This window comes from Nomascus leucogenys, chromosome 3 (assembly GCF_006542625.1).
Source record: "Nomascus leucogenys isolate Asia chromosome 3, Asia_NLE_v1, whole genome shotgun sequence".
NCBI lineage: Eukaryota > Metazoa > Chordata > Mammalia > Primates > Hylobatidae > Nomascus > Nomascus leucogenys.
This window is the reverse complement of record NC_044383.1, coordinates 135344836-135466274: the sequence shown is the minus strand read 5'-3', so window position 1 is coordinate 135466274 and position 121439 is coordinate 135344836. Positions and strand designations below refer to the sequence as shown.

Below are 121439 nucleotides of genomic sequence, written 5' to 3'. Positions count from 1 at the left end.
GGACTTTGGGGATGTTTAAATACTCAGTTAAGGCAGCTCTGTTGTGCTGAGGTCATTCATCTGGCTGGGAAAACAGAGCCCACAAGCATGGGATGGGAGCGCATACTTGGATGCCTCCAAGGACGTGGGCTCTGTAGACCCCCAGAGCGCTTGGAGCTTGCAGAGTTGGCCCACCCTTCCCTAGTGAGAGGTGCCCTGTGCTGGGGGAGACTGCAGAGGCCTCTGCCCAGCCACAGGTGCCTCTTCAGGAGCTGCAGTCTCCTCCTCTCCTGGCTGCCAAGCTGCAGACAGGCTTCAATCCCAGCACACGCCGGCACCTGCCCAGGGAGGACAGCAATTGTCCTCTAAAGGATCTGAAGGGTTGGCTGGCATGTGCTTGCAGGAGCCAGCAGAGTACCTCTGAGATTGCATTTGAGGGGGCTTGATCAAGGAGGCCAGAATATAAGATTGGATAAGCAAGAATCCATCAGTTTGGGGGTGTATTTGGGGGACACAGGATTTAACACCTTGGCAAGGACTCCAGAGGATGGGGAAAACTCCTGCTATGTGCTGTTGGAAGCCTGGAAGTGTGACAGCCAACACAGAGCAAAGTGACAATGCCCACGTGGCTCTAACAGATGGACAAGAAGGAATAAAGAGCCTGAGGGGGCTAGCACCTGTAATCCCAGCACTCAGGGAGGCTGAGGAGGGAGGATTGCTTGAGCCTAGGAATTGGAGGCTGCAGTGAGCTATGATTGTGCCACGGCACTACAGCCTGGGCGATAGAGGGAGGCAGAATTTAAAAAAAGAGCCTTAGGGGAGTGGTCATGCTGGAAATCATCTTACTGAGGCCAGAAGACCCTTAGTTGTGCTCCAGAGAGGGCCCTGGGGCACACGGAGGGTGTCAGGAATGCCCTGATGAAAGGGACACTGACGTCACTGGGGTGATCTGTGGTGGCTTCCTCTGCAGCCCAGGGTTGGTGGTGGAAGGGACGGTTGCAGAGCTGTGCTCATTCACGGTCCTGCCCCACCCCACGGTGTAAAGGAGCTGTGGCGGCCCAACACCAGGCTGCAGTGACCCTGGCGAGCAGCAGGACGGGAGCGGTGGAGGTGGCTATCAGAGCATGGCGACCCTAGAGGCCACAGGGACGGGTGGCCAGTGGGATGCTGCTTAACACCTACAACCAGAAAAAGGCAAGAGTGGAAGAGCAGAAAGCTCAGGGCAGCTGCAGCTGGCCATAGAAAGTCATAAGCCTTTCCTCGGTCATGGACCGGTGTCTATTTTCAGATCTGGGACCAATTAACTACGGAGGTGGCCACATTCCTAGGAAGGAGGATCTCATTACACCGTGTCACATGTATCCCGTACTGACACCCCCAGTCCTCCCCCAAAGGGACCCGTGGCCATTGACTCAGGTGGCTGGACGCTGGGAAGGGGCAATGCCCAGACATTTTGAGGACTGGTGGACACACGGTCTGCACTGACACTGACAACATGGCCCCGAGTATCCCCGGTACCCCATTGTTAGAGAGGTGACTTACTGGGGTTGGGGTAATAGATGGAATCCCGGCTACAGTTTGGCTCTCAGTAGTCCGCTGAGTCCGCAGTCCCACCTGTGACCATTTCTGCAGGTCCTGTCCCACACTGTGCAGGGCAGTGTGGGACAGGACCTGTGACACTTCCGTGAGTGCGCAATTGGAACTTATGTATTTGGCAGCTGGTGTCGCCACTACCTGGGGTCCTCGGCCTGTGGGACTGTCTATCCCCACTCTCCCCAACCCCCATCCCCTGCCAAAAACATACATCAAAAACACCATTGCACCCCAGGAGAAATGGTGGAGATTAGTAACCCCAGGAAAGATGTAAAGGGTAAAGAGGTGGTGGCCCCGTCCTATTCCCCTCCATTTCACTGACCGGCCTGGCCCCTGTGGAAACTGGACAGATCCTGGAGAGACAGCATGGACTACTGCAGGCTCAACCCAATAAAAGCTCTGATGTCAACTGCGGCGTCAGGTACTGGATTGTTAAAGCAAAATAAGAAGGCCTGAGGGACATGGTATGTAGCCTTTGAGTTGGCAAATGTATCCTTTCCTATTCTAACTGGAAGACAGGATAAGAAAGTTTGCATTCACGTGGAAGGACAACAATATTCATTTACAGTTCACCTCAGGGCTATGTTTATTCTCCTGCCCTCCCTCATAATCTAAGCCAGCGTGGTCTGAACTGCCTGACCTTCCCACAGAACAGCACAGGGCCCAGTGCACCGATGACTTCACGCGTGCCCATTAGGTAGGAAGAGCTAAAGGTGGCAAGTGAGCAAAGCCCAGGTAAGACGCAGGCCCACTAGCAGGTGGGAGGCAAACTCCGTGAAGATTCAAGGACCTGCCACTTCAGCGAGCTGTTTGGAGGTCCAGCAGTCAGGGGCATGCCCACATATCTGCTCCCCAAATTTAAAGACAAATTGCTGTATCTTGCATCAACGATCACACAGAAGAAAACAAAGTGCCTGGTAGGCCTCTTTGGGTTCTGGAGGCAACACATTCCACACCTAGGAACACTTCTGCAGCGCACATACCAGGTGACATGAAAAGCTGTCAGCTTCACGTGGGCTTAGGAGAAGAAGGGGGCTCCCTTGCATGTCCAGGCTCCCACTAAGCAGCCCTGCTGCTTGGACTGTAAGGCCCAGCCAACCTCGTCGTGCTGAAGGTGCAGGTGGGAGAAAGAGACGCTGGGTAGAGCTTACAGCAAGCTCAGTGGCAGAATCCTGGCACAGATCTCGGAACTTTGGAGAAGGCGGTGCTATCCACAGCCAAGAATTAGCCTGCTTTTGAAAAGTAGCTCCTGGCATGTTACAGGCCGTTGATCAGGGTACCAAGTGGCCAGGCATCCAGAAGTGTCTACTATGAGCTGGGTTCTGCCAGATTCACAAGTCATAAAGTTGAATGGCACCACCATCAGTCCATTTCAGGGTGGCATGGTACAGGCAGGATCAGGCTCAGCAGAATCAGATGGCACAAGGCTGCATGAGCGGGGGGCCCCGACTCCCTGTCACTCCCAGCATCCCTTTCTCAGCTCACACTTATGGCCATCAGGAGGGTCCTATACAACCAGTTAAGGAGGGGGACAGAGCCCAAACTTGGTTTAAGGGTGGGCCAGCTCAGCATGGGGGTGCAAGCTGAAAATGCATGGTGACTACATTCCAGTGACATGGGGTGGCCGTGTCAGTGGAGGGAAAACCTTCTCTCTGGGTGGAACAATGAGCAGTGTCCCTGGCCATCCACTTTGAGTGGAAAGAGAAGTGGCTCAAGGCGAGACTATATATGGATCCCTGGGCAGATGGCCTGGCTGTCTGGTCAGGGGCCGGAAATAAATGGCCTGGCAGATGGAAGACTAGGAGGTGTCGGGTAGGGGCATGTCATGGGCACATGGGAGTGGGCACGAGTATGCCTATCAGAAAGCATCTGGCATGGAAATCACGGAACAGCCAAGCTGGCAAAATGCCTTGGCCGCTTGACATTTGTCACACTATGCTACTGACCCCCTGGAACTGGCATGAAGGATGGTGTGGCCCTGGGGGCAATGATGGAGGTGACATCTACGCCCAGCATGGACCCTCACTCACCAAGGCCAACCGAGCTGCTCCTGCCTCTGACTTCCCAGCCTGCCAGCACCAATGCCAAGCCTCTTGGTGGGACGGCTCTGCGAGGACAGCCACCGGTGACTCCATTCAGTCCAGTCTACTTATGCACCACTCCCTGCGACTGCTAAGCTGGGCAAATGTGCCCGTAGAAGCCCCTTCTGTACTCGATCTCTGCTGCTGGGCAGGGCAGTGTGGGACAGGACCTGTGCAGTCACTGTGAAGGGGATGGCGCCCCCTGCTGGGCAGTGAGGGTGTCCGTGTCTGTGGGTAGGGCACACAGCGCCATGTCTGTGCCCAGAATTCCTGCAGGCTGCTTTCAGCCACGGACCAGCACAGTGGGTGCTGATGCAGGTCACCCACGAAGATGCTGGCCTCCTTTGACAGACAGCTGTGGCTCGAGGGCTCCCACAGCCATTTCTCAGCCTGGCACAGCAGCCCAGGAGTCTGTCCATCTGGTCTTGCCTTCTCCCACTCCCCATGTACCCCTTCTCTCTATGCTTCTAACCAGGCCTCGGTGGCTGCTGCAGCTGAGCTGTTTTTTGGATGTAAAAGATCCATTGCTGGCCCATTTCTCAAGCGGTGTGGGTCTATAACAAAATCTGAAAATGTTCAAATAAAAGGCAGCCTTAAAAAATCAATTTAGCTGGCCGGGCAAGGTGGCTCATGCCTACAATCCCAGTACTTTGGGAGGCTGAGGCGGGCAGATTACCTGAGATCAGGAGTTTGAGACCAGCCTGGCCAACATGGCAAAACCCTGTCTCTACTAAAAAAAAAAAAAAAAATTAGCCTGGTGTGGTGGCACATGCCTGTAATCCCAGCTACTCAGGAGGCTGAGGCAGGAGAATCGCTTGAACCCGGGAGGTGGAAGTTGCAGTGAGCTGAGATTGTGCTGCTGCACTCCAACCTGGGTGACAAAAGCGAAACTCCACCTCGAAAAAAAAAAAAGAAAAGAAAAAAAGAAAATCAATTTAGTTTTGTGAGAATTCAGTATATTGTTCTTTTTTTTTTTTTAATTTTTGCTACAAATCACTGAAAAAAAAATCAGTTCTGGATTGGGGATGATTTGAAGTCTGGCCTCTGAGAACCACAGGTATAAAACGCCCCGGGCACTCCTGGTTTCCCCAGCACAGGTGGAAGTTTGCACTTATATGGTGGTAGTTGATGTGTATTTTTCCCACGTCTGCTTTGTAGATGGGCACACGTAAGTGTAAATGCCCTAACGCAGCAAATGGAGGTGGTGGGGAAGTGCCTGTTGTAGGCAGAACTTCATTCTCATGCAGCAAAGGTGATGGCTTCACTCTGGTTTTCAAACAGCCTCTTCTGAGACAGAGTTGGGAGAGGACAGCAGGAGGGCTTGGACCCCGACTGCTCCCTGCAGCCCAGAAGCCCCCGCAGTGAAGCTGTTGCTTCCTCTGCTTGGCACTCATGTCCTGTGATCAATAATCAGGCGCTTTGAAGTTGGCTGGATCTCGTTTGTGCTGTCTTTTGGAATTAATTGAAATCTTAATCCTCTGCTCTAATAGTTTCTTTTGAACTATGGAAATAGCAGCCCTGTAAGAAAATGTTTCTGAAGGGAATGCTGAAAATAGCTTAAACTTTTCTCTATAAAGTTTTTCCCGGTGAGCAATGCTTTCAACTGAAAATGTTCCCTTGTAATTATGCCTCTGTCTGTATTTGTGCTTTTCTTTTGCTTGACTTCCATTCTGTTTATTCAGCAGTTCAGGGCCATGCCACAGTGATCAGCTGACCGAAGGACAGCCTCGTGATGTGCTTAGAAAGCAAGAAAGTGGAGCCCAAATAAAGAAACCAGACTCGCGGCTTCCCTCCCAACACAGCAGTTAACGTGGAGAGGAATGATCTTTTTGAGATGCCCTCCACTCTCCTTTCCCTATTAAAGATGGGCGGAGGAGTGGGGGAGAGAGAGAGAGATCAGATGATCAGATTTAGGAATCCATCCAACCTAAAAAAAAGAAAAAAGAAATCATCAGATGCGGCTGAGGTACCACAACTGCAAGACGCTGCTAGTGCAGTATCTGGAGCAGAAGCCACTGGCCTTCGGGCAGTCGTGGCCCAAAGCTGTTACTTCCCATTTCCCTTTCCACCCCACCTCAACAACAGCGGCAACATCACAGGCAAAATCAGTACCGAGTGCTTAAAAGCTATTTTTTTTTTTTTTTTTTTTTTTTTTTTTTAGCATTTAGCAACATCCCTTGACTAATGAGTTTCTTTATTATATCACAAAAAGCAGAAGCCAGGAAAGCATTAAGGTTTTAGGCGTATAGTTTTTAAGTAACGTTCCCTTGCATTTATTTTTTATTTGTTTATTATTGAGACAGGGTCTCAGTCTGTCACTCAGGCTGGAGTGCAGTGGCATGATCATGGCTCACTGCAGCCTCAAACTCCCAGGCTCAAGGGATCCTCCCACGTTCAGCCTCCTGAGCAGCTGGGATGACAGGTGCACCACCACACCTGGCTAATTTTTTTTTTTTTTTTTACAGACAGGGTGCTGCTCACACTGGTCTCAAACTCCTGGCCTCAAGCAATCCTCCCTCCTTGGCCTCTCAGTGTTGCGATTATAGGCATAAGCCAACACACCTGCCTCCCTCTCATTTCAGAATTTTATTTATTCTTCTGGATTTGAGCACATGCTACTAAAGAGGGAGTCTACAATGAAAATAAAGCAAGACCACTCTCAAAGCACATGGCAGCACATGCAGCAGGGTCTTCAGTGCGCAGAAGGCCTCACAGCTAGTCCAGGCCCAGGGGAGCCAGGACGGTAGGTGAACACAGGGTTCTTTGTGTCTTATTCACTGCGGTATCCCCAGAACCCAGGCCATGCTTGGCACATGGGACAGCACTCTGAGTGAAGCGAATAAAAATAAGATTTCTAAATCAAGGCTTAACTCTGGAAAGCAGAGGTGTCTGATAGTTGTCTGGGATTTGTTAGGCAGCATAAGATGCTACATAGTGAATGTGACGAGTTAGTTTTATATAAAAGAGAATCACTGGACATACAGTCAGTCAGCCCTCTGGATCTGCGGGTTCTGCATCTGTGGATCAAACATATTAGGAAGACAAACATATTAGGAAAAAAATACAATAATAGAAAAAAAGCTGGGTGTGGTGACTCACGCCTGTAATTCCAGCACTTTGGGGGAGGCTGAGGTGGGAGGATTGCTTGAGGCCAGGAGTTCGAGACCAGCCAGGGCAGCACAGGGAGACTGCACCACTGCAAAATATTAAAAAAATTAGCTGGTGTGGTAGCATGCACCTGTGGTCCCAGCTACTTGGGAGGCTGAGGTGGGAGGATCACTTGAGCTGGGGAAATCGAAGCTGCAGGGAGCCATGATCATGCTACTGCACTGCAGCCCGGGTGACAGAGCAAGACCCCATCTCACAAAACAAAACAAATAAAGATCAATACAGTATAACAACTATTTACAGAGCACTTCCATTGTATTAGGTATTCTAGATAGTCTAGAGCTGAATTAAAGGCAAGGGAGGATGGGCATAGGTTGTATGCAAATACACCACCATTTTATATCAGGAACTTGAGCATCCGAGGGTTTGGTATCCACGGAGGTCCTAGAGAAAAACCTCTGTGGATTCCGAGGGATGAGTGAATATTTTAATGGAAAAGATACTTGAAAATAGAACTAGAGGTGGGCAGCTCCCTGGAGAACATCTCTTTAATCCAAGCTGTGAGGAGGCCAGAGGCCATGCCTGCAGGACGTCCATCCCTGACGCTGGTGTCCCTTTATCGACTATCAAATGGTGGTTGCATGGGAGTGTGGGCACCATTAGGACAAGGCAGCTCTTTTCTACCTCAAAAGAGTGATCCTCAGCAAGGACCGGAAGACCAAAGTACCAGGATGGCACGGATCTTGGTGTACATATGGCAACATTCACTTGGACACTGTCAGTGGGTCACACTGAGCTCCCTGGGAGAAAATGATGACAACACAATGCTAACACCGGGTGACCACAGGCAGTTATCTTTCTTAGCATTAACTCAGTAGTGTTATGGTTGGAGAAGAAAACCATGCAGATATGTGGTGATATATTATAGAGGAATTGGCATATATGTTACTAGTATAAAGTGAGTTTTAAATAAAACCGAAGTTAGCAACAGTATGGGTAATGGAAACTATCACACAGGAGGGCGTCTCATAGCTCTGGCTTTAGATACGACGAGGTTCTGTTTCACATCTGATCATTACTAAGGGAGCACCTCGTGGGTAGCTTGTTTTGTGTTCTGCTTTTCCCCTCGTTTGTCTTTCTCATGGAGGTAAACACAGTAAATGTTTCTTCTCCTAAAGATTTTTAAAAACATTATTTTTATTAATTTTTTTGAGACAGGGTCTCACTCTGTCGCCCAGGCTGGAGTGCAATGGTGCAATCTCAGCTCACTGCAGCCTTGACCTCCCTGTTCTTAAGCAATCCTCCTGCCTAAGCCTCCTGAGTAGCTGGGACTACAGCTGTCAGGTACACCATGCCTGGCTAATTTTTTTTTCTTTTCTTTCTTTTTTTTTTGTAGAGATGAGGTCCCACTATATGGCCCAGGCTGGTATTTGTTCCTTTTTACTGCTGAGTAGCATTCCAGTCTGTAGACACACCAGCATCTGTTTCTCCATCCACTATTGATGAACATTTGGGTGGTTTCCAGTTTTTGGCCACTATGAATAAAGCTTCTCTCAACATTTAAGTCTTTATATGGACTTATTTCTTCATTCCTCTTGGGGAGATTATCCCCAAACTTTTCATGGCTAATTTTTGCCCATTTCATTAAGTACACTCTTACTTGTCCTCCACAGAATGTATATTTTCCATCTTATCTTCTCCAGCTTTTAGCCAAACAAGGTTACCTGCAGATCCCTATACCACCCCTAGAGTTTCTAAACTCCACCGTGGCTCACACTGTTTCCTGTGTCTGGAATGTCTCCCCCTCTGTCAGAGTCTCACCCACCATTTCAGTCTCATTTCAAAAGCCTCGTTTTCATTAATTGTCCCTGACTCAACCACAAGAAATTGTCTCTCTTCACTGAACTTTGTAGCTTTTTGTACAGCACCTGTCCACAGTTAATCTCATTATTAATAAGTGGTAGTTACATTCTATAAAGTCTCCACAAACACTGATTTAGCAAAGAGCGAACAGTGACTTGCTCCTAGGGGAAATGCAGGGTTAGGTTCCTACGAGTCTCTGCCCACGATATTTTCACCAGCCCATCAATACATGACCTTGTTTTACGTGTTTCTGTTTAAAGACACTTTATTCATGAACATTGAACTCATAACCAACAGGGCTACAACTTGCGCATGAACAAAGCTCTATAACACGTGTATTTTCTCGCTAAGGCCCATCCTGGCATTCTTGGGCTTAGAACAGTTGACAGCATTTCAGCACAATGTTGAGGGCATTTTAAACGGCAAAATCACCAATACAAATGCAAAAAACATATCCCTAAATAGACTGCAGAAAGGACACTTGGTTCACAGTACAGGAGCTGACACAAGAGGCAGACTGTTGTGTGGCTTGACCTGAGATGGGAATATGAGCATTGGGTGACTCAAGTTTGTCACTGTTCTACCCATGTCTGCAAAAGACTATGAAAGTGCCATGACCATTTTTAGTGAATAGGGAAATTCACAAACGAATCCACAGACAATGATTGACTGTACTTGCATGCTTATTTCTCCTTTATAAGCTCTAAGGTGGTGACTGTCTCTCATGTCATCAAACACACTGCCTGACCTATGGCAGGAATGTGATACTGAAAAGCATTTGGGGAAAATCATAGAAAAATTAAGCTAGACCCTGTCATCAAATTTATAACGTAACATAAAATTTGTTGCCCACCTACTATGTGCCAGATCTAAGCTGGAAGCAGGGCATAAAGCAGTGAAGAAAATGAGAGAATGCGGATAAGATTATGAAGACTAGCAAAAGGAAGAAGTAGCAAAGTCAAAATGTGAAATTTTTGAAATATAAAGATGATTCTGCAGATTGAGAACTGATAAATTACTATCGCTACCTTAGAACAAACTGGAATCAAAAGGACAAAATGACAGTTGGCCTAAGGTTTTCAGTGAGTACTACTTATTCTTTACTTGTTTCCAAATTTGGGAGCCCCTTGTTTCTTGTAATGTGAAGCCAGTAGTTACCTGTTAACTGTTAGCATATTAATAATAAACAGTAGAGGCCAGGCACAGTGGCTCACGCCTGTAATCCCAGCACTTTGGGAGGCTGAGGCGGGCGGATCACCTAAGGTCAGGTGTTCAAGATCAGCCTGGCCAACATGGTGAAACCCCGTCTCTACTAAAATACAAAAATTAGCTGGGCATGATGGCAGGTGCCTGTAATCCCAGCTACTCAAGAGGCTGAGACGGGAGAATCGCTTGAACCCAGAAGACAGTGGTTGCAGTGAGCTGAGATCGTGCCACTGCACTCCAGCCTGGGTGGCTGAGCTAGACTCTGTCTCAAAACAAAAACAAAACAAAACATAACAAACAGTAGAAAAGAAAGAGATTGTGGTTAATAAAGCAATACAGGTGGAAGTTTAAAAATCTTTGCTGTGTGTTTTTGTCATTTGATATTGAATATAATCATGTTTTGAGATACTTCATAACAAAAATCACCCATTATCATTCACTGGAATGGAAATTGCATATATTGCTTCTCATTCATTACCTTGGCAGAGCTTGGTTGTCTGGGTTAGCAAATTGGTGTTCTAAGATGTGTATGCTGTTTTATTACAAGAAGAATTTGGCAGTTCAGCAAAAGGGCATGTGAAAGACTTCTGTTAAAAACCAAAAGGTAGTAGTTAAGACTTCAATTCAGATGAATAAAATGTGGGCTTGTTTCATGTCACTCACTCTCAGGCAATGTGTTGGCCATCAGATCCAATGGAGTTTAACCAGTGAGAGTCCCTGCTCTCCACTGCTCATCCTTTAGTCAGAAGCCTGTCTCTTCACCTTTCTTGGGAAAGAAGAAGACAGGATTTTTACATACTTTGCATTTAATTTTCTTCTTTCTTTCCTTTTCTCTTGACCAGTATTCTCCAGAAAAATATTCTCCCATGTCCCTCTGCTTCATTTTTGAGGAAAAAAAAAAGGACATTCATTATGTCTAAGAAGAAGCCACTCAAACACTTAGGTCCAGGAAAAAGCAAACTTTAAAATTTGAAGTAAAGTTGGATGTAACAGAGGCCTCAAGTTGAAATGCCAATTTCTGAATTTTCCAGAATATCCACAAAGATCTCTACTTCTTCATCCCCCTCTGGGACCACACAGAAGATACCAGAAACATTATTTTTGAGTTTCATTGTTACATTTATCTATCCCAATAGTATGACTGTGCCTTATTTCAGTTTTCCAAATGCAAAGCGTTCCAGCTAATTAGTGGGCTGGCCTGGGAACCTACTGCTTCTAATACTAGTTCTAGGGGAAAATACATACTACATTAAAAATGGCTGTAACCATTGGTTAACTTGAATAAATGTTAGAAATTAACTTGGCCTTCATGTTAAGAGTCATTATCATCAAGTCTGGGTGCGGTGGGGCACGATTGTAGTCCCAGCCACTTGGGAGGCTGAGGTGGGAGAATAGCTTGAGCCTAGGAGTTCAAGTCCAGGATGGGCAACATAGTGATACCCTATCTTAAATAAAAAAAGAATCGTCATCAACTACTGACCTTTTGCCATGTATGAAGGTATTTGCTATGGGGACACAAAGACACACCTGTCCTAACAGTCATACCTTGGAGATATTGCAGGTTTGGTTCCAGACCACCATAATAAGGTGAGTATCACAATACAGTCAGTCACATGAATTTTTTGGTTTCCCAGTGCACATAAAATTGTTTACACTATTCTGCAGCCTATTAAGTGTGCAATAGCATTATGTCTAAAAACAAAATGTACATTCCTTAATTAAAAATACTTTATTGCTAAGAAATGTTAACAATCATCTGAGCCTTCAGCAAGTCATAATCTTCTTGCTGGTGGAGGGTCTTGATGGCTGCTGATCGATCAGGGTGATGGCTACTGACTGATCAGGGTGGTGGCTGCTGAAGGATGGGGTGACTGGGGCAATTTCTTAAAATAAGACAACAATGAAGCTTGCTGCATCGACTGACTCTTTCATGAAAGATTTCTCTGTAGAATGTGGTGCTGTTTGGTAGCATTTTTACCCACAGTAACGTGGAATCAATCCTCTCAAACCCTGTGGCTGCTTATCAACTAAGTTTATGTAATATCCTAAATCCTTTGTTGTCATTTCAATAATGTTCACAGCATCTTCTCCAGGAGGAGATTCCATTTCAAGATACCACTTTTTCTTGTCCATAAACACCAACTCCTTATTTGTTCAAGTTTGATCATGAGAGTGCAGCAATTCAGTCCCATCTTCATGCTCCACTGTTAATTCTAGTTCTCTTGCTACTTCCACATTTGCGGTGACAAGTCTTGAACTCCTCAAAGTCATCCACGAGGGTTGAAATCAACTTCTTTCAAACTCCTATTAGTGTTGATATTTTGACCTCCTCCCATGAATCACGAATGTTCTTAATGTCATCTAAAATGGTGAATTCTTTCCAAGTTTTCAGTTTTCTCTACCCAGATCCATTAGAGGAATCACTATCAATGGCAGCTATAGCCTTATGAAATGTATTTCTTAAGTGATAAGACTTCAAAGTCTAAATTATTCCTTCATCCACAGGCTGCAAAATGGATATATTAGCAGGCATGAAAACAGTAATCTCCTTGTACATCTCCATCAGAGCTCTTGGGTGACCAAGTGCATTGTCAATGAACAGTAATATTTTGAAAGAAATCTTTTTTTTTTTTCCTGAGCAGTAAGTCTCAACAGTGGGCTTAAAATATTCAGTAAACCATGCTATAAACAGATGTGCTGCCATCCAGGCTCTGTTGTTTCATTTCTAGAGCACAGACAGCGTATATTTAGCATAACTCTTAAGAGCCCTAGGATTTTTGGAATGGTCAATGTGCATTGGCTTCAACTTGAAGTCACCAGCTGCATTAGCCCCTAACAAGACAGTCAGCCTGTCCTTTGAAGCCAGGCATTGATCTCTCTTCTCTATCTATGAAAGTCCTGGATGGCATCTCGACGCCTTCTTCCACTTGAAGGCTGTTTCATCTACATGGAAAATCCGTTTCATGTAGCCACATTATCTTAGTTTGATCTTCTGGATAACTTGATGCAGCTTCTATATTGACACTTACTGCTTCACGTGGCACTTTTATGATGATGGCTTCTTTCTGTAAATCTCATGAACCAACTTCTGTTATTGTCAAACTTTTCTTCTGCAGCTTCCTCACTTCTCTCATAGAATTGAAGAGAGTTAAGGCCTTCCTCTGGATTAAGCCTTGGCCTAAGGGAATGTTGTGGCTGGTTTGACTTTCTATCCAGACGATTAAAACTCTTCGTATCAGCAATAGGCTGCTTCACTTTCTTATTACTTGTGTTCACTGAAGTAGCACTACTAATTTCCTTTGAGAACTTTCCCTTTGTATTCATAACATGGCTGTTCGGTGCAAGAGGACTAGCTTTCAGGCTATCTTGGCTTTCAACATGCCTTCCACACCAAGCTTAACCATTTCTAGTTTTTTATTTAATGTGAGAGATGTGTGACTTTTCCTTTCACTTAAGGTTAGAAGCCACTGTAGGGTTAATTGGCCTAATTTCAATATTGTTGTGTCTCAGGGAATAGGAGGCCCAAGAAGAGGGAGAAAGATGGGAATGACTGGTTGGCGAACAGTCAGAACGCACACATTGGCTGGGTGCGGTGGCTCACACCTGTAATCCCAGCACTTTGGGAGGCTGAGGCGGGCGGATCATGAGGTCAGGAGATCAAGACCATCCTGGCTAACACAGTGAAACCCTGTCTCTACTAAAAATACAAAAACTCAGCCGGGCGTGGTGGCATATGTCTGTAATCCCAGCTACTTGGGAGGCCAAGGCAGGAGAATCACTGGAACCCAGGAGACGGAGGTTGCAGTGCTCCGAGATTGCACCACTGCACTCCAGCCTGGCAACAGAGACTCCATCTCAAAAACAAACAAAACCACACACACACACAGACACACAAAACCATATATTTTCAAGTATCGGTTAAGTCTCACACAGACATGGTTCAAACATCACTTAAGCCTTAGATGGATATGCTTCATGGTGCCCCAAAACAATTACAACATCAAAGATCACGGATCACAAATCATAACGAATATAATAGTAATGAGAGTTTGAAATATTGTGAGACTCATCAAAACATAATACAAAAGACACAGAAGTACATGCTGTTGAAAAAAATGGCACCAATACATTTGCTTAATGCAGGGTTACCACAAGCCTTCAATCTGTAAAAAACACACCTGTGAGGTGCAATAAAGTGACACACAATAAAATAATGTATGTCTGTATCTAAGTGGAGAGGTCAAAGTAGCAATGAATGCCAAGTAGGCAGAAAATATAGCAAGTGCTATGAGAAAAGGTGCAGTTCGGAAAGGCCTCATGATGGTGACCCTTGATCTGATGACTGGAAAGTTAAATTTAAGTACAGAGACAAGGCAAATGGCATGGACAAAAGTACACTGGTGGGGATGTGCAAGGCCTATCAAGGGAAGTGATTAGACCAATTTAGTTGTAAGAGAACTCTGTTGGAAAGTAATGATCCTGAAGAGACGGGTAAGGAACAAACAAGTCTTACAAGTAAGCCCAATGAACAATGGGGAAATAATAAAGATTTCTGAACAGGACTGTGTGGGCATAGTGTTATTTCTGTAATATACTGTAATCTAGCTGCAGTGTGCAAGGAAAGAGTAAGAACTTGGAATCAGTTAGGTCACAGTGTGAAAGGGACGAAATCTACCAACAATCCATGGATGAGTTCAAAGGTGAAAATTAAAAAAAAAAAAAAAAAAATATATATATATATATATATATAATCTGGAGCCAGGTGCAGTGGCATGCATCTGTAGTCCCAGCTACTTGGAAGGCCATGGTGGGAGGATAGCTTGAACTCAGGAAGAGGCCAGCCCAGGTAACACAGCAAGACCTTGTCTCTAAAGAACAAAACCAAAAACCACTGGAAAGCATTTCCATGGTGAAGATACTGCAGTCGTTGTTCACGGCTATGAGGACGAGTAAACACTTCTGGAATAAGATCAGTAAGGTGTATTGGTTCTGCATCACGTCAGAGGAAGGTTGCCCTCAGAAGAGGAAGAACGGAGTAAAGAAGGGAATCCGTGAAGAGGGAGGCACTAGAGAGAAGTGTGCTTTGGGTCCATTTTAGGCTTAAAACAAATATGCAGACATGCAAACACTAGAGTAAGTTCTTTAAGTGTTTTTCCTGGAGAAATAATTTGTTATACTCCATCATAAAATGTACATTCTTTAGAGAGCTGAACATATAATAGAAATATAAACATACCCGATCTTCAGGTCAGCCTTCCAAAGTTTTATAATATTTGCAAAGCTACCAACCTTTGACATTAAGAGGGAAAAATTCAATCTCAGTGATTGAAACATCAAATTCTGATCCATTGAGATGTCCCTAGACCAATTCAGATAAATAGCAAACTTACCTGTTAATACTGTTGAGAGAAAAATACTTCAAAACCCATTTATGTAAAAACACGACCCACTTTTAGGACAATGCAGTTCCTATTCAGAGAGAAGGGGTTGGCTCAGATAATAGTTTCACATTAATCCTTACAACACTCCTGTGAGGTGGGTTTAGCATTAATCTAATTACCTTCGTTCGACAACGAGAGGCAATACAAGCAACGAACTGTCCCAGGATTAGAGTAAATCTAATGAAGACATCTGAAATCACAGCATTTTGGGAGGCTGTGAGCCGATCACTTGAGGTTGGGAGTTCGAGGCCAGCCTGGCCAACATGTCAAAACCCTGTCTCTACTAAAAATACAAAAAAATTAGCCAGGAGTGATGGCGTGTGCCTGTAAACTCAGCTACTGGGGAGGCTGAGGCAGGAGAATCACTTGAACCTGGGAGGCAGAGGTTGCAGCGAGCCGAGATTGCTCCACTGGACTACAGCCTGGGTGATAGAGTTAAACTCTGTCTCACCCCCGCCCCCCCCCAAAAAAAGTTGAGAGGTCATAACAAATACAAAAACTACACTACAAAATTGTTTTCTTAGGCCTTTTCTCTCAGTTGTCTAATTGTATTTTCAGATGGAAGCAATACAAATTAAAAAGCAGCTGAGCCATTTCAAGTAAAATGGATATAAAGTTGTAGCACCAAAAAAGCTGAAGCCAAAAATATATTCATTTGCCATACAGGAATAGTACTTTGTGATGTTATATGGGAAGCTATGCCGATACCCAGCATACAGATAATAAATCTAGAGTAGTCTCTGGTGCCACTACATTATTTTCTAGGGCAATATGGCCAACTTCCATTACTCATGGGCTGAATATTTTACCTTTTGTTTTTTTTTTGAGACAGAGTTGTGCTCTGTTGCCCAGGCTGGAGTGCAGTGGTGCGATCTTGGCTCACTGCAACCTCTACCTCCTGGGTTCAAGTGATTCTCATGGCTCAGCCTCTGGAGAATCTGGGACTACAGGCATGTGCTGCCACGCCCGTCTAATTTTTGTATTTTTAGTAGATGAGGTTTCCCCATTTTGGCCAGGCTGGTCTCAAACTCCTGGCCTCAAGTGATCCACCCACCTTGGCCTCCCAAAGTGCTGGGATTACAGGTGTGAGCCACTGTGCCCAGTCTGAATATTTTATCTTATACTGTTTACCTCTTAAATCTAGCCCTGCTCACTAGAATTGCCTGTCAACATTACATTGGGATAGAGAAAACTGGTGACCCATCAGCTAGTTTTGCTATTTATAGCTGCTTTGATTAAATAGGTTTAAAGCTAACAAGTAGTTTTGGACTACCTGTGGAGCTGATTTTCTGCATAACTTCCCCAATATAAAGTTAATTAATATTAGACCAAAGATGACACAAGATTTTAAAAGAAAAATAAAATTTCAATTTTTTTCCTACAAATGTCTGCAATGTAACACATCTTTGTCTAATGTATTAGTTGTCACAGGAGACATTTGGCTGACAATTTAATATAAAAATTTTCCTGAGAAGTCTAGTTTACATGAACTGCCAATTCCTCTACCCCCGAACCCCTTTAAACATACAGATAAAGGATAATTTGTGTCAAAAAAATACTTAGAAGTCCATCTTTCGATTGGAGGTTCTTACACTTGTAATTCTGTTTTAGGGCAATAAAGTTCCCAAAAGTGGTCTCCAGATGCCCAACAGGTCCAGTCCTCATATTCATGGGCAAAGAGTATTTCCCTTCTACTAAGTTTAAAAGACCACTCAAGGCAGATCTTTCTACAACTGCATCATGGGGAGATCAGCAAATACTACTTTGTTCTTTTCAGGCTGAGAAAAACACCTGAGTTTTCGTAATTTTTTGAAAACTGTAAATATAAAAGTTCTCTTCAAGAGAAGCACCACCATCCTCATGACCTGCATTACACATCAAGGGACAGAACAAATATTAACTAAATGTTTACTTCAGGTTAAATGGTCCAATAAATCACATTTGTCTTTAACAATGGGGTAAATCTTGAAAAATCCAAAGGAAATAAAAGGGAAAACTATCACAAACTATGAAAAAAGAAGTCTAGGGAAATTGATAAAAACAGTCCAAGAAATGCAGCTGAATGTCATAATGTCACAAGGAGACTCTAGAGAAGTTTTCCCTGATTTCCATTAATGCTTAAATGATCTGCTGATGTATAAATTATCTCCTGTCCCACAAACTGAAAACAAGTCACAAAATCCACATTAGAATATAAGTTTTTTAATTTTTATAAATAACTTATCTGTTACAAAGATAGTTTACCCAGCTAAATCACAAAACCATCAACTCAAGATATCCAAATTACGTTTTATTAATAAAACAAGTAAAAACTGATTTATCAATCTTCACATAGAACTGCAGATGAAGCTGAAAAACAAGGCCTATTTTAAAAATAAATTGCATCAAACGTAAGGGCTTTGGGTTTATGGTTTAATTACCTAGGATTGTCTTATTTCTTCCCATATACAAAATGCAAAGCCTGAACGTTAAGGCTCTGACATTCATAGAGATCAACTGTAATAATCCCACTTAAAACACAGCCACTTGCAAACATTTACAGTGGGTGATAGTCTATATTATCTTCCACCCTTTGCTCTATTTCAGCACTTCCCTTAGCCCCATTCTAAGCACTCATATAATTTCATAATTCTGTCTTTTTAAATGCATACTGTTATTTCTTTTTCTTGATTTCATTTAGTTATATACATTCCTGATCATCTGAATATTTATTTTCCTTACAAAAATATATCATCAAAATAAAGAGATGCTTGAGGTTGCTTCAGTGTTCAAGTTTGCTTGTTTTTCTTTTTTTCCAGCTTTTCTTCAGTTGTCCTAAATATGGCTAGCCTTGTTTTATAAATACACGATACTGTCACCAAGTCAGGATTAGAAATGGACTGCCCCAACAGTAAAGCATTTAAACTTCTCTCCAAAAAAAGGGCTGTAGGTACTGCTGCTGTTGCTGGTTTTGAGACTGTACTTTCCCAATAACAATCGCTTGTGCAAGTTCTGTGGGACACCAAGCAGATGAAGCTTAACCTTGTTGTTCTGTCAGTGGGTTAAAAATATCTTTTAAGCTTCCCTGTGGAAGACAAAACACTGTGTTGTGTCACCCACTGCTCAAGTCAATATTTAATGTGACCTACAGACATCACTTCTGTAATATCATCTGCAATTCACTGTGCAGCATCTGCCTGTCTTCACACAACATTGGAACTCATGAGGGCAAAGTACAGAATAAGTAGAGGAAAGTTATTCTGTGCATAGTTTCATCTCATTAATGCTTTTTTATTTTAAGGCATTGCTCCTCTCAGGTAAGGCTTAAAAAGGGACATGATCGTGCTTAATTACTAAAAGGAAAAAAGAAAATTAGTTAACAAAAGGCTATTACACTATACATATAGAAATATAAGAAAATAATCAAGAAGAAAAATCACTTAAAGCAGACTCAAGAGATCTGTACAGTAGGAAAAGCTTTGGGGTATTTCACTGCACATTTGTACAGACAATGCATGCTGCTTTCCTTTGCATCTTTAGCCCCTAGATGCTGGCTTCACAGAGTGCAGACATGTTCAGGGAAGACAAAGACAAGGCCAAGAGTACCACAGATTTCTGAAGTTCTTCCCCTATCCAATGGCACTATGCGGCAGCAAACAGTTCTTAAATAGTTAAACCTTGTTCCTTTTCTTCGTGTATGTAGTGTTTCACTGAAAGCTTTACAAATAAAACAAGCTATCATTCTATTCCTTCCTCCTGTCAAAATTCAGTAGTGACATGAGAGGAAAAAGGTATTGGGAACACCTAGGTGTTAACATATTGAGAATTATCCATAATGGGACACTGGTAACACTGTACACAGTTAGGCAGTGGACAACCAAGTCTTTCAGCAGATTACTTTTCATGTGATGAATTTCAACTGCTCATGACATTATACTGAGGTATTATTAGCTCTGTGGGCTGACATTTAACATTAGCACAACACCATCTTCTCACACCTTCAATTTGACAAAATCCTATGTAGCAGTGAAACTTTTTCCCGATGACAGACTAGTTTCTTGAACTTTAGATGTGGTTTTAGAGAAGATACAGGGCCATTTGGCTCAGAAATGCCTTGGCATCTCACACTGTTCACAGCGAATTAAGGCTGGATGGTTCAAAAAAGTACAGGCAGTACAATTCCACTGAGCTCCCTCATCATCTTCTGTGTCTTGAGTCTTTGGTGTTTTGATGATGGACCTTTGATCTGTAAGAAAGAAAAAAATTATTTTATAAGTAAAAAATCACAAAGTCTAAAAAATTACAGGCAACTTAAAACACCATTTGTGGTGCACAGCCTGAAGCAGCTTGCTCCCCAAATGAAGCATCTAGCTGACACTGACACACATGGTTGATCGCTACCAACCTCTATCTAGTTGGCACTTCTCCCTCTGGGAAATACAACATGAACATGATGTAATCACCTCCAATCTCCTTAAAGGAGAAAACAGCATCATTACCTACAATTTATAGTAGAATAAAGGGTATCTAATAGCAAAGATTCCCATAATACCACTCAAGATTGTAAAAAGCTGTCCTACTGCAAAACAATACTGTCAGTGTACGTAAGTCTCATTAGAGTTTTGTTTCCCACTGCAGTAGTATTTATATTTGTTTTCTACCAGAAAGGGCAGTTTTTTTGTTAATTCATGTTCTCTATCTGCCAAAAATGTAAGCCTTGGATGACACAAATAAAATATAAACTAGTATCTAACGTCTTATTCATAGACTCTGGAGAAGTAAATCTATGTAAAAATTTTACCATACTTTATTTTTAAAAATCACATTTGGTATGGTAGAGTAGAAAGAACACTAGAATTGAGAGTTGTGAGAATGGAGTTCTGTTCCAGGCTCTGCTACTAATTCCTGAATATTTTGCTCTGTGATCTCAGATAAATCATATACATTCTAGTCTCTTTGTTTCTTACTTATAAAGTAAAGGTTACTGGAACTCTAAGAGACCAATGTTCTAGAATGTTTATATGGATAGTGGTATCTTAAACACAGAGAATAATTATATTCCTCAAAGGTTATCTCTAACAAGCAATTACATTTATAAAACTACTTTAAAAAATGTGGGTCCCATAATGAAATTAGAACAGTATTCCTACAAATTAATTTTGGGAGGTTTAAAGTAAAAGGAGCATGCATTGTTGAATTTTTCCTGTCAAGGTTATTAATTTGAAGAATCAAACCTATGTTAAAACAATGTATATTAATATGCAAATTCCACCTACCCTACTGATAACTTTTCTATTTTAAAAGAGAGACTACTGTAACAAGTAGATAAAAATATGTAAGTCAAATTTTACGACAAATTTTAAATAATAAAGTGATATTTGGTACTTTGTACCCCTTTAGCAGCACCTTGCTTACTCATTATACAGAAATTTTCTTGCTAAGTCCTCAACTTTAGGTGTTGGCTTTCCATTGTCACAATTTTTGCCACATGCACAACCAACTTGAATGGTGTTTATACAGTATTTTCCCCAAACTGAATAATTTTAAAACAAACATTGAATTAAGTCTTATCCTAAGTAAAAATACCTAAAAAAAATCAAGGGTCTGACAATACCAGTTACTACGCCCTGAAACAACTGAAAAGAAATACAGTTTAAAAAACTTTGACTTTTTACCATGTAAAATCATTTCACATTCCACATCTGGGAAACATTTTCTAGAATAATTGTTTTAATCTGGGGATCCATCCTACTTACTAGAATTTTGGTCTCAGGCATTAGAAAACATTTTCACCTGACACGTTTTTAGTAAAACCTTGTTGATTCTGTTTAACTGCAAAGGTTAAAATTTTAGGAAGAGTGACCATAAGGAAGTACCTTTTTACACTTCAATGTATTATTAAATGCCAGCATCTTTTTGATTATTTAAGTAATATCTAAGGCAATCAATAAAGGATCTATAAAATTTTTTTTTAATGAAAAATCTCCAGTGGTTTTTTTATAATCTCACTTGGTACTTAGAATTATGATTTTTTTTTTAACTAGAGGTGTTCAGAAACTAAATAACCAAAATTGGAAAAAAGAGGAAATTAGATCACAAAGAATGGTCTAAACACATTTAATTTTAGCTGTTAAAAAAATCTCTACATTGTGAAGCAGAACTGACTTCAAGGACTAAAGTTCTATTCATGAAGTTAATGTGTATTTTAGCCTTATTGCAAAAAATTACTGATTCCTTATTTCTCCCAAAACAGCCAGCATACAAACTTCTATCTTTCATGTAAAAACTTTTAAGTAATGGATGTTTTTATTGGACCTTTCTTACTTATTATGGAAAATTTCAAACATACATAAAAGTAGAGAGGACAGCAAAATGAACCTTCATGTACTCATCCCGCTTCAACAACCGTCAAGACCAATTTTATTTCACTTATGTGAAATAACAGATTATTCTGACGTAACAGATTACGTTGAAGCAAAAGAAGAACGTTTTCATAAGAAAAAATTCTTATTTTTCAAAGAGTAGGAAGATTAAGGAAACTCATTCAGTGTCTGAAAAACACATCTTGCATATTTTAAATAGTGCTTATACCGCTGTCATCTCTATTGCTTTATTCAATTAACATCCAAATAGCATCTAGTCTCTGAACATTTGCTTACTGTGTCAAATGCCCTAATCTCACTCTGATCCTCTGTAGTAACTTTTCATTGTATTCCAGCTATATTTAAAAACATTTAAATAAAATATGAGGACAGAGCTATGCCTAATTATACATAAAAATGAAGGAGGCTGGGCACGGTGGCTCACACCTGTAATCCCAGCACTTTGGGAGGCCGAGGCAGGTGGATTATCTTAGGTCAGGAGTTCGAGATCAGCTTGACCAACATGGAGAAACCCTGTCTGCACTAAAAATACAAAATTAGCTGGGCGTGGTGGCACATGCCTGTAATCCCATCTACTCGGGAAGCTGAGGCAGGAGAATGGCTTGAACCTGGGAGGCAGAGGTTGCGGTGAGCCGAGATTGTGCCATTGCACTCCAGCCTGGGCAACAACAGCGAAACTCTGTCTCAAAAAAAAAAAAAAAATAAACAAACAAAAATGAAGGAGAGCACAAAAATTAGAATGCGAAAAGAGAATGTGAAAATTCTTATAACAAACTGAAGACCAGTAATATACTAGTTCTTCTTTGTTCCCATTTCTTTTTCTTTTCCTGCAATAAAACTTTATTGACAAAAACAGATGGCAGGCTGGATTTGGTCCATGGGTCACTGTTTGCCAGCCGCTCGTCTAAAACCCAATTTAACATGGTATTCCTACCAGTATGTAAGCATGTGAACAATTGCCTGATTCATAAAATGTTTTAATTTTGTTTTTCTCAACCTCTCCTTTTCCTCCCCTACGTAAGGCACTGAATTTCTCAATGACAGTAACCATACATTTTTTTAGGGTGTCCTGTTCAGCTTCACAGGAAAAATGTACATTTTCCTATCCATAATTCATACTTTCCTAGTCCTACAAACCTTAATGTTTCTTATGAAGGAAGAAGTAACCCAAATAATTTTTATCTCTGAAGACATTTGAAAATACAAACATATGTGGAACAAACTGTAAGTCTGGAGTATTTGTTGCAGCACACTAGTGAGGATGATGTAACACTATGAGTGCTGACCTGATTCACCACGTGTTCGCTGACTTCCAGAATTTGTGTGAATGAAAACTTGTTTTGCTGTCTGTTTTGTTTCCCCCACAACTTTATTGATACATAGTTGACAGTTAAAAATTACAAGCTGTACAACTTGATGATTTATGTATATACTGTGAAAAACTTACTACAATCAAGTAATTAACATATTCAGCACCTCATATGGCTTATCTCCCTGCCCCCCACCGTGGTGAGAACACTTAAGATCTCCTTTAGCAAATTTCAGTTATATAATAAACTACTGTTAACTACAGTCACATTGTTGTACACTAGATCTCCAGAGTTTATCTTATATAGTTGAAACTCTGTGCCCCTTCGACCACAATCTTCCCATACCCTCTTCTCCCAGCCCCTGGTAACCACCGTTCTTCTGTTTCCAGGAGTTTGACGTTTTTGAATTCTACATATAGGTGAGATTATGCAGTATTTGTCTTTCTCTGGCTTATGTCACTTAGCATGACATCCTCCAGGTTCACCCATGTTATCACAAATGACAGGATTTCCTTCTTTCTTAAGGCTGAATAATATTCCACTGTGTGTGTACCTCTCACGTTTTCTTTATCCATATACAGACATTTATGTTGTTTTCATATTTTGGCTATTGTGAATAATACTGAAAGGAAAATGAGTGCAGATATCTCTTTGAGATACTTACTGCATTTCCTTTGGATATATGCTAAGTAGTGGGATTGTGAGATCATACAATTTTAAAGTTTTTGAACCTGCACGCTGTTTTTCATAATAGCTGCACCAACTTACATTCCCATGAAAGTGTACAAGGGTTCTCTTTTCTCTATGTCCTCATCAATGCTTGTAATCTTTCACCTTTCTCACAGTAACCATTCCAATAAGTTTGTAAGGTGGTATCTCACTGGGTTTTAATGTGCATTTCCCTGATGATTAGTGAGGTTGAGTACCTTTCAATATACCTGTTGGCTATCTGTATACTTTGAGAAATGTCTATTCTGGTCCTTTGCCCATTTTAAAATCTGGTTATTGGTTTCTATTACTATTGATTTGCATGAGTTCCTTATACATTTTGAATATAAACCCTTTAGGAGTTAGACAGTTTGTGAATATTTTCTCCCTTTCTGAAGGTTGCCTTTTCACTGCTGATTATTTCCTTTGCTGTGTAGATGCATTTTAGTTTAATGTAATCCCACTTGCCTATTTTTGCTTTTGTTACCTGTACTTTTGGTGTCATATCAAAACTATCACTGCCCAGACCAGGTCAAGAAGCTTTTCACCTATGTTTTCTTCTAGGAATTTTATGGTTTCAGGTCTTATGTTTACATTTTTAATCCATTGAGTTTATTTTTGTATACAGTGTGAGGTAATGATTCAATTTCATTCATCTGCATGTGAATATCCATTTACTGAAGAGACTATCCTTTCCCCATTGTGTGTTCTTGGCACCCTTGTCAAAGATAAGTTGACCATAGATGCATGGATTTATTTCTGGCTCTCTATTCTGTTCCACTGGTCAATATGTCTGTTTTTATGTCAGTACCATACTGTTTTACTGTAACTTTGTAATATTTTTAAAAATCAGGGAATGTGATGTCTCCAGCTCTGTTGTTCTTACTCAAGATTGCTTTGGCTATTCAGGGTCTTTTCTGGTTCCATATAATTTTAGGATTTTTTTTCTGTTTCTGTAAAGAATGTCACTGGTATTTTGACAGGGATTACATTGAATCTGTAGACTAATTTGGGTAATAAGGATATTTTAATAATATTAAGTCTTCCAATCCATAAACACAGGCTATGTTTCTATTTATCTGTCTTAATTTCTTTCATCAATGTTTTATAATTTTCAATGTATTCCTAAGTACTCTTCTTCTTGCCATTGTGAATGGGATTGTTTTCTTGATCTCCTTTTTTGATAGTTCCTTGTGTATAGAAACACAATTGACTTTTGTACATTGTTTTTGTGTCTTGCAATTTTACTAAATTCATTTATTACTTTTAGCAGTTTTTGGTGGAGTCTTCAGGGTTTTCAACATATATGATCATGTCACCAGCAAACAGATAATTTTACTTCCTCCTTTCTGATTTGGATACCTTTATTTTTCTTGTCTAATTGCTCTGGCTAAGTGATATAGTTTGGATGTTTGTCCTCTCCAAATCTTATATTGAAATGTAATCCCCAGTGTTAGAAGTGGGGCTTGGTGGGAGGTGTTTGGGTCATGGGGGTGGATCCTTCATGAATACCTTGGTGCAGGTTTCTCAATAATGAGTGAGATATTGCTCTGAGTTCATGCAAGATCCAGCTTTTTAAAAGGTTTGGCACTTTCCACCGTCTCGCTCACCATGTGACATGCCTCTGCTTGCTTGCTTCACTTTCTGCCATGAATAAAAGTTCCCTGAAGCCTCTCCAGAAGCTGAGCAGATGTCAGTGACATGCTTCCTGTACAGAAAGCATGTGGATATCGGTGACATGCTTTCTGCAGAACTGTGAGCCAATTAAACCTTTTTTCTTTATAAATTACCAAGCCTCAGGAATTCCTTTACAGCAACACAAAAATGGATACTACATTAGAACTTCCCGTACTACGCTGAAAATAAGTGGCAAGAATGGCACCCTTGCTTGTGCCAGATCTTAGTGGGAAAGCTTTCGGTTTTCTCCACTGATTATATTACTCATGGGGTTTTTATATATGGCCTTTATTAAGTTCCTTCTATGTGTGTGTGTGTGTGTGTGTGTGTATATATGTGTGTATATATATATATTTATTTTTTTTAGACAAGAGTTTCGCTCCTGTTGCCCAGGCTGGAGTGCAATGGTGTGATCTTGGCTTACCACAACCTCTGCCTCCTGGATTCAAGCGATTCTCCTGCCTCAGCCTCCTGAGTACCTGGGATTACAGGCATGGGCCACCAAGCCAGGCTAATTTTGTATTTTTAGTAGAGATGGGGTTTCTCCATGTTGGTCAGGCTGGTCTCAAACTCCCGACCTCAGGTGATCCACCCGCCTCGGCCTCCCAAAGTGCTGGGATTACAGGTGTGAACCACTGTGCCCAGCCTGAGAGTTTTAATTATGAATAAATGCTGAACTTTTTCAAATGCCTTTTATACATCTATTAAGATGACCACATGGTTACTCCTTTCATTTTACTTCAATGTGTGTGCTGTATCACATTAACTGATTTGTGTATGTTGAACCATCCTTAAGTGCCAGAGATAAACCCCACTTGGTCATGGTGTATGGTCCTTTTAATGTGCTCCATTTGGTCTGCCAGTATTTTACTTAGGATTTTTTGTGTCTATGTTCATCAGTAATATTGGTCTGTAGTTTTCTTTAGTTGTAGTGTCTTTGTCTGGTTTTGGTACCAGGGTGAGGCTGGCCTCAGGATGAGTTTGGAAGTGTTCCCCTTTCTCATTTTTGGAAGAGCTTAAGAAGGGTTGGTATTAATTCTTGTTTTAGTATTTGACAGAATTCACTCATGAAGCCATCCGGTTCTGGACTTTTCTTTGTTGGGAATTTTTTTTTAAATTTCTAAATCCATGCTGGATATTTGTTGGGAGATTTTTGATTACTGATTCAACCTCCTTATTTGTTATTGGCCTATTCAGGCTTTCTAATTCTTCTTGATTCAGCTTTAATAGGTGGTATCAATTTTTTTGGATAGGAATGTATCAATTTTTTTCTAGGTTATCTAGTCTGTTGGCATAAAATTGTTCCTAATATTCCCTTATGATCCTTTTATTTCTGAGGCATCTGTTGTCTTCATTTCTGATTTTGTCTTTTTTTCTCAATTTATCTAGCTAAGGGTTTGTCAATCCTGTTGATTTTTAAAAAAAACCTCTTAGTTTTACTATTTTTTTCTGTTGTTTTTAAATTCTCTATTTTTGCTCTAATCCTTATTATTTTCTTCATTATGCTAACATTAGGCTTAGCTTGTTGTTCTTCTACTGATTCCCTGAGGTATAACTGAGATCTTTCTTTTTCTTTTTTAATGTATGTATTATCTCTACAAACTTCTCTCTTAGTACTGCTTTTGTTTCATCCCATAGGTTCTAGTATGCTATGTTTTCATTTTTGTCTGAAGATACTGTTAAGATTCCCTTTTGATTTCCTTCTTGACTCAATGATTATTCAAGACTGTGTTTAAGTTTCCACAAATTTTATGGTTTTCTTGCTGTTACTGATTTCTAGTTCTATTCCACTGTGGTTAGAAAAAATACGTGGAATGATTCCTATCTTCTTAGGTTTGTTTAAACTCATTTTGTGAACTAACATATGATCTATCCTACAGAATGTTCCGTGTGTGCCTGGGAAGAACGTATATTTTTTTGCTGTTGAGAGAGTTCTGTGTTTGCTATATCCACTTGGTTTAACATTTTGTTCAAATCAGCTGTTTCTTGATTCATTTTCTGCCTGGATATTCTATTATTGTAAGGAGGGTATTGAAGTCTCCTACTATTGCTGTCAATTTCTGTCTTCAGATCTGTCAATATTTGCTTTACATATTAATGTAGTCTGATGTGGGGTGTGTATATATTTATAATTTTTATATTTTTCTGTGGAATTGATCCTTTTACCATTATACAATAATCTTTGTCTCAACAGTTTGACTTAAAAATCTATTGTTTCTAATTATAGCCACTTTTGATTTCTTTTAGCTACCATTTATATAAAATCTTTTTCCATCCCTTCACCTTCTGCCTATGTGTGTCTTTAAACATGAGTCTCTTGTAGATACTATATTATTGGATCCTGTTTTTATTTTTCTTATTTCATTTTAAACAAAAAGTTTATTTAAATAAGAAGCCTGACTTGAAGGGAAAACTTTCTAGGATTCCTTTTTTTTAAGATTAATTTATCCCTACTTAAAGACAGATTGCCCTACATGTAACAGCTACGTACACAAAAGTTATAAAATTGTCCTTGGCTTTACAGTGATAAATGAAAAACATGAAAATCCTCCAATTGAACAAGGTATGTGGTAATTTTTTTTTTGTTGTTAAAACAGTGAGAGCAAAATAACTTACTAGAATATAAAGAGCTGAATGAACATGCCACTAATGGAGAAAGGGGGTATTTTCACAGAATCAGTATTTTTTTCGCATCCTGTCTCCACTTGCTGTCAATCAAAACACACCATTGGCTGTTCGGTTTGAAGAAAAAAGCAGTATGCTTGTGCACATATACCAGTTACTTCATGTATAACAAACGAATGTGGAAGGGGGAAACAAAAGAATAGAGAAAACTATACTGTAGTAGTCAGAATGTGGTGGAACCAAATTGCAGTTTTCTAATTGAGAATGTAATAATCTTGGTCTTTAAAGAACAGCGTTCTGGAGTAAAGAAGCAGGTTCCCTTTTCAGTAGACACCTCCCGCAGGCTGTTGAAACACATCAATTGTATCTTCATCTTCCATTTCCAACTGTGCAGGTGTGTCTGTTCCACTGATTGGTTGCCCATCGCATCGGAATCTGATCTGCCTGACAATCCCCGTCGTTCACAATAGGCTTTCATTAGTTTACTAAGTGGTGTCTGCCTCTTAAACTGCACCACAGAATCATCCTGTCCCCACCACCTTCAAATTAATATGATTCTTGTTCTCAGTCTTGACTCCTTCTGCAGGCTTTTTGTTGGCCATGGCGAGCACCAGTCTCCTCAGCTGCTGCTTCACAAAAGAGGTGGCGGGTCCGCACCTAACGAGTACACAAGCAGCAGGAGGAGCAGCAGGAGGTGACAGCAGTGGATGAGGGAGAGGGTGCGTGCACATAATGGGCTCCCTCCCCTCCCACTGTGTGCGCCAGCACGAGCTGTTGCGGCCTCCCATTGGCTGCTGCCAGATCCTGTTTTTAAAATCCATTCATACAACTCCTTGTGAGTGGTGAGTTTAATCCATTTACAGTTAAAGTAATTACTAATAAGTGAGGACTTACTATTGCCAGTTTGTTGCTTCCTGTCTATTTGACAACTGTTTTGCTCCTCTTTTCCTCTTATTGTCTTCCTTTGTTATTCGATGACGTTTAATCGTGATTTACTTTGATTATATTTGGTTATACTCTTCTAAGTTGATAACAACTTAACTTCAATTGCATACAAAAATACTACTGCATCTTCACAACCTCCACCCTCCCACACTTTTGTGCTCTTGCAGTTTTCTTCTTTTAATATTATATATCCAATAACACATTTTTACCTTTTAACTTTCTTATTAGATTTGAAAGTAAATTATATACCACAGTTAAGTGTTAATCTGTAAATATGTCTATATTTTTACCTTCAGCAGTGATATTTATGTACCTGTTTCCATTTCTACACACATTTTAATGCCTGGATCAAAACACACAGATATACTTTGACATGTCTTAGTTTGGTGTGCATATATTCTGAGAATATCAATGATGTTAAATGATAGAAGGTAGAAAACTATTCATCTGGAATTTAGGGTATTTTGATTACTTAAAGTTATATATAAATTAAACTAAATATTCATGGGTTGGGGGGGACTTCCCTAAGGTATCTTCCTTATCATTTGTCTAAAGTTTTAAATGATACAAATTTTTGTACTTAGTAATTGTTTTTTAACCAAGACTTGCTATTATTGGTTGGGAGTACACAGTGATTCCTAAGCTCGTGCATATTACTTTAAAAAAGGTAAGAATATTACATCTTTGCATCCTTCCCAACCCCAAGCATGTAAATGAAAGTAAACAAACATCTTCTTAATGAATTCATTTAAGAATGCCAAAGTTTGAAGCAATTCTAGAGAGGAAGGTTGCTGAACAGGAAAAATTTTCTAAAATTTTGCTTTTCAAAAGTAACAGTTTTCACATTTAATGGATACACTAACCTTTGGGTTTTGGTGGCACAGGACCTACAAATCCAATATTGTCATAAAAGTTATGAATAGCGCTGGGATTAAAATGTGGTCCTGAAATATATAAAAAGTAAATACATCAATGCTTATAGCTCAAAAACAACTTTACTTTTTAAAACAAGTATTTCTTTCTAAAAAAAAAAAAAACACGCTATAAGAAATGCTTTTCATTTATTTTGCCCCTCTAATCTCGAATTACATGTAAGATTTCAAAGCATATTTCAAATATATTATCTTAGGTATAATGTAATACTCATAAACATGGGTAAGTGGTAAATTGTGAAAGAAGTCAAATTAATGTTGGTAAGACATTAACAGAAGTAGAAGTAGACCCCTGTTCTATGTGGCAAGTTAAAATAACTTAAAATTTCACAATTTAAAATGTAATTTTAAATGATCAAACACGGACTTAAGCAACTAAAACAGCTTTACCTCAAGTAAATATAAAAACCTTGCACTAATGTAATAGAATGGTTAAAATTTTACACAAAAAGAGTAGTTCAAGGATTGTAGTGTCTAGAACAGCACCAACTTTTTCTCTTTAGAGTTAAATTATGGCATTTTTCTATGAATGTTTAAAGATAAATAGCTTAATCAACATTTAAAAAGAATAAAAATAATCATCTCCCAGTTGAACAGATTCTCGGACACAGTCCCAAGTGTGATTAAAGACTTCTCTTTTGGTTAGATTCCTTCCCCTTCCTGTCTTTTCCATTTTATATCTTTTTATTATTTATCCAACTTCAGAACTAGGTTTAAGTGATAACATTTCCTTTTAGTTCTCTATGGAACTGAATTAAATTGTAAACATTATTTACTATAAGAAATCATTGCTTGTCATTAATAGCTCAAGTATAAGAAACTATCATTGTCTAAAGAATGTATAAACCTTATTTTTATTATCTTCTATATTTTATCAGTTAAGATAGTGCCATTGAGATGGGGGTGACTTTTTAAATATATTCTTAAAAGTCTATCTGGCTCCAAAGCCACATATTCTGAGACAGTAAGATTATGATTGATAAGTCTGTTTTTAGCCACAGGAAAACTGCTGGTGAATTAAATACGATGAATTTCAGCTACGAATACACTGAACTTTACCTCGGGCTTGAAAAAGATCAATTTCTTTGGTTAAGCAGTCAATGTCAATCTGGAGTTGTCTATTACAACTTCTCAACTGCTGCATTTCTTCAAGCTGAAAAATAATTCTATGTAAGTAAGATTTGCACTGAATTCTTAGTCATTAGTTAATAAAGAATGGAGTTTGGCAGGAGAAAGTAAGGACGGAAAAACAAGAGTTAAGAACATCTGAAGAAAACTAGATAGAGATATTACACTTATGTTAGATGGCCTACACTCATGTTCAAGCACAGAGATCACAATAGTTACATAAGACTTACAGAAGGTATCTGGGATATAGAATTTGATCTTTTCAGGCGCCTTCGAGTTAGATTATTTTCCATTTCATTAACCTCAGATTTTAATTTATCCAGCTTTTTCTTTTGAATCTCAAGTTCTCTTTGAAGTCGTTCCATTCTGGCCTTCTGGTGTACCAAAAGAGCTGTAACACATATTAGTAAACATGAGGACCCACCCACTTTAATCAACTAACCTTTAAGCAGACTTGGAAAAACAAACAAGAATTTGTCAAAAATCCCAAAGCTACATTAAAACAAAATATTGTAAGTTTAGGCATTTAAAATTTCAATTTTTTTTTTTTTTTGACACGGAGTTTTGCTCTTGTTGCCCAGGCTGGAGTGCAACGGTGTGGTCTTGGCTCATTGCAACCTCTGCCTCCCGGGTTCAAGTGATTCTCCTGCCTCAGCCTCCCAAGTAGCTGGGATTATGGGAAATTGCTACCATACCCCACTAATTTTGTATTTTTAGTAGAGATGAGGTTTCACCATGTTGGTCAGGCTGGTCTTGAACTCTGGACCCCAGGTGATCCGCCTGCCTTGGCCTACCAAAGTGCTGGATTAGAGGCTTGTGCCGCCGTGCCTGGCCAAATTCCAAAAATTTTAACTGAAAAATTGTTTTTGTTATTTAAACAAATGCCACTTTTTAAATGTTTTCTAGGATTTGGAGAAATTCACTTTATGAATGAAGACAGCATTTTCAGGCCACAGCTTCTCTAAAGGTTTTCATCTTTTTAATTAACCTACTTACTGTATCTAATTCATATCTACCCTTGGAAAGGACAAGCTCTCTTATTTCAGAGTTTGTCATGTTTGGTCTATGAATGAAGCATTCTAATATGAAAATGTTATAGATACTTTAGAAGGGAATGTAGAATGGGTTGAATCCATTTTGATGTATGCACATAAATGTTAACATTAAATTATCCCAATTGCCACTTATATTTTTGTATATTCAGATTATATTTTGTGAAAATATCTTCCAAGATCTTTAAAGAAACAAAATAAGCAATCAATCTTGCAGCATGAATGAACTACTTGGGAAATCATAATAAACTACAAATACTGGTATATGTTTTTGTGATCTATCCCTGGACATGTATTTCACCCTTTAGGATACTGGACTGGAAGTGAAGATACTTGAATCTACTTTTTATAAAGAAACAACATGGGATGATTCTATCTTGAGAAAAATAAGGCAGATTTGGAAAAGAACTTTAAACAACCTCTAGAAATAAAAGTCACTGAAATGAAAAAGCCAAACAGATTACAGTAGATTACCTACAAAGACAGTTGGTGACCTGTCAGATAGATGTAAGAATGTTACCCAGAATGCACAGATAATGTGACAGAAAACATGAAAGAGTTGAAAGGTCTCACATACATCTAAGAAAAAAATTCCAGGCTGGGCGCGGTGGCTCACACCTGTAACCCCAGCACTTTGGGGAGGCCGAGAAGGGTGGATCACCTGAGGTCAGGAGTTCGAGACCAGACTGGCCAACATGGTGAAACCTCGTTTCTACTAAAAATACAAAAAGTAGCTGGGCGTGGTGGTGGATGCCTGTAATCCCAGCTACTTGGGAGGTTGAGGCAGGAGAATTGCTTGAACCTGGGAGGCAGAGGTTGCGCTAAGCCGAGATCACACCACTGCACTCCAGCCTGGATGACAGAGTGAGACTCCATCTCAAGGGGGGGTAGGGGGAGACAGAGAGAGAAAAGAATTCCAGAAGGAGACAATAGAGAGAATAGACAAGAGGCAAGATGTGAAGAGATATTGGCTGAAAATGTTTCAAAATTGAAGGGAAAAAAGGAAGTAACAAATTTTAGAAGATAAAATAATTTGTTCACCTAATTAAATTATCCAAGAATACAAATGAACAAAGGTATTTCCAGACAAAGTCTGGGGAAATTCAACAATCACAGATAGCTGCTGAAATAACTATTAAATATATGTTTTGATAAGAAGGACATTAAATACAAAAGAATGGAATAAGATGGGTAAATCTAAAAAAAAAAAAAAAAGGTCTGACAATAAAACAAAGGAAAAGCCTATGGCAGGGCAGGGGAGCAGCAGACATTGTCCAAAACAAAGTGAAAATAAAATATTGGAAAAGAATAACAAGACACGGGAAGTGCAAAAATCAGAGGTGAAGTATTCTAAGGTCTTGAAGGTATTTAAGAAGAATACACTTAAATGTTGCTAAGCCAAATATACATGTTCAGTATTTAGGGATCTGTACTAAAGGAAGTTAAAACAGAATGTGCAGTTTCTAAATTAAAAGACAGAACCTAAGGAGAAATGGGGGAAATTTAATTAAACCTAGATAGCAGGAAAGGAGGGGATAAAGGAAAGAAATACAAAACAAAAACCCGACAGGGATAATTCCAAATATACTAGAAATCACAATGAATGCAACCTAATTAAACGTATCTGTTGAGATGAGATCAGTAGACTGAATTGTAAAACCTCAGCTATATGCTGCTTATAAAAAACAGTCAAAACATAATTAACTTATCTATTATTTTAATAAGTTGAGGGTCTATGTGTTAGATGTTGTTGTAGGCATTTTGGAAGTCCATGAACAAAATAGGAAAAAATCCTTGCCCTTGCGGAGCTCACATTACCATGGTAGCAGAGATTGGGGCCAGGGAGTAGAGCAAGAGAAAGACTCTAAACAAAGGGTAAACAGGTAGGCAAACTATGGTCCATGGGCCAAATCTAGCCCACTGCCTGTTTCGTCATTAAAGTTTTACTGGATACAGCCTTGCTCATTTGTTTACTTGTTGTCTATGGCTGTTTCCATTTTACAACAGCAGAATTAAATAGTTGTGACAGATTATGTGGCCTACAAAATCCTAAATGATTTACTATCTGGCCCTCTACCAGATCATGTAGAGCCTTGCTGACCATATTAAGGACTCTGAATAAAATGGGGATCTATCATAGCACAGACAGGTTCAAAATAAAAGGATTCAAGTAAAATAAATATCTTGCACTTCAGGCACTACTCTAAGAAGCATAAGGTAATAGCAGTCAATTGCTGGAAGTATCTGAAGACTGTGGTGCACTGAAGGCAACAACAAAACCCAAACCCAGCTCCACTCCTGACTAAATTGATGCAATGCCTCATAATAACAACCTGAAAGAAAAAGAGATGTCCTCATTTCTGGATGTAAATACCATTTACTTTAGTCTCCTCTGTTCCTTTACACACAGTGTGTGGCATTCAATAAAAAATTATGAGACATACAAGCAGGAGAAAAATGGAATTCATCATCAAGAGATAAAGTGATCAACAGAACTATACTCAAAGATGATGCAGCTGGAATTACCTGACAGAAAACTTAAAAGATTTAACTATGATTAATATGTTAAAGGATCTAGTTTAAAAGGTGGACAGCATGCAAAAAAGAGATTCACAATTTGAGGAGAGAGGTGGAAATCATGAAAGGGTCAAATGCTAGAAATAAAAAATATGGCTAGAAATAAAAAATTCTTATCAGAGATAAAGAATTCCTTGGACAGACTTAGCACACTGGACACAGAAGAATCAGTGAACTTGACAACAAAAATTACCCAAACTGAACACACCAAGAAACAAGTGAAAAAAAGAACAAAATAAACTTAAGAGTTGCAGAACAGTATCAGTCTATGTGTAATTGGCAAAAGAAGAGAAAAAAAGGCAGAAAAAATATCTGAGGCGATAAAGACCAAAAATTTTCCAACATTAATGAAATACAACAAATCACAGATCTAAGAAGCCCACAGATCACCAAATAATGCTAAAACAAAACACCTAGACACATCACAGTCAAAGTGCTGAAAACTAAAGAAAGAAAATCTTGAGGGCAGCTAGAAAAATTTCATATAATTATTTCAGAAAAAAAATCTGACTTTAGGGCAAAACATACGAGATAAAGATGTTCTTTACTTAACGATAAAAGGAAAAAATGCTAGTATACAACTCTGCATGGAAAATCATAAAAATAATTTATTTTCCAACGAATACATCATAAAATCTATTACATCATAATAAAAATAAAAATCTAATTTATTTTCCAACGAATACATCATAAAGTATACATTCCAGGATAAGGTTGAGCATTCTCCCAGTCACAGCTCCACCAGCAATCCCCAATCCCATATTCCTAATGTTTCTATCAAAACAAGAAAGTAAATTATAGAGTTTGAGAGATACACAGAAGGCCAATATTAGTAGGAGACAGAGTTTAACAGCAGGCAGAAATCTGATTCAATGATGATTTAGGAGACTTGAAAGAGCCACAGTTGCTACACATATGGTTGTGAGGTGTTTTGAGGTTAAAGAGTAAATTCTTCATAATATTTCTGAATAAGTATTGCATCCTTAGAAATTCACAAAGGGGTTTTTGCAATAGCTGAAGATGTGGCTTACCTTTGGGAGTAAAGGCAAAGTATCTCTTATGATTAGTCTGAAGCTCTAAAGTAAAATATTGCAAATCCATTTACAATTACTTACAACTTATTTATGAGGCATTTCTTTCCACTTTAAACAAAATTTTAGAGCTATAATGACTATATTACTTAGAAATGACATACCTGGTTGGTTGACTTGTCTAGGTATGGCTGTTATAAACAAGCTAAAAATGCTATGAATATACTAGGAAAGTGGTTCTCTATTTCTTAGCAATTTTTTCTTCTAAGTGGCTGAATTTTTATGTGTTTAGTTCACTTTTCATTTGTGGTTTGAGATTTTTAGATAGGAATCTGAGAAAGATGAATTACAGGGGAAAAAAGGGGTCAAAGTGAATTTCTAAAAATCACTGTAAAAATTCAGCTAAAGTTGAAATTCTTCTCTAAGTTTAACCTTGAGTATACAATACCCAATATTTGTCCATTATGAAACAATGTGATTAGACTCATTATGAAACAATGTTAGTAGATAATTAAACAGCAGAGACACTTTTGCTCTAATTAGCCTCTACTAAATGAAAAAATCTTCTGTCTCCTGGAACCCCATAAAAATGAGGTTTGAATGAAAAAGGTACAATCCACCAACAATTAAGAAAAAGAAGGCAATTAATTCACAATAGAAGTCAACAAGTTTCTGGAAGGCTAGAAGCAGATGAAATGACAGCCGAATGAAGGAGTGGAGAAAGCTGAAGTCTTATGGACAAGGAGGCTGCTGTAGACAAAATGGCAGCTCATCAGCCCTGCAGAAACCTTGACTTCGGAAAATGCAGGTAACAACAGAAGGCAGGAGTTAGGAAAGGGCCAGAACACAGAGGCTTAATTAGCTATCTGTATATGGAAGAGTCAACCTCTCCCCATCCTGAAGGAAAGGTAGCTGTAGGTTTAAGGATCACCTCATAGTTGAAGAAAATCTGATATGAAGGCAGGTGGATCATTTGAGGTCAGGAGTTCAAGACCAGCCTGGCCAACATGGTGAAACCCCATCTCTACTAAAAATACAAAAATCAGCCAGGTGGTAGTGGCGTGTGCCTGTAATCTCAGCTACTCAGGAGGCTGAGGCAGGAGAATCGTTTGAACCTGGGAGGTGGATGTAGCAGTGAGCTGACATCACGCCACTGCACTCCAGTCTGGGTGACAAAGTGAGACCCTGTCCCCCCCCGCCCCCCTGCCCCCTGTCAAAAAAAAGAAGAAAATCTGATATGAATGTGAAAGGTCTGCATAAACAAAGAAAAAAACTAAATCCAGATTAAGTGAAGACAACATAGCGGAGAGACCAGAACTTAAATTCTGATTAATATCATTAAGAGATTTAAGACACTATTGTACCCATAAAACAACAATCTTCTTCGAAAAGGAATCAGAGAACTAGCTCTCGGAAATTAAAAACATCACTGCCAAAATGAAAATTTCATATCTGAGTTGGAAAAAAATTTAAGGAAATCTCCTAAAATGTAGAATGGAAAGACAAGGAGGGGCCGGGTATGGTAGCTCATGCCTGTAATCCCAGCACTTTCGGAGGCCTAGGAGGGAGAGTCATTTCAGCCCAGGAGTTTCACCAGCCTGGGCAACAAATGGAGATGCTGTTTCTACAAAAAAATTAAAAAATTAGCCAGGCATGGTGGCGCGTGCCTGTAGTCTCAGCTACTCGAGATGCTGAGGTGGGAGGATCACTTGAGCCTGAGAGGTCGAGGCTACAGTGAGCTGAGATAGCACCACTGTACTCCACAGCCTGGGCAACCGTGACACCCTGCCCCTGACACTGACACAACCAAGAAAGACAGAGACGTGAAATACACTGAAGATGTAACGAGAGATAGACAGAAAGCTCGTTCAGGACATTAAATAGCTGAACAAGAGGAGGTCTAGAAAGAGACAATGGAGAAACCATAGTGGGGATCAGAAAAGAATTTCCCAGGGCTGAAGGGAGACACTAGCCTCTAAAATGGAGGAGTCCACTAAATGTGGGACAGGATGATTAAAAAAAACCCCTATACCATTTTAACATTTCAGACTACTAAAGACAAAGAAAGATCTTAAAAATTTCCAGAAAGAAAAAAAGTAGATTACATACAAAGGTACAAGAATCATACTGACATCAGATTTCCTCAGTGATAAGGAAATCACTATATTTTTCTGTGGAGAAATGATATTCAACCAAGAATTCTATGTCCAGCTAAAAATATGAGGGGATTTCCAGATATTTAAGGACTTAAGAGAATTTACCTCCCAAGTCTCATTAGGAAAATACTTAAAGACATGTTTTAGCAAATTGAAGGCACAAACCAAGATGGAAGATAATATAAGATCCAAGAATGGTGACTCTAATTTATAACAGGGAAGAGAAGACTCCAGGAAAAATGAACAGATGGTATCTTGGAGATGCTGAAAGGATATGATAAAGGCAGAGAACAACAACAAAAAAAATTAAAAATTCCAAGGAAAACAGATAAATGACTGGGCTTTGCAGTGAACAGATGATGAAGGAATTACAAGTAAAGAAAAAAATATTCAGTATCTTTTAAATCCTCTTTCAAAGTTAAATTTTAATGGATAAAGGTAATCTAAGCATGCAACTCTCTCTTGTGGTTGTTGTTAAAAATAAGTGAGTACTAAGTGAATTCAAGCACCAGCGCTCTTAAACCACTGCTATAAGCATTCAAAATGGCTTATACAGAAAGCTCAGTACTTACCCAACTTTTGTCAGCTCATGAACAATGGAGAAAATTTCTTCGTTACTCAATTTTGAAATTTAAAAAACACACTTGAAGTTCCAGATGGTGTTAGTTTTATTAATTTTAGTTATTTTTTACTGTAAATAATGTCAAATTTCTCCAGAAGTTTAAAAACAAAAACATGAGAATTTGCTTACTGAAAAAAGACATATGTCATTGGAAAATATACTAGGGACTTGTAGATACAAAGATTTTGGGCTTGTTTAAATGAAAAAAGAAAAATTTTGCTATTGAAAAACCTAATAGTTACTTACTTCTGGTATCTTTTTGTTTTTTGTCTGTAATGACAATTTTACATGTCTAAATCAGGTACAAGCCTAAGTCATACTTAAGTCATTGTACCTAGGAAAGTACAATGTCAGCTTCTAAAATAAATCAAGATTTTTCTAGGCTGTAACTTTGTTGACAACAGGAATCACATCTGTTTTATATATTACTGTATTACCATAGTCACTTATTTGGTGACTGAGTCATAAAAGATTCAAAGATGGCAATTATAACTTTAAAGCAAACTTTTAATCTATTTTGTCATTTTTAAAGGCAATTTGAAATCAGATCTTGTAAAAGTGCTGCAATTGGGCCCATAATTTGGGCAATAGATGTAAAACAAAAGTATGAGGAATGATGCTTAATCTCTATAATTATTTTTAAGAACTTACTAAGAGATGAATTTTAGTCATTTTAGCATAACTGGTGAGACCTCTTGCTAGATAATAATTTGCTGGCCTTTATTTTACATAATTAAGATTCTGCATGTAATCTTACAGCATGAAGATATAATCTAAAACTTTTATTTTAGACAGAATGAAAACAGGCCTAGAGGCACCAAAAGAGCCTCAAAACAATATAACTGGATGAATCATTATGCGATGTGGGAACGTTTATGGCTTAGAAAGGTTTCTATCTTTTTTTTTTTTTTTTTTTGACACAGAGTTTCACTCTTGTTGCCCAGGCTGGAGTGCAATGGCATGATCTCGGCTCATCGAAACCTCCACCTCCCAGGTTCAAGCGATTCTCCTGCCTCAGCCTCCCCAGTAGCTGGGATTACAGGTATGTGCCACCATGCCCAGCTAATTTTGTATTTTTAGTAAAGATGGGGTTTCTCCATGTTGGTCAGGCTGGTCTCGAACTCCCAACCTCAGGTGATCTACCCGCCTTGGGCTCCCAAAGTGCTGGGATTACAGGCATGAGCCACCATGCCTGGCCAGGTTTACACTTTAAAAGAGGATATGTTCAAGTTTTGAAGAGATACCATGAGACCAGTTCAATATGGTTTCAAGGTAATACTAAAGAGAAAATATACCGTAAGATTTCTGGGGCTGGGTGCAGTGGCTCACAGCTGTAATCTCAGCACTTTGGGAGGCCAAGGCAGGTGGATTATAAGGTCAAGAGATTGAGACCATCCTGGCCAACATGGTGAAACCCCGTCTCTACTAAAAATACAAAAATTAGCCAGGCGTGGTGGCGCATGCCTGTAGTCCCAGCTACTGGGGAGGCTGAGGCAGGGGAATTGCATGAATCCGGGAGGTGGAGGTTGCAGTGAGCCGACATTGCACCACTGCACTCCAACCTGGGTGACAGAGCGAGACTCGATCTCAAAAAAAAAAAAAAAAAAAAAAAAAAAAAAAGATTTCTGTTATTCTTTTTTCAAAATCTTGGAATATGGAAAGGCTTTCTAAATAAGACACAAAACCCAGAAGCCATAAGAGTAAATTCTGATAAGTCTGAATATGTAAAAGTAAAAAATTTATAAGGCAGACAAATTTTATTGACTAAGTAAAAGGTAGTAACAAAGTAGAAAGAATAGACTAGGCATTTTACAGAAATAGGCAAGTTCATAAGGTAAGAAATACAAATGGCTGGAAAAAGAACACATGAAAAGATGTTCAACCTCAATCGTATTTAAATATGCAAATTAAGCTCCCAAGAAAAGATGAAAATTTAAATAACCCAAAGCAACAATATATTTTTACCTATTAAACTGACTAGATATACTTTTTTCAACCACCTACAAAATATGATGAGTGGGGAAGGGAAGGAGGAAAGAATATTCTTATAAATGTTACCCAAAATGTTCCCCATTTATAAGTATGGGAGTATAAACTGGTAAAATCTCTTTAGAGAGAGCCTCAAAACTGAAATTGGTAACATTTATTGGCAGTCATTAGTGTCCTTCCCCACATTCTTCTGGCTCTCTGTCTCCCAGGTGTGTGGTAGAACTGTGCCTCCCTGTTCCTGCTGAATTAGGTGTGGCTGTGTGCTTTGTTTTAGCTACAGAGTAACATGCTCAAGTTGAGGCAGAGGCTTAAGGAGCCGCTGCTATGTTTCCTTGGTCATGGAAGCACAGAGATGGAGCTTCCCTTAACCTGGGTCCCTTGGTGAGGGTGATGGAGAACAGAGGCCACCAGCTAATCTATATGGGACAGGAAATGTGAGCTAGACATAAATCTTTGTTGTTTTTAAGACATGGTTTGTTACTGCAACGTAACCAAGCCTAAATGATACATCTATCAAAATTAAAAACACATATATCCTTGGACACAGCAGTTTCACTCCTAGTAATCTCACAGTCTGCCAAGATACTTGGACATGGGTACAACTATGTGTACACAAGGATTTTTATTGCAGCACTGTTCATAAAAACAAGATTAGCAACTACTTAAGGTCTATCAAGAATGGACTGGTTAGATATTATGGTACACAATACTATGCAGCCATTTCTTAAAAAGCAGATCCTGCTGACATGGAATTCTCTCAAAGAGATAAAGACAAAAAAAGAGACATAATCCTAGAAGAATACAAAATGAACTGTTTGAGAAACTAGTTATCTCTAGTGAGGGGAATTTTTCATTATATACCCTTTAGTTCTGTTTTCAGTTTTTTAAAAAATCAAGTTACATAGGAAAATATTTTAATGCAATTCCTATCAGAATTCCAGTTGACTTCTATGTAGAAATTGACAAACTGATTCTAAAATTTACTTAGAATTTCAAAAGACTCTAAACAGCCGAGCCTATCTTGAAAAAGAACCAAGCAGGAGAACTCACATGTCCCAATTTAATAATAAAATAATTATAGTAATTAAGACCATATGGTATTGGCATAAAGAACATATAGAACAATGGAAAAGAACTGAGAGTCCAGAAATGAACCCACACGTTTATGGTCAACTGGTTTTTTACAGGGGTGCCAAAATCACTCAATGAGGAGAAAAAGTCTTTTCAACAAATGGTGCTGGGATACTTGGATAGCCACATGCAAAAGAATGAAGTTGGATCTGTACTTCATGCCATGATATAGAAATTGCATCAGAATGGATGAAAGATCAAAGACTAGAATATAAGAACTAATATTATATAACTCTTAGGAGAAAAGCTAGGGGTAAATCTTCATGATCTCACCTCAGAGTTAGAAACTGTTTCTTAGGACACCAAAAACAAGAGCAATAAAAGAAAAAATACATAGAGTTTGGACTTCAGCCAAATAAAAAACTTGTGCTTAAAAGACACCATCAAGAAAGTGAAAAGACAATACACAGAATGGGAGAAAATTGCAAATCATGAAAGGGACTTATTTCTAGAATATACAGAGAACTCATACAACTTGACAATAAAGATGAATAACCTAAAAGTAGGCAAAGGATATGAATAGGCATTTCTCCAAAGAAAATATGCAAATGGCCAGTAAGCACATGAAATGATGCTTGACATCATTAGCCAATAGGGAAATGCAAATCAAAATCACAATGAAATACTTTGCAGCCACTAGGATGGCAACTAACACAAAGTCAGATAAAAGCGTTGTTGAAAATGTGGAGAAATGAAAACCCTCACACACAGCTGGTGAGAATATAAATCACTTTGGAAAACAGTATGGCAACAATTCCACTGCTGAAAAGGTGGAAAAAAAACAAAATGTCTATTAACTGATGAATGAATAAACGAAATGCAGTGTATTTATATAATGGTGTATTTGGCCATAAAAAGGAAAGAACATGTTGCTACACCATAGATGAGTCATGAAAGATCAGATTCCATTTTATATCAGGTGTCCAGAATATGTAAATTTATCCAGAAAGAAAGTAGATTAGTGGTTGCCTAGTGCTGAGGGTGGGGGGTAATGGGATAGGGAGGTGATAGCTTACAGGATATGAGGTTTCCTGTAGAGGAGATGAAAGTGTTCTACTGGCTGGGTGATGGTTGCACATATCAGTGAATAAACTAAAAATTGACGTACACTATAAGTCAACTGCACTGTATATTAACTATATCTCAATAAAGCTGTTAAAATAATGACTAAACATTTAAAAAATTTAAAGAATAGGTTTACATAACTTAATACATTTTAAAAAAGTGTACTGTTCTCACATTTAGTGAATGTCAGACATATTGTAGAATATGTACATATTATATAATCCCACGTGTTCACAGACCCATGTGTATAGTGTGTTCCTGCTTTAAGAACAGTGTGTGTATACACATATATACACACACGTATGTGTATGTGAATATAAAGGAAATGAATGTAATTGGAAGGGGAATATAATGGCAAGAGGATTGAGTGAATATAATGGGAAGGGGATAAGTAACTGCTAATGGAGAATACCTCTCACAGTTAAATAAGGGAAAAGCTGGAGGAAGTGACAGGTCAAAGGTTGAAAGGAGACACATTTTTATTGCATTTCTGTTTTTTAAAATTTCTTTTACTGTGTTATTTTCATAATACTTTTTAAAGGTATTAATTTAATGTAAGAAATAACCAGCTAGTAGGTAGAGCTCTCCAAAACCAGAATATGCTACCTTAGGAGGCAGTTTGTGTCTCATAAGAATTTAAAGTACAGAATGGACTTACACTTGATAGGCTGGCTGGGTACGTGGACTGGATAACCTTTGGAGTAGAATTCTTCATGCCCTTTAAAGTCTCTTCCAATTCTGACATTTACCCAAATTAAAAAGGTATTTAGTCTTAAGACTGGGAGGAACCTACAAGTAGTAGGGCTAATTTGAAAAAAATATTCTGTGAGTGGTCCAATGTCAACTAATCTTAATTACTGAGTTTACTATTGTTATTTTAGAGACAAAGTCTTGCTACATTGTCCTGGCTGGTCTTGAACTCCTGCACTCAAGCAGTCTTCCTGCCTCAGACTCCCGAGTAGCTGGAACTACAGGCACATGCTACTGCACTAGGCTTTTATTTAATAATGTGATTTCAATGTCAACAAAGAACAAAAAGACATTTCCAATCAAAAGATACATAAAGTTAAACAAAGTACAAGTTTTAGAATCTGAACTAAGTAAAATTATACTTCCTTTTGAAAAGAGTATCTTGCTCACTGAATTTGTCCCACAATAAACATTTTTTATTAAATCTCGTTAAAAAGAAATGCGTTGTGATTTGGATAGATGCACTAGTGAAAAATGGTAAGGAATGAGAAACACAAAGTCCAAGAAGCTAATTTTCAACTCATAATTTTTCTTACTTGTATTTCTATTTTAGGTTCAAAGTCAAGACTACTGCTTAACACTATGGTAGGACTTTAAACATAACTGAGGAAAAACCATATTAAAGTATCATTAAAAATATTTATGATTTTATATATGTAATTTTTTTTCTTTAAATAATAAAAACAGTTTACCAGCTAAGTCAATACCACAGATGGAGTTCTGTGGAAATTGTATTTGGCAGCAATGTTAGTTTTTTAAGAGTTTCTGGCTTCTGTAACAAAATAGGAAAGTAGGCCTTTTTCTCTCCACCATGAAAATTTGTTGGAATGCTTTGTCCTTCATACCTATAGAAGTTGCCAGTGTTATAGCAGGTATACCACTATGAAGACACTAGAATGTCTCAGAATATGCTGAATGATAGTTTTCAACATTTTTTGGAAGCTAGAGTTGCGTGGTATGACTTAAGGGGAAAAAAATGTAGCTATATGTGACCACTGACTACCAGTAAGAAAATTTCACTTCTGTATTTGTTTTTAATGGGTAAAATAAGAATTTTCTTCATACCTATAAACTTTAAACTGAAAATTTCTCTCCAACCTTAATTTGTTCTTTCCACTTTTGTCCCTGATTCCTGTAGTACTTTAAGGAATCAAGTTTAATTTATTTCCTTTAGGAAGGATGGTGGTGCTGACAGACTTAGTGCTGAGATGAGTGGGGTTTGATGTTTCATTAATTTACTTCTTTTGTTTCTGATCACTCTATAGTAGAGGGTGTATCAAACAATATACCTTTCATAAACAGAAATTTTCACTTTTGACAGTTTTTATCACAGTATTTTAGATTTCAAATGGTAGATTAAAAGAAAAAAGAAAAAATGCATTTTGGCTACCAAATTTATATATGTATGTATGTTCCTTTCTCAATTTGGAAAAAATATTTTCCTATTGATTCTAGTGCCTGGCTCCACTTAATTTTTCTACTCTAAAACAGTATTTCCAGGAGCATTAGAAAAATCAGTTTCACTGCAGTAGACAGAGATATTTCTTTTCTTTTTCTTACCCATACCACTCAGAGTTTAGAAAAGATCCTTGCTTAAAGATCAGGATTACTCAGTCCACCCCGTTTAGTAACTGCACAGAGTGTCTGTGAACTATGTAGGGTAAAAGCAGAAAAGATGCATTTTCCAGCAAAGGCCTCCTTTGTCTTGAATTAAGTGAAACACTAGATCAAGATTGTGTCACTGAGCCAGGCACGGTGGCTCACATCTGTAACCCCAGCACTTTGGGAGGCTGAGGTGGGCGGATCGCCTGAGGTCAGGAGTTCGAGACCAGCCTGGCCAACAAGGTGAAACCACGTCTCTACTAAAAATACAAAAACTAGCTGGGTGTGGTGGCATGCACCTGTAATCCCAGCTACCCAGGAGGCTGTGGCAGGGGAATTGCTTGAATCCGGGAGGTGAAGGTTGCAGTGAGCCGAGATTGCGCTACTGCACTCCAGCCTGGATGACAGTGAGACTCCATCTCAGAAAAAAAAGACTGTCACTGGGTGATAGATCAATCTGGATCAATACCAGTTCCACAGTAAACAGAAACAAGGAGAAGAAAAGTTGGAGAACAGTACCAACCCCAAAACAGTGTGCACACACAGATAATGCAAAACTATGTAGTCAAACAGATGTTATAAAATTCTGTATGTATATAGGTATGTGTAAAGGAGGTGATTATCAAGGTTGTTAGAGCTGTCTGAAGGCTGTTAAGCAATTTGAGTGGCAGATTCTGGAGAAACCTGCTTTCTTGGTAGGCTTTAATTTAAGCTCTCAAACCAGAGACTTTTCTCATCAGAAAGTTTTTTTATTTTTACTTTCAGGTGTCCTCCGAAAGTGCTCTCTACTTCTATCCAGGGTGTTACTTTATTGTTTGGAGTTTTTTTTTTTTTGAGACGGAGTCTGTGTTGCCAGGCTGAAGTGCAGTGGTGCGAACTTGGCTCACTGCAACCACTGCCTCCCAGGTTCAAGCAATTCTGCCTCAGCCTCCTGAGAAGCTAGGACTACAGGTGCATGCCACCACACCCAGCTAATTTTTGTATTTTTAGTACAGACCATGTTGTTTCACCATGTTGGCCAGGATGGTCTTGATCTTTTGACCTTGTGATCCACCCGTCTCGGTCTTCCAAAGTGCTGGAATTTCAGGCGTGAGCCACCATGCCCAGCCTCAAGTTATTTCTACCTGTTATTATCTATTTACTGTGTTATCTTTCCCTATGGTTGCCTTTTTTTTTAAATTAATGGTTTTTTAGCTACATCCTCTCAAATTGAGGCACATGTGGCCCCCACAGTGTTGTACCATGGGCTGTAAGTGAAGCTACAAGATACACTTGAAATATCTTTTCAGAGGGTTTATTATGAAAATCTGGAAAGAAAGACATTATATCGTAGTGGTTAAGATTGTGGGCTTCGCTAACTTCCTAGTTAGAATTTTTTTTTTTTTCCTTTAGACAAAGTCTTGCTGTCGCCCAGGCTGGAGTGCAATGGCGTGATCTCGGCTCACTGCAACCTCTGCCTCCTGGGCTCAAGTGATTCTCCTGCCTCAGCCTCTCCAGCAGCTGGGATTACAGGCGTCTGCCGCCACGCCCCGCTAATTTTTATATTTTTAGTAGAGATGGGGTTTCACCCTGTTGGCCAGGCTGGTCTTGAACTCCTGACCTTGTGATCCACCCATCTCGGCCTCCCAAAGTGCTGGGACTATAGGCGTGAGCCACCGTGCCCAGCCTCTAGTTAGAATTTTGACTCTGCCGCTTGTCCTTTGACAAGTTACTTAACCTATCTGTTCTTCAATGTTTTAATCTAAAAAATAATACTAGTGCAAGTAAAAGGGCCATAAGGTTTGCCTTTTATGTTTAAGGAAGAGAGTAAGAAGGCCAGGAGGGCTGGAACACAGTGAGCAGGTGGTAAGCAAAAGGAAAAGAGCTGGGGGGAGAAGCTGCTCGTCCTGTAGGGCTTCATAGCTTTTACTCTGAGTGCAACAGATAGTGATCATGTGCAGAGAAGTGATATGATCTGATGCATGTTTTTAACAGTATCTCCCCGGATGCTGAGTTGAAAGAAGACTGCAAGGAGGCAAGGACGAGAACAGGTAGGTCAGTGCAATAATCCATTTGAAAGGTGATGATTGTTGAGACCATAGTAGTGATGATGGGGGAAGTAAGAAGTCACAGGCCAGGTGTGGAGGTCATGCCTGTAATCCTAGCACTTTGGGAGACTGAGACAGGCAGATCTCTTGAGCCCAGGGGTTCAAGACCAGCCTGGGCAACATAGGGAGACCTTGTCTGCAAAAAAATACAAAAAGTTAGCTGGATGTGGTGGTGTGTACCTGTAGTCCAGTTACCAGGGAGGCTAAAGTGGGAGGATCACTTGAGCCCAGGAGGTTGAGGCTGAAGTGAGCCGTGAACATGCCACTGCACTCCAATTTGGACGAAAGAGCGAGACCCTGTCTCAAAAAAAAAAAAAAAAAAAAAAAAGGATAGGAGGAGGGGAATTGAAGATAGCAAATTTAAGAAACACTTTATTTTCACATTCTAGTTAAACATGAATATCTTTTTAGTATCACTAAATATTAATGCCTACTTTACTTGAAAATTTCCCTTATCAAATTATCTTCATTAAAATTTGCTACTTAAGAATCAGCAACTATCCAACCATAGGAAACCTGATGTTTTGATGGAAGGACTGGAAGAGAAGATGACTTTGGGAGAAGAGGAGAAATAAGTTATAAGTGGAAAAAATAATAGTATATAACATTTATAAACTGCTGAAACTAAACAAAAATGTTTGTAGTTAATCACAGATATATGGAAAATAAAAGTTTTAACACAATTTCTAGGGCAATTGAAATCACTCATGCACCCCTAATATGCACACACACAGATACATGCACACGCAGACCTAGGATTCACTTTCTTAAGTTTGGGCAGAGCCCTGGGTACTTTATTTTTGAGATAGGGGTCTCGATATGTTGCCCACGCTGGAGTGCAGTGGTGCCCTGCAACCTCAAACTTCTGGGCTCAAACAGTCCTCCCACTTTAGCTTCTGAGAAGCTGGGACTACAGGCGGGTGCCACTGCGCCCAGCTGATTTTTTAAAGCTCCATGAATGATAATGGAACTTGAAAGGACTACAACCCAGCTTGGATTAAGAATCACTAGTGTAGCTGTTTAAAACATAAAATAAGGCAAAGCAATTAGGACCCCCTAAGAGACTCAGCAGTAAAATCACTATACCAGAAATGTAAAAAAGGATGAGGTTATTAGTGATAGTAGGGGCTGCATGCTGCCTGAGGGTGATGTTATAGTATTTTCCAACCTACAGCTGATACATGAAATGATTCACTGCAGATACATATATGACTAAGATATGCCCTTACTCTAAAAGACTCAGTTCATCTACAAACCCGCATAAATATTCAAGAAAATGAATAACCTCCACCTTCTTATCTAAATGAATTTATTTAACAGTCCTACTGAAAATTATATAACTTGAGGTTAGATAAAACATATGACAGAAATTTCTCTATTTGAATTAATACAGACATAATGTAGTATGCCAATATCAAATAGTCTATTTCAGAAAAGGATAATCAATTGAAATAGATTTGAAAGTAATGTCCTTATAATTCCATATAAAAAGAAATATATTAACCAACATTTAAGGGAGAATGAAGGGGACAAATATCAGGAACAAGATTCAAACTTCTCTTTGAGGTAAATTATTCTAATACTTACGCAGCAATAGACTTAATATAAAATAAGACTAAAATGTTGTATTAGAAAAATGAAGAATTTCCCCCCACCCCAGAGAAGGGTCTCACTCTGTTGCCCAGGCTGCGGCAGAGTGGTATGGTCATAGCTCACTGTAACCTTTGGACTCCTGGGCTCAAGCAATCCTCCTACCTCAGTCTACCGAGTAACTGGGACTACAGGTGTGTGGCACCATGCCTGCATAATTTCAAAACCTTTTGTAGAGACGGAGTCTCCCTATGTTGCCCCAGCTGGTCTCAAACTCCTGGGCTCAAATGATCCTCCCATCTTGGCCTCCCAAAGCACTGGAATTACAGGTGTGAGCCACCAATCCCGGCCAAGAATTACTTATTCTTCAAATATCTGGTCAAAGAAGGCAAATTTACCATATTAGTGAAGAGAGTCAACTAGTCGCTTATTAAAACGTATTTCTAGGAATTTTTATTTACAGAAAATTTAAAGAGAAAGTCAGCATCACCACAGGTATAAGATTAACTGAAAAGAAAGTGTTATAAACATTAACAAACCAACCAACCAGATCCGGTTACTCTGAAGAGGTGATAACCCAATTACTCAAACTTCCAGTTTTATAATAATGAAATAAAATTAAAATTAAAATGTATATATATATAATACTCTCAAATGTTACAATAACATCATTTGGGGCAATATTTAAACAATGAAATAATAATGCTAACATCCATTTCTGTTGTGAAATCAAATGTACACCAACAAGCCCAGCATGGAAAACCATCCCACCTTTAGTATTCATATTACCTTGTGTGTAGGCAGCATCATCAGATCCCATACTCAGTTTCCGTGTTTCACTTATTCTATCCACATGTGCTAACGTAGGGTCCGTGAGGTGCTGAATATTCTCGGTTTCTACATAATGATCAGGATGATTTAGAAGATTTGTAAGTTCAAAGGTAGGGGACACCACCCCTGGTGAAACTGCAGGGGGCTTATTGGGAGAAACTGTAATTTTGAAAGTGTATTTCGTATTGGGCTGAGTGACTACCACTCGAGGAGAGGTTGCAGAGTTAGTGCCTATTGCTCGACTTTTGGGAGGATGGTGATGAATAAAGGCAGGACCCATGCTCACTTGCCCAGACATGTTCCTAGAGGCAGCAGATGCTCCAGAGTTTGTGGATATGAAGAGTGTGGGCTGATTCCGCATGACCTGTTCATCTCCTGTGGTGGCATTAGCTGAAATATAGACCTTAGGTTGACTACGGGACATCAGCTCATCCGTATTTGGGGGGCTGGCAGCTATGTAAACAGTGGGCTGATTTCTGTTTAAGGTCTGGCTGTTGACTGAAGAGGAAGTGCTGGCGGTTCGAGGTCCAGAAGAACGCAGTTTTGAAGAATTATTTCTTTGTGGGGGTTCAAGTTTGATTTCAATCTGGTTTTTTCGAGGTCCTGTTGAAATATTCTGAATGTTATATTGGCTATGGGCAGAAGACTGTGAGCTACCAGATGAATGAATGGTTGGTGGTTGTGAAGTAGTAGGTGAACTGATTGGCATGTAGACATGAGAGGTCTGGTGGCCTTGCTGATTTGGCTGTTGAGATGAGGTATGTGACAGAGGATTAGATGCAGGACAAGTAGTCCAGGGACCAGGCTGTGAAGGTTGATAAACTTGCTGAGGGTTCATGGGATTAAACTGAGATACCCAGCCAGAATGCTGTTGTGTCTGTCGAGTTGTACCACCAGGAGTTGTAATGTAAGGCCTAATATAGATAGAATTTCCCTGTGGACTGTTAAGTACAGGTGGAGGTACACCATGTATGTGCAAAGATGTAGGAGTATTACGACCAGTCTGGATATTTGGGGCTAAAGTTACCATAATGGGATTAAATCTGGGAGTTTGTTGAGAAAGGCTAGATGTTCCTTTGCTGCCTAAGTGAAATCCAAGATGTGGTGCTGAATTTGAAGCGCCAGAAGAACTGGACATTCCAAAAACATTAAAGCCTTGAGGAACTTGAGCTGGTGCTGTCTGTGGCTCCTGCTGAAATAGTTCACTATTGGACTGGCCACCTTGAAGTTGTCCATCACTAATGCTGTGCGTTAGAGTCCTACTTCCATTCATCCTACTTCCTTCTCTTCCATGGTGATAAATGTTCTGTGATTGCAAGTCCAAGTTGAGAGAAGTCATGTGATTGCGTAGACCAGAAATTCCAGAATCATCTGAAAAATTCAAGTCTCCTTCACCATAAAGATATCTTGTACTCTCCTGAGAGAGAACAGCACAGCAGGCATCCAGGTTATTATTATTCTATGAAAACAAAATAAATTGATTGATATTAACAATCAGAAGCTAATGCTTATATTTGCATCTCTACAAATACATGATTAACAAGTGACTGGCTAATACAATTATAACATATATTTGGATATTTAAATTTGAGAAGTATTTTTACGCAAATGATTGAATTAAAAATCCTCACTACTAATGTAATGGAAAAGCTCTCCCTGACTAACAAAGTGAATGAAATCATTGTTTCACTTTAGCAGCTACAATGGATAAAAGGAGTAAAATGGATTCAGACAGATATAGTAAAATTATAACCTAATTAAAAAGGCAATTTTAATGTTGAACAAAATATAATTATTCAAGTTTATAATTAAGTTTAATTAAGTATATAATACTGTATTAAACATTTTTTAAAAAGCTAAATGGAAAAATATTCTATCACTGTTTGATTGATATATAGCACAATGTATCAAGTGCTATACACATTTGTTTAAACTAATAAATGTTTAAAAAGTTACATTTGTAACATTTAAAGTTCTGAAATTCATGCCAGTCATCTCAATCCTTCACATGCTTCCTCTTAACTTGTGTAATCTCTCTCTCTCTCTCTCTCTCTCTCTCTGGAGGCTCAAGGTAGCCTCCAGAAGAACTAGTTCCTATCTCTGCCTTTAGATAACATCATAAAAATCTACTTCGGAGCAGGGGGAAAAAAAAACCCTCAGATTGTTTTTAAAGAATTCTCAAAAGACACTGACTAACCAGTAGTCATAAATCATCCACAAAAATGTTTGCCAAACACATACTATATGCATAGCACTGTGAGCCTGTGGAAGAATCAAAGACATATAAAACCAAACTTTTCCCCTAGAAAGGGAGACAAACCACAGATTTCTGAAAAGGTAACATGAGTACATGCCAAATATTAAGTGGTAATGAAGTTCAACAGAGAATTAATATAGTAGACTACTGAAGAAAGGACTGGGTTAATGAGGAAGGTATGGCCTGATGGTTTTCATAGAATATGTAGAACTTGAACAACAACAACAACAACAACAATTCTTGGTGAAGACAATGGCACGAGTAAAGAAGAACATAAAGGTGAGAGTTAAGTAAAAGCATGTTCCAAACAAGATGGCTGGAACAGATCTGGCTGGAGCTAAAGATTTGTATTGAAAATATTGTTGAACAAATTGTTGCAAAAGCAGATTGGAATTAAATAACGAAGGAGTTTTGAAAAACGAGTCACACTAGAGTTTGACTGTATTATAAGCAATGAGGAGAGCTACTGAAAGTGGATGAACAGAGAAGTAAAGACAAAGGGTATTCAGGGAAGAGAAGTCTATTGATACTTAAGATGAATAAAAAGATGAAAAACCTTTGGCAAGATGACCAGTTAGAAGGCATAAAGTAACGAGAGTTTGATAATGGAAATAAATTTTAAAATAATACAAATTGTTAACACAATTTGGCCACAAGAGAGAAATAATTCAAATAAGCCTGGAAGATTAAGAATCTGACAGAAAGGAGAGTTTTAGACTTAAGAAAGATGAATAACCAAGTTAAAATGTCCACAGGCAGTTTGATATGAGATAAAATCATATTAAGAAAAAAGTGGACTAAAAAGGCATCTTGATGCCTTGTTAAGGAAATGACAGTTCACATTGTTTCAACAGGTAATATAAAAGGATAGTGAGCAAGGTTTGACTTCCCCTTTCCTAAAACCAACAACTTAAATCTCTCATGGTAGAAAAATCCTTTTATCCTACTAATAACTCTGAATTGATATATATTAATTTTTCAAATAAACTTGAAAAACTGATCACAATCTTTATCAACGATTCCTATTATAATTAGATCGTATCTTTTGCCAAACCTGATTGGAGCTTTTTGCTTTAAGTTAAATTTATTGTCATTCCAAGTAAATTCTTCTTCCTTCTAAGCCAAAGCCCAGAGACTTTATCTTTCTCTCACCTCCTCTCTGTCATCATTCTCAATTTAAAATTTACATTCCTTACCAAATCCAATTCCACATTTCCTTTGTAAAAGCTTGATACTCATATTTAGCCTTCCTCTTTAATTCTCTTGAGTGCTCAAAAATTCCTTTAATCCTCTGTAATCTCTGTAACTATTCAATATGTTCATATCAAAAAGCAATATTCTAGCTCAGCTATGCCATAATTTATGTGCACTCAAATTATTTACACTCTACAGACATTACTTTCTTAACAGCAAAACATAAAAGAACTTACAGGGGTTTTATAAGGTTACATTAGGACAAAAGGAAATGTACTTTTTATTAAAATTTTTATTTTAGAAAATTTATATATATACAAAAGAGAGAGGAAATATGATAAACTCCCACATACTTATCACCCATCTTTGTTGGTCTGATGTATATGCCTCAGCTACTCCCCCTCCCAAACCAGATGAAGTCTCAGACATTAACTCGTTTTCATTTGTAAATACTTCAATATGTACTGTAAGAGACAGGGACTTAAAAACATAACCACAATGCCATGATCATACCTTAAAATTATCAATAATTCTTAGCATCACCTAATATTCAAATAGCACTAAATTAAAGCATAAAAATGTCTTTGTACAGTTAGTTTAAATCAGGATCTAAATAAGGCCTACATATTTCATTTGGCTGATAAGCCTTTTAGGTTTCTTCTAATAAGCAGCCCCTCCCCTCTTTTAAAATTTTTTCTAGCCATTTGTTTGTTGAGAAAACTTGGTATTTGTGTAGTAGAATTTCCTCTATTCTGGACTGCACCCCGTGGTCAATCAATTTCCCCTGCATTTCACTGTAAACTAGTAGCTGTATCTAGGGATGTGATCAAGTCCATGTTTGAATTTTTGGTGACCATCATAGACGTCCACTGTCAAATCATACAAGGAGACAGCAATGTTTGCCTGTCTTTTTGTGATTTTAAAACTGACTGGTAGATTCAGATGTTGTCAGCTTGATCCAACTAATGATTTTTAGCAGCTATTGATGATCACTGCTTAGAAACACTATTTCATTAGGGGTGCTAAACAGTAATACTGGAATGTCCCAATTGTAAGATTTTGGCCAGGTGCAGTGGCTCACACCTGTAATCCCAGCATTTTGGGAGGCCAAGGCGGGATGATCGCTGGGCCCAGGAGTTTGACACCAGTCTGGGCAACATAGTGAGACCCTGTCTCTAAAAAAAAAATCTTGTTTTTAATTAGCCAGGTATACTAGTACACCTGCAGCCCCAGCTACTCAGAAGGCTTAAGAAGCAGGATCACTTGAACCCAGGAACTGCAGTGAGCCATGATCATCCCACTGCTGCATTCCAGTCTAGGTGAGAGCAAGACCCAGTCTCCAAAAAACATAAAAAGGATTTCATCTTCATTCTTAGCAGCAATTCTTCCTTGAACACTTGCTCTCTTCAACTATTTGGTTACATTCTGCACAGAAGAGGCAGGATAAAAAAATTCTTTTCACCAGTTTTCAGAATAATAAATTTGGTCCCTAGCAACCTCCAAAGGTGACTATGATTTATTTTTAGTATCATTATAAACTCATGTATCTTTAATATTTCGATGTGTTTCAATCAGTTTTGGTCATTATGTCCCCTCTTCAAGTTACTGGGAACAGCTTCAAGTTGGCTCCTCGGTATATGACATGAATCCAGTAGTTTTTCAAAGCTTCTCTGCTTTCTGGTATGACAAGATATTCCAGCTTATCATGTACACCTACTCCAGACTTGCAATCAGCCATTTCTCAAAGCAGCCCTGGTTACTTTTAGTGAGAAAGGGTAGAGGACTCTCTTGAAGTGTATCAAAAGGGGTGGGATGTGAGTTTTTAAAAGGTGGAAAATCGCTGCTTTTTGGTATACAGCCACAAATCTGCATTCTCCTCAAAGCTATAAAAACGTCCGAATCATGAATTCCAGTTCCTCTTTCATTTTTCTCCAAATTCCTGCACAGACACAGAAATTACAGATACCCTATGGCATTCATTCACTCCTTTAACCAACATTTACTGAGCATCCATTAGGCAAGGAGAAAGGAATATGATCGCTGATCGCAAGAATCTCACAGTCTAGTGGAGGAGAATAACGTGAACACAAATTTTTGCAGCATGGTAGGTGTTATCATAGAAATATGGATAAGGACAATGGGTGAAGGTCATCTGAGAAGGTTCTACTAAGTACATGGCACTTAAATATTAAGTGTTGCATATATTGAATGAACAATACTTAATGCAGTACTTTGAAAGGAAATACCAATTTTAAACTTAGATTCAATCGTCATGTTGAGAATTTAAAAACAGTGAAAAATTAAGTTAAAAAATCAAAGTGAAAACTATGCAATATTTTCATATTCTTCTAAGTTTTAAGATTTAATTACCAAATATAAAAATCAACTTTAAATTACACCTGCTGGTTATTAAGTTATCTTACAGAATTCACAGCAGAAGGAAAAGATATGAGTTCCAAAAAGAGGGAACTGTGCAACAGATAAGAGAACAACAGACGATAGACACTTTTGTTCTCTCCCTGACAAGCAAGATGTTTAAAAAGAACATGTACACAGAATTGGTAGCATGGCATGACCCTTTACTAATTTTTAAAAGTTCTGGGCTGGGTGCGGTGGCTCACGCCTGTAATCCTGGCACTTTGGGAGGCCGAGGCGGGTGAATCACGAGATCAGGAAATCAAGACCATCTCGGCTAACATGGTGAAACCCCGTCTCTACTAAAAAAATACAAAAAATTAGCCGGGCGCGGTGACAGGCGCCTGTAGTCCCAGCTACTTGGGAGGCTGAGGCAGGAGAATGGCGTCAACCGGGGAGGCAGAGCTTGCAGTGAGCCGAGATCCTGCCACTGCAGTCTGGCCTGGGCGAAAGAGCGAGACTCTGTCTCAAAAAACAAACAAACAAAAAAACAAACAAAACAAAACAAAAAAAAGTTCTGAACCAGTATACTGTAGGAAGGATCTGTTAAAAGTACAGAAACCCACCCAACTGAGAAACGAAGAGCAGCCCCAAAAGAGACGCTGTCATTTAGAGGTAGCTTAATTTGCCCGTTTAAAAATACTGCTCTAAATTTGGGAAAACTTGCACCCCACTTGAAACCACAGAGGAAGGAGCTCTTCCTATTCCTTTCTTGTCAGATTTCTTGTTATATCAGCTAAAAAGCACATTACCTGGATACCCTAAATTATTATCAACTCACTTTTAAAAAGTGTGGTCTGTTTCAGGCAAGCAAAATATTTCATTTTAGTTAATACCAGGTGTTGGAAAGCATGCTAAGTAGAGGAGTTTGCTTTTGTAAAGCCAGATTAACATAGGGAAGGTGATATTACTAGATGCCCAAAGGAAATGGAAAACCATTCATTTTTTAATTTTGGGTTAAAGCTCAATTATTTTATTTTTAAACAGGTAATTTATTGACACAGATTAAAACAATAAAAAAAGATACCTGTTGAGAAGTCTGAGTCCTAACTCTGTTCCATCAGGCCTGTTCCCTCTAGCCAACTATGGATAACCATCTTTTATTAATTTTGTTTTTAATTCTTCCAGTATTTCTTTATGCAAACAGGGACAAATAACATGGATATGTAGATATTTATTTGCCTTGCTCTGTCTATATACTCTGCACTGCATCTTGTTTTTCTTAACACATACTGGAGATTATACTTTAAGAGTACATTAGAGTGCTCTATTTTTTTTTGAAAATATTTTAAAGTAATTCTACAAAAGGCTCTATGTTTTACTCCCAGTTAGAGTATTTCAAAATCTCTATATCTGTACTATATGTAGGGAAATGCTCTGGACAGTTCTTTCAATACGAAGTCTACAGAAATTTATCAAAGAACTTACAGTATCTTTCTGTTAGTTTTTTAATAACCTACTGAACAGCATAGCTTTATTTTACCACAAAATTCTCTTTTATTTGAAAAGTTAGGGAGAAGTTACTTGAGACTATTTTTCCCCACTATCTCTGCTCCTTTCCCACACTTTAACTTCTGACTCCATCTTTATTACATGTTTTTATTCTCTCATTTTTTTCACATTCTATATTAACAAATGTAAACTACTGATTCATTTACCAAATATACCTTATGGGTCTTCTGCTGCTGTTATTCCTTTTAGTATTGGCTGCTAACATTTATTGAATACTCATTATGAATCAGTTACCCTATTGCTTGTTTTATCTACATTGTCAAATTTAACTCTCTGTGTAGTTTTTTTATTCCCACTGTACAGTGCAGGAAATGAAGGTCAGAAAATGAGGGTCAGAGAAGTTAATTAAGTTACTGCTAGTAACTGCCAAAACTTGAACTCAGTTTGGTTTATCACCAAAAGATATGCTCGTAACCATTATACTATAAGAAAAGGCATTGCTGGTGGGAGAATTCCATGCAGCTCAGGATGACTAGAGCGAGCATAGGGTATGAACAGGAAGGACCAGACAAAGATCAGGGTGTAGAAACAGCCAGGATTCCAGATCACAGACCTTGTATGCCCTAGTCAAGCTATATGAGCTTCATTCAGAAGGGCACAGGGGACAATCAACAGGTTTTAAGTGCGTGAACAGCTCTGCACTCTGGCAGAAGAGGATAGATTGGAGAGACCAAAACTGGATTAGGTAAAGGCAGGTAGACCAATTAAAAGGTGATAATGGTGATAAGGGTGTGAACAAAATGTAGTCATTATTATAAATCATAGATTTGATAAAAATTTCATATAATTTCAAACTTTAAAAATCACTTCAAGAGTAAGTATGCTTGACTGAGCCCCAGACACTTTTTTTGTTGTTGTTGTTTTGAGATAGGGTCTCTCCTGTTTCCCAGGCTGGAGTGCAGTGGCGCGATCCCAGCTCACTGCAAACTCTGCCTCCTGGGTTCAAGCAATTCTTGTGCTTCAGTCTCCGGAGTAGCTGGGACCACAGGTGTGGGCCGCCACACCTGGCTAATTTGGGTATTTTCAGTAGAGACAGGGTTTTGCCATGTTGGCCAGGCTGCTCTTGAACTCCTGGCCTTAAGCAATCTACCCGCCTCAACCTCCCAAAGTGCTGGGATTATAGGAGTGAGCCACAGCACATGGCCCCAAATACATTTCTGATACAAAGATTTCCAGTTTAATAAAATAGGAAGGCACAACTATCACTCAATATTTGGAATTGTGAATTTCTAAAATTGTGTATACTAAGAACAATGTACAAATTAGAGGATTAGTGATACTAATTGGAAAACTTACAAATTAAATTTAAAAATATAAGAACAGACTTTTCCCCCCACTTTGGGATTGGGACCTTAGGCATTGTCTAGTCAAACTCTTTTATTTTACAGATTAAAAAAACCTAAAGCACAGAGGGTATATTCTTTATCAGATATGCTTGGGGTGCCCATTTAGGATTATAACCCAAGTTTCCTGACTCCTTAATCATTTTTCTCACTTCCATACTAAGATCTGAAATTAGCTCTCCTGGCAGAACAGGTGGGAGAAAAGTTAAGAAAGCTCATATCTAGTAAGTACAGATATTATCAATGCTTTACATTCAGATCTCATTTAACTCACACATCTACTCTACAAGTCAAGTATTATCCATACTACAGATGGGTACAGAAAGCTCCATCTTGCTAAAGGCCACATGACTATCAGACACCAAAGCTTATCTCTTTTCATCATAATACACTAACACCAACAAGAAGATAACCTAAAAGAGTTTTTCTTCCAATGTTTAAAAAAATACCAGGTTTGTATTAACAAATTCAGAAATCATCAAACACTGACCTGTAACATGCACCTGGATACAACAACTTCAGGTACTTCAGGGAATTTTTGTCGCAGGTCATGTAAAACCTGAAAATCAATTTGGTGGCTTCCTTGGGCCATTCGTATATTGCCTGATCAGGACTATTTGTACAGTAGGCAATTCTAGGCCTTAGTGGAAATAGTACTCATCTCTTCTGTCCAAGCATTTTCTGTGAAAGAAAGAAAACAAATTTTAATGAGAACTGATTATAGAATGAATATTGTTGTGGATTTAAAATTTCAGTACAAAAGAATATATGCTTTAGCACTTAACATTATAAACTATAAAAATATTTAGACCTAAAATGCTTTCCATATAGTTATATTATCTTTTTAGTATAAACTCTGATGGTAAACTTTTATATTGTCTAACTCCTATGTATTTATATGCTCTATAATGGCTGAGCCAAAAAGCATTCAAGTAAGAAATTACTGTCAAAGTTGTCTTCCCAGATTCTTTTAAAAAGGGAGAAGAAATAGTATCACTGATTTTTTTCTTAATGATTACCCCAAGGTGAGTAATCTAAATTCTTAAAGTTTGGATACTGAAAAAATTTGGTACTACAAATGACTCTGTTTTGTCTAAAACTTAATGATTCAAAACCCAATGAATTCAATATTTTGCTTTATCTTTCAAATATACTTAATCCTTAAATGCACAATCAATTCATTCTCAGGAGCTGAGTAGCATTTTATTCCCTCTGCTTCTATTAAATCAGTATTTTTAAAATACTAGTATTTCCCAAGGGGTTTGATTTAATTGGCTGAGGAGTGAGCAGCCTGGGCATATGGAGTTTTATAAGATCCCAAGGTGATTCTAATGTGTGGTTGAAGTTGAAAACTACCCACCTTATTTTTATTCCTATTGTTTCTAATGTAAACCATGTTTAATGTTGAAAAATCTTTTGGGGATATAAATAGGAGATAAGTACATTAGCCTAAATAAAATATTAAGACATTTAAAATCATGCTATTTGAAAATACCTTTCATTAGGACAAATTTCATAAGAAGACAATCTCTTTAAAACTAATTTCTTATCTGCGGTATTTCTCTTTTTAACCTCGTTAACATAAGCCTAAAAATACAGGTCTATATATTCCATGAATGTAGAAATTTGGTCTCTTTTTATTATTGTGTATCTAGCGTTTTATAAACAGTCTTCAGCATAACAGTAGATATTTAAAATAGTTTTGAGATTTATAGAACTCCTCAGTGCTCAATAAAATAAGTGCTCACTTATATAGTAATAAGCCTTTTAGTTTTTTATCATCACTTGATTAAATTGTACTTAATTATTTTGTTTATGTGGCTTTAGCTTAGTTACATCTCATGGATAAAATTACTGCCACATCAAGTTATTTGCATTGTAGATTTTCCAAAAGTATTTCTATGTAAACACACACACACACACAAATTTTCGCATTCAAAAGTAGTGTTTCTATAAATGGGTTGCAGGAGAGAAAGTACCAGAAATTAGTAAAGGACATTTTAAATAATTTAAGTGGCGATAATCATGCTATAGAACTGCTCATTTTAAGGAAGCCTTCCTTGACTCCTATCAGCTCATTTCTCCCCCTTCCCCCAATTTTGGGCTAAAACTCCTGGAAAGGGTTGTTTATATGTAAGTGTCTTCACTGCCTCCCTCCTTTCTAATCTCTTTTAACCTACCCCAGTCAGGTTTTCATAGTTTTTCTCCACTGAAAACTACACTTATCAAAGCCACTATACACTTTCAGTTTATGAAACCCAATGGTGAGTTCTCAGTCCTCAACTTACCAGATCTCTCTGTAGCTCAGGACCCATTCAACCACTACTCCCTCATTCTTTAAACAATTTCTTCATGTGGCTTCTGAGGTTTATACTCCTCTGGCTTTCCTTCTACTTACTGGCAGATTCTTCTCAGTTTACTTTGCTGGATCCTTTTCCTTTTCTGGACATCTGAATGTTGGTGGCTGGTAGAGTTCAGATCTATGGTTTCCTTTCAACTATATCTACATTCGTCTTCAAGGTAATTTCATTCAAATATATTGCTTTAAATAATATCTATATAGTGGTGCTTGGCAAATTATTATCTCCAACTCCAATCTCTTCCTTGAGACTAACATATCCAACTGGCTAACTGACATCTCCTTTTGTGTATCAACTTATTTCAAGCTCAGTATGTCCAAAATCAAACTCTTAATTCCTCCCCCATCCAAATCAATCCTTTCCCAGTCTTTTCCATGTCAGTAAATGGTACCACCATTCATCCAGTTGTTCTTTCTCTCATCCCACATCTAATCTACCATCAAGACTTCTTGGCTTATATATAAAAAGCATTCTGAATCTGACCAATTTTTCCCACTTGTTACTGCTCTTGTCCAAGCCACCATCATAATTCATCTAGACTACTACTGCAAAGGCCTCAATAGGTCTCCCCACCTTCATTCTTTTTGCCAACATACCACTTCTTTCCGTCCCCAGTATTTTCTTTACTGAGCAGCGTGATCTTTGTGAAAAGTAAATCAGAGTCATCACTTTCCCTGTTCAAAATGCAACGTAACAAAGCCTCTGACTATCTACCACCCCTCTAACTTCATCTTCTACCCTCTCCTTGTTCCCTCAATTCAAAATGGCAGTCTGGTGATTTCTCAAAGAAGCCACTCTTGTTCTTCCCTTAGGACTATCCGATTTGCTGCTCCTTTACTACTGGAATAGTTTTCCCTTAGATCCACCTGCATGGTTCCCTTCTCTTACATCATTAAGAATGTTGATCAAATGTCACTTCTTCAGAGACAGTTTCCCTGACCAATCCCTCTATCTAAATAATGCCATAACTCTTCCTCATCTCCCACCATTGCACCCTCATACTGCTTTTACTTCATAACATGTATCAACACCTGAGATACATTTTATTATCTCTCCATCCCCAAAACATTAGCCCCACGGGATCAAGGACTCTGAAGTTCACAGTTCTATCTCCAGGATCTAGATCATTCCTGGCTCACAGAAGATGCAACACATTTGTTGAATAAAGTGAATATTTTATTATAAGGTTTCTTTATAGTTTCCTTCTACAAGGCTTCCAAAACATATTTCAAATTATCTAGATTTGAAAAAAAATAATTTATACACAATTTGAGGGAGAGGCAAATAGTCTGATTGAGACACATTTTTATTATTTAAAGGAGGATGAACCATGAAAACAAATTTCAACATATTTCATTATTAAAACAGATACTGAAATCTCTCACCATACTTGCCTGCTTTTCTAATAAAGACTATCACCTACACAAATGATAACATTCGTCAATTGTACAATTTTATTTTATGGGTTCTACTTCCTTTAATGGCTGAGTAACGCCTACCAGACCAAATCTTTCATGAATAACAACTATAAACAGTAGAAATGCATAAAAAACTACCTGAAGGCAGAAACAAATTGGGGGAAGGAAGAAAAAGGGGTCAGCACTTGGAAGAAGGAAACAGCAAGGGTAACTTCCCATTTTTTAATGGCTTTTACTCAGAGAGCAGGTCCCAGTTAGTTTGGGTAGCTAAAACTCAGATAAAAAACCTGCAGTCTTACTTGCTTGAGGAACCAAAGGACAGATGATGGCATGATCACAACAGCTGAAAGCTTAGTGAGTAAATCACAGGAAGGAGAGAACCACAGAGAGGAAGCCCTAAATTCTGTGTATAAACTCTGTATTTATCTTTGATCTCCGAACTATACATATGTGCGACAGATTCCATTCAAGCAGCAAGGCTAAGGTTAAAATAACTGAACTGAGATTTCAGAGCTTATACTTTAAGTGTAGTCAAGTTATCTGGCTTGAAACAGATAACGAACCAAACATCAATACTCACTGGAGCAATACAGAATCCAGAGTCTCCACATGGCATTCATAATGTCCTAAATAAAATCCAAAATTGTTACACATAAACAGAAAAAAACTGACCCATACTCAAGAGAAAAGGCAACCAATGGAGACCAAGCCCAAGACGAGCCAGCTGCTAGAATTAGCACATAAGTATTTTAAAGCAGCTATTTTAACTATGCTGAAGGATTTAAGTGCAAATATGCTTGGAACTCTCAGCAAAGAAATGGAAATTATACATATATAAAGCAAATAAAAATTTAAGAACTAAAAAATAAAATATCTGAAAAAAATTCACTGGGCAGACTTAACTGTGGATAGGAAACGACAGAGTCACTGAACTTGAAGACAAAGCAATAGAAATTATCCAACCTGAAGGATGAATAGAAAAGTGACTGTGGGCAAGGGGGAGGAGAGAAATAGAACCTTAGGGACCTGTGGCAAGGTATCATAACATACTTGTAACTGGAGATTCAGAAGGAAAGGGGAGAAAGAATGAGGTAGAAAAAATATCTGAAGAAATTATGGCTAAAAATTTTGTTAGTAAAATATATAAATTTACAGATTTAAAATATCAGCAAATCCTGAATAGAAAAAAACAAAGACGATACATAGGCACGAGTTAGTCAAACTGCTGAAAACCAAAAAGAAAATCTTGAAAACAGCCAAAGTGAATATTTTATTATAAGGTTTCTTTATAGTTTCCTTCTATAAGGCTTCCAAAACATATTTCAAATGATCTAGATTTGAAAAAAAATAATTTATACACAATTTGAGGGCGAGGCAAATAGTCTGATGGAGACACATTTTTTATTATTTAAAGGAGGATGAACAATAAGAATGACAATAATTTAAATGATGACTTCTCATCAGAAACAATGGAGGCATCAGAAGATAGTGAAACGACATAACATAAGTGCTGAAAGATGAAAAAACCAAACTGTCAATCAACCCACATACTATATCCAGCAAAAGTAAACTTTAAGAGTGAAAGCAATATAACTATTTGAAAATGTAGCCTTTGTGGAGCAGTAAGTCACTTGTAAGCACAACCCAAACATATTACTGAAACAACTGGTATTTACTTAATTTCAAAACAAAAACCAAGAAATATCTTGTAAATTTACTCTGTAAATTATTTCTCATAATAAACAGAGACACATTTCCTATGGTAAGATGCAAAATAAACCCTCTCCTGAGAAAAATAATAAAGAAATCATACTTTATGAAATGTTTGAAGCAATAGGTATAAAGTTCTGGCATCTAAACTTCCACCAGCTAAAATGATCTAGGAGGGTTAATTCCTTCTAAATAGTAGCAGAGTATATACAGTACCACAAAACATAAGTAAACATATTGGAAAGGTTTATAAAATGTGCCATATTCTTTCCTTTCTTAAAGATTATGTAAACAATTTTTGATTTCTTAGTAACTATTACAGTGAAGAGTACTAGGCACTGGTTAATGGCTCACTCAGACTGCAAGTTATGCTTCATATTCAGTGCAGTTTACCATAGTGGATGTTTCTAGGACTATAAGAGTATACAAAAGCTAACTGTTTAACACGAGACCACGTCTCCAGATTAAAAAAAACAAACAAAAACAAAGAATGTAACTGGATATATAGGTCTTATGAAAATTTGGGCATTTATGAGGCAACTAGATAAGAGTATTTAAAACTGGGACTATCATCATCTATTTATCTACCAACCATACATTTAATGAGTGCCTAGTATGCAGGAGATACCATGCTGGAGATAGTACAAGTATTAGAGTCAATGTCTTTGCCCTGCAGATCACAGAAATTGCTAGGTTAAAGGCACATAAATACACATTTATAATTTAGATAACTATTTTAACTTGCTCATTATTTTATCTTCTGTCTGCTTTCTTCTGCACTGGGTCTGCTGTCTGCCATCTCTCTTGTGGCTATCACAGCCACTGTTTTTATCTCTTTCACATCATTCCAAAGCAGAGCATGAGAGCATGGAACATTAGAAAAAACTGTAGAGAGGAAAGATCAAGCAAAATAGGTAGGGCCCAAAACATGAAGTGCCTTATAGCCCATTAAAATTTGGGGATTTTATCTTAAGAACAATGGGAAGCCACTGAAGGATTTAAAGCTCAGAGGTAGGAAAGGTGACATGATCAAGAAATCATGTGTGCATAAAAAAAGGCTATTTTAAGGAAAAAGGGTAAAAGAATATATGAGAAGACCAGTCAGAAAACCACTGCTGTAGTTCAGCCAGGAAATGGTAATAGCCTGTACGGTGAATAGCAATGGAGACTAGGTAGAGAGAAGTGGAAGACCTTAAGGGATATTTAGGAAGTAAAAATGTATAGAAATTTGGTGATGGATTAGAAATTGGGGCAAAAGCGAAGGAGGTTTCAAAGTTGATTTCTGATTTGCTCAACTGGATAGTGGTCTCATCTCTGAATTAGGAAACAATGGGAAAAATCAAAGAGTAGAAACAAACAGAAGGATTACAGGTTTGTTTCTGAACCTGTGGAATCTAGGGTACCTTTAAAACATCCAAATAGAGATATCATACAGGGAGTTGTGATATATGGGTCTAGCGCTCAAAGGACAGATCTGACCTGCAGAGAAAAATGTGAGAGGCATCTGTGGTACTGGCATTAATTAAAACCTGAGTGTGAATGAGATAATCCTACCATATAATTTAAATATATCATTAGTTATATTATGGATAAAATATTATATAGTAATTATTTTTTCACAATGGTCAACATTCTATCCTCAAAAAAACTGAAGAGCATGTTTAAAGATGGATTTTCAAACATCTTAACGAATTTTTTGTTCAGAAAATATTTTACTGTGGCATTATCCTGTAATGAAACTTTAAAAAATGTTTAAGAAAGAAAACATGTAAACAGTTTAAAAAGCCAGCAAGTGCTATGAAGCTCATTAGGGAAACTTTCCCTGCCTCATGGCTCTACATCTTTGAGTCCTACTCTGTAGAGGTAACCATGGTCAAGACTGAGCTGTTTTTCCACATTCCTACCTATTGTTGGAGGTGGGGCCTGGTGGTGAATGAATCATGGGGGCGAATTTCTCATAAATGGTTTAGTGCCATTTATGAGAAAATAAAGATTTAGCTTTAGAACTCAGTGCCTACCCCATATATATATATACCATACTTCTCCACTGCTATACTCTTCTGCCCAGTTACTTATTTTACAATTTTTGTTTAATCAATATTCAATTTTTATATTACATTTCCCCCCTATAAATACTGTTAGCCTAGATACTTAGTCAATAACGAGGGATGGACTAAATCTCCAAGGTCCCTTCCTGTAGTGGTATTTAGGGAAGAAAAGTATAATTTTAATTAAAAAAACTGTAGAATATTAATCATATGTGACCAAAGCCGGTATTCAACCAAGTCTGATAAAATAACAAAGCTCTTGCAATTCTAACACTAGGGAAAATGGGGAGAAATGGGAGGGAGGGGACAAGGGAGAAACATTACTATTGTGCTTAAGTTGTAGATTTAGATTAGATGAATTATTTTCTAGAAAACAAGCTGCCTTGATATTAAAAACAAAACAAAACCTCAAAACAATGACTATAAAAATATGGCAAAGTCTGTCAAAGATTGAAGTTAACTGCTCTTGACTAGTCTCCCCTTCCCCAGTACACCAAGCCAGATGGGATAGTTTTCTAAAACTTTCCAAAAAAAGGTAATTTTTGTGTAATTTAAATTGCTCCAAAGTCCAGATAAATTTCAGTTTTCAATTTACTTTAAAAGGTTATAATATAGTTTGGGTATTATCTCCTTTAAATCTCATTCTGAACTGTGATCCCCAGTGTTGGAGGTGGGGCCTGATAGTGAATGAATCATGGAGGCGGATTTCTCGTAAGTGGTTTAGTGCCATCCCCTTAGCACTGTCCTCACGATAGTGAGTTCTTGTGAGATATGGCTCTTCAAAAGTGTGTGGCACCTCCTGTCTCTTGCACCCGCTCTATGTGATATCCAGGTTCCCCTGTTGCCTTCTGCCATAGCTGTAAGCTTCCTGAGGTCCCGCCAGAAGCAAAGCAGATGCCCAGCACCATGCTTCCTATACAGCCTGCAGAACCATGAGCCGATTAAACCTCTTTTCTTTCTGAATTACCTAATCTCGGGTATGTCTTTACAGCAATGCAAGAATGGTCTAACACAGAATACTGGTACTGGGAATGGGGCACTACTATAACGATACTTGAAAATGTGGAAGCAACTTGGGAACTGGGTAACAGGCAGAGGTTATAAGAGTTTGCAGGACTCAGAGGACGACAGGAAAATGAGGGAAAACCTGAAAATTCTTAGAGACTGGTTAAATGGTTATAATCAAAATCTTGACAGTGATATGGACAGGGAAGGCCAAGGTGATAAAAACTAAGATGGAAATGAAGAACTTATAGGAACCAGAGCAAAGTCAATCTTGTCATGCCTTAGCAAAGAGCTTGGCTGTATTGTGTTCATGCCCTAGGGATCTGTGGAAGTTTCAACTTAAGAGTGATGATTTAGGGCATCTGACAGAAGAAATTTCTGATGTGGCCTGGATGTTTCTAACAACCTATACTCAGATGTTGGAGCAAAGAAATTACTTAATGTTGGAAGTTATATTTAAAGGGGAAGTAGAACTATAAAAGTTTGGAAAACATGCAGTCTGGCCATGTGGCAGAGAAAGAAAAGGCTTTTTCGGGACAAGAATTCAAGCAGGCTGTGGACTAACCACTTGCTAGAGATTGGCCCAACTGAAAAGGAGCCAAGTGCGAACAGCCAAGACAATGGGAAAAAGGCCTCGAAGGTATTTCAGAGATTTTTGCAGCAGCCCCTCCCATCACAGGCTCAGAAACCAGGAGGAAATAATGGTTCAGGTGGCCAGGCCCAGCCCTGCACAGCTCAGGACACTGCTCCCTGAATCCAGGCCGCTCCAGCTGTGGCTCAAAGGGCCCCAAGAACAACTTGGGCTGCTGCTGCTTTGGAGAATGTATGCCACCTTAAACCTTGGCAGCGTCTATGGTGTTAAGCCTACAGGTGTGCACAGTGCAAGAGTGAAGGAGGCTTGGCAGCCTCCACGTAGATTTCAGAGGAAGTATGAGAAAGTCTGGGTGGCCAGGTAGAAGCCTGCAGCAGGGCAGGGCCCTCACAAAAAACCTCTACTAGGGCTGTATGGAAGGAAAATGTGGAGTTGGAGGCCCCACAGAGTCTCCATGGGGGCATTGCCTAGTAGGGCTGGGGAAAGGGACCCCCGTCCTCCAGACCCTAGAATGTTAGGTCCACCAGCAGCTTACATCTTGTGCTAGAAAAAGCTGCAGACACTCAACTCCAACCCATGAGAACACCTGTGGTGGCTGAACCCTGCAGACACAGGCAGGGCTGCTCAAAGGCCTGGATGCGGGACATGGAGTCAAAGGAGATTATTTTGGAGCTTTAATGACTGCCCTACTGGGTTTTAAAGCTGTATGAAGCCTGTGGCCCCTTTCTTTTGGCCAATTTCTCCCTTCTGGAATGGGAATGTTTACCCCATGCCTGTACCCCCACTGTATCTTGAAAGTGAATAACTTGTTTTGATTTTACAGATTCATAGGTAAAGGGGACTTGGCTTATCTCAGATGACACTTTGGACTTTTGAATGAGGCTGAAATGAGCTGAAACTTTTGGAGGACTATTAGGAAGGAATATTTTGAAATGTGAGAAGAACATGAGATTTTGAGAGGCGGGGTGGAATAATATAGTTTGGATGCTGTCTTCTCTAAATCTCATGTTGAATTATGATCCCCAGTGTTGGAGATGGGACCTGGTGGGAGGCGACTGGACCATGAGGGTGGATTTCTTATGAATGGTTTAGTGCCACCTGCCTTGGCACTGTTCTTACGATTGAGTTGTCATGAGATCTGGCTGTTTAAAACTTCCTCCTCCCTTGCTTCTGCTCTTGCCATGTGACACATTGGCTTCCCCTGTGCCTTCGGCCATGATTGTAAGCTTCCTGAAGTCTTGCCAAAAGGCGAGCAGATGCTTGGCAACATACTTCTTGTACAGCCTGCAGAACTAGGAGCCAAGTAAACCCTTATTCTTTCTGAATTACCCAGTCTTGGGTATTTCTTTATACCAATGCAAGAACAAACTAACACAAGCTAACATAAAAAAAAATTCAGAAAAAAAAGGCTATCATTATCTGATGTAAAAATCTAACATGCAAATAAAGCAAACAAAATACCTATATACCAAGAGCATTTACTTTAAAAAAACTGGCACAAAAATTTTGAATAAAAGATTAGGAAACCCAGTGTACAAACTATAGAGCTGGATTTATTACTGGTATCTCAGTTTAAAATAAACTTATTAATGTACTTCCATTATATTAATAGTTAATGGAGACTACTTATACTATTATCTCAATAGATACCAAAAGCACATTTAGGAAAATCTAAGTCTTACTTTTGGGAGAAAAAAACTTGGCTTCAGTTCCAGAATGATAGTGTACTGAGCTAGTTCAGAACCTCTTCTGTTATGAAAAACCAGAAATAATGAAAAAATGATTGACTTTGTTTTGTAACAGCAGAGCTTGCAAGAAAAAAATTCCCTGGTGCCAGAAACAAAGACGGAATTAAAAGCCACTATAATAAGTGTTTAAGTTAAAATACTGTGGTGATATGTGGGGGAGAAGAGTTTGGAAGGAGAGAGAGATAGTTATCAGAACTAGACATACTGGAGCTGTTTAATGCTATGTGGAAAGAAGGCACATTATAGGACCACACCAGAAAGACATTTTATTTAAATGAAATAGTTGCATAAAGCCTAGATTCTGGAAGGTCCTTCCTTACTAGAAAAAAGCAGCTAAACCTCTATCCATTGCCACATAGAAGCCAGAACTGAAATTCACTAGAGCCACGAATGGGAAGGAAACATCTCCCTTACAAAATTAAAGACACGAGCCTGCACCATGCACAGGTGTGGAATCCAAATTTACACTACAGGTGTAGAAAAGAAACTTAAAATAGAAATTAACAAAAAAATTGGTCTGAAGCTGGTGATACCATAGGATTCCTGGCAGAAACAAAAGCAAAACTGCTATGGAATCTTATTTCTTTAACCCAGGAAGCAAAGGATTTCTAGAGGTAAAAAATGAAAAACAAATAACATCATGTTGAAAATGAGCTTGTGTTAAATAAAATTCAAAAGCACGAAGAAATAATCCACCATGAGTAAAGATCAGGAACACTAATTAGATGATTAATATCTAAGAATGTAAGAGAACAGAACCTGAAAGAAGCTATAAAATAAAAATATTTAAAATGACTGTGGAGATAAAAGGAAATCATAATAAGATATAAAGTGAAAAGGCAAAATTTGAAAAAGAATCAATTAAGACTTCTAGAAAATATACCATCATAAAATGTAACAATCAATGAATAGGTTAAACAGCAGAAGGTACTTGAGACCACAGAGAAAGGTGAACTGGAAGATGGATAAGAGAATAGCAACGAGAAAGCAGCAGAGCTTATAAAGCAATGGAATATACGGAAGAGAAAATGAGAAACAGAATGAAAATACGTACTGCATCTAATAGAGGACTTGAAGAAAGATGTGAAAGAATAAGGGAAAGGCAAAATTCAAAGAAATAATGGTTGAGATGCTGACAATATGTTTCTTTATAATATACTGAAAACACACACACACACACACCGTTCTGAAGAGAAAAATAAAAAGAAATCTGCACCTAGATATATTGTAGTGAAACTGCAGAGTACCAAAGACAAAGATTTTATCTTTAAAACAATCAGAGAGAAAAGAGCCATAATCTACAAAGGAATAACTAGATTGATGAACTTCTAATTAGTCACAGTAGATGCCAGAAGACAGAATAATACAAGTTGAGCATCCCTAATCTGAAGATATGAAATACTCCAAAACTGGAAACTTTTTGAGTTCAACAGGATGCCATGAGTGGAAAATTTCACATAAGTACTTAAGACAAACTTGCTTCATGTGCAGAATAATGTAAAATACTGTATAAAATTACCTTCAGGCTATGGGTATTAAGGTGGATATGAAATATAAATCAGTATCGTGTTTAGACGTGGGTCCCATCCTGAAGATATTATATATATACAAATATCCCCAAATCTGAAAAAATCCAAAATCCGAAACACTTTTGGTCCCAAGCATTTCTAATAAGGGATACTCAACTTATATATACACATTTCTGAGAGAACATAACTGCAGATCTAATTTAATTTGCAGACCCTATGACCCAGCAATTTCACTTCTAGGAACTTGAGAAAACAGACAATCATGTAAAGACATATATGAAAAGGCCGGGCGTGGTGGCTCACGCCTGTAATCCTAGCACTTTGGGAGGCCAAGGCAGGTGGATCACTTGAGGTCAGGAGTTCGAAACCAATCTGGCCAACATGGTGAAACCGCGTCTCTACTAAAAATACAAAAAATCAGCCGGGCGTAGGGGTGGACACCTGTAATTCTAGCTACTTGGGAGGCTGAGACAGGAGAATCACTTGAACCCGGGAGATGGAGGTTGCAGTGAGCCAAGATCGCACCATTGCACTCCAGCCTGGGTGACAGAGCGAGACTCTGTCTCAAAAAAAAAAAAGAAAAAGAAAAGATACATATGAAAAGATGTTTATTAGAATATAATTTATAACATGACAAATTTAGAAACAAGTTAAATGTTGTAAAGTATTAAGTTCATCTAAATGTACTGACATGGACAGATGTTCATTAACACTGTTCAAGGGGGCAGAAGCATATGACTAAACAATGTATAATGTAATCTATTTATATATTGATACAGAGTCTTTACTATTACTTTATACCCATCAAGGCTAAAATGTATGTGTGTGTGTGTGTGTGTGTGTGTGTGTTTTCTTGAGACGGAGTCTCCCTCCATTGTCCAGGCTGGAGTGTAGTGGCACAATCTTGGCTTACTGCAACCTCTGCCTCCTCAGTTCAAGTGATTCTCCTGCCTCAGCCTCCTGAGTAGCTGGGACTACAGGTGCGTGCCACCACGCCTGGTTAGTTTTTGTATTTTTAGTAGAGATGGGGCTTCACTATATTGGCCAGGCTGCTCTCGAACTCCTGACCTCGTGATCTGCCTGCCTCAGCCTCCCAAAGTGCTGGGATTACAGGCATGAGCCACTGCACCCGGCTAAAATGTTTTACACTGAAAACACACTACTTTTAAAAAGTAAAAATAAAAGTAAATAATAAAGAAGTGGTTATTTCAGTTTTCAGCCATTAGACGGTTACAAATGTCATAATGCTGGTGAATGAAATAATTGAATAGTCAAGGTATCTGAAAAAAATACTATATGCTCTTTTGAAATGACAGGTGCATTTTTATAAATTACTGTAAAAAAATTCTATGGATAGGTGAAAGTCTGTTTGTAGTAAATTAATCATATAAGAGATTTTAATGCTGTAATTCATTTCAAACCAAACAAAAACAAACTCCTAAATTCCACACTACAAGAGTGAATACTCAACACCTGATGTCAAGATCTACAGACGAAGTCTGGGAAGATTTTTTTGCTTTAGATTCATCCTCACCTGCTATGGTGTGAATGGTCAGGTCCCCTCAAAATTCATATGTGACATCCTATCCCCCAAGATGACAGTATTGGGAGGTGATCAGGTTTGAGTGTGGAACCTACATGAATGGGATTAGTGGCCTTATAAAAGAGGCCCGAGGGAGCTGAGCTGGCCCTTCCACCATGCGAGGACATAGCTAAAAGGTGCCACCTACGAACCAGAGACTGGGAACTCACCAGACATTCAGTCTGCTGGTGCCTTGATCTTGGACTTCCTAGCCTCCAGAACTGTAAGAAATAAACTTCTGTTGTTTATAAGCTACCCAGTTTACAGTATTTTGTTAAAGCAGCCTGAATAAACTAAGATTATCACCTTATTTCTGTAACCTTGTTTAATGGTTGCTCATTTTGACAATCCACATCTATGTGTATAAAATGAAGTTGAGTCTCACTTTCAGTTAACCCCCAATTTTAGTCACAGAAGCACTGTGAAATCTTGCCTTTAATAAGGCCATACTAAGTTTTCTACAAATACCTGTTGAATGGCAGTCTCCTACATTTCTATGTGCTAAAGTAGAACTACCATTACCTTTAGTTAGAAGGAAATAAGCATTTGGAATTCTCTAGGACATTAGGAAATACGATTAAATTAGGAGGTATCAGAACAGATTCAATAATTCAAATTTTAAGAAATCTATTTGAAAACCCAATATATCACTTTGTCATTTATCACTTCTCAAAGAGCCTTTCAATAGCATTTGTTAAGTGTTACATGGAAAAATAAGTTTTTTTTTTTTTTTTTTGTGGCAATACGTTTGAAAAATGCTGTTACTTAAAGTTAAGAAGGTTTCTTTATTTCTGGACTTTAATATGCACTGTGAATCTTTGGGTAGCGGCAGCAGATGCAATATTTCTCAAATTTAGTTGGGCATGATCCTATTTATCCATAAGCATCTTGAGGTAGGAAGCACACAGGTAAACAGTGTCACGTAAGTAACGTAATCAAAAGACAGCAGTACCTTTCTCTCTTAGGAATTTATGCTAAGGAAGTAATTCAACGTAAGTTTAACATAGCTTTTTTTTTTTTTTTTGAGATGGAGTTTTGCTCTTGTCACCCAGGATGGAGTGCAATGGTGTGATCTCGACTCATTGCAACCTCCACCTCCTGGGTTCAAGCGATTCTCCTGTCTGAGCCTCCTGTGAAGCTGGGATTACATGTCCCTGCCACCATGCCCGGCTAATTTTTGCATTTTTAGTAGAGACGGGGGTTTCTCCACGTTGGCCAGGCTGGTCTCAAACTCCTGACCTCAGGTGATCCACCCACCTCGGCCTCCCAAAGTGCTGGGATTACAGGTGTTAGCCACCACTCCTGGCCTAAGTTTAAAATAGTTTTCTGACAGTAAAAAACAAAAAAGAACCAAATAGCTTAACTTTTGGAAAGCAGCTTTTCAAACTGTAATTTATTAATACTTGACTATTATGCAGACATTAAAACTTATTAAAACTTCAGAAAATGCAAGGAAATAGTCATGTAATATTTGGCAAAAACAGAAAGACATTATCATATAAATAATTTTCACTGGGGAAAATTTTAAATTGGAGACCAAACAAAAAAGTATAGGGGTGGCGCATCATGGGAGCTTTAATTTATTAAAAAATAATGATCTTTAATTAACATCCAAATGTCTGTTAACACATCACCTGGTGAGGGGAATCCTCACCTCAGAGTGCAGTCTCTATAGATGTCAATTTGGCAATCTCTATCAAAATTAAAACTGCATTTATTTTTTGACTTCACAATTCTATTTTTATGAATCTGTTTGCAGATACAGTCACACAGAAAACTATATATATTTACCAAAGCATGTTTCTAATGATAAACAACCAAAAACTACTTAAGTATCTGTTAATAGTGATGTGTAAACTATGGTCATTCACAAGAGTATAATGTACTATATAGCCATTAAAAAGAATGAGATGCTAATATGGAATAATCCCCAAGATAAAATACTCAGTTAACAAACTACCACCACTAAGTGCAGAACAGTGTTCTGTATTCTCTTACATACAAGAACGCACACACTTTTACATGCACAGAATATCTTTGGAAGGATACACAAGAACTGGTAATGCTGGCTGCCTCTAGGGAACGCAACTAAGGGAGATTTACTCTTCATTATACACCTTCTTGATCTCATAGAAAACACAAATAAATTTTAAAAAACCTATTTTATTTAATATATTGTTTCTCTAATAAAAATATTCAATAAAAAGTGAAAATAATGTGTTTTATATTTCATCTTACAATTTAGACTTGGGGAAATGAAGATGCTTCAAAGTGTTATGTAGTCCGAGACTACCTGAAGTTCTAAAATTGAGATTACATTTTATGACATGATTTTGTGACACGATCTACCTTTCTAACATATTAAGTACTTAATCAAAAGTTTTGAGATTTGGCCGGGCGCGGTGGCTCACGCCTGTAATCCTAGCACTTTGGGAGGCCAAGGCGGGCGGATCACGAGGTCAGGAGATCGAGACCATCCTGGCTAACACGGTGAAACCCCGTCTCTACTAACAATACAAAAAAAATTAGCCGGGCGAGGTGGCGCGCGCCTATAGTCCCAGCTACTCGGGAGGCTGAGGCAGGAGAATGGCGTGAACCTAGGGGGCGGAGCCTGCAGTAAGCCGAGATCGCACCACTGCACTCCAGCCTGGGCGACAGCGAGACTCCGTCTCAAAAAAAAAAAAAAAAAAAAAAGTTTTGAGATTTGCACAATCCAAAATGAGGCTCTACAGAGTGCTTGTTTACCTACTTCTCTTTCGATTTCAGGATCAAATAAACTGATGTGGTAACATAAGAAGGCATACAGATGTACTAATTAAGGTAAGCAGGTGTTTGTGTTCAAAGGGCATGATTCCACTTTGGATAGCAGAAGCTGGGACCAATTAGATGCACGTAATTGAGGTTTTGATGAATGTTATAAAGAAACCAATATCCAGTAAGGGACACTGTAGAGAAATTTAGTTAAATTTTACCTAGACATCTGTCAACACTGAGAAGCAAGCAAATAGAGAAGCAGGATTTAACTTTTATGCATAAATGTAATTTGGACTCCAAAGTTTTAGTGGGTTAAAAATTTTGGGGTTAAAAAACATATACGTGTATGTATGTCTTTTTACATATGTATACACACACAAATATATAAATATATATATTTAATCTCTCACTCTTTATATATAGAGAAATAAAATATACACCTGAAGAAAAGTTAGAAAATAAGCATTGTTTTAAATGACTGCATAACAGTCCATCAGGTCAATATATCACTATTTAGCCAGTCTTGTAAACAAATAACTAAGTTGTTTCGAATTTTTCTCTAGAAAGCCACACAGTTTTTTGTACGTGGACCATTTCCATATTTAAATTATTTCCTCAGAATATGACTTTATATTCACAATGTCAAGGCAACAATATGAAGGTTAGCCTTTAGATTTTATCTTTATTTTACAAAGACTTAAAGGGGTCGTTCCCCACTTGATTTTTTCCTAATGCCTATGTAATATCCTGCTTGCTAGCACTAAGTTAGTGTTTCTCCATTCTGGATGCACATCTAAATCACTTGGGGAAGAAACTGATAACAATGATTATCTGAGGAAGCAGAGGGAATCTGGGAGAATAGGGGCTGCGGAGGAAGACTTAGGAGACTTTCTCTTCACTGTACATCTTTTTGTGCTTGTTGAATTCTGTATTATATTCCTGTGTTACCTAGTAAAAGAGGGAAGTAAGGGGAAGGAGTAAGGTGGAGAAAGCATCATCAGCAGCAAAAGCAACCCAGCAGCAGTAGCAGCACCTACAGAGCTTTGAAACGCACAGTCCAAAGTTGGGGAGGTAACTCAAACCTGATAATGAGTTTTAGAATTTCTGGATGTAGGGCCTACACATGCATCTCTGTTACTCAAAGTAAAAACAAGATACTCCACCAGTAACTGTGATGGGAAGTCAAGGTAGAGAACCATGGAATCAATAATTTCATTTTACAAGGCTGATGATGTTCAAAACAGGTAAATCTTAGAGCAAACAAAGTTCACTATGTAAGCAGGAGGGAAAAAAGGTGCCAAAACCTTAAAAGCTCCTTAAGATTTAAGATATGGTACAAAAACGGCAACTTTCCTCATCAAGAAAAGGGTGTGTTTCCTAGACCAGCATTTTTTAGTTTGGTCTGTGGACCACCTGAAACAAAATCACTGGGCTTCATCCTGGACCTATGGAATCAAAGTCCCTAAGTATAAAGGCCAAGTATGTTCACTGATTCCTCTTTGAATCCACTGTGATGAGCCCTCTCATGACAACTGCTTATCTGAATGTTTCTTCAAGTAAAGTTTACTCCAGTTCCTACAAGACTTCTAGTTGATAACACAGTAAATGAAAGGCAGGGAAGGGACTAATAAAAAACCAAGATGACTATGGTCAAAGGATCACATATAAGAGGTGCTTATAGTAAAGTACTGATTTAAGGAAGGAAAATAGAGACGGAAGGGGGTGTGGAATTTCATGAGTTTAAAAAACTGGGTGAAAGGCAACGAAATAAAAAGATTATTAAAATGAAGTCAATTACCAACAAGCCTGTAACAGGAATGGTTAGAAACTTGTATGTAACTTGATTCAATGGGAAATAAATAACTGGGGGAAGAAAAAATTACCTCTATTAAGTATACACAAACAGGTTCTGCAGCTACTATATATTTAAGAGTGTAGGAAAATGCGGTTGTACAATAAACACATATGGATCACCATAGGTCAGCTAAAAATGAAGCTTATTATAAAATAAAAGCTGTTTTTGGGCAGGTAAATTTCTGAAAAATCTTTTACTATCAAGAAGGTGCCATACAAAGTAAATGGTGGAGCAAAGCTAAATTCCCAGAGATCTAACTTTTAAAAATAAAAGGAATAACTAGTAATGTATCTCATATAAACTACTCAATTTACATAATTTAAACTTGACAAAGTATTGCCTTTACTATTAAAATCTTAACAAAGAAAAGGAACCAATGACTAAATAAAATGTTACTCTGAGACAGGCATAAACTTTCCTGAAGAGTAGTTTCTTAAGAGTAGAACTAAAAGAACCAGTATTCTACCCTAGCCATGCATGCTTCTAAAATTTTCTGGTGAAAGAACATGTTACTAGTTTAAAACAGAGATAACCTAATGTTGCTAAATATTTCAACCTCAGTTCCATGAGTGCACACTGTCTTATCTAACTAGATGAGACAATTATGATATAATGTATATAAAACAGTATTTGATACATTGTGATAGCTGGTTAAGTATAAATTCTAGGATTCCATGGGTTCATTTATGAAGTTTAATATGCTACTTACTTGCAGTAACTTCTTGGGCAAATCATTTAATTTCTCTGTGCCTCAGTTTCCTCAACTATAAAATAGTGATGATAGAGTAGCTACTTCATAGGACTGTTAGGAGAATTAAATGAGTAATCCATGTAAGATAATAAAAAGAGCACATAGTAAGTACACATGTAAATAAAATATCAATACTATCATTTCATTCTTCGTAAAATGGAGAAAACAACTCAAAGAGCTTCAAGGATTAGTGACAACATAATTAAAGCCAATTGCATTATATCTGTCCTGCCTACAGCAAAAAGTACAAACTGGTAGTAGTAGTAATTATTTATTCTAAATATCATGAACTTCCACGAAGCGCAAAGGAACAAAACCTTACAGGGCTGCATATTACCCTGGTTGCAGAATATTGTAGGAGTGGATTGAGCCTTTAAGGCCTTCTTTTTCAATGTATATGGGACAAAAAACTTGCAGTTGGGAAAATCTGACAAAGCTACATGACAAACTCAATAGTACTAGGTTGTGCAAAGTGCTAGATAAGTGGCATAAACTGTGTTATAATAGGTGTTTAAAGGGATCTCTCTTGGCTGAGGAGGAAGTGGGAAAGTACTGAAGCATAGCAACTTAAAGTATAAAAGAAGTAAGGCGGATTCTGGGGATTGTGTCACCTGTCTTGCAGGAGGAAGAAAGGAGGGACAAAGAAGAAAGAAGGTGATTATGAAGAAGGTACTCAGGATGGGGGGTAGTTACAGGAGAAGACGAGAAGATGAATGAAGGTTTCAAGATGATAGTGGTCTTTATCCGAGAAGACCTTGAGATACGCTAATGCTAATAAGGTTTTAATATATGTCAAACTATATATATACATCATTTTACCTTTGCCCTGTTCTTACATAATTATGAGTTTTGCTGGAACAAATTTAATTATGTTAACAAAGTAAGCTGGGCATGGTGGCACATGCCTGTAGTCCCAGCTACTCAGGAGGCTAAAGGAGGATCCATTGAGCCCAGGAGTTCAAGGATGCAGTGAGCTATGATTGTGCCACTGCACTCCAGCCTGGGTGACTGAGATCTTAAAAAAAAAAAAAAAAAAGACATAAAATATGGTTCATGCCGAATATCAAACAGTAGTAGGAAGAAATACATAAAGTTCACTTCTCAACCGCACTAGGATTCTTCCTCAGCTTGTGTACAAGAATGTAAGAGAAGATTTTTCCATTTCAGCATATGCTAAAAGCAAATTCCAGTTTCCAAAGTAACCACTAGAGGTAATAATTTTTTCTGTAAATCATAAAATCCTGAATTGGACAGAATTCTAGGAAGTTATCTTGTAAAAGTATAATTTAAGAGATCTGAAAAATGCCTTGTTGCCCAGTCGTCTCCTTGTTAGACTTCCTCTTCTCCCAGCCAATCCTATTTACCTCTTAAAAACAAGCCCTGGTCACAAAGAAAATTCTTCACGTGAGAAATACTAGTTCCCAGCTGGGTGCAGTGGCCTACGCCTGTAATCCTAGCACTTTGGGAGGCCGAGGTGGGTGGATCACCTGAGGTCAGGGCTTTGAGACCAGCCTAGCCAACATGGTGAAACCCTGTCTCTACTAAAAATACAAAAATTAGCCAGGCGTGGTGGCAGGCGCCTGTAATCCCAGCTACTTGGGAGGCTGAGGCAAGAGAATTGCTTGAACCCAGGAGGCGGAGGCTGCAGTGAGCTGAGATTGCGCCACTGCACTCTTGCCTGGGCGACAGAGTGAGACTCCATCTCTGAATGAATGAATGAATGCATGCATGCATGTATGTTAGCTCCCAAGCAGAGAGACTATTTTTCACTGGTGTATCCTAACTACTTAGTGTATGTCAAGTGGATGCTCAGTAAATATTTGTTGCCGTAAGTCTCTAAATAAACATCAGAATACATATAGCTTTTAAAGACTACTGTAAAAAGTGGTTATCTATCTCCCCAAACTCAAGCGTTTCCCTTAACCTCAGATGTGTCAGTGCTGCTGTATCTGTTTTGAAAATGTAAATATGTTCCATCACAATTGAGATGAGAGAACAATTTGAACATTAAGTGAATTTTGCTGTAATTTCATTTGTAAGAAACACTAGGTGAACACGGAAAGCCATATTGAGCTAAAACAAGCAGCATATGAATATACAAAAAGTAAACAGGAACATACCTGAAACATTTACCAGCTATCTCAGCTTAACAGATCTGCACGTCATTAATCACACCCAGTCACATTACTGATTTCAGAAAACTCTTTCTTTACTACTTTTTCTTTTTTTTGAGACAGAGTATCGCTCTGTCACCCAGGCTGGAGTGCAGTGGCGCGATCTCAGCTCACTGCAACCTCCGCCTCGTGGGTTCAAGCGATTCTCCTGCCTCGGCCTCCCGAGTAGCTAGGATTACAGGCACGTGCCACCATGCCTGGCTAAGTTTTTGTATTTTTAGTAGAGATGGGGTTTCACTGTGTTAGCCAGGATCATCTCAATCTCCTGGCCTCGTGATCAACCCGCCTTGGTCTCCCAAAGCACTGGGATTACAGGCGTAAGACATGGCACCCGGCCTCAACTACTTTACAATAACTCACAAGCTGCAACTCTTCCTGTGCTCCCTTCCATAAGCAAACTTTAGGTCTCATTCAGGGAAAAGTACAATATTCATTGTAGTATTTACATATTTCTTATTTTACATATTTCTTAATTTATTTAACATGAATAAAATTGTTATCTTTAAGATTTTTTTTTTTTTATTTTTTGAGATGGAGTTTTGCTCTTGTTGCCCAGGCTGGAGTGCAATGGTGTGATCTCGGCTGACTGCAACCTCCGCCTCCCAGATTGAAGTGATTCTCCTGCCTCAGCCTCCTGAGTAAGCTGGGATTACAGGTGCCTGCCACCACCCCCAGCTAATTTTTTTGTATTTTTAGTAGAGACAGGGTTTCATCATGTTGGCTAGGCTGGTCTCGAACTCCTGACCTCAGGTGATCCACCTGCCTCGTCCTTCCAAAGTGCTGGGATTACAAGCATGAGCCACCATGCCTGGCCTTATCTTTTTTTTAATGTTCACAGGTGATGTTTCCAAGTGTTACAGCCATAATTCCTTTTTTTTCCCATAAGCCCTGTGTGTTTTTTTGCGTGACTTTGCATAGCATGGTGATATCTGGGAACATGCCTCTGGCTCAACAACTATTAACATTAACCTCTCCAGGATGCCAAATGGGATGGCAGAATGTTTCGACCTATTTAGTTGTCAATATGATGCTAACAGTTTCCTTTTCTTTCTTTCCTTCTTTCTCCTTCTCTTTCCTTCTCTCTCTTTCTGAGACAGGGTCTTGTTCTGTCACCCAGGTTGGAGTGCAATGGCACAATCATGGCTCATTGCAGCCTCAATCTCCTGGGCTCAAAGGATCTTCCCTCCTGAGCTTCCTGAGTAGCAGGGACTACTGGTGTGCAACCCCACAACTGGCTAATTATTATATTTTTTTGGTAGGATCTCCCTATATTGCCAAGGCTGGTCTTGAACTCCTGGACTCAAGTGATCCTCCCACCTTGGCCTCCCAAAGTGCTGGGATTACAGGTGTGAGCCACTGTGCCTGGCCCAGATTCTTATTACTAATTACAATTTCTCTCTTCTGTGAATTGCCTGACATTATCACACTGCCATGAATTACTCTTAAATAATATCTTTACCACAGAAAGAAGTGTTGATAATGCAGTCAGAATAGCTGGATGATGCTATAATTTTAAAAATTAAAGCAAATTTTAAAACCTTTTGACCTCAATGAACATTTCAAAATTAAACATAAAATAAGAATCATATTACCTAAGTACATACACTATTTAAATACCTTTTACGTTATTGACATATTATACAAGTATCATATCATATACCAGTTAGGTAATACTTGGTGCACTTCAGATTTAATTAACTTTAAAAGAATTTATAAATGTTAATTTAACATAAAGTTATAAAGTTTACTTTTTATAGTAAATTACTGGAATTATATTTCTTGGAGCATGATGTTACAATTCTATCTAGGCAAAGCAAACTTAATCTCCATTTAAGATAAAAATGAGATAACTATAATCAATTTTTACCATAAACTTTATCACAAAACAGTTATAATACTAAACCATTTCACACAGATAATCAGTTATCTGCAAAAATAATATAATCCAAATGCTACTTATTTTAAGTTAGCTATTATGTTCAGATTTAGAGTGATTTAAAATTTAAAGGGAACAAATGATTATGTTACTAAAAACTAGATTTCTTAATTTTATAAGCCTACAATAATTTACTTTCTAAAGAATAACAATAAACATTAATAAAGTAGCATAATAATCCACACTACTTCCTCTTAAAGAGAAAATTTCCCATTTTGTCATTTAATGCACTGCCTCAAGGCCATGAATGCTGACAATTTCTGATAGTTAACAGGCTTACCAGTTATAAGTTCTTCTAAAAGGAATGTGCAAGTCGGCCACACTTGGCAATTTATGTACTGTGGTTTTGTGGTAGGTACTACATTTTCTAAGGATCGAGAAAAGTGCAATAAATCTAAGACGGAATGGTTATACTTCATCAAAACATATTATATAACTGACTACCTTTTGTGCATTTTATAATTCATACCTCACTATTGTTTTGCAATACATTATCATTCACTGCCCTCTTTCACTCTAATTTTTGGATAATCTATCCTGTGCATAAATATCATCTACAAAAGAAAACAGGAGCTAAGTATGATAATAAGTTACTATTTATGGGTAAAAGGGAGAGAGGATAAAAGTGAATAAAAGCACTTAAGGAACCAATTTTCATCTTACACCAACCATAAACATTTATAACAAACCAATTCACTCAATGATGTGTAGAAATTTTAGTAAGTTGGTTAAATATTAATTTAAAATGGCACCTTAATATTCAGAGTAAGTTATATGAAGTATCACCGGCTGGGCATGGTGGCTTACGCCTATAATCCCAGCACTTTGGGAGGTTGAGGCAGGCGAATCACCTGAGGTCAGGAGTTCAAGACCAGCCTGACCAATATGGTGAAACCCCATCTCTACTAAAAATACAAAAATTAGCTGGGCATGGTGGCAGGCACCTGTAATCCCAGCTATTCGGGAGGGTGAGGCAGGAGAATCGCTTGAACTCAGGAGGCGGAGGTTGCAGTGAGCTGAGATCGCACCATTGCACTCCAGCCTGGGCAACAAGAGTGAAACTCTGTCTTAAAAAAAAAAAAGTTTCACCAACTGATCTGATCCCCATGCAGTTTCAATCCCTTACTCGGTCCCATGGTTTTTCCTGTTCATCTCATATAACTCTGCTCATGTTCTTTCTAATGTCATGGCCCTCAGCTGACTTTTTCCCATAGGGGACTACTGGCCAGCTGCTAAGGGAGAGGGGTGTGTGTGTGTGTGTGTGTGTGTGTGTGTGTGTGTGTGTGTGTGCATGCGCGGGTGTGTGCACTAGGAGTATGATAATTAAGTTCACAAGTTAGACAAACTGTACACGGATATTTGCTACTACTAATAAAGTACCAGAGTTCTAGCTTTCTATCCATCTATCCATCCACCCCTTCCTCCCTCTCTTCATCTATCCAGCTATATGAATTAAAGCATCTAATCTAGAAAAAACACACATGTGTTTAAAGTGGTATAAACAAGAATGGTCACCCCAGCGTGTGCTTCTAAAAACAACCCCAGTGGCCATCTAGGAGGAATAAATAAGTACATTATTGCATAGCCACACTAAGGAACACCATGCAGCTTTTTGTTGTTGTTGTTGTTGTTTAGTGGAATATATCAAAATAATTATATGGACAAATATATCCAAATAATTATATGGACCTATAAGACATTATTGATTGAAAAAAAATCAAGATGCAGATTCCATGTATAATACCTTTTGTGTAAAAATAAAGATACACAAAAGATGCATTATATTAAAAAGCTGTTACAAAATGTTTTGTCCTTTCCTATGATGCTGAAAACAGATGTATTTTAAACGGATATTTTTATATGATTGTATGGGAAAGATTCTGAAAGTATACACACACTAATTATTCTGGAGAGGGGGCTGAGTAGAAGCACACATGGATGGAAGGTATTCCAAGGAGGTTTAGTCATCTGTCCCAATTTTTATAATAACACATATTCATGCATTACTATAAAGTTATTCCTTAAATATTTCTCCATAACATTACTTGTATTCTGATATGTAGATGGAGTAAGAATAGAACAGAATGAGTTATCTGAAAGTACCTGTGTTAGCCAACCACAGGTACTTTCAAATAACTCAAAGCCTGTGTTGTCTATGCTGAAACTGTTATGGATGTGCAGTTTACAGCTGCAGCACTGACCAATTATCAGGATGCTTGATAGATGAGATTTACAGTTACTTTCTAACTTAAATGTTACTTATGAATTTATATATGTAGGTCCATCCATGATTAACCATGACTAAGCTTAGTGTCATAATTTGTAATCCTTGGTTAAAACGAAGCCAGGTGACTTTTTTTTTTTTTTTTTACCTAAAGGCTAACTCAAGGTGAACTATTTATTACTCAAGCACTCAAACTGACTAAGTATTACACATCTACCAATGAGATGGCTTAATTAATTAAAGGAAAGAGGTAAGGGGTGATAGAAAAAGAAGTAGGCTTATTGTTACTATTAAATGTAAGAGTCTCCCAATAAACACAATATCTTTATGGAAAGTTATTGGACTATCATACACAAAGGTGGACAAGACACACTGTTTTCTCTGAGCCTAGAGTATATAATCACTTTGGTTCTACACTTACTATGAGCCAAGTCCTGTGCTAAGTGCCTTAAACATGTATTATTTCAGTTACTTTTTATAATATTCCTGTAGTGAGGATTAAGTGAGAAATTGCAGGTAAAACTCTTTACACAATGCCTGACAGAGTAAATGTCCCTTATCAGGCATTACTACTGCCTAACCTCTAACTTCATCAATTCAACCCTCACTCTAAGGTAGTCAGCTTTTCAAAAGATTCACTGACTTAACACATACCAGTTCTGAGAAATCTTGAACAGATTCCCATTGCCTACTAAAGTCCAAACTCCTTCATCTGACATTCAAAAAAACATGACATAGCTCCATCTCCCATCACACCCCTCCCTATCCAACTATTCTCTATGCACACTGGACTGCTCACAATTTCTATATTAAATATTCACATCTCCATAACTTAGAAATACTCTTGCTGCTTTCTCTAAAGAATTCTATCTATCTTTCATGGTTCAGTAGAAACATTACCTTCTCCACAAAGCTGATTCTCTCCAGTACTCTTAAGTGTGTTGTATGCATCTCTATTACGATACTTTCATATTACTTGTCTGTAAGCTCAGTAAAACAAGGTTTATTAATTTCTACATCCCTGCTGTGTCCATTTACATTAAATAATGGAGAAAAATTTCACCATTAATAGCACCACTGAAAATAACTAAGATTTGATATTCATATGTAATTCCTTAATTTCTACTTCAATTCACGTAACAGTGGTAATGACCCTAACTAGTAGCTCCCTTTCCAGCTCTAATTCAACACTCAGTGACACATAATTCTTTAAACACCAATCAAATAATGTGGCACATAATCAGTGACCTAATGCTGACTAAATTGCCAGACATTAAATTCATTATGCATTAATACTGCAGGAAGGGATGTAAGGAAGGAGTTAAGCACATGCTAGAATATTAGGATTGCCTTTTAAATTCACAATTGGGATACAAAATTCCTCTTCAGTTTTGGGTAATCTCTAACCTAGATGAACTGAACTTTAAAATCAAAAGACATGTATGATTATCTACCCATTTAGTAAATAAACTCATCTTTCAGGGATTAATTCTGTTTCTACATCTATATAAATTGGTAAAAGGAACAAATATCCTTAAAAGCCAATTGATCTTGGCCCTCTAACCATTCATGAGTAGTTTTCTCTTGGTTAAAATCTAAGGCATTAGGAAACCTCAGTTTTTGGTTTTGCTGTTACACTCCAGGATGACTCCGACTATTTGTAACTTCCTTGGCTGGTTTCTTTTGGGTAATCAAGTAAAAAAAATAGCAAATATTAGTTACACACTTAGTTTAAAAATATAACTAAATTCTTCAGGTAAAGTACTATAATACATTGCTCGGTTCTATCCAGAAATAATATGTCTAATTTCCAATTACTGAAGAATATATTACCCTTTTTTTTTTTTTTGAGACGGAGTCTCACTCTGTTGCCCAGGCTGGAGTGCAGTGGCGCAATCTCAGCTCACTGCAACCTCTGACTCCCTGAGTTCAAGTGATTCTCGTGCTTCAGGCTCCCAACCAGCTGGGACTACAGGCACACGCCATCATGCCTGCCTAATTTTTTTGCATTTTTAGTGGAGGCAGGGTTTCGCCATGTACGAATATATCAACTTTTTAGGTAAAGGCATTAGTAGTGTAGAATAGTTGAGGATCTCAGGAAGAGGGAAGTAGTTTCATTAATTGAATTCCCTATACTGCTTGTACTCAATATAAACCTTTTAAAGGAAGGCAGTTTTGTTGTTGTTGATGTTTGTTTTTCAATTTTTTTTTGTATGTTTATAGGGCTTCACTCAATAGCATTTCAAATTAATGTTTCTTATGTTTTTGCATTAGTTTGCTACTACTAGCAAACAAGTTAAATTAGAAATATTCAGGCAAAAGGTATGTTAAACTCAATACTAGCTGCATGTTACCTAGATGTTAGTGTTACTATACTTTAAAGCAAGATGACTATAAGTTTTGAAAGTCAAGTTTTAGTTACTATAGATTTAATAATAAGGCAGTTACACAGGCTAAGCTTGACTGGTGCCATGGACTTTAGCATACCTGGAAATAGAAAAATTCAAATTGTAGCTGTTCTTGGTTGGCCCATTGCCATTTTTGCAGCTTACAAATTGTTAATTAAGTAACTGCAGTGAGCTCATCTCTACAGGATACTTCTTTTCCAGGGCAGGTCCAGGAACTGGGTCTGGAGCCTTGAAAGCAGAAGAGAAACTAGAGTAAACTAGAGGTAGGCAGAACAAGAAATGTGACCAGATAACATTATGAGATGTAATAGCAGTAAGGTAGTCCCCAAAGTCTCTCACATAAAATATTCTGAAGGGAAAATGGGTCTCTTAAATTGCAAGTAACCAAAGGATGCTGTTTACTTTGGTTAAGTCATTCTTTTAACCTACCCAACACTATTCTGGACTGTCAATTCCAGGAACTCAAAACAGTAGTTTTTATGAAATCTCTAATGTCTTTTAGCAACAGACTGTCCAACAGGAGACCACAGAGTAACTCTAACAGAAAGAGAAAAACAACAACAAAATCCAAAATTGGAAATGTAAAGTCCTCATTTTCAGGTCATTTTGCTCTTCCCTTTCACTATCATATTTCCAATCATCTTCTAAACGCTCCCCTAATTTCCTATGATCAATTCCCAAGGGTTTCTTAAGAAATGCTTTAGATATATCCAAGCAATGAACTGAATGTTAAGTTCCAATTTTTAAAAATACTTGGTAATTCTTAAAGAGGGAGGCAAAGAACAGCTCATAAGATGTGGTTCTTAACCACACTGGAAAATCTTTTTTTCCATTACCAAAATAGATTCAATGATTAAAAAAAAAAAAAATTTTGTTAGGGCCATATAAAACAAAAACCAAAAACAAACTTGCAACTACGAAGGTTACAGAAATAATAGGATATTATGAATGGTAGAATGTTGTACTGTTTTGATTACTAAAACCTGGAAATGATGTCCTTATGCTTGGTAGGCCGGTACCCTTAGGAATTTCTCTAAGAAACTAATCCCACAGGAGTCAAAATAAATAGAATTTTCTGCTGCTCTGAAATTATCATAGATATTGTGAAAATTGTAATAGGACAAAAAAAAGTAGTGAAGACGAAGATCCAAAAACTGAATTCTCTGCATTTCCAGTAACTAGCAATATAAACAGCAAAACAGAGTAAAAGTAGTTTTTGTGAAAAATGTAAATTTTCCATCTATTGTGATGGCACATTGTAGGACAAAGAATTCTGTGAGAGAGAAGTCTAAGTTCAGATCTGACTTCAGTATGGCCTTGAATTTAAACTGCAGAAATCTCCCTTTTATTAAATGGAATATCACTACCCACCCTGATGTACTGTCCATGAGATTTAGCTAAAGTGTATGTAAAGCACCTAACAGTGTGGCACATGTAGGCATTCAATATATTTTTCTGCATTATTAAAGAATGTAACACATTTTCTTGTTCCAAATGTGGGTATACTTAAGTTTTCATTTTCACAAATGCTAAAGCAACAACTAGGTAGCAGGCTTTCGGTTTAAATAATTCAACTATAATCACATTCTAAGACATGTAACTGATTATCTTCCAGAATAGCCACAAATTGAGTATATGAGAGAGGTCAATTTTGAGAGCTGATGATAAATAAAAATATAACAATTTATATTTAGGATACAAAAAGAATTAGTAAACAAGAAGACATGTAATTCTTCTCTAAGTATAAAATACTTCTGTCAACACATCTCTTGTTAAAAAGTTATATACAGATCCGGTACAATGCTTTTTAAAAAAACATAAAAGCAATCAATGCATGATATAATTTGGTCCTTAAGTTAGGAAATGTTTTCAGGGTAAAGAAAAGCCTTATATATGGGCAATAATTTTCCTCTTACTGATAGAACAGTGGGTTCCACACAAAATTATTATTTACCAAATATGGCTCAAAGATCAGATTACACCCTCTCTAAAATTACCAAGTAATAGAGCAAGTATCACAAGCCACAAGGAATTTTAAAAAATGATTTCCTTACAGTCGTTTTAAGTGTATTCTCTACCACAACTTTATTTTAAAATAGTTTTAAAAAGTTAACATGGAAGTGTCTTATTCAAAATATACTAAAACTTAGATGATAAGACTGAATTACTGTATTCTTCAGAAAGAAGGGGAAAGGGTATTTAAGTTTGAGGATTTCCATTCAGTAATCCATATGAATAGGCTTTCAGTTTAAAGACCATCAAATAAAAAAACCACTTCAGATAAACCACTACTTTTTAAATTTTTTAACTAGTCATCATACTGAAATCTCATTACTTATAGTATATTTCAGTTGATTCTCTTGGCTTTTCCAGGTATACAATGTTATTTACAAATTATAATGAATTTGCTTTTACTCTTTTAAAAAAACATATTAAGTAATTTTTACTTATTATCAAAACTCCAATAAGCAGCAGAGTTAAAACCAGAAATGTATCTGTAGCTGTCTAATCTCATGTCCAAGGTTCCTTCTTTATTGTACTAGCTTGACATTACTAATAATTTTCTTTCTGAAAACTTCTTTTCCGGTCAACACTCTGCATTCTAGTTTCTTAGAATTCTTATTTCTATGCCTCTTATTAATGTTTGCCAAAAGGATGTAGGTGTAAAGTTATAACATTCATTCTCTCTCTTGTTCCTCTGGCATCTTATTTACACTCACAGCATAATCTAAGGAGAATCTCCTTTAAATTGTAGTTTAAGCTTTTAATCTACTTGATGAAACTTAAAAGATTCTGAATCACAGATTTGATGTTGAAAGGAGCCTTATAGATTATCTAGTCCAACACCCTTATTTAATAGAAAACATAAAGTTCAAATAATATGTCAGTAGAATCTGAATAAAAGTTTAACACAGAAAAAAATTAGCAATTACTTATGAATCGTAAAGTAAATGCCCACATTTACATACAATAAATATAAACAAAGCAATTAAACAAATTTCAAGAGTAATTATTGAGGCCGGGCATGGTGGCTCACGCCTATAATCCCAGCACTTTGGGAGGCCGAGGCGGGTGGATCACCTGAGGTCAGGAGTTTGAGACCAGCTTGGCCAACATGGTAAAACCCCGTCTCTACTAAAAGTACAAATATTAGCTGGGCGTGGTGGTGCACACCTGTAGTCCCAGCTACTAGGGAGGCTGAGGCAGAAGAATCGCTTGAACCTGGGAGGTGGAGGTTGCAGTGGGCCGAGATTGCACCACTGCACTCTGGCCTGGGCAACAGAGATTACGTCTCAAAAAAAAAAAAAAAAAGATTAATTATTGGGCCATGCTTCTTTCCTGTTAAAAAATACTTATTCCTACTTCTAAGAGACTTTACTTATATGACAGTGTCAATGTATGAGTCCATTTATTAAAGTGGATTTAAAAATTACAGAATGGCAGACAAAAAAAGTTAAAACCTACTTAATCCTACATATTTATGCATTAATTATATCCTAGATTTTCTTTTTTTCTTTTCATTTTTTTTTGAAATGGAGTCTCACTCTGTCACCCAGCTGGAGTGCAGTGGTGTGATCTTGGCTCACTGCAACCTCCGCTTCTGCAACCCCGCTTCAAGTGATTCTCCTGCCTCAGCCTCCCAAGTAGCTGGGACTACAGGTGCGTGCCACCACACCCAGCTAAGTTTTGTATTTTTAGTAGAGCCAAGTTTCACCATGTTGGCCAGGATGGTCTTGATCTCCTGATCTCGTGATCCACCCGTCTCGGCCTCCCAAAGGGCTGGGCTTACAGGCGTGAGCCACCGCGCCTGGCTATATCCTAGATTTACTAACAAAATTACGTTATCTGTGCTTCCCACGTGAGTTGATGTCTTGACCCAGTCCAAAAGACAGAAACAGCATGGACTGCTTGCTACAGCACTTAGAACAGTGCCTGGCACATGGCAGCTCCCATTGCTGCTAAACAATTACTACTCTAAATATATTCACATTATAATAAATATAGCCATAGGAATGATTCAACCATACAGAAAAGAATCCTGCTACAAGGTGAATTATCTCACTCTACCCCTTTTATTCTGTTTTCCAGGTTTGGTTCCATGAGTAGGATCACAACCCTCACTTATTTAGGCACACCTTTCCAATTGATAATTTCTGTTATCAATTCAGAAACACTTCAAGATCTCAACATCAGTCTGCTAGGCTCCTTGTAGGTTGCTGTTAAGCTCCTTCTAGGTTTCATTTTAAAAGGAAATTTTACACTCCAACAACTTCCAAGCTTTCATGTGAAGCAAAAATATGTTGTTTCTTCTTAATTGTACTTATGTTTAAACTTAAACTCTTCCAAAACTAGTTTCCTTCCTCAACTTTCCATTTTTGTCAGAAGTAGCAATTTCTTTTCAGCCTGAAAAGTGAAGTTACCTTAACTCTTCTCTCTTCTCTTTCTTTACCTTTATCCAACTCCTTGAAATCTCATCCATTTTGTAATTAACATTCCTTAAAATACAACTTCTAAGACTCTCCTCAATGGTTATTACAGTCAATACAGTCCAAAATTACTTCCGTAGTTCTGAAATAAAATGTTAGGACAAGATTTTTCCATGAAGCTTCATATGGAAACTCATTTGGTGGTGGCAAAAATCTGAGCTGAACTGATGTAAGGTTATTTACAGGCTTGATTTAGCTCACTTACTGTGAATATTTTCACCTTCACTGCAGAGATATTAGTGTCTAGTTACAGGATGATACCTCAGACCTTGCTGGGAGAGTTATGTAATATACAATATACACGTTACCTTTCCCAAATCCAAAAATGTTTGAATCCCAAAACACAGCTGGCCTCAGGGTTTCAGATAAGGCATTGTGGACCTGTATAATATTATTCTAGGAATCCTAATTTAGGCATCCTATACTTAACTTTCTTCCTGATACTCTTTCTTACCTGACTCCATGCATCTCAGCTCCCATACCACCAAGTTCTATTATTTTTCTTTCCGGTATCTCCTGCAATTCTACTGTCTCTAACTGCTTACCACCCTATCCCTATCATCTAACATACAAATGACCAGACCCACTGCTTAGCTCCCTGCCAGTCTTCCCACCCTCTGTGTAAGTATAGTATAAGAGATTAAGAAAGTTTCCTATATAACCACTTTAAATATTTCACTCAATTGCAGAGGAATTTAATAAACTGAAACAGATAAATAATAAAAGAGAAAGGATAGTGACTGTGGTATTACAAGTTGAGTTTCTATTATCTTTTTAAACAGTTTATCTACAATTGTGAGCTAAGAAGAGTTTGACCCTTTTTTCTAAACTGGTTGAAACTTTGAAATTTTCTATATTAACATATCTATTCTGTAACTGAAACAAAACAAACAAATGAACAAAATTGGCAAGTCTCCTTTCCTGTTTATCACTTCGGCTAAAACCCCTCAGTGCGGTTTTCAATGCCTTCTCCAGTTTGGTTCCACTAGATCAGGGGTCATGAATCCCTCTGGCAGTCTGCAGAAAGCTACAGAGTCCCCCCCTCAGAATGGTTTTAAATGCATAAAATACAATACGTAGGATTATAAAAAAGGCCAGTTTTACTAAAATATAGTTAATTGTTTTTGAAAATATGGTTTTAAATGCATAAAATAAAATACACATTACCAAGAAAACCAATTATACTGAAACAGTTATCAAGTGTTTTTAAAAACCTTGTGTGATATATTCATACATATGCTTCTTTAGTAATAATATAATAAAATCTAGTGGGAGTCTAATAAAAACCATAATTCTGAAGTAGTAATATGCATAAATTATAGAGATATCGACAACTGTAATCTGAAATATCAGTGCTTTTTCTATTAGTAATAAAAGATACAGGTACTGCTGATACTACTGTAGTCTGCCGCTTAAAATCTTATTAAAAGGAAATGCTAAATTTCAGTTCAAAGTTCATAAAAATATAAAGATGTCACTTTTTTTTAAATCTAAATGCATGTAGCCCTCTAAATTCTATCCCTGGATCCCTTCAGGGTCATGCAGATTAAAACTACTCTATTAAATTCACCTGCTTCTATTTCCCAGCAGTCCCCACACCCTTAGGAATCTGGGCAGGCCTGTCTGAACATGTTCAACCCACACTTTCCTTTCTTTGCTTACTACACTACTGCCCTTGCTTAGAATGTTGTCTTCACCTTGAGGCTTATCAAAATCTTAACTACCTCTTCAAAACCAATTCCAATTTCACCTTCTACTTGAATTCTTTTTATCCTGCTTCAGCCCACATAACCTTTTCCTAGAACTACTAATGTAGCTGTAGGTCAATGCTTTATGATTCAACATTTAATTATTCTCTTACATAGTCTACTTCTGTGTCTCTTCATCTAAGTTATAAGATCCCTGGAGACATGTGCTATGTGCTTACACATAGAACACTGCGTATACATAATATAGGCACATATAAACTACTCAGCAAGTGCCCCCAATAAATCAAGCACAGAAGATCATCTGTTTGGCAACTTCGAGTACCAGAAAATACATCAAGATAAGCCAAAGTTCCACTAAGGAGTTAAAACAGACATAAATTAGGCTTATAGTTCACCTCTATCAGAACCTAGATACTCCTATCTAATTAAGAACCCAGAAGCTTATTTACTAGGCAGCAATGAATTCCAAGTAATAAATTAAGGAAGGAGCACTAAAGTCAGCACAAGACAATGATTCATTCCAAACATATTGGTTAAGCACTACTACATGCCAGGCACTGTTCTAGAGTCTATGATTCAGTTCTCATATAGCAACTTAGTGCCAGGCCTTGGACTAGAACCTGGGGTTCCTGACTCATTCTGAAGCTCTGAAACAAAAAGTTATTTCTATCTTCCAGAAAAGGTTTAGTATGCAAGGTAAAAGTGGGGGAGGGGAGGAGGTCTTACTATTTCAGAAAGCAGCAAAGTATGTGAAACATTATAAAGAAATAGATTTGGAGGTATGAATATCTACATTTATCTACACACGATATATATGATATATTGTAAAATCTCTATAAAATCTCTAAAATAGATTTAGGAGTAAGTTTCAATCATTTTATGTACTTACTACCTAAGACTACTAGATGAATGAGGTGTTACTCTGCTTATTAGTATTTTAATCACAAACACTTCATAAAATTGTATTTTTCTTCAAAGAGCCCTGCCAAGTTGCTTCATTTATTTGATATAAAAATAAAAAACTAGGCCAGGTATAGTGGCTCATACCTGTAATCCCAGCACTTTGGGAGGCCAAAGCAAGAGGATCACTTGAGCCAAGGAGTTCGAGACTAGCCTGTGCAACACAGCAAAACCCTGCCTCTACAAAAAATTAGAAAAAAAAAATTAGCCAGGCATGGTGGCTGGTGCCTATAGTCCCAGCTACTTGGGAGGCTAAGATGGGAGGTAAACTGAGCCCAGGAAGTTAAGGCTGCAGTGAGCTATGACTGTACCACTGCCCTCCAGCCTGGGTGACAGAGTAATACCCTGTCTCAAATATATGTACGTAAACATATATGTTATGTATATACACATATATATTTTATATATATAATACACACATACATATCTATATATAAACTTTTCTACCAATTTCCTGGAGGCGAGGTAGGGTGGGGTGGTAGTAATGATGGTAGTAGATATTATTCTAAATAATCTTAATCTTTTTCCCTGGGGAAACGGACCAAAAGAGGATAATGAGAATGAGGGTTGGAAATGGGGAATTGGTCTCCACAAATTTCAAGCTCTACTGCTGACTATGACTAAAAAAAAATTAATTTTCCTAAAGGGAAGTTCTTAGACTAATAGCAATGGAATTCAGTGAGCGAGTGAGGGAAGGAGGGAGGCGGAAGGGAGGGGTGGGACTGGAACAAGTAAACTAATAGCCTGACAATACCATGCTGGCAACCTAAAGTCACCTTGTCCAAAACTCAACTCACTGCCTCCTACTCACTAATGTATTTCTCTGTTAATTATAAATGACATGCTTCTGAAGCTAGAAACCTCAGAGTTCTCAATTCTTTTCCCCTCCACATATAATCAATGGCAAAGTTTCACTGATTACTCTCACAAAAATTTCTCTGTTCCACCACAATGTCCTTGTTCAAGTATGTGTTATCTGGGCAATCACCTAACACCATGACCTCTTGTTTGACTGCTTGTTCTACTCTTAAGGTTTTCTTTTTTTTTTTTTTAAGAGACAAGGTCTTGCTCTGTTTTCCAGGCTGGAGTGCTGTCGTGTAATCATAGATATGCAGCCTCAAACTCCTGGGCTCAAGTGATCCTCTCAACTCAGCCTCTTGAGTAGGCAGGACTACAGGTGCACTTTACCTGCCCAGCTAGTTTTTTATTTTTATTAGAGATGGGGTCTTGCTATGTTGCCCAGGCTGGTCTCAAACTCCTGGCTTCAGCAATCCTCTTGCCTCGGCCTCTCAAGGCACTGGTATTACAGGCCTCATGCCTGGCTAAGCCTTTCTAAACTGTATTACACAGTGGTAACAAACTTGGCTAGCTTCCTAAAAACTGGCTGAATCATGTCACTTTCCTCCCTAAGAAAGGGAAGAGATTTTGTAGAGATATGCTGTAGTGAGTTTCAGCAGAAGGTGCTGACACTGACGTAGGGAATAATGAAAAAAAGGCAAGGGAGAGGAGACCTGAGGATGAAGAATTTAGAATAAGTCAGAAAAATCAGGCAGAGAAAATGTTGGGAAGAATGGTATCAAGAAAGCCAAGTGAAGAGTTGTAACAAAAATGATTATAAAGTTTAAAGTTTATTATTTTTATAATTTTATAGCAATAAATTTTCTATTAATAGCTTACATTTACTAAGTGCTAGGCACTAGGTCAAATGACTTATAATGCATAAACTCATTTAACGCTCCCAATAACCATGTGAGGCAGGTACCTCTATATGAGACACAGTTAACTACACAGTTCTGTCCTACTAGACAAAGAATTATTTTATACAGCTCCCTTTCCTTATTCCCTGAGATGCTTAATGCAAAGCACTTAAACATTCTTACTATGTTGGTGTCAGTAATACCAGAGAAAGACATTCTTCTTACAAACTTTACTAATTTGCCATGGACTAACACAATATATGTATCTGTACACACATACAGACATACAGACACACACACACACACACACACACACACACACACACACTATGAATCTGGAAATAAAAGAATATATGGTTTTAAAAATACCCAATCTCCTAATATTTAAATCTGCATTGGAATAGTAAGGGCTAAGGGTATTTTTGTCTTGTAAAGCTCAAAAGTGGAAAGGTATATAAAAATACTGAAGAGAAACTTGGCCTATACATCTACCATCTACCTGAAAATGGGCAGAAGGACTGCGTAGAAGATAGACAGATTAACATTCCTTTCTTTTAAAATGTGCACAAGAAATTTCCTAGGAGACATGCTATTATGGACCCAACTCTAAACCTAGCCTACCATTTGCAATGTGTACTCCATTCAACACAAGAAGTCTGGGCCAAAGTTTAGACGAATTTGCAGAAATCCATAGGGAAAAGAGAAAAAAGGAGGCAAAAGGTACGCCTCACTAACCTTGGGTTGGTGACGATGCTACGTATGGGTGCAATCTCTAGGGCTAGAATGCTTGTTTGGAAGCATCAGAAAGACATTCAACCACAACCTGTACTCCAGAATCCCAAAAGCTCATTTACTTTCTAAAACAATCAAGTTTACTAGCTTTAAACTCTAATAGTCTGTGTCCATTCATTCACAAATATTTACTGAGCACTCAAGTGCCAAGGTATCGTACTCATGCTATAAAAACTGACATTTGGTGGGAGAAACTGAAAAGTAAACAGATAATTATAAGACAACATGGTAATCTTGCAATGGGGGTAAATAAAACAAAGTGCTAGAAAGATATAAATTATCAATAAGGAAATATTATTGGAGCTAATAATCAGTTACGACAGAAAAAACTTGTAGCATTTAAAAAATTTTCCAAATTACATGAATTTAAAGTAAACATGATCAGAGTGGGACTGAGAAGATATGTCTTTCTACAAATTCTCTGTGACTAAGAGTGACCTGCTCCCTTTACTGATGTATTTCTGGCTCTAAGCCTCTCCTTGCTAGCTATTTTACATTCCTGTTTTTCATCTTTATTTTTCATTTATCTCTCTGGCTGTTTTTATCTGTAAGATAAATGTTGCCACAGAAAGTCATTCGGGCACTTAATATCTGTGTCAAACCCTTTCCACAACATGTAGTTACTTCATTTTATAAAGATTTAGGGCAAAGCTCTAAAAATTAGTAAGACACTATTAGATGACCACTGTTAACAGCCATTTACCTATCAAATAAGTATGATTAAGTACATATTAAATATCCATCCCCAAATCACCTCCCAATCACAAAATTTCTGTTGCATTTCATGTCACATACACAGCAGAACTAATCCAAATTTTCACAAAGCTCTTTCACATGTTAGAAGAGTCTGGCTTTTTGCTAATAAATCTGAAATTACAGTAACTAGAAAGCAGTCACAGGTATAGTTTTAAACAAATGCCACTATAACTTCTTTCACATCAACTCCACTGATACTCCCAAATTCATATTTCTATTCTGAATCTCTTGCCTGAATTCCATTATATTGAATGAATTGCCTAGCTGATATCACTGGTTATATGTCTAAAAGGCATTTCAAAGTTAACACGTCCAAAAAAAAGGCTCCTGATTGCTCAGTCTAAACTTGCTACTTTACCACAGTCCCAAACTGAGTCAATAGCAACTCCATACTTCCAACGGCTTGTGCCAAAAATCCCTTGTCATCCTTGAATTCTCTTTTATGCCTCAGATCCAATTCATCAGCAATTCCTTCCCACACAGAGTTTGAAACATATCCAAAATCTGATCTGTTCTCACCCTTTCCTATTACTGTCCTGGTGCCAGCCACCATCATCTCTTTAAGTATGACAATAATTTCTAATGTATTTTCCGTTTAAATCTTTGCTCTATCTCCAAAGTCTACTCCACACACAGCAGAGTGAATATTTAAAAAGGTAAGTTAATACTAGCTACCACCTTAAAGAAAAGCCATATGACCATATCAATTGATGTAGAAAAAAGCATTTGACAAAACTGAAGACCTACTCATGATAAAAACACTTAACAAACTACAAATAAAAAGGGAACTTTCTCAACTTGATAAACAGCATCTACAAAAAACCTACAGCTAACATATACTTAATGGTGAAAGACTGAATGCTTTTCCACTAAGATCAGAAACAAGCTTGTCAGCAACCACCACTATTATGAAACAGCATTGCAAGTAGCAGAGCAAGAAAAGGAAATAAAAAGCATACAGACTGGGAAGAAAAAAATGTAAATAACTGTCTCTATGCGCAGGCACATCAGAAAACCCAATGAATTTACAAAATAAACCTCCTAAAACTGATAATTTAGCAAAGTCTCAAAATATAAGATTCACTCACAGAAATCAACCAACCATACTGCCACATATTAGACATGAATAATTGGAAATCAGAATTAAAAACACAGTATCACTTACAATTGTTCTAAAAAATATATATCTAGGTATAAATCTAACAAAACATGCATGGGATTTTTATGCTAGAAACTAAAAAATGCTGACAAAAGAAATAAAAGAATTAAATAAGAGACATACCATGTTCATGGATTGAAGACTCAACAAAATAAAAATGTCAATTTCCCTGAAACTGACATTTTTGTAGATTCTAAATTTTACATGGAAAGGAACTAGAATAGCTAAAGCAATTCTGAAAAAGGAGAATGAAGTTGGAGGAATTTCACTATCTAATTTTAAGACTTACTATATAGCAATAGCAATCAAACAGTGTGGTAGTGGTGAAGGGACAGGCACAAAGATCAATGGAACAGAACAGAGAATCCATAAATAGATCCTCACAATTACGGCTATCTGATTTTTGACAAAGGTACAAAAGCAATTCAATAAAGGAAGGACAGTCTTTTTTCTTTGGGACCTAAGGTTAGCCAGTGTTCTCAGACTTGACAAGAAAGGCACAATCCATAAAAGAAAAAATGCATAAAATGAACTTCATTAAAGCTAATTTTTTGCTCTGCAAAAGACCCTGTTAAGAGAATACAGACATGCCACATACTAGGAGAAAGTATTTGTAAATCACGTATTCAACAAAGGACTTGGATACAGAATTTGTAAAGAACTCTCTAAACTCAACAAGAAAACAAAACAATTCAATTAGAATATGAGCAAAAGACTTGAACACATTTCACCACAGAGGATATGTAGACAGCAAAGAAGCACATGAAAATATGTTCAACATCATTAGCCATTAGGGATATGCAAATTAATGGTCACTACATGCTATTAGACTGGGTGAAATAAGAAATACAATACTAATGCGGGGGAGGATGCAGAGAAACTGTAGGTTTCTCACATATTGCTGGTGGGAATGTAAAATGGTACAGCTACTCTGGAAAAGTCTGGCAGTTCTTATTTAAACATACATTTATCACACAACCCAACAACTGCACTTTTGGGAATTTATCCTACAGAGATGAAAACGTATTTTCACATAAAATCCTGTAAAACCTGTTCACAGCAGTTTTATTTTTACAACCCAAAGTTGGAAATTCCAAAGTCAAACTGTGGTATATCCATACAATGGTAAACTCTTTAGCATTAAAAAGGAATAAACTATTGATAAATGCAACAATTTGGAAGGATCTCCAGGGGATTATACTGGGTGAAAAAAAAAAAGCCCATCTCCAAAGGTAACATCATGTCTGATTTCATTTATGTAACATTCTTGAAGTGACAATTATAGTGATAGAGAACAGAAGCAGATAAGTGGTTGCCAGGAAGGAAAGGTGAAACTTAGGGGTAAAACAAGGGAGTCTCTTTACGATGATGAAACAGTTTTATAACCTAATTGTGAAAGTCACATGAATTTATACATATACATAATAATGTTACAGAACCATACACATACAAATGCCAATAAATAAATAATGTTCTAAGAAGTGAGGGGTGAAAATACAAATTAGATTTTATCTTAAAGCCCTTTGGTGACTTCCTACCCCATCCTGAGTAAAATCTAAAGTCCTTATCACAGTCTAAACACCCTACATGAACAGCATACAGTTGGATATCATCTATCCTACTTCCACCCCCCAACCCCCCTCAGCTCCAATTATATTGGTCTTCCTGCTCTTAGAAGATGGCAAGCACATCCCACTTAAAGGCCACTGCATTTGCTACTGCCTCTATTTTCATTCATGTACCTGCTCAAATGTTATCTAATCAGACAAGCCTTCTCCATCTCCTCCATATAAAGTGAAGTCTTCCTCTTTCTCCCTCCATAGAATCTTAAAATCAACAAACAGAACTCAAATGTCTTCCTCATCTGTTGCAACCCTGGTCTGTTCTGTATTGGTGAACATCACCATCACAACTATGCACCCAGGGCATGTGTGATCTTCACTGCTTTACGTCACATTCAATATTTCCTTCTCAAACACATTACCTATTCTTAATTACCCCATCATCAGTGCCTTAATTTGGGTCCTAATCAACTCTCAAATAGATACTTATATGCCTGCCTCTTCCTCCCAAGCCTGGCTCTTTTCAAAAGTATTTTGTGCACTACAGCCAGAGAATCTTTCTAGAATGTTAATTTAAGAACTTGTCTTCCATTATTTGAAGGATGAAGTTAAATCTCCTTTATGGAGTATACAGGTATCTTGATGCTCTTTTTTCTAATTTTCCACCTCACTTCCAGCTAACCCACCACTGGTACCCAACGCACTGCAGAACTACTCACAGTTACTGTGTACATGGGGACTTTCCTACCTCCATCTTCCATGCATGGTGTTTCTGTCTAAAAAGACCTATCTGCAGCCTGTAACTCTCTTCCTTGCCTTGTCACCTTTCCTAGATTTCCCTGTCATAACCTTTCATCCCTTACTGAATAGGAGATACTGCCTAATCCTTATCCATAGGAGACACTACCTCCTATAGATTCCTAAAGTATTTTATGTTTAACCCCGTCACAGCATTTGTCACGGTATATCACATGTGTTTGTATATATGTCTCTTAAGGACAAGAACTGTATCTTACATATCTGTCCATCCCTTTGACCTAGCAAAGTACAGGCACACAGCAGGAACTCAAAACTATTGGATAAGTAAGGTAGTTTGAATAATAAAGAATGTAGAGGCTGGGTGCGGTGGCTCATGCCTGTAATCCCAGCACTTTGGTAGGCCGAGGTGGGCCGATCACGAGGTCAGGAGATCGAGACCATCTTGGCTAATACGGTGAAACCCCATCTCTACTAAACATACAAAAAATTAGCCAGGCGTGGTGGCACGCGCCCACAGTCCCAGCTACTTGGGAGGCTGAGGCAGGAGAATTGCTTGAACCTGGGAGGTGGAGGTTGCAGTGAGCTGAGATTGCACCACTGTACTCCACCCTGGAGGACAGGGCAGACTCCATCTCAAACAAAACAAACAGAATGTAGGGATGAGACACAATAGAAGAATGAGTAAGGCAAGATTTCTTGGGTTAGCCAGCTATTCTGCACAAGCATGTCATACAGGACATATGAAATACGCTCTATGGAGTTTCTGTTCTTTCGATTATGTGATATTCTATAAAAGTTGATATACTGATAGATAGCTTGGTTTGGTTAAGATCACCACTTCAATCTTCTACCTAATTACTTCAACTAGGTAATGAACTAACTTCAATTAGGTAATGAACTAATTACCTTCAACAAGAGCACTTCTTGTTCCACTTGCAAAATTACAGCAATGGCTCTGTCATCCTTTAAATGTATGGCATTGTCCATGAGGGGAAAAATCTCATGAAGAGAACGAGTATGTCTCATGCAGGCCAAACAATTACCTTAGCTAGACAAATCTCAAAGGGCATTCAACATGTGTCAATGCACTTTTATATGCAAAAAAGCAGAATCGCCATATGCGGAAGTGGGAATTTTCTTCTGAAATCCCCATTTCCATGTGCTTATTTTTCCATTTCCTATAAAATCATCCTAAGAGTGGCAAACAGTATTTTAGCCAAGTACAATTCAGGTACATGCTAATCATGGGGTAAACAGTAGTCACTCTCAATGCAAATTATAAAATATCTGTATTTCTAGCAACTTTTATTTGACACGGATCCCTTGGATGCTTCCTTGAGCACATTTTCTCACAATTCTAGTAACTACTTAACTGTGACACCTACATACATCTGCAACATACAGCTGCTTAACTTCTGAAGAGCAGACGCTCATGTTTATCAGGTCACTAATTGCCTTTTAAAAATTAACCAAGTTGCCAGGCTCGGTGGCATGCCATACATAGTCCTAGCTACTTGGGAAGCTGAAGCAAGAGGATGGCTTGGGCCTAGGAATCGAGACCGGCCTAGGCAACATAATGAAACCCCCATTTCTAAATAAACAAATAATAAATCAATAAAATTAACCAAGCAACTATGCCATAATTTGTGCTCAACAATTAAATGGAACATTTGATCTGCCTTAAATTTTTAAAAAACAACCATATTGCCTATATATTATAATGATGACAACCCTAATAGAAACCTACAATCAGGAAATGCTAGTATAAAAGAAAAGCGTAAAAGACAAAATAGTCCATAGGAGAACAAGAATGTGGAAGCAAATATCTATACAATAGGCTTTATACCACAGATCTGAATATTAATATTTAAAGGGCAGTTTCTCCCACTTAAATTTTTATGCAATTATTAGCTTTGCTGAACACAAGATAAACTCTTGCAAACTACAAAAAAGCAAAATTAATTTGCTGACCTAATTATTACTGATATTAAGTGACCTATCCAAAAGGATTTGAAAATGTTAGGTTTTCTAAATAATGGCATTTGATCAAAACAAAAATCAAATTTCTGTGCATAATACTTCACTCTACATGTTGACTTTTCCAACAGCAAAAGCTAAAAACCGCTTTAAAAAACAAGGCTGAGGATAGGCGGATCACCTGAGGTCAGGAGTTCGAGACCAGCCTGGCCAACATGGTGAAACTCCATCTTTACTAAAAATCCAAAAATTAGCCAGGCAGGGTGGTGGGTGCCTGTAATCCCAGCTATTCAGGAGGCTGAGGCAGGAGAATTGCTTGAACCCAGGAGGCGGAGGTTGCAGTGAGCTGAGATTGCGCCATTGCACTCTAGCCTGGACAACAGAGCAAGACCCCGTCTCAAAAAAACAACAACAACAACAAAAACACAGGGCTGAAAAGGCCAACATGTACCTTGTAATTCCTTCTGCCATGATAACATGTCATTTATCCAATGATTAATGTTTCAATCTCCTATTTGTGCTTCTGGTTTTATTTTACAGATTGCACAAAAACTGCACACGTGTAAGATTAAAGCATATTTATTACCTCTAGGCTAAGAGATTTCATGTATATACACTACAGAATGTTCTAAGCCTATGAACTTAATAAAATGCAATGAGTTTTTTAAACTGTCTGTTTTTTTTTTTTTGAGATGGGGTCTTGCTTTGTCACCCAGGCTAAAAATTTTTGTCTTAATCTACCGAGTAAACCAGTGTAACTATTGTAGAACATTTTGCTGTAATAATTAGTATTGAATGCTATTTGTATAACTAATATTTTAACATAATAATACCATTTGTTTACTCTTCCTGGTACTATAGCAATACAGATAACTTATTAACGAAATACAAAACCATTGCTATAGCTTCTGTGAAAACAGGCTGGGTGTGGTAGCTCACACCTATAATCCCAACACTTAGGTGGGAGGCCAAGGCAAGATGATTGCTTGAACCTAGGAGCTCAATACCAGCCTAAGCAAAATAGGAAGAACCCTTCTCTACGAAAAATAAAAAGTAAGCTGAGCGTTGTGGTGCGCATCTGTAATCCCAGCAACTTGGAAGGCTGAGGTGGGAGGATCGCTTGAGCCTGGGAGGTCAAGGCTTCAGTGAGCTGTGGTTGTGCCACTGCATTCCAGCCTGTTCAACACAGCGAGACACTGTCTTAAAACATAAACATAATAGAAAAGTACAAAGATCATTTTACACAGATAAAGTGGCACAAGTTTTGTAGTAGTATATTAAACCTCATATTTAAGGTGTTTTCAAAATCTTATCCATGCCAATTTTCTAATGCTTTTCCTACAAAAGAACTATTATTATAGATTTGTGGACTAATTTCAAATTGAAAATGCAGCTTTTCCCACAGGAACAGGCAAGAAAAATACAAAGAATTAATAATCCGTATGTTTATTTTGTAGTTAAAAAAATAATGATGATGTTTTGTTTGTTTCATCTTGGTCTAAGGAGTTACAGTAAATTAAAAAGTATAGAAATTCTTTTTCATTCTATTTGTTGAGGAAAAATGAAGTGGACAGATACCTTGAAGAAAAAACCTAACAAAGCAAAATTCCAAATGTAAAATTACTTCCCATTATTTAAGCTACATATCCTAATGTAACTAGAACAAGAATTCACCTGTTCTATGTAAGGTAGGTATTACTATATCCATTTTTCTGAAGAAAACTCCTTGGCTCAGAGAGTGTGAATGATGTCTAAAACCACATAGCTATAGTCAGCAACAGAACTCAGATTTGAACTTGGGCTCATCTGATTTTAAAGCTCAGAACTTTTCTTATTATACTTCATTGACTCCCAACATGGTAAAATTAAGATATTTAGTTAAAGAGGTGGGGGCTGAGAAGCTGAAAAATTAACAAAGAGATCAACTCAAAATCAAAAGCAGTATTTTCCTGCCTGGGCAACAAAGGGAGATCCTGTCTCTACAAAAAATTTTTTAGAAATCAGCTGGATGTAGTTGCGCACACTTGTAGTCCCAGCTACTCAGGAGGCTGAGGTGGGAGGAAGGCTTGTGCCCAGGAGTTTGAGGTTGCAGTGAGCTATGATTGTGTCACTGCACTCCAAAAAAAAAAAAAAAAAAAAGTAATATTTTCCACAGTTTAAAACCAGGTAAAGTCTCTTCTACCCCTATGGCCCCAGTTCATATCAGAATTACTGCTTTTGTTGATTTCTCTGACTAAACAAAAGTTGCCTAGCCTGAGGACAATGTTCTGCAAGGTCAAGTTGCTGAGTTCAAGTTTTCATCTGCATTAGCAAGTATTTTCTCTCATTGATGAGGAATGGAAAGTCACTGCCCTGAACTGCCACTGGCTCTATACTGATGAGCCAAGCAATATCTCTGGCCTGCTTCACTGGCAAACTGACAGGAAGCAAACTTGTGATGTGGTCAATTTTGCTAACATTAAAAAAGTAAACATTAAGATATTAAAGGTCAAAAATAGTTTTCCTTAATATCAATGTGAGAGTAAAACTTTAAGCTAAAATTCAAAATAATATTAATAATATTATTTAATGATTCAGATGATGGTTAATAAACTGGGGAATAAAAATTTATAGATCAAAAATTACTCTTTCCCATACACTTTAATGGATTATTTTAGACAAGTCTATTATTAACAATCGGCATTCACATATTTCTACCAAAATCTCTGCTAAAATCCCCATTCCTATACTCTTGCTGCTTCTCTCTCTCTCTCTCTGCAGGACCTTTCCAACCTCTACTTTATTATCTGGCTTCTGTGACTTGTACTAGGAGCACTGGTACTAGGCCGGTTTTTGTTTTTCTTCTTAAGTGAAACAAGAATTCCATTTTCTTTTAACAAGGCAATTAAAATACTACAAATTCTTATACTGCTCTTGTCTCTTGTACTTGTTTGTAGGTAAATCAGACTTCCTTTCTGAAGCTACTCAAACTGACACCTTGCAGGAATTATTTCTGTCCTGTAGTAGACAGTTATTGTTCAAAACAAGCAAAGAAACAAAAAAATTACAAGAGTATAAAATATTCAGTTGTATGTATTTCTATCTCATTTCTAAAGTAGTACTGTGGCACACCAAATACTAAAATGAAATACTTTTCCTCCTATTTGTTCATATTTGAATATAAAGCACACAATACATGCTTTGTGGAGAACTTTTTAAAAATCCAAGAAATATTTTGGGTAAATGACTGAAAGCCTCATAACCTGACAGAAGTCTTAAGCTTGGAGAAAGCTAAAATTATTATTCTTTAGGTAGAGGATAACTTACAACAGAACAGGAAAGAGTTGACTGGTACTAAGATTTAAGCATTTGAAGAATAGTTACTGTGAAGATGGGAGGTGGGATGCTGGTGGGATGTTTTCACTTTTCAGTGAAAACACCAGTATTTCCTGTATCACAGAAATGTAAGTAAATGACCAAGCTATTTAATCCATAAAACCAGGACAAACCTACACTTTCATTGAAATTATCTTAAAAAGATAAGGTAAACTTGTTCTTTAACAGTTAAGAGCAAATAATTATTCATAAATTTTCTTCTACTTTTAAAAACTGCTATATTACTTTTTCACTTTGATGCCAACATCATAGAAATAGGTTAATGAAGACTAATCTAGCTAAAAATAATTGATTTCTTCCTCTCAATTTCTAGAATATTTTTTGAACTTTTGGCTAGATTCAAAAAATAGCATTTAAAAGACTTTGCATAATGATATCTTATTCAGTGCTTAAAATCAAAAGTAGAGATTCCAGTGCAGTCACCTTTCAGACTCAGGAGTTTACTACAAAAAGAGCTGTAATTTACAGAAAAATATCATTAAGAACTATTCGACATTTAACACACAGTATTTCTTGAGCTCTTAACTACAGGCCAACCACTGAAAATAATGTGAAGTAAAGACTGAAAGGAAGACATGTTCTGCCCTTGAGGTGCTGTTTCGTGATCTCCCAGTCTAAAAATGAAAATAAGTATTGCAACTTGCATGGTTATTCCACTTTTCCCTTAAAAATCCCATTCACAATTTGAGTTATTTTATCTTTGCAAAAACTTCTCTTAATAATTTGTATGACAGATTCTTTGAATTAACAAGCAAAATAATGACAAAAAGCAAACATTTACTCTATACTCACTACGTGCCAGGCACTGTACTAAATATTTTAAAAGTATTTACATGAATTGGAATTTTATACACAATTTGTTGTTTCCTTGTTAAAATGCTGAGATCCAGCTCATCAACCTATTCAACAAGATATGACACAACGTTCCTTCACCAGAAAAACAAAGATATCGTATCCACTTTACACAGAAGAAAACAAGCTCAGAGAAGCTAACGAATTGTAACTGGTCCCAAATCTAGTGGCAAAGCTACTAAGTGGTGAAACCAGGATTCAAAACTCCAATTTTCTATCCAGCCATAAAACAGCTTTCTGAAATACTAACAATAGGAAATCGCTGTTGAAACTCTGTAACTTTGAAGTACAAATACAATTGTCTTCTGAAATTTGAAGTGTATTCTTAAAGGAAAAATTTTATGGATGGGATAGGTTTTGCTTTTTGAAATCAAGGATAATACCCATTACACAGTTTTTAAAAAGATCAATAAGCAATGTTCATTCCCTAACTCCCTTTTCTGTTTTATTTTTCCGCACAGTACTGTTTTGTCCCAGGCATATTACACTGTACTCATTTATTAAGTCTTTTACCACTAAATGTAAACTATATGAAAACAGCTATTTTTGTCTGTTCTTCAATACGGCACCTCCAGCATCTGGAAGAGTCCCTAGCATATAATAAGTGCTCAATAAATATTTCTGAAATGAAGAAAAGCTTGGCACACAGTAGGCATTCAATAAATATTAGTTCCTTTCTCTTTATTATGCAGGATATCACTCCCTGGGTACCATATTCTGAACTGGAATACAAGATTAGAAATGAAATAAAATTTCTTATTAAAGTTTTACATTACACATGAGTAAGGCAAATCAAAAAGTCACATTCAGCAAAACCTCACTTATGAAGCATAAAGGTAAGGGGGTGTATGTAAATTAAATTTTGAATAAATGCACTTTTAAGTGCCAAAACTTTAATCAATTTTCATAGACATCTTTTATTCATATAAACATACACAATTTTACTTTGTGATAATTCTGACTTGGATGTCCTGAAACATCACTTGTCAGCTGACACTTCTCACTGTGCTCACTCCTTTTCTAAGGAATAGGAAATAAAGTAAACATATTCTGTAAAATGAGTCAATAAAAATCCAAGTGAAAATCCAAGTGAAACGCATAACCTCAATGTAGGAGCTGTGCGATCATTATTCTGGCATCTTTTTCTTTTCCTAGGAGGCTGAATGAATGTAGGTTAAGTACCACTTACTAGTAAACAGGCTGTTTTGAGAGATGGGATACTTAGAAAAAGATAGCACCCTCTTAGCAATCTCTAATTCCTTAGTTTTATCAAGATCAGTCAAGTTTAGTGATTAACTAAAGAAAATATAAAAAGTGTAACTCCTAAGAGTACTTACTCAGGTTTTTTAGCTTTCTGAGTAAGGAGCGTCCTTGATTTTTTAGGACCAGAATCATATGAAACAAAATGTTAAAATACTGTTAAGTATTCTGGAAATATGAGCCAGAGGCAAAAACATATGAACATGCATACATTTAAATTCTATATGATTTCAATGTCTCCAAATTCTTATCATTTTAATACAGAGGGTTTTAAATAAGATGACATATATAGAGTGTCAGAACCTATGAAAAGGTTCAGAGACAATCTCCTTCGTAGAGTTCAGCATGATCGTTTTCCTGTGCTTGGCAGCCACCACTACCCACATGTCCACATTCCTAGCTGCCTAAAACTTTTCATCTAATTCTCTGCTAGCATCTTATCCTCTGTCTCTCCTCCTCATTACTGTTTTGCCCAATCTTCACATGTGCCTCTGTTATTACCTCATAATCCTTCTATTCTAGAGAGACCCAATATTAGATCAAATAAAGATGACATAAGTGAAACAAAGGAAAAGTGCTACTAGTGTTCTCTGGGTCATGGGAACCTGGCCAGAGAGAGATATAATGGAATTATAATTTCGATTTTTCAATTACAGTTTAATTTATGAACTTTATATATTGTAAAGATTATCAGGAACTTTTCCCCAAAATATCTACAACAAGGCAAAAATTCTGAAGTATGATGATAAAAAATAAACTTTTAGTCTTGATCTGTTTATATAACTCAAAAAAATGCTGTTTTAGAAAATACACATTCCTCAAGGACTTTTTTTGCAAGTAACTCATAGAGTAAAACAGCCTACATTATACTTATCTTTCAAAATGCAGTAAGTTCACAGATACACATATGTACATTTCACTCTAAACAGTATTTTGTGAAAAGAAATTTTCCTTACTGGGAAAACTACGGATGTAGAATAAACTTCTATTTCTGCCAAGACACAAATGTAATAAGACATTTACCCAAGTGTAAGCTGTTAATACTGAAGAAGCAATTCTCAATACTGACCTAAGTGGGGATCTGCCTACATAACTGCGGAGTTTAAAAACCTCATTTCATTAGGCATTTGGGAGGCCGAGGCGGGTGGATCACCTGAGGTCAGGAGTTCGAGACCAGCCAGGCCGTCATGGTGAAACCCCATCTCTACTAAAAGTACAAAAATTAGCCGGGTGTGGTGGCGGGCGCCTGTAATCCCAGCTACTGGGGAGGCTGAGGCGGGAGAATCGCTTGAACCCGGGAGGTGGAGGTTGCAATGAGTCAAGATCATACTACTGCACTCTAGCCTGGGTGACAGAACGAGACTGTCTCAAAACAAAAAACAAAGAAAACAAAAACAAAATTTAAAAAAAAATTGTTTCCCAGTCTTAGCAATACCCTTAGCTGAAGGCAAGCGCTTTTTTCCACTAGAGGACCAAGCGTAGGTGTGATTTCAATCAAACGGGATTAAGTTAAAATTTATTTTTCAGAAAACATGTATTTGATGAGGTTCTGATCATTTTATCAACTTCTTAATGAGTCACTAAAGCACATGTTCTACTATGAAATAGTTAACTAAAGGGGGTTCAATAGTAGCATTTCATCAGTGTCCTTAAGAGAATACTTTTAAACTCAGGAAAAGTTATTCGATGCACACAAGAGAAGAAATAATGGAGTATATTCAGGGGATAACTTATTCATCTATAATTGACGTATTCAACTTTCAGTTTGATTCTTGAAAGATTTAAAACTTAAGCACCCTCTATTAGAAACTGATTAGACTTATGGGGGAAAAACCCAAACAGAAGTTCTGAATCACTGGAATTTTTGTTCTATTTCCTGTTAACACATTGATAGTACATCATATTCGTTCCATACATGTTTTTTAAAAGCAGCAGAATCCTTAAACTAACTGTACCCTAATTTAGCCTATAGCTCATGTATCTAACAATTCTTCCCATTGTTTCTAATTAAAATGCTCAGCCAAAGCCTACAACAAAAGAAAAGCAAGTCTTCCTTTATTACAAACTGCCATGGTTTCAAAATTTAAAGTGTCAAACCGTCAAAGTTTAAAATCGTGATTTCATTGTTACAAAGAATGTAAAGATATTTTTTAAAAGGTGTCAATACTCTGCTACTGTATGAAGAGTGTGGTAAGCAGAAGTGAAAAAACTGAAAGCAAATATTCTACTCCATGCCCACCAAAATTCCCGGCCAAATCTGGAATTGCATAATGATCATATAATCTTTAGAGTATGCTAAAGCGGAAACGAAATTCCTTTTCTAAAATGTGAATCAATCTGACCCCAAAATTAGACACTTTACAAACTTACCTAAAACAGACAAAATGGATGCAAAATTATATTGCCGTACAGTTGCTCTGAATACGATCTTAGCGTTCAAGAACTTTCCAATGAATAAGGGCACTCAACAGCCTGCACTGGGGGCCTGAATTTCGTGAACTACGGAGAAACCTCTGTGAAGCCGCAAATTCCCTCCACTCTCCTGGAAACCCCTCTTATCAGAAACATTTGAAGAATTTATCCACAACAATTAAGCTGACTTGAAGAATGGAAACCTAACATCTCAAATATACTATATATGGAATGAAACATGGCCAAACACATAAATACAAACTCACACAGTCTCTGACACTTTGGTGTACAACTCTGCCTGAACATCTCACAGCATCAGCAACAGATCCACCTGTCACCTGTTCAGCACCGCCAAGAGACCCTTGCAGCCTCCCTGACTCAACCACAATCGCAGGGTTTGAGGTTGATCGGACCGAAAACTAGAAACATCCAGTGAGATCTAAGGGGCCACATATTCATAGCAGGGCTTGCCCCCCACTTCAAAGACGGCTGCAGAAAACCAAGATCGGCAAGGGAATGATGTTCTCCCCCACGCCCGACCCCCACATAACTGCCCCGTGTCTCTCCCCAAAACCCCCGCCCTTAAGTCATCTTTAACTAGACCTCGGCTCCCCAAAAGGAGATTTTTCCTCCCCCGCCCCCACCTCACACATGTCTGGGGGCAGGTCGGGGGCGCCGACGCAGGGAGGGGCCCTCCCGAGCCCCTTGCGCCCTCCCCCACCCGGGGCTCTCCCAGGCGCTTGATTCCAATGAAGCTCCCCCTCCCCCCCGCACGGACGCCCCGGAGCCCAGGCCCGGCCCGATGCTCCCCACCCCCCACCAGACCGGGGGACTCGGGGGGCCTCCCTCTCCGCCTCGCCACTGGGGGAAGGAAAGAGGCGGAGGGAGGAAGAGTGCAAGTTAGAAGCGGACGCCCCGCACGGGCCTCGCGAGGCGGCAGAGCCCCTTCCAGACGGAGGGGGGTGCGGGGCGATGAGGGGAGAGCCCGGTTGGGGATCCCGCCGAGGCCCGGCAGCGCTGTCCGCTTACCCTTTGCCGCCGCCGCTTCCCCCTCCTCCTCCTCGGCCGCCGCCGCCGCCTCTCCCACTAGGGCAGCCGTCTCCACCGTCGCCGCCGCCGCCTCCGCCACCACGGCCGCCGCCAGCGCCGCCGCCGCCTCCGGTTCCACCCGGCAGGGGGGACACCTCAGCCCTCCCTCCCTCCCCGCTCAGCCCCCTCCGCTCGCCCGCCGCCGCCAACTCCCTCCGGCCGCCGCCGCCGCCACCGCTCCTGGCTGAGGGGGAGGGGAGGGGGTCGGGCTGGGTCGCCCCGCCGGCGGCTGCAGCAGATCAAAAACGACGGCTGGGCGGCGTCGCCGCTCCCCGATCCTCGGCTCCGGCTCGCTCGGCCTCCCCACCTCCCTCTGCCCCCACCCCCCTCGCGCTCGCCTGCCCTCCCCCCACCCCCCCAGCTCTCGCTCGCTCTCGCCGCGGCTCCGCCAGCCCAGTCCAAATCAAAATACTGTCACACAATATGGCGGCGCGGCGGCCGGCAAACACCGCGAGATCTGCAGCCGCGGCTGAGGCGGCGGCTGTGACGAGGCCTCCCCTAGCCGAACGGCGGGGGAGCAGCCGGCGGCGGCGGTGGCGGCCCGGGGATGCTCTTCCTCCGCCCTGTACCCCTCCCCCGACACTCGCAGTCTCTACGCCCGTCTGGCAAGGGCTGGAGGGAGGACGCGGGCCGCCGCTGGGGCCGTGCGAGGGGGGCGCCGGTGCGGGCAGCCCGGGGAGGGCTGGGAACCCCTTTCTCGGCCTGGGCCCCCCATCCTTGGGGGTAGGGTGCGGGTTCCACCTCCCACCACGGGGGCCGCTAGCAGTTTGGGCTGAGGGAAGAAAGGAACTGAGCTCGCGTCCCAGCTGCACCTCGCGGAGGGGCTGGCCGGGTCCGGAAGCGGGTGGCGGGACTTGCGGGGCTGCCGGCGGCGCCGCGCGGGTGGGGTCCGGGGGCCCGGCTGGACCCCGGGGCGCTGCGGCGGCCGAGAGGAGCAGGTGGGCCCGCGGCGGAGGCGGAGGCGGGCGCCGGGTCGCTGCGGGCCGGGACACACCCCCTTGGAGCCCGACAGCACCGAGGCCGCTGGCTAACGGGAGGGACCCGTGCGGAATCGACCCTGGAGTGTGCGGGAGACGTCTTGGGAGCCTCACAACTGGCAACTTCGAGACTTGAAAAAAGTGTCGGCTTCTGACTTTTCTTGAGCAGTTGAGGGGGAGAAAAGAAATCTAAATGCTGCGAGGGTTTCGTTGTTTAGATTTTATTTTAATTGCACGTTCCTAGAAGTCCTAGAAGCAGAGCCAAAGACTAGCTTTGCGGGGAGAGGGGGGGCCTTCAAGTTTCTATCTCCTTAAATAAATATTTGTTTAGTGTCCCCCTAGGGGAAAAAAAAAGCGTGTTTAACACTCAGACGTTTCTCACAATGTAAAATATTTATTTAAAAATTCTAACGCTTCCATGGTGTCCAAAACACTAGGGCATTTTTCTGTCCCTGTCCAAAATGTCCATATCCCTGCCAGTTTCTTCCTTGAAACAATTCTTACTCCCGAGAAAAATCCTAAAGGACCATTTTTATACTTTTATTTCCAGTGTGAGCACTGTAGCTACAGTGAGAATTTTTTTTTAAAGCATCTTTTAAATAGTAGAGCCTTCCTCACAGTTTAAAGTTCTTTCTCCCCACTTCCTTTTTCCTCATTCATCCTTTAAAAATACCTGAAGTCTGGGCTATAGCACCAATTCAAATACTTTGCCACTTCAAAAGCTGAAAGAACTTAGGATTTACAATATCGGAATTTAATTATTCTCCATTGGTGATATCATTAAGAGAAGCAAAAGTAAAATTAGGATTTACAAAATTGGAAAGATTCTAGTTTTACTGGCGAGAAGAAATCATTAACTTTAATACTTTATAGCAGTTCTCTGAGGAATTATTTCCATACTCAATGATAAAATAATTGATTAAATAATTTTAGATAAACTGAATCCATTAAGTAAATTTCACTTGTCTTTGAAACCATTATAAAGTACAGAGCCAACAATTGCTTTTGAAATGGTAGGATAATGTATTTTACGCAAATTTTTAAAAAATTTTATGGAATGTACATGTACGTATTTTAATAGAAATATAATGCTTTATAGATTATAGGTGTGAGTAGGTCAAGTCTAAAAACCAGTGGGGGGCAAAGAAGGTATGTATAACAAATACATCCTTGCACCAGCAGTGAACTTAGATCTATCTAGTCATGAGGAAGCATCAGACAAACCCAAGTAGAGGAAAATAAAATATAAAATAACTAGCCTGTATTTTTAAATCATGACCAATGTCATAAAAGACAAAGACTGCAGACTAGAAGAAACTAAAGACATGGTAACGAAATGCAATATGTGACCCTGAACTGGATCCTTTACTGGAGGAGAAAAATGTTATATAGGACATTATTGGGATAATTGGTGAAATTGGAATATGGGCTGTAGATTAAAGAATTGTATCAATGTTAAATTTCCTGAACATCTTTGCATGAGAATATCCTTGTTTATAAGCAAACACACTGAAATATTAAGGGGTAAAATAACATGATATATATGATTTTCTCCCAAATGGTTCAGAAAAAAATAAAATACATACATATACACACATACACACATCTCTGTTATACACATGTACAGAAAGAAGAGATTGATACAATTTAAACCTTGTTGGTGAATCTGGGTTATTTTTAAAATAAAAAATTGGTGAATCCGGATGTTTTTGTACCGTTCTTGGAATTTTTGATAAGCGTGAAATTATTGCTAAGTAAATAGTTTTTAAAGCCCAAGAGCTTTAAACTTCAGAGAGTTCCTTTATCTCACTAAGAGGAGAACTGTTATGAGATAGAGAAATGATAGATCATTTTACAATGGAACTGTCCCTCTGTTCTGAGTAACCAGAATTCTGGTCATTCAACCTTTTCTTCTTCCTTATTTAATCTATTTGAATTTGGGACAAAAATCGTTAGGAATCTTTGTGTATTTGGTAAATGTGATTTCTGTATTTATTGATTCAGTAAATATTCGATGGCTTTTATCCTCAAGACTGGAGAAAATAAAAAGGAGAAAACAAGACTGTGGCTTTCAGGTGCTCTCTGTAGTCATTACAGGAAAAAAAAAAGATCCTGGACTACGTTCAAGAGCTTTTTAGTCTAGTATGGTCCTGATACAGTAGCCACTTGCTACCTGGGGCTGTTTGAATTTAAATTAGTTAAACAAAATTAAAATTCAGGCCTCCAGTTGCACTAGCCACATTTCAAGTGCTCAATAAACCATGTGTTCCATCTGTTCTATCGAACAGGGCTTGTAGTAGAACAGACTGCACTATATAAATAGCATTGATGCAAGGTAGCTGGCAATAAATACCATTGAAACTTAGGGGAAGAGGGATTTCTTTGCACAGGGTGGAAGTGGAAGAGATATCAGGGAAAGTTACAAGAAGATTGCATATAAACAGGTGGAAGTGAAGCAAAAAGCAAGAGTATTCCAGGCAGAGAAAACGTGCACATAGCAGAAAAGGGACGGATATCTGTGAGAGCACTTCATTCTGTGTATCTGTTAACAGAAGGTAGGTAGAGGAGGGAGGGTAGGGCTGTATGAAACCACAAATGCTGAGCTGCTGAGCCTGGACTGTTCTCTAGGCAATAGGAAGTTTATAAAGGTCTTTGGACAAGACAACATGAACAAATGATTCCTTAGGAAGGATAATCTAGCAGGTACATGAAATAGATTAGGTTCGAAGGCACAAAGACCAGATAGCACTGTAATAGCCCAAATGAGAGATAATGGAGAGTTGATATAGTGTGGTCTATTGCATGTGTTTAACTTTAAAGTTAAATCCCAATCTGTAATGGCTTAAGTAATGAAGAATTTGATATCTCACAAATTTGGAAATTCCAAAGTAGCATAGACTTCAGGTCTGAAAGACTGAGAAACTCAATGATATCATCAAGGACCAGGTCCTTTCCATTTCTGCTTTGCTATCTTGGGTGCAGGCATCATTGTCTGGTTAATAGTAAGATGGAAGATGGTAGTGGTCATTCCAAGCATCCAAGCCATAATGTCCAGAAGAAAAGAGATCATCTTAAGAGAGGGAAAATGTTTCCCAGAACTGCTCCTCACACCTCCTGACTAAATTCCCTTCCCTTCCTCTCGCATCTCCTAGGCGTTAGTTGGATCGCATGCTCATTCCTGAATCAGTCCCTGGTCTACATGGTGGAACAAGTGTCAGGGAGTCAAAGATGGAGAAGTAAGAGTTAAAGATGACTCTGAGGGTTTGAGCCAAATGACTAGGGAACAAGTTATGGGAGGAAAGAAGATGATTTTTGTAATAGTCCTCAGTTTGAGATGCTAAAGAAATGTCCAGCTGCATATGACCAGCAGGTGAAAACATGGGACTGAAGCTGAGAATGACGATCACAGTTGAGGATGTACATTGGAAGTCATCTGCAGAAAGAGAATAAATAAAGCCATGAGATTGCCAAAGGAGAGGAAGGGTGACCAGGGCCCACAAAGCAACCCTGGAGGGAGAGGTGCAAACAGGGAAGGCATGGTCAGCAAGCTAGGCAAACCTGGGCCATGTATTGTACAGAAATCAGGGGCAACAGATAGAGTTTCAGGAAGGCCAACAGTGTTAGGAGCTGTGGAGAGAGAGGCTGAGGTGGGAGGATCTCTTGAGTGTGGGAATTTAAGGCTACAGTGAGCCATGATTGCACCACTGCATTCCAGCCTGGGTGACAGAGTGAGACCCTGTCTCAAAAAAAAAATAAATAAAATAAAAATAATAATTAAAATATATCTGCATGTATTTTAAAATATTAGGTGGCAAAGATTGAGGATGGTAATCTGATGGAACTGTAAGGTTAAAAAACGTCTGTTTAGGCAGGAAATAAGAAGCCACGGCCATGTTTTTAGGCTGAGAGTAAAATTCAAAGGTGAAAGATTACGAGTACAAAAGGATGAGATAATGGATACAAAATTTCAGTTAAATAAGAGGAATAAGTTCAAAAGACTTATTGTGCAACATGGTGACTATAATATTGTACTCTTGAAAATCAGAGACTAGATTTTAAGTGTTCTCACCACAAAAAATAACTATGTAAGGTGATATGTTAATTATCACAATTCAGCCATTCCACAAGCTTGTGTTGTACAAGATATCGTGTTGTACATGATCAATATATAGAATTTTTCACACAGCAGTAGAGAGGTTGTGGTGGCCTCCATCCTCTCAAATATGTGAAAACAAAGAATTTTAGGGGTTTCAAAACACATGGAGGCAGGGCACAGTGGCTCATGCCTGTAATTCCAGCACTTTGGGAGGCTGAGGCAGGTGGATCACTTAAGGTCAGAAGTTTGAGGCCAGCCTGGCCAACATGGCGAAACGCCATCTCTACTAAAAGTACAAAAATTAGTCGGGCGTGGTGGCACACACCTGTAATCCCAGCTACTCAGGAGGCTGAGGCATGAGAATCGCTTGAACCCGGGAGGCTGAGGTTGCAGTGAGCTGAGATTGTGCCACTGTACTCCAGCCTGGGTGACAAGTGAGACTCCGTCTCAATAAATAAATAAATACAAAAAAAAAAAAACACATGGAAAGGAGATATCAACTGATGTGATGTGAAGGAAGTGCATCATTCATTCATTTTTATCTTATTTCTCTAACATAAATGAGGTAATTTATGTGCGCATGCTCTTATGTGCACAAAATGTGGTATGTATGTGTTGTGTGATGCCACTGTGGGGGGAAGCACCCGAAGTTGTTATGAACAATTAAAAAATTTATTTCAGAGAATACTAACAGTGGGGTCCATGAGAAATCAGCAGTCCTGTTCATCTACTCAGTTACCCTTTGCACCAGGACTAGACTTGAAAACAGAAGGAATTAGAATGAGCTAATCTTCTCATCTCTCCCTTCCTTTCATGACATATTGTAGTCTCTTTCATAAAAATCAGAATGGTATTGGTCAGCATAATTGGCAATTATTTACAATCTGTCATAACATCACCTATCTTTAAGCTGAACTTGGGTGCTCAATACATTTAAGATTCTTCTTCACCTTTGGATAGCTATCAAAACTGTTATTTAAAAATTCTGTTATCTTCCCAACTGGCCAACAATGATGGTTTCCATTTTTGAGACTAGGTTCCAATATAAGATCTTAGAAAATATTGCTAAATGTAGAACATGGCATATTGATACGTGGATGTAAAGCCCGAATGTGATAGGAATTTGGGGCATAAAAAATTTACTAATTATAAACCAGTTACTACCACTAGCATTGATAGTGGTACCATTACTATTACTACTACCAAATTCACAACTAAAGATAGGGAGGTTTAAGAGGTTAAATAACTTACATAATCTAAAACAACTAGTAAATGAACAGTGGGGCTTTGAATAGATCTTCTGACCCCATACAGTGGGTCCCTTCACCATACCACCATTCAAGACATATTCTCTGTGCTTTAACAATTTTCAAACAACTATTAATGGCAATAATAAAACAGGTAGACAGTTTAAGAGGAACTAAGTTACTCTGGGAGTTTCGAGAGGAGAAGACCACAGGAGAGGGTTATTGGAGGTGATATTCCAGATGAACCTTGAACAAGAGTTGAAATTTCAATTGACAGAAAAAACCTGAGGGCATTTCAGGTGTCTGTGATAGCTGGAGAAAAGACCAGAGAGTCAGAAAAGATAGAGCATATTTAGGGAACATGAAGTAGCTGATTTTGCAGAACTGTAGGAAAAATGTAGGATAGTGGTGGGAGACAAGACAAAGCAGGTAGCAATGTGAACTAAATTTGGTAGGTGGAGGTGTACCATTCAAGTTTAGTGAATGATGGAACATAATTAGATCATAATTAGATCTATGCTTGATCTACCCTCAATTCAGGTGGAGAAGGAAGAGAGAGGAAGTAGGGAGACCATGGAGTCAGTCATCACTCCGCAAAGGTATGGGGAACGCAAACACACTTGTGGCAATAAAAGGAAGAGTGAGAAGCAAGATAAATTTCCATGGTAGATTTTTCCTTTTTATCACTTTAGACAAATGAAGGAAAATACGGGGTGAGGGAGAAAGGTATCAAAGAAGACTATGTGATTTTGAGACTGAATAATGGAGAATTGTTACTCTATTAACAAAAACAGTGAGGTAACGTAGAGATATTGCTTTTGATGGGAATAATGAGTTAGATTTTTTCATGTATTGAACAATAATTTTAGTTCTCCTGGGGGCCTTCTTGAGCCTTCTCTGTCATTCAGATGTAAAAGGATGAGAGGCCAAACTTACAGAGAATGCAAATGGTCAATCAATGTACAAAAGACTTCAGCCTCATTGGTAATCATGTAAATGCAAGTTTTTTTTTTTAAAGAATATATTATTTTCCAGCCTATTACATAAGGTTGAGAAAACAAATTAGACAAACTACTCGGAAATAAATTTAAGAAAAATATGGGATTTGTAAGAAGAAATCTAAAAAGTCTATTGAAAGACAAAGCTGGAGATAAATAGAAATAACATATACTTGAATAGAAAGTTTTAATATTTTAAAAATGAAAATTGCCCCCACATTTATGTTTTTTGTTTTTGTTTTTGTTTTGAGATGGGGTCTCACTCTCACCCAAGCTGGAGTGCAGTGGCATGATCTCCCTTTACTGCAACCTCTGCCTCCCAGGCTCAAGTGATCCTCCCACCTTGGCCTCCTGAGTAGCTGGGACCACAGGTACGTGCTATCATGCCTGGCTAATTTTTTTGTATTTGTGGTAGAGACGGGGTTTCACCATGTTGCCCAGACTGTTCTCAAACTCCTGGGCTCAAGCAGTCGGCCCATCTCAGCCTCCTAAAGTGCGGGGATTTCAGGTACGAGGCACTGCGCCCCACTCCATGATTATAAACTTAACTCAGTCACAATCAAAAGTTGACAAAATGAGTTTAAAAGCACCTGGATATTTTATTAAGTGAAATAAAATAACCAGGTTGCAGAACAATGTGTATAGCATGCTATGATTGCTGTAAAGAAAGGAAAAATCACACACACACACACACACACACACACACACACACACACACACACACACACAGAGTGTGTCCTGGGAAGGGAAATGGGCAACTAAAGAGAGAGAGACATCTCATTTCATCCCCTTTCCTATTTCTGAATTTGAAAATGTAAACGCATTATATATCAAAATTAATGAAATCAATGAAGAATAGCTAGACCATTTTTTTTTAAAGAGGAATAATTGAGGCCAGGCGCGGTGGCTCACGCCTGTAATCCCAGCACTTTGGGAGGCCGAGGCAGGTGGATCATGAAGTCAGGAGATCCAGACCATCCTGGCTAACATGGTGAAACCCCATCTCTACTAAAAATACAAAAAAATTAGCCGGGTGTGGTGGCAGGCGCCTGTAGTCCCAGCTACTTGGGAGGCTGAGGCAGGAGAAAGGTGTGAACCTGGGAGGTGAAGCTTGCAGTGAACGGAGATCGTGCCACTGCACTCCAGCCTGGGTGACAGAGCAAGACTCTGTCTCAAAAAAAAAAAAAAAAAAAAAGAGGAATTATTGGTGTTGGGGTGGGGAGGCATTGGTATGACATACTTGACCACACAAAAGACTTGTTGCAAGGATTAAATGAATGAACGTATGTAAAGGGCTTGCAAAAGTATATGTAAAGCATATGTAAAGTATATGTAAAGCATATGTAAAGTATATGTAAAAGCATATGTAAAGGCTTTGCACATGAAGTGTCGCACTAATATTTGTTGCTATTATTATCATAATCTTGATATGTGAACTATATGACTTAAATGCCATCTATCATGAAGGAATATATCAATAGGTTTTTACTATATGAAGTTTAAAAACTTTTGGAAGGGAAAAAATAAAAAAATAAGCTGAAACACAGCATACGGGGAAAATAAACTTAGAACATATATGATGAGCAAGGTCAGTCATTCCACAAATTTTTTTTAGTATCTATCCTGGGTCAGGCGTTACACTAGAGGCTGGCTATATATATGGTGATTAAGAAGATGGTCTGGCCCTCATGGAACTTATAGTCTACAGAAACTAAGAGTTAATATTCTTAATATGCAAAAGGTTATTAAAAATCATAAGGGAGAAAAGCCCCATAGAGCACAGAGAATTTTTTAAAAAGAAAATATCGGCTGGGCATGGTGGCTTACCCCTGTAATCCTAGCACTTTGGGAGGCTGAGGCGGGCGAATCATGAGGTCAGGAGTTCAAGACCATCCCGGTCAATGTGGTGAAACCCTGTCTCTACTAAAAATACAAAATTAGCCAGGCATGGTGGCACATGCCTGTAATCCCAGCTACTCGGGAGGCTGAGGCAGGAGAATCGCTTGAACCTGGGAGGTGGAGGTTACAGTGAGCTGAGATTGCACCACTGCACTCCAGCCTGGGTGACAGAGTGAGACTCCATCTCAAAAATAAATAAATAAATAAATAAATAAATAAATAAATAGAAAATATCACTAAAGGTTAAAAATATAGGAAAATAAATTCAATCTCTATAGTCAATTTCACTCTAACAAAACAAATAATATACATTTCTTTCTTCGTTTGTTTATTAATGGGAAAGATTTTTTTAAAAAGCCAAACTCCAGTGTTGGCACGGTGGAGACAGAGGCATTCTTGATTCCTGGGAGTGGGAGTATAATCAGTGTAAGCTTCCTGCAAGGCTGTTTGACAACATGTATTGGAATTTTAAATATGCAAACTGTTTGACCTCTTCTACTCCTAGGAAGAAATAACTGGATGTATATTTGAAGATGTGTGTAAAAGGGTGCTTACCTCAACCTTCCTTATAATAGTAAAAAAATAGAAAACAACCCTAATACATCTTACTAAGTAATGAGTTAAATTATGGTGCATTGGTACAATAAAATAAGATGTAGTGGTTAAAAAGAATGTAGATCTATATACATTGACATGAAAAGATGTCGTAATATAATATTACGGGAAGGAGGTAGATTTCATGACATTGTCAAAAATAGTACAATCCCATTTAAAAAATGTGGATGTATGTCTGAATGTGGGTATGTACAGAAAAAAGTCTGGAAAGATAGATTCTAAAACATAACAGAGTGCTTTGGGGTGGTAAAATTAGGAGTGATCTTTGTTTTATTCTTTGTACCTTTTTGGTGGTATTTTCTGAATTTTTAGCAATGACTAGATTACTAATATGTCAAAATAAAATTATTCAAAATTGTTCCTTAAATATTTCTGAAAAACTCTTTGGGAATAACTTTGGTTTAACCAAAGCCATGATAACTGAAATTTTTATTATTCAGACTCTCAGGTTTTGCACATTTATATTTTTTCCTGTCCTAAGTCAGTAGGGAAACCTTTGTAAATA

At 38.2% G+C, this 121439-nt stretch overlaps 2 protein-coding genes across 7 annotated transcripts; both read right to left on the bottom strand.

Moving 5' to 3' along the window:
* Positions 1–17457: 17457 nt before the first annotated feature.
* On the bottom strand, positions 17458–111418 carry TAB2 (TGF-beta activated kinase 1 (MAP3K7) binding protein 2). 6 transcript variants are annotated; one of them, XM_030809814.1, is made up of 8 exons: positions 111043–111418; positions 86336–86484; positions 58653–58843; positions 49400–50900; positions 31189–31349; positions 30890–30983; positions 29762–29842; positions 17458–19496 (listed from the first exon to the last, which is right to left on the bottom strand). In XM_030809814.1, the coding sequence occupies exons 3-8, from the start codon at positions 58752–58754 to the stop codon at positions 19354–19356; spliced, it is 2082 nt and encodes a 693-aa protein (XP_030665674.1). In that variant the 5' UTR covers positions 58755–58843; positions 86336–86484; positions 111043–111418; the 3' UTR covers positions 17458–19353. The 6 variants fall into 6 exon arrangements, with proteins under 6 accessions (XP_030665674.1, XP_030665676.1, XP_030665677.1 ...); XM_030809816.1 differs by lacking the exon at positions 111043–111418 and adding an exon at positions 109972–110451; XM_030809817.1 differs by lacking the exon at positions 86336–86484 and having other exon boundaries at positions 111043–111352.
* SUMO4 (small ubiquitin like modifier 4) lies at positions 28191–29736 on the bottom strand. Its single transcript, XM_030809821.1, is given in 3 exon segments — positions 28191–28398; positions 28401–28485; positions 28487–29736. Coding segments are annotated over 3 exon segments (495 nt in total). The 5' UTR covers positions 28775–29736; the 3' UTR covers positions 28191–28276.
* Positions 111419–121439: the final 10021 nt, after the last annotated feature.

Excerpts from the sequence above, each read along its gene's own strand:
- TAB2 (XM_030809814.1), bottom strand. The coding sequence starts at position 58,754 with ATGGCCCAAGGAAGCCACCAAATTGATTTTCAGGTTTTACATGACCTG. Across the intron at positions 30,984-31,188 it reads CTATATCCCAGATACCTTCT|CTTGAAGAAATGCAGCAGTT; the intron begins GTAAGTCTTATG and ends ATTATTTTTCAG. Across the intron at positions 19,497-29,761 it reads TGTGCCACCAAAACCCAAAG|ATCAAAGGTCCATCATCAAA; the intron begins GTTAGTGTATCC and ends TCTTTCTTACAG.